Consider the following 116,332-nt stretch of genomic DNA (forward strand, 5'->3'; position numbering starts at 1 on the left):
ATTATCTTTCACTGCTTCAAGGGGAACTTTATACTATTGAAAATCCGTTTTGTGATAAATGGCTCGGAGGGCCAAGTTATTGCTATCAATAGTATGAATATTCCTTCATAAGGGTTAATGACAACGACACCCATCTTCGGTTTAGTACCACCCATATTCTTCTAGTTTTGTCCCAAAGACTAGCGCGCTGAGATCCATTACTTCACACCGCCATATATTTAGATTTTTCAGCATATCACGCTATCGAGATAAACATTTTTTTTTCAATAATCTATGCAATGTCATCTATCCAAGTGAAAATGCTTTAATTTGTTTACGAGAATTTATTGAATCAAAAGCATACCAGAGGATCTACACACCACTTAGGACCCTAAGATCAACTTCTGTGATCTCAGAGACAAATAGACCTAACAGTGATAAAAAATCTTAATTACTTAGAGGGTTGGTGTCTTTGGAAAATTTGTTTGATAAATCAAAGACTTACAGCTAATTTACCATTTGACGTAAGATTTCGCCACTGGACGATGCTTATTAAAAGTTTGTAATAGTTTGCAAATGATTTCTCAAAAAGTTTCCTACAAGTTTTGACTAATTGACTAGTTTCTCGTATAAAATTAATAAATTTTTGGGCACTTTTTAAAAAGTTCCAACTTTTCTTTTATAAATAAATATAATGTGCATGGTTATCCAAAATTTCAACTACCACTAGGCAAGTACAACATTAAACACAACCGACTTTTAAAGTGAAGATACATAAAAAGTTAAATAACTCTCTAAGTAATCAGGGTCCTGAGATACATGAGTCAGTGATTCTTGTGATATCAAAGACAGGTAACACTGACATAATTTCCATTCCATAGGGGAGACTAGGTAGACTTGATCCCTTTTTCATGATTTACCTGTAACTTTAATTAAAACAAATTATTATTATTTAGACAGTTGGTGTCCCCGACAAAGTTGTTTGGCTGGTCAAGAACATTCAATTGATGGGCCGTATGATTTCAAATCCTTCCACTAGGAGGCGGTAGAGGGTATACACATTTTTAGTTTCGTTTATCTTAGGATCTTGAATAATTAGAAATATTGTTGCTTCGGTAAAGTTGTTTGGTAGATCAAAAAGCCGTTGGGTTTTGATTTCTGCCGCACCGTGGCGCTAGTTGCAAATTTACAAAAGCATACCAATTTTATTATTTATCTTGAAAACATTCAACAAGCCGTAACTTTAAAAAATACCAAGAATTTTCAAATTTTGACTGATAGTTCCTCATCTTGGTATCTGTAAATGCTACAAATTTGGACTTGATTGGTTAGCTCTACACGAAGATGGAGTGCTTCAAGCAGAATACATCTTTTTGACTGTTGTTTTATTAGGGTGCGTGTACCAAATATGGCACTACCTAAGGAAAGCTATTTATACAAAAATAACCAGAAGACCAACGAGTGTCATCAATAAGTTAAAAGACAGCTTAGTTTCCATATTTTACAGGAAAAATATAGAAACGGAGCCAAAACTACTTTTAGTATTGATTACAGCGTGTGCCAATGATAGGAACCATGTACCAGTAATGGTTACATTTTTTAGCTTCGGTTCCTTTTCGCACTATTTGCATGCATTCCTTATGGGGTTAGCCATAACTGGTACACTATGGCGAAAAAGGGTGCAAGGAAGCCGAAATTTTAAGGAAAATGATTTATTTCTACCATGATTTGAGGAAAATGTGGAGTTTTAATGAGTGCGACTGTCTTTGTGAACGTGATCTGTTGTTCACGAATTTTTTCTTGATGATTTACATCGTTAAATGCTGAAAATGAACTATGGCGAATAATTGGTACTATAGCCATAATTGGTACACTTACCCTTACTCTTGTATCTTGGGACCAAGTGAAACAAATCAAATCAATTTTTGAACATTTATGAGTTGATCTTTAATTACCATTTGATTCGAATACAATGTCCAAAGTGAAAAAAGTTCCAGCTTGTAGAATACTTTTTGAGAAATTCTAATCATTTACCAGCTTTTGCAAAATGAAAACTAGCGTCTTCTAGTGGCGAAATCTCGCATCAAATGGTAAATCCACTGAAAGTCCTCGACTCACCAAATTTTGCCGAAGAAACCATCTTTCCAAGTAATCGGGGTCCTGAGATACTTGAAATTTGGAATTTGTAAGTTCTCTACCGCTGCTTTTTTTTTTGGAACTTTAAACCATACTATCCATCAACTGTAAGTCTTTGACCAACCTAACAACTTTGCTGAAAACACCAACTCTCGAAGTTATCAATTCCCTGAGATATACGAGATGGTAATTTTGTCAGTGTTTCGTCTGTTTGGCTCTGATATCATAAAAATGATTGGTTTGAGTGGCATTTTTACAAGATCGCAGTACAATTACAATTTAAACCTTTTTTGGAATTTGTAAAGAGCATAGATTTTGGCCAAACATCACCTCCCTCTCTGTCCTTCAAGAGTCTACGTAGTTTATGAAAGGGACTTAATGGTACGCAATTTATGAATGATACCTTGAAAAAGGGCTGGTTCACAACGAGAAAGAAATTGGTTTGGAATATAGAACTACCTTTGTTCACTGCAGAAGTCGTCCACGCCAGAGAAATTTGGTCTTTTCCACAGAACTTTTTTTCGTGACGTTACAACGCAAACTTCAACCAGGTGAAACTCAGGCGTCAGTGAACCGATTTCCTTTGTTTTAATCTCATTTAAAAGATATTCTGGAGTACAAAGACCATACAAAATTTCAAATTTGAAACTTGTTCCGAATTTGAATAAATTCGATAGAGGTTGATTTTCCGTGACGTTACAACGCTTTAAAAACCTATACTTTGACCAACCATACCTCATAGTTGTAAATTATTACAATTAAAATTCTTTATATGCTAAATAACCTACATACATTTATCTGATAATCATGGAAGACTTTTGAAAATTCAGTGCATTGGTGTTTAAAATACGGCAGCTTTGATTAAAAGTGAGTCTAAATACCTTAAAATCACGATTTTATTGTTAATCTTAACCGTCGTTCAATAAATATTTATTGTTACATTAATATCATGTTGAGTACATTTTTGGACGACAAGAGTAGTGTAGAATGTTATAAAAATGTGAAATATGCCAAATTTCAACTTTGAAAATTTAGTATTGATGATACGGGGCCCGTAGAATGTGTCCAATTCTCCGTTTCTGCAATGAAATGGTGCAAAAAGCGTGGGTATTATTATTCTTTGTCTAATTTGATGCTGTTTGAGCAAAACTTTGGGCAACAGTGTTGTTGTTTCCTCCATTTCTTGCAACATAAACAACATAGTTATCCAAAGTTTTGCTCAAACAGCATCAAATCAGACAAGGAATCATAATACCCACGCTTTTTGCACCATTTCATTGCAGAAACGGAGAATTGACCTTCTCACCATACTAAATTTCAGCTCATTACTACAAATCTAGTACTACACCGAACGTGCCCCATTCTAGTCTATTCTAGTCTATTCTAGTCTATTCTAGTATATTCTAGTCTATTCTAGTCTATTCTAGTCTATTCTAGTCTATTCTAGTATATTCTAGTATATTCTAGTCTGTTCTAGTCTATTCTAGTCTGTTCTAGTCTATTCTAGTCTATTCTAGTCTATTCTAGTCTATTCTAGTCTATTCTAGTCTATTCTAGTCTATTCTAGTCTATTCTAGTCTATTCTAGTCTATTCTAGTCTATTCTAGTCTATTCTAGTCTATTCTAGTCTATTCTAGTCTATTCTAGTCTATTCTAGTCTATTCTAGTCTATTCTAGTCTATTCTAGTCTATTCTAGTCTATTCTAGTCTATTCTAGTCTATTCTAGTCTATTCTAGTCTATTCTAGTCTATTCTAGTCTATTCTAGTCTATTCTAGTCTATTCTAGTCTATTCTAGTCTATTCTAGTCTATTCTAGTCTATTCTAGTCTATTCTAGTCTATTCTAGTCTATTCTAGTCTATTCTAGTCTATTCTAATATATACTATTCTATTCTATTCTATTCTATTCTATGCAATTCTATTCTAGTGCCACAGTCAGTATTAAAAAAGATCCTGGAAATACCAAAATTTCTTTCGGTATTTTCTAGTCAACATTAATATTTGCAGCATATCAGATATGATATGATACAAATATTAAAACGGCCAGGCCCACTGTGCAGACTAATTGGTTCAAAGGTAATTCAAAAAATATAGTAATCAGATTATCCACTTATCCACATGATTGTCGTAAGTTTTCGAATTTAATGATTGAAGAAACGGGGACAATTGCCCTAACCATTTCGTTATCAGAGAAGTTAGATTTAGGTACACAATTGTTTGGAGTGGTGAAGCTAAGAAGGCTAATTGGCACTCCATTGCTATGCCTTCTTCTAGGATGGGACACGGGTTTTTAATCCTTGTGTCCTGGCTTGAAAACCTACGCTTCAGCACCATTACTCGCTCTTTGAAACGAAAAAGAAATGATGGTCCCTCCCCGATTGTTCAAAAAATAGCTGTTTTATAATTGAAAAATAAAACAAGGAAAGCTTTCTGTGGATAAAAATAGAAAATGTTTTGTTAGCATCTTCTTTTACACTGTTACACTGTTACTTTCTAATAAAGTTACATGTTATTTTAGCCAGTGAAAAGTTTTAATTTTTTTTCATATATGTAATGCAATACAAACTAATTTAATCTTATTTGAGATGAATGACCCATGAAAAATTAAAATCGCCGATAATAAACAAACAAATAAACAACTAATTTCTCGAACAAATATTGGATCAGACCAATCCGTTCCCATCCACCTACTTGTCTGTATATTTCAGATAGCCCGTGGAGTTTTAGATACTACCCGTAGATGGAAATCCAATAGGAGCATTCTACACCCTTTAGTTGAATTTACCTCTCAACATACACTACCTGCATTAAGTCATGTACAGGCAAATGGGGGTAGACTTTCTGCATTACAATCGCTAGCAAAATATTCCCTGTCACGTTGACTCAATTGAAACGTGTTTTCAGTCGTTACTCTGATCTCTCTTCAGTTGTCGAATAAATCTTTCGCCTTTTACTAAAGATTTCCGTGGAGAGGGATACTCTAATCAGTCTAAAGTGAATTTTTGTTCAAGCTCGATTCTTAGTTGGATCGAGTACTTATACACAAAAAACAAACCAAACGCTTGGGCAAAACATTTAAAACTTTCAAAACTTGTTACATAAATAGCTATTGACGAAGTGGGGCATGTGGCTCCCATTTTCATTCTACGAAAAACAAAGGATTGAAGCGCTGTTTGTTTTGTTTCTTATTTTTGTATTTTTTGTTAGAAGTGAGCAGCCATGAAAACAAAAAGAACGGAATCAATCGGTGCCGTAATCGCTTGTTTTCGAATAGGATGAATATGGGAGCGTGAGATTAATGATGGAACACATACCCCACAACTGAATCAAGAATCAAGTTTCTGATAAATTTCGAATTAAAAACCCGTGTACAACTCAAATCTCCTCAACACCGTTAAAATCATGCCTATCTCTACTCACTGACTCTCTTATCCTTCCTTCTTCCTTCATTCATATAGATGGATTAGGGACATAATGGACACCCTAAGCAAACGAGTATGTTAGGCCTGTATAACAGACAAAAACTTAACATATTATTAGTTGGCTTACAACTTTAACTTGTTTCCTACGTATTTCAATCATTTACAGCAGGTAGAATGTCATTATTGTGAAGAAATAATGAATTGTAAACCGGGTGTTTTTTGGGTCTGGCAGGAAAGGTACGGGGCGAAATGAACACCCCTGCATATTTTATGCTGTATCTTTGATAATATCGATCAGTAAAGTAATTTGCCTACGGAGATCAATTCCACAGATATAATACTCCATCTTAGACGAGTTTACATATCATCAAAGTTAATTAAATAAATTTTGGGCTAAAATAATCGGATTGATTTTTTCCAAACTCTCTAAAACGCCTAACAGTATGCAACCTGCGTACATCCATTCATAATTGCCAGTGTTCATTTCGCCCCGAATCGACTACAACATTAAAATTGCTATTTTTGGGTAAGTTCTGATCAAAAATATAATACTTCATCCATTGCTAAATCTGTGTATACATGTAGATAAGCTAACAATTCACTTGTTTTCATCGTGGACAAACTCAATCACTCGTAATACCTTATTTGCTGCTGCTTCGAAATTATAAGAAATCCACCATATGAAAAACATATTTCAATTTCAATGATATTTTGGTTATTTTGAAAGAATATAAATGGTACTTTTGAAAAATAGAACAATGACTTGTTCCTTTACACTTATGCATTAAAAGTTTTACATAAAAGTCAACGGTTTCAGCAAAAACAGGGGTGTCCATTTCGCCCCGGGTGTCCATTATGCCCCTAATCCCCCTATATTAACTATCAAAAAACCAATTCAAAAAAAATCTGTCTATGTTGTATCTGGGCCGATTTTAGCTCAACATTACACACTTAAAACCAAGGGGACGGCAACCTATTTTTTCACTATGGAGTTTGACAGGTTGGATTGTGTCTCCTTGCGTGGAGCATAAATTTATGCTCGAGCCAAAATATTCACCAACACAGTCGCGAAATTTGAATGTTTACCTTTTTTACGAGGGATATCGGTGCAAAACATTAGATCTCATAAAAGTGTTGATCATGAAAAAGCGGCATTAATTGATAATTTTCAATTTCAGAGTGTCGATGTTTAGGTAAAGTTGCTACAGAGAGTGAGAAAAGACTCACAACACCTCTTTTCGCAAACTTTGTTCGCCAAACTGCGTTTTTCCTAATTTCCTCCCGCTGCTGTATTGAATAAATGTTGGTATTAGTGAGCACTGGTTGTGCATGATAAGCGGCAACAAAATCAGATCACCGTAGCATCCCCGTGCTTAAAACAAAACAGAATGCCGTGATCGGCTGTTCAAATCTCAGTTAAAGGTAATTTGCTGAAATCTCGGCTAAACGCTTGACAGTTCAGGCCAAACATGTCTAAAGGTCCAATCTGCAAAAGAGAGGCTCTCTTTGGTTTCTCTCTCTCTCTTTAATATCTCAGCTGTTTATTTGTATTATGATTGTCTCCTTGCATTGAACGATGGTCAAAACAATCGTCTTTCGATTTGTACTGCAACAATAGTTGAAAAGTGTACCATTACATTGCAATAATTGAAAGAGAAAGTGAACAAAGAGAGCCTCTCAAATGCAGATAGGACCTATTGAAATGTTTGGCCTGCAGTTAAGGTTTAATGATAGCGACACCCATGAGTGCTGCTGCTATGAATAAACTTGAGTTTTTGCTGATATCTCAGTTAAATTTCGATTACCGAGCGCTCAGCTGTGCGAATCTCGGCAAAAGAATTGAAATTAGCCGAGCTCAACTGAGTGGGTATGTTCATAAAAATAGCAGTGAAGTCCCATTTTCATACAACATAGTCAACTTTGATCTCCTATGTCCGATGGAGTAAAAAACTCGATAGCGAACTACAAATATGGTCAATTTTGCTATTGCAATGTTTAGAACTTTTTCGGAGAACTTGCAAAAAAAATAATACTACATGGAAATGTTTTTTTTTTTTTATTTATCTTTATTAACGAGATTTTTAGCCCTAGGCTAGTTCATCTCGGGACCCACGCTTTACTTCCCTTCCGAAGGAAGAACTCACATTTTGTGAGTTTGTTGGCAGTGGGATTCGATCCCAGGTCCTCGGCGTGATAGTCACGTGTTCTAACCATCCAGCCAGGTTCGCTCCACGTGTGGAAATGTTGTCAAATTGTAAAAAATAACGCCCAAATTTCTAGCAAGAACTGTTTGCTTTACAATTTGGACGTTCTTTCATATAAAATCTTGCCAAAAACAAATGTGATTTATAACATACATATTTCTTCAGATTGAAAGAATATGAGGTCATTTTTTATCTTTTTATTTTTTTGTATAAACTTCTGTATTTTAAATAAACAGTTACTTTTGGCAGTCTTCCCAGTCAGTCAATAATGATAGTGATGTATACTTTTGCTTCAGAGGTATTGGGATCCGTCTTTATTCCTACACAGAACTATTTATTTTAGACTTTCTTGTTTTTGACATGATTTCTTAGAAAAGAACGTCTAAACTATAAAGCAAACAGTTCATGTTAGAAATTTGGGCGTTATTTTTTTACAATTTGACAAAATTTCCACATAGTATTCAATTTTTTGCAAGTGCTCCGAAACTTTACAATAGCAAAATTGGCCATATTTGTAGTTTGCTGTCAAATGTTTGACTCAATCGAGCAGAGGAGATCAAAATTGTCAAAGTTGACTATTTTGTATGAAAATTGCCTTTCACTACTATTTTTATGAACATAGTTGTATTGTGCCAGATATAACAACTAGAGTCAATTACTAAAATTTTCGAAACAACAGATTTATTTTTTGATTTAGTTTTTTTATAGCGAAAATGTATGAATGAAGGAATAAGGAAGGATAAGAGTCAGTGAGTATAGATAGGCATGATTTTAACGGTGTTAGGGCTGATTTCTTTACCTGCGCTTAAATTTTAAAGCAGGCTTAGCCAAGTTTAAGCCGGGCTTAGCTTTTTTGTGATTTCTTCACCTCGGCTGAACCACTAAACCCGGTTTAATAATGCTAGAGCTTAAGTTAAGTGTGGCTTATTTTAAGCGGTGCTCAGAGGTGGCATAGCAGCGCCAAGCCAGGCTTTAGTTGCAAATTGCAAAGTTTGGATTACTTCACCTACTTTAAGGAAAATACCTATTTGGATATCGTTTCGGGTTTCCGGAAGTTCCGGGTCATTTGGCCAAAAAATGAATGATGAACTTAAGTGATCATGCCACTTTATCAACATTAGTACACCTCGAAAGAACAGCCTATGATTTTCAAAAGGAAAACCCAACGATAGAATATTAATATTTTCAGTACCAACTAATCCCTCAATGGTAAAAAGAAAGAATAGCCTATGATTAAAAGAAGGAAATATTTCTAATGCTCATGTTGATAATGATGATGATGATGATGATGATTGTGTACCCACCATCAGCGCAAGGATTACCTATGGCTGCAGAGTCATACCGGAAAGGAATGATCTACCTGATGGTTTGTTGTAGCAGGGTAAGCTAAATTTACTGGAGACCTTCGGAAGACAACACGATGGTTGTTATCTCGTGACAAAGTCTGGCCACCCCACGAACATTTGTCCAGAAACCAGTTCATTTAGCTTCCTTAGGCATTACATTACATTACATTACATTACATTACAATTACAACTTTATTCACCTGAACAGCGCTGACAAAAATGTCATTTTATTAAAGTTGAAGTTAAAATCCAGCAAATAACACTAAAACAAATGGTATATTAGTAGTGAAAAAAACATTATACAAAACAAAAACACAGAAAAGTAAACCCAATTTTGATCTTATAATTTTCCAGTATTTAGAACAAACAAAGCTTGAAAATTACGAAATCAAAATTGGTTATGGTAGATCTTACGCCGTAACGCACCATTATAAGGTGATCTACCCACGTTACGGGTTTCTAATGCTCATGTTGATAATGTCAAAAAATTCCTCTTTATTCTTTTGATCAGAATTCGGTCAAATGACCGGACTTCGTTTTTGGGACGATCAAGATTTTTAAATGAGATTGAAAGTCTTCAAGACATGGTAACGATAACCATATTTTTGTCTCCTCTGGTTCAAGAGATATTATTTTTAATAAACAAATTTAGGATAACAGTTACAAAACATTTTTCTTACACTGATTTCTTACAAAACTTAGATCAGAGCACGTGTTGTTTCCTCAAAAATGAAATAGTTATTATTTCTTAATTTAAAAAGTTATTCGTGGTTTACTTCTAAACATTGTTTATTTTGAATACCTTATACATAAAAATGACGCAGGTTGATATTTTAGTTAATTTCTGTTTGTAACTCAACACTATGATATTTGATTTATACTTAAAGTTTCAGTATCACAACGGACTACTTTTTTGTACTATGACAAACAGTTGCAATATTTCGAAATATCGCTACTCATTTCGGTTGAATTATGAACCATAATATAATGTAGTTATTTGAATGATAACACGAGATGCCACAGCTTGGAGCTTGGAAAACATTGATACACCTTTTCTGCAATGTGGTACTCCAACTCTGCACAACGAAAGGCAAATTCGAACACGAATTGTTGTGGAACGATCATATGGAGTAGATTCTAAACCGAAGATTTTCGATACTAGTGTTGGGTCAAATATCAATAGTAAGCTGACCCAAAAAAATCGATGTTCGAAAAGTCAAGGTGCTCAACCCTTAAATAAAGATATGCATAGGGTATTGGTTCCCTTATTAAGCATGTAGACCCATTTTCATCCCACGAAAAACAAAGGATTGAAGCGCTGTTTGTTTTATTTCTTATTTTTGTATTTTTTGTTAGAATTGAGCACCCATGAAAACAAAAAGAACGGAGTCAATCGGTGCCGTAATCGCTTGTTTTCGAATAGGATGAAAACGGGAGCATGAGATTACTGATGGCACACATACCCTATTTGAAGCAGTTTTGTAGAAAATTTAGATTTTCTAAAAAATCGTTTAGAGGTTCCGCTAGGGCAATATTTGAAAAATTACCCTTTTTCATGAGAATTCTCGACCTGTATATACATATGAGCTGAAAAACGAATTCCAGCCAATCGTTTGTTGAATTCAGGATTCAGGAAAATCCTCTAAGAATTTCGGAAACAAAATACCACAACTTCGGGGATTCGTGAATTCAAATGCCACCGAAACTGTGTGCAATTTTCACGTAATTTTTCCGTTTCACTTTGTCTTTTATATTTGCACATTTGTGATTATAGATGTCATGCTTTATGTATGGTGATAACATATGTACCTACCATTTGTTTAGGTTATCCGAAAACATTCATGTACATATTTTGGTAACTTGGATGTGTTCATTAAACGCCCAATTCAACTAAGAATCGAGCTTAACAAAAAATTTACTTCAGACTCATTAGAGTATCCCTCTCCACGGAAATCTTTAGTAAAAGGCGAAAGATTTATTCGACAATTTGAAGAGAGATCAGAGTAACGACTGGAATGCTAATTTCGAGGGGTCCTTACCGGAGGGCTTGCCATTTTAGCGATGTGCACTTGGAAGTTACTTACCTGAAGGGTGTCTTATGTGCACTCTAAAGCATGTTGATAGGAGGGTGAGATTTCTTTCCCAATAAGACGGAGCTGGTTTTCCAGTTGGTCTTTTAGAAACAAGTTCGTTTTATTTGATTTATCGGTATCAATTATAATTATTATGTACATGGAAAGTTCTTAAGCTAGATAACCACCATTTGATAAAGAAATCACTGCTGTCTGTGAAAAGATTTTGATTTGATTTCGTTCGAACAGATATCCCAGAAAATGGTGCTACTTACTGTGAGATTCAAGACGAATGACGACAACTGCTGGTACTTTATTTTTGCTTAGGTAGATACATATATCAACAAATATAACAGATTTTCTTTACTGATGTTTCACATTTTCTGCAAGCAGGTGCAATTAATTTAACTGCTTTATGAAATCGAATGTGATGCAATGTTTCACATTTTGTACATTTGTAGTCGTATTTGGTATGTGTGTATGTGCGCATTCGAAGCCGGTCGGTGTAAATCGCTGGTTCACAATCGGGAGCACTATTGGAAACTATACTTGTTTGGATTCAGTTAACGTGGTTTCGATATGGTACATCTAGTGTCATGTCCTATCATGGGAGCTTTCAAACATGTCAAGAGACTACGAATGCAATAAATAGCTACTATTCATAAAAGTCGTTCGAAATACGATTAAGGCAACATTGGTATCGGATCGATTTGCTCCATTTGTGTGTTCAACTCCGATCTCTAGATCTAGATTTAAAGCTTAAGTTCGAAACTGCTTAAAATGGAAGGGATGGTCATCATCGGAAGATTGCCAGTTTACCAGGCAAGCAATTTCGCCAACAAAGCCATTAGGAGCACCATCACAACGGCGGGGCCATACTGGGACGCTCCGTTGCATCCGTCGGTTGTGCAGGTTTCGCAGAATTCCGTTCGGATGTAGGACGGCGTTTGAGCGTTGATACAGCTGTTCGGGGCAGCATTGACGTCTTCCCAGGCGCACGAGCGGGAAACCACCACGCGATCGTTAACTGTAATGACACAAAAGTGGGAAATTAGTCGTCGGTATGCTTACGGTAAGAAGATTGTTACGAACGGATTAGAACAATCTGTCATCGGCGTTCAATGAGCCGTGTTTAGAACGCACAGTGAACTTGAGTGGGCGCAACCTTGCCTAATCGATTGTAGGTTGACCAACGGAACAATACCCGCATAGAACGTACTAGGCGAGAAGGTCGAACTAGCAAGCTCAATAGTTACACCAAGCGCATAACAATTCAAATATGCACCCATCATTAGGCCTACTAGCTCGAGGCTCGATGCACTTCTTGAATGCAAATCATTCTGGCGCTGATGATGATCATGATGTTGATACGCATGATTTACGAAACTTGTTCATCTGTATCGGAGGGAGCTGGCCACCACGGTGCACTCAACGCCGCGAGGTGATTGAACAAAACGATGCACCGCCGCAGTAAAACGATTTGCACTGATTAACCTCTAGGTTAGTTATGCAAACGAGGAATGTGACCTAGTGGCAATGTCAAGGGTTTGATCGTGCAGAACGGTGGTTGATTTATCAGATTATGCTCGATCCAGCTAAGGATCGAGTCTATACAAAAATTTAATTTAGACTCATTAGAGTATCCCTCTCCACGGAAATCTTTAGTAAAAGGCGAAAGATTTATTCGACAATTGAAGAGAGATCAGAGTGACGAACGATTTTCCAGCTTGACAAGGACATTCCAGGATGAAGAGTTTCTCTATTGATGTGTTCGAGGGGAAGCCGTACCAGATTGATGAAAACGTGGTCAATCTTATTAGAATTGTTATAAAATGCAATAAACATTTCATACGAAAATGTTATGCATGGTTTGATATTCTAATGGGAATCCATTTTAAATGAAAATCCACTACCTACAGTCTATATGCATTCCGTTCGTAAATACTAATAGTGATCCGAAATTTCCATCAAACTCTGAAAGGGTGCACGGTAGTAGTTTGGCAACATTTTCCATTACCTCCTTTTTCCCACTGGACATGATGTTTGATGTGAAATACCTTTTATCAACTATCCAACACATCAATCTATCATCCTTTAAAACATCTGGCAAATTGCGGTGCCACGTGTTGTGAGGTGTTTGATCGTAGGGAAAAAATAAATGCAGTGTCAACTTGCACCGCTCGTACATGTGCAGTTGTGACTCTCTCAGCAAGTACCTACAACTGCATTATTGGCAATCAAAATGAGATAAAACAATATCGCACCCATAAATCACCATTAGCTGTCCGGCTATGTTGAATTGGTATCCGTCACTATACATTGCCATGGGTGTAGCCGCCCCCAGTAGTACGAAGCATATCCCCTCGAAGTGTTCCGTCTAAGAGATATTTGAAACAAATATGAACATTTGAGTAGGAAGTAGACGGACGAACGGAAGAGCACCCCTCCCTTACCTACAATAAAGCTACGCCGCTGTCCATTTTTCGAATCAAGAATCAGCTCCATTAGCACTCACTGTAGTACTGCATGTCGTTACACCCATTGATTAATAACTTCTATGAATACTGCTGGGTTCTAGTTCCATTTATTTACATCGTTTAAGTGTGTATGAGCAGCTATTCACGTAAACTGATTAGGTTTCTTGCTGGGAATTTATGACATGACATTTAAATATCACAATTTAAGGACATCTATTTTTTTTTTGTTATTTTTTCTAATCTCTTCCATCGACAGTCTTGTGTTCTATCTTCTATCTTCTATCTTCTATCTTCTATCTTCTATCTTCTATCTTCTATCTTCTATCTTCTATCTTCTATCTTCTATCTTCTATCTTCTATCTTTTATCTTCTATCTTCTATCTTCTATCTTCTATCTTCTATCTTCTATCTTCTATCTTCTATCTTCTATCTTCTATCTTCTATCTTCTATCTTCTATCTTCTATCTTCTATCTTCTATCTTATATTATCTATCTTCAGCTCTATACCTTCTATAGACGTCTCAATATATTTTGAGAGGTTTCAGGAGGTTTCAGCGGGCCAATTAGTCTTGTGGTGGTTTTGAGAACCCTCATAAAACTTTAAACATTTTGTTTTGATTTTATAATGGTTTGAAAAACACTTCTTGTCGGATAGGATTGAAAAATGTGGGAAAAAAGAGTGGGAGTTTCTGAGTGGTTTCTAGAAGATTTGAATGTCAGAGGTTTTTGAGGGCTTCGTTAGGTTTTAGGAGAAGTCTACAGGAGTCTCCGAGAGTGTTATGGCGTCTAAAGGGGTTTTGGGAATTCCTGAAGGCTTCAGTAGATTTTAAGGAGAGTCTATTGCAGTCTCAGGGGTGCGTTTTGAAAGGATGCAGCGAGTTCCAGGGTTTTCCTTGAGGCCTCAGTAGAGTTTAAAGGAAGTCTACAGGAGTCTTAAGGGAGTTTTAGAAGGGGCTCATGGCAATTTCAAGGGCATGATTGTGTAGTTGGAGTGTTTTAGATCAGAGATAAGCATGGTTTACGGCAAATCAGGAGCGAGTGGAATTAAAGAAAGTTCAGGGCGTGCTCAGGGGAGAGTGAGTGGGGTTGGGATCCGTGTAAGGTTTCCAAAAAAAAAAACTTTCTCGAGCATAAGTCATCGAATCTACATGCATAACTTGTGTGCTTGAATGATTGAATATAAGTCATGCTTACACAGCTTCATGCAACTGCGTGCTGACAAGTGGTAAGTTCAATGTTTGTTTAACCCTCGAGCAATCGCGCTGTTGTATTTTGTACAACACGTTGAAAAAAATCTCGCTTTTTTATACTCAGTATTAGCGTGGTGCTAACGGTGGTGGCCAACCGCGCGAGTTACGGAAGGTTAAGAATCTCTAAGAGTATAGATCATCGGATATACAATCGTAAACAGTCTGGAACGCTTTCAATCTCTTCTGAATCGTTTATGAAACGCTTTAAAGCGCCGCTGAAATCTCCCTGAAGATGACTTAAGAGCAGTGATCTAGAATGTATTTTCAGAAACTGTAGGGCCTAAATAAAGCCTGCGTAACGCATCTGTAATGCGCCTGAAGTCCTCTGAAGCTTATTGAAATGCCTTCGAAAACCCATTAAAACTCGGACCCTACGTAACGTACCTGAGACCTTTCGAAACCCCTCGAAAACGCCCAGCTAACGGCTGCGTAACGCCTCTAAAACTCGTCCAGAGTCCTCTAAGGGTTTCTGAAATGCCTTCGAAATCCCTCTAAAACCCCCTCGGACCCCATGTAACGCACTTGAGATACTCAGAAACCCTCAAAAAGGCTTACGTAACGCCTCTGCAACGCGCCTAGAAACCTCTGAAGCTTTCTGAAATGCCGGATCGCCTGTAACGCAACTGAGACCCTTCGAAACCCCCCGAAAACGCCTCTGATCCCCCCCTCCTGAAACTCCCTTGAAAGCCATCTGAAACCACGCACGACCCCCTTTGAATATCCAGACCACTCGTCCTTCATAAACTCCCTTCATAAACTCCATTTAGTTAATAATAGGTAATAAACTGAATAATGAATCCATTTAGGTAAATATCAAGGGTAAATACTCCATTCAGGCAGCCCCTACCTAAATAGAGGGTTGGAGGGAAGTCTAAGGGAGTTGGGGGTTTTCAGGTGGATGCAGGGATCCTCAGATGAGTTGTGGGGAAGGGAAGGGAAGTCTTCGGGAGTTTCTGAGAGGTTTCCAAACGATTCGAGAGGTTTCATGAAGTTTCAAGCGGTTTCAGCGGGCCTCAGGATTCTTACGAGTCTCAAAGCAGTTCAAGGCATTCATCGGCGTTTCGAAGAGACTCAGTAGATTTCAGCTTACGCAATTCTCATGTTTTTTTTTCTGAAAGGTTTGAAACGGTTCAAGAGGTTCCAGGAAGTTTCATGGGATTTTAGCGGGTCTCAATAGAGCTTAAGAAAAGTCTACTAAAGCCTCAGATGAGTTGAAAGGAAGTCTTCGGGAGTCTCTGAGCCTACACCATTCTCACGGTTTTTTTTTTTTCTTCTGAGAGGCTTCGAGGCGGTTTTAGAGATTCAGGGGTTTCATGAGGTTTCAGCGGGCCTCAAAAGAGCTTAAAAAAAGTCTACCGGAGCCTCAGAAATGTTTCTGATGGGGTTCAAGGCGTTTCAAAGCGTTTCAAATCGCATCGATGTTTTAGGATGTTTCAGAGCACATCAGAGGGTTTAGGGGTCCTCAATAGAGTTTAACGAAATATTACGGGGGGTTTCTCAGGAGTTCCAAATCGTTTCAAGAGGACTTAAATAGTTTAAGAAATTTCTAGGAGGTTCCTCTTAAGCAGAGCTTAAGATAAGGCTACGAGTATTTCAAAATGATCTTCTAAAGGGATTCAAAACATTTCTAGCCAGTTCGAGAGTTTTCGGGGGGCTTCAATGGTTTAGAGTAGAGTTTAAAGGCAGCTTACAAAAGTTTCTGAAAGGTCATATGAAAGGATTAAAGGCGTGTTAGGTCGTTCGATGCTTTTCGTAAGATTTCAGAAGATATCAGGGAGTTTCGGAGGGTTCCGATTGAGTTTAAGGGAAACTTACGGGGGTCGTAGGGAGTTTTCGAAAGAGCTCAAGGCGTTTCATGGTATTTCAATGTTATTGAGATGTGTCAAAGGGTGTAGGGAGTTTCTAGAGGGTTCAAGACGTTAGGGAGCTTCATTAGAGTTTGAAGGAGGCATAAGGGAGTCTTAGGGGGTTTACTAAAAGGTTTCAAGGCATTTCAAGGCGATTCAAGATGTTTTTACATCTGTAGGGTTCACCGAAGTGCCGGGTTTTTATCAAGCCGTTTTGAGGTATTTTGAGATGTTTTAGATAGCTTGTGTTCGTTCACTTTGGGTCACAATAAGAATAATCGGTGGGAAGGCCAGTTAGAGGTTTAGCCCAAAATTATTGTCATTTTTGTTTTATTGTTTTATTGAAAGTAAATGTCTAAATGCAAAATAAATGTCTGTCTCCGCTTTAATTAATGTTTGAGTGACGATTATTTATTTATTTATTTATTTCTAATTATTTATATATTTAACTCCTTATTTATTTATTCATTTTTTTGATAATTTATTTACCCTTTTTTATTTTTATACTAGCTGTCCCGGCAAACTTTGTCTTGCCAGGTTGTGGTGGTTTGACAATTGTTAGGGTCATTACAGCATGGCACTCTAGATCGGTTTCATTTCGATCGTGTTGATTTCCTTCCCAGCTCATGAAAAATCAGTTATTTATTAATTTTCTTACTTTTCTAGTTGATTTTCGTAACTTTTTGTACATATAAACACAGCCATAATGAATACGAACCGAACCGTGCAAGAGTCATGCTGATTGGTTGATCCGTTCTTGAGTTTTGTTGCCTCAAAGGAACTCCAAACTCATTTTTATATATATAGATTCGATGCTTTTTTTTACTTTTTTTAATTATTTTTCATAATTATTATAGAGTTTCTTTTCATATTTATTTTCCTATATTCAAATTAATTAAAATTTATTTATACCTAAATTACGGGGACAAGTGTAGGGAATTTTAAATTGTAAAGGCCAGTTTTGTCGGAGTGTAAAGTAGTATAGGTCATCAACCAATCCCTGTTAGTGTGTAAGTTTTCGTTCGTTCATCGTCGTATCTTCGTTCGTCGTTCGTCGTCATCTCCATGGTTTCTACCTCTCTCAACGGCTCTCATGACCATGACCGTGAATTGTTGCAACCTCATGGAGCCTATAAATGGAATGGGCAAAATAGGGTCGGTCTCTAATTTTGTGCTAAGTCCGGAGGAGTGAAGACAGTGACGGTTCACGGTTTAGTACGTCATTATAACTAACCGTAGTAGTACCACGTAAGTTAGTGTATGGTTTTTAAATCAAACCCTTAAATCGATACAAAAATTACACGTTAAAACTTACGGACTAAAATGTGTAAACGGTAACAGTAAAAACATCACCAAATATTTAAACGCCTTAAAAAAGTTAAATCTATAGTACGGGTCTATGCGATAATCACCACGAACGATTAGAAAAAGCACCTAATTTTGAAACGTTAGTTCTAGTCGCGTTAATATTGCATAGGCCATTCAACGTACGAAAAGTCAAGCGAGCAAGTGGTGAAGACAATAACTGCAGTGAAAGAAATTAAAAGTGGTCGAGTGGACAGCATGTGTTGGGTGATGTTAAGGAAAAACTGTCTGTCCAACTCACAATAGGTGCACGCTCGCGTGACATTGAGCACTGCGCGAAAAAATCAGTACCACTCCCCGGCCTCGGAACTGTGGCCATCGCTACACAGGCCAAACCGTCAGTGAAGTGGTTCCCAGTTGTGGGAATAGAAGGAAGAAAAAGAAGAAATAAGAAGGAGAAAGAAGAAGAGAAGAAGAAGATCGAAGCCGTTGAAGGAGATTGCAGCCACGAGGATCCAGCATGTTGACCATCGCATCAATCGGCCGCACCGGTGAGCTCTGAACATTGTGATACCCCAATAAAAGTTGAAAATCATTGCACGTTAAGAATTTTTTTTTTAATAAATTTCTATGTATGGTCTGCTAAACTCTTACTGAATGTTGCAAAATTAGTATATGTAAAAGAAAATCTTGTTTCCGCCATTTTGTAATTGCATTGTCCGCCTTGCCACCGAGTATTAACGGGAAGATTGTCCGGGAGAACCGCATTGCAAACGACCCTGTGAAAAGTGTGTTGACAACCCCTGTTCCATTGACTTTGCCATAGGTCAGGGGTTCCCACCACGCTTTCAGTAAGTATCAAGCTTCAGGGCATTTCAATGAATTTTGGAGGTTTTCATGGGGTTTCATGAGTTCCAGAGAGCATCAGTAGAGTTCGAAGGGAGTGTACAGTAGTCTCTGGAGAGTTTTCAGATGAGTTTCAATGCGTTTAAGGCGTTTAGAAAAGTTCCAGGGAATTCCGGGGGCATTCAGCGGTCCCCAGTTGAGAAAGAAGGAAGTCTACGTGAACCTTATGATGTTTTTCTGATGGTTTTCAACACGTTTTGAGAGAATTCAGGGGACTTCAGAGGACCTCATTGGAGTTTAAGGGAGGTCTAAGGGAGTGTCAGAGGATCTAATAAGAGGTTTCAATGTGATTCGAGCGAGGGGAATGCAGTGGGCCCTAGTCTAGGCCTTAGTTGAGTTTAAGGTAAGCAAACAGCGAGTTTACCGAGAGGTGTGAAGGTGTTTTTAGAAGATTACTGAGTGATTCAACCCTAAGAGTAGATATTTGGCTCGATATTACCCAGACAGACGCGCTGAACGTGCACTACGCACAGAGGCCCAATTTTGAGAAAAGCTGGCAGAAACTCAATTTGTGAACATGTCTTATTTGGGATACAGTATATTAAGCATTCATCCATAATACCAGGAGCACTAACTGGTATTTAAAAATTTTGAAAATATTGATTTTGTATCTTGTTACAGCACTGAATAGCTGCTGATGGAAAAAGTGCTAAATTTTTAATAAAGAACACAAACAAGTTTAAACATTACAAAAGTCTATTGATATAAGTAATACAATTGCTTCCAAAAGTTTATTTGTAAGTTTTTATGTACATCAGACATCTTCAATGGAGCAAGAGATCGAAATAACACTTTTGGCTTCAAAATTGGCATTACATGTCAATAGTATGAGAAATTCTTACAGTTCGACTTCAAAGTGTCTTTCAAATTGCTCCCCGCTACTCCCCGCGAGGAGATTCCGTTCAAATGCGCGTTTATGTATGCAGAATCGGTTAAAGACAAATGCAACTGCCAAGAGCTGCCAAAACAATAGCGCCATGATGATATGCGTATAGTAAAATTGTATGAAAAACATCAATTTTGTTCGAATTCTGTTCTAAGAAATCGAAAGAAAATGAAATTGAGCGCTAAAAAAAAGACACGGACAACGTCTTCAGCTTTCGGCTGTACAGACTGTTTTAAACTTAACATTAGACAACGGAGCATGCACCAGTGGAAACGGGGAAGAAACTATTCTCACGAAAAGTTTCAACGCCCGAAGCGGGAATCGAACCCTCACCCCATAGCATGGTGCGATTATAAGCTTGGTGACCCTAACCGCACGGCTACGAGGCTCCATGTTCCAATCATGTTCCAATACATTCATATAGGCTAAAACTAGCAGACTACTATGATTTGGCAATTTTTTCCAGGTATTTTCCAATCTGGACCACTGTGCTACGTCATCCTGGTTCGAAAACCCTAACACGCTAGGAGGGTGAAGGGTCCTCAGTAAAACTTGGGGCGATTCAGAGAGTTTTGAGGCGCTTCGACATGTTTCAGTGGGTATCAAGGGTGTATCAGGGTACTTTGGTAGATTTTATGAGTAGTCTATGAAGATATCAGAGGTGTCTTGTGAGGCGTTCAAGATGGTTCAGTAGAGTAGAGTTTAAGGAAGTCTATAGGAGTCTCAGTGGGATTTTCAAAGGTATTTCAATGCATTTCAAGGTTTAACAAACCGTTTCAAGGTGTTCGAGAGGTTTCAGGGAACTTCAGGGTAATTCATGGAGCCTCAGTACAGTTTAAGAGAAGTCTGCGGGTGTTTCAGGTTGATTTCATGAGAGGTTTAGAAACTTTGAAACGCATTTCAAGACGGTTCGAGGAGATTTCATGGGGCTTTAGTGGGTTTCAGTAAAGTTTAAACAAAGGCAGTTTACGGGGGTTTAAGAGGGGTCTTCTAGAAAGTTTGATGGAGTGTTTGGTCGCGTCAAGGCGTTTTGAGATATTTAAGAAGGTATCAGAGGGTTCGGGAGGTTCCGGTAAAGTTGAAAGGAGGCCTACAAAGATAGAAAGTTGTTTTCTGGAGAGTTCAAGGTGTGTCATGACATATCAAGGCTTTTTTAGATACTTCAATTGGTTTGGGGAGTTTTATTAATTTTAGGGGGCTTAGAACTTAAAAAAGTATACGGTAGTCTCAAAGGGGTTTTCCAAAAGGTTTCAAGGCATTTGAGGGTGTTCAAATAAGTTTCGAGAAGTTTCAGGGGACTTCTGTAAAGATTACGGGAGGTTACAAGGAGTTTCAAGACGTTTGAAGCTGTTTTGAGGGTTTTCGGGGGGTTTAAGGAGGTTTCAGTCCTCGGCGTATCCAGAGCGCATTTGGCCCTCCCGCTCCAGAGTTGTGTGTGCTGGCTGTAATAGACAAGCGAGCACAACATTAGAACTGGGGTGACAAGGAGTCTCTAGTTACGTGCATGACTACGGTAGAGTTTGAGGAATAATCAATGCGGGTCAAAGGGGGGTTCCTTAAAGGATTTAATTAGATGTTTGTAGGCGGTTCTACGTTCCTGCCGGAACTTGGCCTGTAGCTCTCTTGGTAAATATCTTGGACACTCTCTCTCTTCTTGGCGTAACGTCCTCACTGGGACAAAGCCTGCTTCTCAGCTTAGTGTTCTATGAGCACTTCCACAGTTTTTAACTGAGAGCTTCCTCTGCCAATGACCATTTTGCATGTGTATATCGTGTGGCAGGCACGAAAATACTCTATGCCCAAGGAAGTCAAGGAAATTTCCTTTACGAAAAGATCCTGGACCGACCGGGAATCGAACCCATCACCCTCAGCATGGTCATGCTGAATACCCGTGCGTTTACCGCCTCGGCTATATGGGCCCTATCTTTGACACCTCCACAGAAATTATTCTAAGGGCTAACTTTGACTGCCATGCATTGATTTTTTTTTATACTTGATTATCGTTCATCCTTATACAACTTTCGAATGAATTGGCGTTTCTAATAACTTATAATATCAGTGTCTGTCGACGGTTCTGCATCGGGATTGAATTCGATGGTTATGAACTTGCGTGGCTAGCAATAAATAGCACTGATAATCTAGTTTTTTTTTAATCAACCTGAATGTAAGCTGAGAAATTTTTGAACGAGAGAAAATCAAAAGGTTCATCAGTAACCGCAAAAATCATTCCGGAATTCCCCGAAAGAAAATCACCAGCTCATAATTACATCTAGCAAAGTGAATCTAATTGCAGAAATTAAATTTGCATTCACAAAGAGCAATTGCGATTATCAAGACCCACTCACACACCCGTTACAAACAATAATGAACGCGCGTAGTGAGGCACGCGCGTAACGATGCTGAGTATACGGCGCATTCTGGCGGAAGTACCATTCTGCTGCCATTCGGGAAACTGTAGCTGACAGGTCGAGAATGGACCCGTCCACATACCTACCACCGATCGTAGTAAATATGGCATAGCTATAATTGGCAACCTGACCGAACACATCCACCAACCACCACCACTGGCTACTGCCACCACTCCAGCTAATTCAGTAGTAGGTAGGGGGGTTAGGGGCATAATGGACACCCTAAGCAAATGAGTATGTTAGGCCTGTATAACAGACAAAAACTTAACATATCAACAGTTGGCTTACAACTTTAACTTGTTTGCTACGTATTTCAATAATTTGCAGCAGGTAGAATGTCATTATTGTGAACAAATAGTGAATTGTAAATGGTGTGTTTTTCAGGGCTGGCAGGAATGGTACGGGGCGAAATGGACACCCATCGGGGCATAATGGACACCCCTGCATATTTTATGCTGTATCTTTGATAATATCGACCAGTTAAGTAATTTGGCTACGGAGATCAATACCACAGATATAATACTCCATCTTAGACGAGTTTACATACCATCAAAGTTAATTAAATAAAATTTAGGCTAAAATAATCGGATTGAATTTTTCCCAACTCTCTAAAACGCCTAACAGTATGCAACGCGCGTACATCCATTCATAATTGCCAGTGTTCATTTCGCCCCGAATCGACTACTATTTACATTGAAATTGCTATTTTGAGTAAGTTTCGATCAAAAATATAATACTTCATCCATTGCTAAATCTGTGTATACATGTAGTTAAGCTCATAATTCACTTGTTTTTATGGTGGGCACCCTCAAACACTCGTAATACCTTATTTTCTGCTGCTTCGAAATTATAAGAAATCCACCATATGAAAAACATACTTCAATTTCAATGATGTTTTGGTTATTTTAAAGGAATATAAATTGTACTTTTGAAAAATAGAACAATGTCTTGTTCCTTTACACTTATGCATTAACAGTTTTACATAAAAGTCAACGGTTTCGGCAAAAACAGGGGTGTCCATTTCGCCCCGGGTGTCCATTATGCCCCTAATCCCCCTAGATGTAATCCGGGTGGCATGGTAATGTGCGGAAGTTGCGTCTAGTGGTGCACATTATTGGTGAGCATTGATTGCGATTTTTTTTCAGCACATTGAATAATGTGGCTGTCCGGAGGTGGTCAAGACTTGGTACCACATATAAGCGCGGTTATCGTTGATTGACACGAAACTGTTCGGAATGATTGAATGGCTAGTGGTAGCGGCAGTTTCGAAATTGACACGTTTGACAACGCAACCTTTCCCTGGTGGAAATCAAGAACGTCCAGTTGGATTTTTGTGTACTCAAGTAATACTTTTTGTTAATTACATTATTTCATTATACATGTCACACACGCTTGAACAAATGAATTTCCCCTCACAAAAACAGTTAATAAAACGAGCTCGGTGACAGCCACAGCCCATTCCGTTCCAATATCCTTCACCAAATGTCCCCATAATGTAATGAACCGAACTGAGCTCCATGCACTGGCTGGTTCCAATTCCACGCTATCGAGCGAGTATCCTTTCACGCTTCGTTTTTTGTTTTCCATTGGATGACCATTCGGCTCGTGGAGCTGATAATGGCATCATTAGTTAATTGGTTTTCGCTTCGATATGGCACGGAACGATGAGCACTGTTATATAGGCGCTGTCAAACTAAAGGTGCGAATCACAACAAGTAGATTATGGTTTAATTACATTTCGCGATTATCTACGTTTGGTTAAGGGTCTATCATGAGAACCATGTAAGGTGAGATTCCAAATTTACCGGGACCTAGAGACATTTTCAAACATACCCAAAATAAAATGAAATTTTGAAGCATTTTTTCCTAACAGAATAATTAATTTTAAGAATTATGTCATTATTTCGTTGTTGCTTGCAGGATATTTGTGTAAGGGGCTGTCCATAAACCACGTGGTCATGAGGGGGGGGGGGGGGGGGGTTCGGCCAATGACCATTTTGTATGGACAAATAAAAAAAAATGGTATGGAGTAATGACCAAACGGGGGGGGGGGGGGGTGGGGTTGAAAAGTCCCAAAAAAATGACCACGTGGTTTATGGACAGTCCCTAATTACCACTAAAATACTATTTCCCGTATTTTTTCATTGCATTTAGTGATTCCACCAGAAATTCATTCTGGAATTTCTTTGATTATTCCTACATTTTCAGAATTCTTTAATTAATAATTTGAATAATTTACCCCAAAATCTCCTGGAAGTTTCTAAAAAGAAACTTCTGAGTAAATTTAGCCATTCGAATATCTACTGAATCTTTAATAATCTTATCTAATTATTCTTTAGTCTCTTCTACTTCTAGGATTCTTTTTCAGATCTCTAGATTGTTGGTGCATTAAGGATTTTGTCTTAAAATTGTTTCTGCTAAAACTCAGTCCGAAACTTCTCCAGTAATTGCACTAGTTAAGAAAACAAACATTCTGCCAGTGATGATTTTTCTGAATTTTGCAATTATTCATGTATTGCTTAAAAGATTAACTCAGATGTTTTTTTTTCAAAAAGTTCCTCCGAGGTTTTCATTAGAAGTTCCTACGGGATTTTTTTTTTAAGATTACTTATGGAATTCGTCCATTACTTTATTCTGACTTGTGCTAGATTCCATCCAGACCTACCTTGGAATTTCTACATGGTTTTCAACAAGGATTTCTCCAAGAATTCCTTCAAGTGATCCTGCAGAAGCTTATTCTGAAAACTCTTCAGAGGTTTCTTCTGAAAATCCTCCAGGACTTCTTTCTGAAAATCGTCTAGAAATACACTCTGAAAAATTTGCAGGAGTTCCTTCTAGAAGCCCTCTTTGAGACCTTTTTGGAAATATTCTAGAAGTGCCTTCTGAAAATCTCTCAGATGTGCCTTCTTCTTTAAATAACCCAGAAGCTCCTTCTGAGAACTCTCCAATGGGTTCTTCTTGGAAATCTCCAAGAATTACGTCTGGATAGTCTCCAGGATTTCATCCTGAAAATTTTCCGAAAGAACGTTCTGGAAGTTTCTTCTGTAAATCTTCCAGGATTTCTTTCAGGAAATGGTTCAATAGTTTATTATGTAAATTCCCCAATATTTGTTCGCTGAAATCCCCATGATTTTTATCCTCCAGGTAATCCAGGGTGCGCCTTAGGATTGAATCCCTAGAGAAATCATCATAACGGAATTCTCGAAGGAATCCCAGACTAAACTACGGCAGGAAACCTTGACAAAACTTCTCAAGGACAGAGCAATCCACAAAACCTTTTCGTGGAAGTATCCTCAGCATGAACTCCTGGAGGAATCTGGAAATGATATTCATGGAATAATAAACAGAGTTTATTGAGAAACCCCCAGGGAATTTATGGGTGAATATCCAGAAGTTTATTTTTTTTTAAATAAATTTCTTTAGGAATCCCCGGAAGGTTTTCCAGGAAGAATCCCCTAATGGGATGGATATCTCCGGGTGTGGATTCCTGGAGTGATCCACTGATGGAATGTCTACATGGATCTCCCAGGAGTATGTACTATGCACATATTATATTCATAGCGGTGGTTAATACGGTGGATAGTACGCTCCATCTGATGCTATCAAATACACGGTAAATTTAAATTGACATGAAATGCCAATCCGCCAATTTCGTGAAACGGAAGTCATCAATACTTTTTTAAGAATAATCCCATTCTACTGAATTTCTTTAGTTTTTAAATAAATCCAAACTCGGTGAAAATTATAAAAAATGTGGTCATCATTACAGACTTCAGATATGCTCAAGGCGCTCAGTAATGCACCGCTGCCACAATTTTTGCTATGATGTTCCATTTTTTTTTTTTGCAAATTTTTGTTGAATTTTGCTGAGTTGATATTTCAGCTATCCTTTCACAACAAAAAATACAGAAATTTTCATTAAAGTTCTGCAAATTATATAGGATTGCGAAATTCAGTGAATTTGACCGGTGTGGGATTTATCAGCATATTGATAATGGATTTCAGCAAATTGTGTCGAAATAAAAGAAAAGATTTTTTTTTTATTTTAAAACTATTAGCTAAAATGCAAGCCCTTAATTGTTTTCCAAAGTTTTTTTTTTAACTGAATTTGTTAAAATGGAATCGGCTATTGCTTTGAACCCAGCTCAAAAATGCCGTTGGATCCACTAATTATATAGGAACTTGAAAATTGTAGAAATTGATTACAATATAATAGCCATTCCATGAGAACAAAATGAGCACGAAAATAAAAGTGCTCCAATATTGCTCAAATTCGGTAGAAATAGTTTAAATAATTATAAAAATAAAGCCATTTTGAAAAGAAAGGGGTCAAAAAACTACATTTCTCATTTTTTAAAAATTTCCAAACCGTTATAACCAGGCATCCAATTTTTCACTCACGTGATCAAATTCCACGGATTTATCCACCTCCGCGATCATGATTTTTCACTGCATGGGATGAAAAACAAAAGTCTCTCACTCCCAGCACTCACGATATTTCTCTTCCTCTCCATGCACAACTCACGGATAAACAACAAAGCATCCAGTGTTTCACTCCGTCTGCGAGTCACATAACGTCTCCACTGATACACGAAATCAATTATTTGACGTGTAGTGGTACGGTGTTTACAAAAAGAGGACTTATTTCCATGGCCATCTGGATAACACGGCACCGCTCAGACGTCAACCGGGTGAAAACGTGGATTGGTGCAGACTGAGCAACCATTTTCTCCTGCGAGAGCAAACGATTTGCTGAGAGCGCTAGTTGGAGAGAGCTTACTTTTATCACGCAATGGAAACTCAATGAGAGCCTTTTGAATCGTCTATGGGTGCAAGGAAAATATCACAGGCTGCTTTATCCGGATAATATCGCTGTGTGATAGATCGTTACTCGCGTAAGTGAGGGAAAAATTTGATACCTGGTCATAACTTTTGAACCAGCAGACCTTGCCATATTTTTTTACAATAGCAAAGACTATTCCTAGATTTTAGAAAAAATATCGCGAAAAAAAAGTAAACACAAATACGGAATAATGGTCAAAATATTAGTTTTTTATGATTTTCACAATGTTGGACCACAATGACTAAATTTTTTATTTTTTTTTTCCTAATAACTAATATTTTTAATATTTTTTAATTAATTAATTTAATTTTAATTAGTAACTATATTTATTTTTAAATGAATGAAAAAATGCAAGAAGCTCTTGGCGGAATCAAAAAAAAACATCTCCTAGGTCGATTCAAGAAAGAACTCTTGAAGACATCTCAGAAGGATCTTCTTGAGAAATCACAGAAAAAAAATCCTTAAAGCATCCTAGAAGAATCCCGGAAGGAATAACAGGAGAAATCTAGGATCTTTGAAAAGAAGCAAACTCCAATGAAACTCTTCGAAAAATCCAAGAAGACTTCAGAGGAAACTTTTGAAGAATTTCGAGAAGAAACTGCTGGAGGAATTCTCAAAAAAGAAAATCCGTAAAGTAATATCTTGACGCATCCAAGAAAAAACTTCCTAAGGATTCACAGATTTAATTACTGGAGGACACCAGAAGAAACTATTGGAGTAATCTCAATAGGTACTCCTCGAAGGAACACTTGAAGAAATCTTAGTAAGAACTCTTAGATCAATCTCTGAAGGCACTCCTGGAGGAATTCCAGAAGGAGCTCCTGAATAAATCTCAGAAAGAACTCTAGCAGGAATCTGAGAAGAAACTTCCGTAGGAAAATCAGAAGGGATTTATGGAGAATTTCCGAATGAACTTCTGAAGGAATTCGTGGAGAATTATAACTCTGCAGCAGGTGAAATCGCTGGTATTTTTTACTAACTGAAGTTCACCCAGTAGCCTATGGCTGTATATAAATAAAATAAAATAAATAATAAACAAAATAAACGGCTTTTTTAATGATGGAGACGCATGGTCAATAGATATGCTTATAAGCACAAAACTTGAAATTTTCAAAAAAAAAATGCTGCTCAAAAACCGATTTGAAGAACATTTCTAATTTTCGATATATTATGTAAAAAAAAGTTAAACTTTCTTGGCGGTATTCTCATTAGGTCCACAATCACATTCTCCTATATATTATTTGTTTATCTCTTGGAAAATTTTCATGGCAATTTACGAATGACATTCTTGGATCTTGGATGCATAAATTCCATGAAATTTTCAGCAGTTCCTATAGAGGACCCTCCAGATATTGTACCAAGAATTCTTCTAGAAAAAAATCCATGCTTAAGAAACTCCTCCATAGATTATTCCAGATTTGTTTCTGGAGAATCTGTCAGATTACCATCTATGGATTCAGCGTTTTATTTTTAGAAAATGAAGAGTCCAGAATTGTTTCAGGAATTGCTCCATGGATACTCAATCCCAAGGTTCTTTCAGAGATTTCTCTTGGATTTTTTTTTAAATGTGTCAATAAATCCTTGTAGGAATTCTACCAAGGGTTTCTGAGAGAGAGTTTCCAGAAATTTATTTAGCAACTCTTTCTACAATTATTTCACAAAATTCCCTGGGATTCTTTCACATAATCCTGCAGGGATTCTTTCAAGAATATCTCCCGAGATTTCTTCAGGAATTTGATAGATAATTTATTCAATAATTTCTCCGAGTATTTTTTTCAGAAATTCCTTCATGGATTCCAGCTAAAACTTACGAAGGAATTCTTTCAGAAATATCACTTAAGACTCCTTCAGTAGTTTAAGGAGTAGATTAATTTTTCATGAATGTCGGTACGAGATTACCTCAAACATTTTTTCATTGATTTTTTTTTTATGTTCAGAACTTTCAGAATTCAGAATTTTCAGCAATTGCTTCGGAAATTCTGCCACGGATTCTCCAGGAATCCCTTGAGACTCGTCCGGAAAATCTTTAATATGTATCCACAGATATTTACAGAAGTATTTTATGAAATTACATAAAATATGTTGAAGTTATTCTTCGAGATTTACCTGAAGGAATTTCTATAGAAATTTTAAATAAAATCCCGGTTTAGATTTGATTTCATTGAAACAATTCAGAAACCATCGTTACAGGAACTCTTGCAGAAGTTCCTGGAGAATATCTGGAGGAACTCCTGAGATTCGCCACAAAAGTTCAGTTAATTGGACACAGTGGCTTAATTTCAATAACAGAGGAAAAAAACTCCTGAGATGGCATTGGAGGAACTTGTAGAAGAATTTTATGAGAAGGTTTTGGAAAATTTTGGGTAGAAAATCTTGGAGAAGTTTCTATGAAAATCTCTGTTGGTATTTCTTAAGGACATCCTTGTGGAATTTCTGAATTAAATCATGAAGATGTTTCTGAAGGAATCCTTGAAGGAAATTGCAGACAAAGGTACAAGACGAATTCTTGTATAAACCTCCAAATGAATTTTTGAAGGATGATTTGGAGCATACCCTAGAAGAACTCCTGGAGATACTTCTGGATTATTGAAAGAATTTCTTGCACAATGTTAGAATGGTATTAGTGGATGAAATTTTCTAATACATTTTCCCTAGAGGAACTTGTGAAGTATTCTTGAAGGAATCGCCAAGAGAAACTTTGAAAATATTTTTTTTCGAGGAATCTCTAAAGCAATTCCTGAACAACTGGATAATGCTGTGCGCTTGTGCAGTAATTCCAAGAATAATTTCTTGAGATATTCCTGGAGGATAAAAATTTAAAAAATCCTGAAGTGATCTAAAAGATTTCCTGAAATAATCTTTGAAGGGATTTTTCAAGGGTCACCCAAAAAAATCTGAAAGAATCCCTGAAGGAAGAATTCTATGATTATCTAGAGAAGTTTACAATCTTACACGTGGAGGAATATCTGAGGATCTTCTAGGAAGCCCCTTTGACGAACTTCCTGAAGAATCTATTGAGTATTTTCTGAAGAACATACTGAAAAAACACCTAAAAGAATCCCTGGATGAATTCCTGAAAAGAACCCTAACAGAATTCCAACAAAAACTTCAACACTGGTCTAAAATGTGTTTTAGAAAATATTATCCTTTGAAGACACGTGAGATGCTGTGAATTTCTATCTTGGGGAATCCTTTATAAATTTCCTAGTAAACGTCCTCATCTCTAAAATGTATAGCTTAATTTTTATGAGGATAGTTTAAGCCTCTGTTACAATATAGATGAAAATTGTACTTAAGGTATAGGAAACAAATAATTCTGTATTGACATTTTGACTGGATGTAGTACCTCACCTTAAAACAATAAAACAATAAGGTCAAGCCGACTACGCCGCCGCCGCCGAATAGGACATACGGCGTGGCGCCGCCGCCACTGCTTCAAATTACTGTAACCGCCGCCGCCGGCGAAAACTGCTTCGGCGCACACGTCTAGTGTAGAACCTGTAGCCCATCGAAAAATCGTTCAAAAATGCGCTTTTGCGAGAAAAATAAGAATTTCGACAAACTTTATAAAATCAGAAAATGATTACTTTTTTCTTTCCAAAACTGTGACGCCATAATGAGGTTGGTCACTCTGACGCCATAGTCATTGTAGTTCGGAATCGTGATATGATTCCAGAAACGCTCAATTCTTCAATTGAAAAATCGATTGAAGTAATAATTTGTACGGTGCACTATCGAATACTCACTGATTTGCTTCATCTTCTTGCAGACGGCCCGCGTCTGCGATTGCTGCTGGTTGAAGGGATACGATCCCGCTCCGGGCGGGTAGCTGCAGTCCACGAAACTCCAGCGGCGCTGCTGCTCGGTGATGATGTCCTGCGAGAATGGGTCATCGCAGAAGGCAGCGGTGGAAGCGTCCGACGAACACCGCCAGCATCTCAGGGCATCGGCTGCAACGAGATAACAATGAAGAGAAATGAGAGATTACAAAATTAGTTCCGTTATGGTGTTCTGGCAGGAGGGTGGGCTACTGAAAATTCTAAACTTAATTAGATTGAATTCAATTTATACGGAGGGACTAACGGATGGTATTTATTATGTGACGGTGGGTGATCTATTCCTGCTACGGAATCAGACGGTAGCAAGCCATTTCAAGAAGCATGCAACAATAAAAAGGGGAAGCAATTTTAGAGGCAAACACAACGTCCCAGACGATGTCGTTTCCGTCCGAGGAATCCGATCGCGATGGAAGAAGCAGCATGACAAAGGAAGATTCAAATTTGCCACTTTGGTTGACAATCTGTTGGATGTCAGCAGCTATTTAGGGAAGGTGAGGGGTCGGATCAGACGACCGAGCACCAGTGGTGGAAATTGATCGCGAACGTGTGCTTACGCGCTACAAAAAAATGCCATCGCATCGCAAACCTTTGCTGTGCGATGGTGTTCGTACGTCTGTGGCTCACGATCGTACGACACGAACGCCAACGAGTGCATCGCATCTTTTACAAGCGCGATGCTTTTTTATTTTAGAGGTTCGCGGCCGATATTTCCGTAATGAAATCAAATGTTGGTAAACTTTTTCGTATGTATCATTTATTGGAATGGTACCTGATCAGTATAATCGAAAAACACCCAACTAATTACCTTTAAGTGTACAAAAAATGGTAACAAACCAAGTGTTCTACATTGTGATCCTTCTGGCGAACCAACTGCGATTCTGCTCGTTCGACATTTGTTTTGTGTTGGTTCGTCGATCCGGGAAATCGTGAACCGTTCTCTCTTTTTGGGTTCGCGAGCGCGTGAGCAAAGATTGTGTTTGATGCGAACCAAAAACACGTCAAGCGCATGATGCTTTCCACCACTGCCGAGCACACGATGTGGGTTCAATTTTCGAGATTTGTTGTCTGCATTCTATTTTTATTGGTCGTTCCGTCTTGACGGGTTACGGTTTGTCTACCTACAATCAACGCGCTAAGAGATGGCAAGTGCAACAGGGATCGTATAGCGTGGTTGCATGCTTGCACCGGGGAGCGCTAAAAAATTAGTATATACAAAAGTATATGTTTTTGTCGCCAAATTCAATCGAGCAATACATCGTATTCGTTGACAACTCCGAAACCCCAAACATATAGTGATTAAACTTAGGAGGCAATATAAAATGTCACACCTCCCACATAACTACTGTGGCTCTCTGCATAGTTGTCCCATATTGGAAAACTCACATATAGGGATGTTTCATGAGAATATAAGTTAAAGTAGAGCACTTGAAGTAAAAACGTAAAAAGCGCTTAAAACTAACATGGGACAGCTATGCGTAAAACGGTAGCTTACCACATGATCATAAGCCATCTCGCAGAACACGACTTCGCCTCGTTACGGGAAAAGGTGTGAAAATTTCCCACCACAAGCTTTAGTTTCACTTCCGTCCCAGCCCAGATACGCGAGGAGGCCACACACCTTACTTACCACGGTCGAGGCAAACGTTATAAATATCAATCAACAGCTGTTGCGCTCGCTATACCTATACCAGCAGCACGGTGTTATAGACACTGCTCTTGTAACAACTTTGCACCGAAAACGTGTAGACAGAGATCGTACCGTACCCTACACTACACTACTGATGGGTGGGAGTTGAAAGAAAAGTCGTTTGAATCGACGGAAAGTGAAATGACGGACGACCCAACAACGCAGATAGCGCGGAAGCTTGTGTTTGTTTATATTGCATCATAATTTCCGACCAGCGCAAGAGAATAATGCGGGTGTAAAAATATGGTACCCATTGAAATCAGTTGGGTTAACCGTTTTCATGATTGGGGCAGCTAGGGATATCAAGGCTATATGTACATACAAATTTTGAATGGGAATGGAAAACTTGATGGAAATGCAAATATTGTGTTAAAATTTAATAGTTTCATGAAGTAAAATAAGAGTCTTATAAATTGTGAAGATTTTCATTAAGGGGTCGTTACATTATATTATGTAATATAATATCGAAATGTCATTAAATAACAAAATGTTTCTTTCGTAGTATACTAGTTTTAACAGACATATTGCTTTAATAGTTGGAAAAGGAGAACTACACCCTCATGCATATAAATAAATCACACTGTTCCCGAGAAATATTCACATCAAAGTCACAAATCACGAATCGCCCCTATAGGATTTTTAATTTCTTCGGAAACGGTTCAACATCGGTCGATCGAGAATCAGTGATCATCATTCACGATTCCGCAGCAGTGCTTTGTCTTTGGATGTTTATTTTCGTACCCAAGAGCGAGGGATTCCGAAGCTGAAAGTTAATAATTTTGTACGTTCTTCAAATTCTTCCATCCCGTTGTTGGTGTTGTCGATGGGGACCGAGAACTATGGATGTGTTGTGAACGGTACGTAAAATGGTCATCAGTTGGCGGTTCGGCAGATAATGTAAATATTTCATCACTCTGGCGGTATGAACTATAATGGTTTATGACTACATCGGAATGTCGGTAAGGGGAGAGTTAGGTGATCTACGATTTGAAGGCCAAATAATTGGTAAGATTTTCCCTAGCCTAGTCTACATGAATATTTAAAGTGCTACCTAACAAGCAAAGAAGTTTTCGGAGCATATGACAAAAAAATCAAGCACGTTTGTTCACCTCAGCTGCTGTTGCCGAACAGGGGTGTAAGGTCCCACCCTCTACGCCTACCCAAACATGCCCACCTGCGCGCCATCTACTGTTGGTTCTAATTTGTAAACATCCTTTGTTTAATGGTTTTATAAACATCAACATTAGCACAAACATTAGTGTTTTTCTCTCGATTTAGATGCTTATGATCAGTGTTTTCGGTAATTATCGATATTTCTTGAGTCATAGTGTTCAATTATCCTTTCATTTGAGAAAAATAATCGCCCACGGACATTTCAATTTTTAGCCGATTTTCACTCTTCAAACAAAGCAACAACAAAAACAAGCGAGAGTAGAGGCTAATATTTCATAAGGGTGAAAACAGAACACTGATTTTTTCGGAATGAAATTTCTCAATCTAATATGCTGAATATATGAATCTTTATGTTCAAATCACATACTGACTTGCTTTTAACATGATTAAACGGTATTAAATTTAGTTTTGTAATCGAAAATTGAACTTTTCTTGTTTGGTAGTTACGTCTTTTTACTGGTTCTAAAACATGATAGAGGGTAGGCGTAATTTGTTCCCAGTTGACAGTCAACTTACACCCCTGTTGCCGAAGGGTAGAGCGAATGGTCGCCCGAGCAGAAGAGAATAACAACAGCATAACAAAATGCGTTATTTTGGCACAATAACTGCATAATGGAATTAGTAATTTTCATGTTATTAACATAACATATTGAGTTATAAACTTGTCTGTCATAAGCGGCAAAATAACAAGTAACATAACAAAAATTTGTTCCTGAAAAATCAATTTAATAACATGTTTTGTTACTGGCAATAACAACTTAATAACAGTGAATTTGGGAAATATTTCAATAACAAATTTTGATATTAAAGAGTTATTGATAACATTCCTAAAGCAAAATTAGGGTAAAAACTAACTTTTTTACTCATTTTTGGGTAATTGTTTTAAGTGTGTTATTCTATTTTTAGAAAATAATAGGTCACATAAAAAAAATTTCGATTTCATTATAAAACTTACAAACATGGACGGGATTTGAACCTCCAATCCTGCTATTGTAAATTTTCAGTCGCCTTTACCAATGAGGCTATCACAGCACTTGCAGTGAGGGACGATAGAAGCTTTACTGGTTCTACGTATTGCCAGTTTCCCCATTACCCCATTTCATGTTTGCCAGTCGCAGGACAAAAATAGACAGAGATTTGAATGCAAGATCAAACAATGAACCTCTCTCTCTCTCTCTTACCAACAGCGCTATCGCGGTGCGCAGACATGTGCACTGTAACACTAATAACAGTGGTGGCGTTCGCATGGCCCGTCGTCGGCTGTTTCGGAACAAAGAGAACGACGAAAAAGTTGCTAGTCGACTATTTATGATTGAGCTTCGTCATGGGGTGCATTTTGGCGGCGACAAAGATTCTTTCCAGACGGAGATGATTTTTTTTTTATTTTTTGTTTTGTTCGCGTTGTGAGAACGGCGATTATACACGTACCTACGTGAGCGAAGGTAAAAGGTAATTATATCATATGCCGATATGATTACTTCTGCAGATGCTGTTTAGTTTTATTCTGTTTTAGATTATTTTTAGTAATGAAAAAAGATATTTATGACATAATGTCAAACAATATATGATCGAATAATAATAGATCGAAAGAAAAAAGTTATAATAGACAAATGCAATCATCAATTGAGCAGAATTGTCTGTATAGTTGACATTTTTATTGATTAGAATTATTTAGTAGGTACCATATTTGCTATCTCCACTCTCACTAACATTCATTACTTCGTAATACATAGTCTGTTCGGTACTTTTTGACGATATAATTAGAGATAAGAATAGCAGTACTGTTAAAATGACATATAAATTCAACTAAGTTTACTCAATTTTGAGATAAAAAAAAAACTCATTTGCAGATGTATCACTTTTTGAAGCTAAAATTTTACTTAATACTTAATCAAATTTCTCATTTTTTGTAATATAGCTAAAAATTAAAATTATTTCATATTCTGATATAATTATGTTATTTTTGCAACTGATTATTTTGTTCAGTTGCAAAAATAACAAAGTTATAACAGAGTTTGTTCTGATTTATTTGTAACAAAACTAGTTACAAAAGATTTTAATATATATTGTTATAATTTAGTTTGAAAAAGTTTGAAACAGTCCATGTCATAACAAAATTATAACATAATTTGTTAGTTATATCACATTAAGATATAATTATGATATATTCTTGTTATGTTCATCTAGTCGGGTATGGCCTCCACTTTAGCATCCTATTCTACATCATATATGACTTCGTGATGGCTGAGAATTCTATATATTTAGACCAACATGTGAGAATGCGAACTTCAGTTTCTCTCTTCCCTAATAGGTGTATTTTCAACTATTCATGTACCTATCTTTCAAATAGATAGATACGACTTCATCCTCTGGAACGACAGGGAAAACATGTGAAATACAAAATATTTCTGAAAAATCCCATTCAAAACCATTTACAATTTTGGATTCAGCTGTCTGTATTAGCTTCGTTCAAACAAGTTTACTCCATAAGTTTGACATTTTTATCATTGAAATTCACATGTCAAAGGCGGAATCTGGAACGTCCCTTTGAAAACCTTAAAAACCTTCAATATCGTCTGCTATGTTCTCGTTTAGATGTATGCAGGGTACTGCGCCACTTGGGCAGTGGCTGGTATTTTGGGTACTTTTCAGCTACAACTCAGTCAATTTCAGAAATTTAGCAAAACCTCGCGCCGCCCAGCAGGGACTTTGTTTTGTACACATTACAGCACCTCCATGTCACGTAATATACCACACTTCTTATCAAATGTGATACCGTAAGCGTACCATACTTTGCGCACCTAGGGCCTAATTTTGCGCACTTTTCAAAAAATCGTTAAACAGTTTTTCTCAGGTTTTTCTGGTTTTTCTGGTGCATTATGCAAACTTTTTCCCACGGAATACTAGCTAGTGATATGGGGCATGCACTTTGTCTCAGTTTGGATGTAATGATAAATGGAAGAGGAAGACAAATTGATGAGTGAATATGCAGTTGCTTTCCCTCAAATGCTGTAAATAACGTTGTAGAATGACGTAAGTTTTGTTTCGAAATTTGTTTTAGTTTAGATAGCAATACCATAAAGTATTTGTGCACTCTCAATAATACAATAATAACCAAACTTGTTCCACAACAGAATGTAATATTGAAATGTTATTTAAGGGCTGCATACCAATTGCTTGGTCATAACAAAATAAGATTGTCCAACAAAACATGTTATAGAAACGTAATGCCTTGATAATTCAATAATAACAAAACAAGATATAAAAACAGGTTTTGTGATTTCGTAGTTATTAATTTGATATTCCCCTCTGCTCGGGCGTGAGCTGAAATTTTTTCAGCAAATCAAAACTTTCCAGATTTGTGGATAAGCTAAAGCTAAAACAAATTATTTATTAATTCAACTGCAGTAAGAAATTGACGGGCTTGGTGGTCTAGTGGCTACCGCTTCTGATTTTCATGCAGAAGGTCCTGGGTTCAATCCTTGGCCCGTCCCTTTCCTCCTACTTTGTATCTTTCTATATACTTTCTCTCTGCTCTCTACATATACAACTCATGTATATAAACATGTTCATAGCCGTCGCTAGAACAGAAACGGGTTGACAAAGCCGATTCCCTTCCTTCCAAACTTTCACAGCACAGTGTCACAATCCTATTAGAAAACGCCTACAAGTTATGCAATAAGCGAACTGTGTGCCGCACATCTTCAAAATAATAAAAACATACAATTCTATCACCTTCCTCTGGTATCCACACACCAATGTGTGAACCTTCTGCCAACCAATTCCCACCAACACTCCAACATCCGCATGAATTTGTGCTGGCGCAGAGGTATATTCGGCCAGATGTGGATACAAACGATTGCAATCATCACCTTCCTTACCCCTTCCCCACATTGACCTGCAACCTGACGTGGCAGGCGCCATTGTCGCCTAAAAATAGAAGATCACCAACGCTCACACACTGAAGATGCCTGCTAGTCCCCGGCAGTTATCTCATTGGTCCTTGTGTGAGTGTAGCTGGTCTGGCGATACTGGAGTAGCATCCACGGGCGGTCAATCAAGCTCAAGCTCAAGCTCAATTCAACTGCAGTAAGAAATAGTATATGCATATTACAATTTTTCAGTGTAACCGGTATTTTCGCCCTATCATCCAGTTTGGCAAACTTCAGTTGGCATCGGCTTTGCCGGATCTATATAATGTTAGCCGCAGACTGGTTGAATTAATATCCAACTTCATGATTCAAATGTTACATGTTTCTACTTACTTATTATACACTATAATTTTGGAAGCAATTTGGTTATTCTAATTTATTCTCGCCACCTAGTGATGTGACTTCTAGTGACATACGTTTTCACATAACTACTTTCTTCTTCTTATACTCATTCTTATTCTAGACCTCTATAGAAACTTGGTTCCCACTTAGTAGTTTGTATACGCAAAAATACAGTCGCGAAATGCTATCGCAACAGCTGCTTTTTACACAAAACAAATGATTCCACTAGATTTAATGAGTTTCATAGTGCCGCCCATGAGCTTCAATGAACCCGGTAAACCATTCCACCACAGACAAACAGACGTAACACTCTTCAAAACGACTTGGCTCATGAATTTAACGATCAATTCAAATTTCATTTGATTTGCGCGATCCTTCCACCAGAGGCGCTAGTACTCGATCGCTTTGACGTTTGTCAGTGTACACGTTGCTGAATGATGCAAACGAAAATTACTAGGCGCTTTGTTTAGTAGTGTGCGTGTTAGACAAACGTCAAATCAAAATTCATCATGGCCGACAGTGTCGCGCGCGGTTCTACCAACAGGTGGCAGTGTGCTCATGAAAAAGACACCGGGCAAAAGTTTTTGAGGAATTTCCTTTAAGAGTTACGTCTTGTTGTCTGTGATTCCACGTCAGTGATGGCTCCTTTATTGAATCAGCCATACACAAGTCCTGTTCAATGAAGTAGGTTCAATCATGGCTGAAGTTGCTGCATCTTGCTCTTACCTATATGTTGACGAATAGTTAGGAGCAGAATGCAGCATCTTCGACAGCAATTTCTTCATAAAATTAAAATTTTAAAATTGCTCCGGGAATTGATTAGAAAATCTTCCACAGACTCGTTATTTTTTCATTATTTTTTTTTTTTAAATTTTATCAAGAGATTTCTCCAGGAATTTTCTTAAAGATAACTTAATAAACTTTTCCAAGAATTCTAACCAAGGCTATTCCTGAGAATTTTCAAAACTTCCTGCAGGATTTTCTTTAAAATTTTCACTTTTTTTTCCTCTGGAGATTCTTTGAAAGTTTTTCCAGAGATTTAACATAAATTTTACTGGAGAATTCTACAAAAAATCATTCAAAGATTTTTTAGAAATTTCCGCTTGGATTTCTTCTGATATTCCGTTAGGGATTCATTCAAACATATCTTCAGAGGCATCTTCAATGTCTAATGAGTTTCTTCGAGAATTTCAGTGCGTGATTTCTTTTACAGTTCTGTGGAGTTTAACAGAAATTCATCAAAAAATATTTTTGAAAAAACACTACAGAAAACTCTTTTGGGAATTGTTCCAACGGTCCAAATGAAAAGTGAGCATGAGGAAAATTCGATTGCTCAGGCACAAGAGAGTATGAAACAGAATGATATGCGAAGGTTTTACGAAACTGGCAATGGCGTGCGGAGAAAATAACAGCGACTTCTCCTGTCATGTTCAACGACCGTGATGAAAACATTCTTCTTCTTCTTGGCGTAACGTCCTCATTGGGACAAAGCCTGCTTCTCAGCTTAGTGTTCTATGAGCACTTCCACAGTTTAATAATGAGAGCTTCCTCTGCCAATGACCATTTTGCATGCGTATATCGTGTGGCAGGCACGAAGATACTCTATGTCCAAGGAAGTCAAGGAAATTTCCTTTACGAAAAGATCCTGTACCGACCGGGAATCGAACCCGTCACCCTCAGCATGGTCATGCTGAATACCCGTGCGTTTATCGCCTCAGCTATATGGGCCCTTACATGAAAACATGCTAACAATGGAGACTGCCAGGTGAAGAGAGCACTTCTAGGAATTGTTGAACGATGAGAAAGGAAGAGAGACAGACAGAACCCGAATCGACGACGACGGATACGCTGTGGATCCTCTACCGCTTGACGAGGTCAAGGCTGCCGTGAAGAACGACCAGTAAAACTATATTCAGAAGAAATGCAGAAAGGGACCGTCGGCTTCGTGGTAGATGCGCATACATTGGCTTTTTGCAGATGAGGAGAACTTAAGAATTCCAAACGTTCAGAGCGACTGGAAGCGATTAGCCCAGGGCTAGCACCGGGCCCAGTAGAGAAAATTGCCAGTGGGCTGTGCCCGAGATCAGTGGAGGCGAGCTGTAGCTCTTACTTACCTTATCAGGCTAAGGCCGTGGTGGCCTCTGCTGTACATAGTAGCCGTCTCCATTCCACTCGGTCCATGACTGTTTGTCTCCAGTTCCGCACTCTGCGTATAGGGTCCGCAGATCGTCTTCCACTTGATCGACCCACCTAGCTCGCTGCGCACTACGTCTTCTTGTACCGGTCGGATGACTCTCGAGAACCATTTTAGTCGGGTTGCTATCCGACATCCTGATGACGTGACTCAACGTAGCCTCCCAATTTTCGCGGTATGGACGATGGTTGGTTCTCTCAGCAGCTCGTGGTTCTTTCGCCTTCTCCAAGTCCCGTCTTTCATCTGCACTCCGCCGTAGATGGTACGCAACACCTTCCGTTCGAAAACTCCAAGGGCGCGTTGGTCCTCTGCACGTAGGGTCCATGTTTCGTGCCCATAGAGGACGACCGGTCTAATCAGCGTTTTGTAGATAGTTACCTTCGTGTTACGGCGAACTTCATTCGATCGTAGAGTTCTGCGGAGTCCAAAGTAAGCACGATTTCCTGCCACAATGCGCCTCTGAATTTCTCTGCTGGTGTCGTTGTCGGCGGTCACCAGTGAGCCCAAGTACACGAATTCTTCAACCGTCTCGAATTCATCACCGTCGATATAAATTCGGGGTGACGGGCGCGGTGATTCCTCCTTGGAGCCCTTTGCCATCATGTACTTTGTCTTCGACACATTAATGACTAATCCGATTCACCTGGCTTCACTCTTTAGTCGGATGTACGTTTCCGCCATCGTCTCAAATTTACGAGCTATAATATCAATATCATCAGCGAAACCAAGCAGCTGAAGCTGAACAGACTTGTTAAAATCGTCCCACTCGTGTCTATCCCTGCTCTTCTTATTACACCTTCTAACGCAATGTTTAACAGCAAGCACGAAAGACCATCACCTTGCCGCACCCTCTGCCAGATTCGAAGGGACTTGAGAGTGTCCTTGAAACTCGAACTACGCACATCACTCGATCCATCACTTTTGGGCTACAAAACGGTGAGTCGAAAAGGAGAGCGTCCAACATGGCTCTGGTCCTCACAAGTTCCTACCTCATGCTTCCACGGGTCAAGCGATGACAAAGACCGCCAGCTAAGAGTTGTGTGCTTAGCTGGTAGTGCAGCCTGGGCACTGTTGTCCTTCTGACCAGCTAGATTGAGGAGGTACGACCCGAGCGTTTGTTCACCAAGGAGGTGCGGCTCAAACAGCGTCGGTTCTGGCATCCAGCGGCTGAGTAAGAAATGCTGCATCACGTCTAGCTAGATCCAAGGTGGTAGCCCCGTCAGCGTTTTCGGGCCATTGTTTGTTGGGACGTGAAACAGAACTGGCACGATGGTGTTGGCGTAGGCCCAATAAGCCACCCGTAAAATTCCCATTGGGCGCTGTCCATAAACTACGTAGACTTTTTTTCGGCCATCTCAGACCCCCCCTCCCCCCTCGTAGACTTTTGTTCATACAAAATTTTCGAAATTTGTATGGAGCGTAGACTTTGACCAGACCCCCCCGTCCCCCCCTAAGAGTCTACGTAGTTTATGGACAGGCCCTTGCAAATAACATAGGAGAAAATACGACTCGATATAATCGACAAAGACCCACGCGACTGTAGCCCATCAAGTATCAAATGAGTAAATATGCAGGGGAGACTGAGGAGACTTGATCCCTGGGGAGACTTGTTCCCCCCATATTTTCTCAGAATCAAAAACAGTTTTCTTCTAGCATATTTTTTCCAAAACAACATCTGGACAGACGACAATGTTTTGGCTATAATTGATTTTAATTGTGTATGGGTCATTCCACGCCAAGTGACCGACCGCTTGCAATCGACCATCACGGATTTGAACCAAATTTGGCTGAAACATTTGTTTAGATGGAAAAAGAAAAAATCCAAATTTTGGTGCCGATCGGATCACCCCTCGGCCCGTGGCAGCACCCCTCGTTTTAGCCGATATGAAAATTATCCTCTCTTTCTTTTATTTCTGTCATTGAAACGATTGCACCTACACATTTTCGACCTTCGGCTTTTTTAAAGGAAATCGTTCAGGGAATCCAGAGAAAATATTATTTTTTTTGGTACAGTGTTGCCAGATATCATATTTTTCAATTTTAAAACTAAAAATCGATTTTTCTCAAAATACGTATATTTTGATTTTAAAAATTTTGATTCCATCGTGTTTATCAGACGTTTTTCTATCGAAAAAGCTTAACTCCCCAAAGTAATTTGCGTCGTTCCTGAGATATAGCGTTTTTAAGAAAAAATATTCATTTTTTTCATATAAAGTATCATATAAAATCAGGTGCTGTTTATAAAAAAATGTTCGATGCCATATAATCACGTTTTGTGCTGATTTGAACAATATCGAGTATAAAAAGGATTAAAAAAATTGTGACAGTGTTGCCAGTTTACCTTTTTTATTATACCATGAAACCTAACCTTCAAGTGTTTGACAATGTACAGGTTATTCTGAAAATGCGCACCATGTGTGTTGCAAGATGTGTGAACAGGATAAAAACAATACACATCTTCTCTAACGACCCTGCTGTTGACCTTTTCTTCACAGACAAATAGACGTAACACCTAGAAAAATTTTCGCGAAAATCCATCGCCTAGAAAAATGATGTGCGCACCTCTGGTTGTGAAAGCTACAACTATAAAGCTTTAAAAAGATCGTTAAAACCGTGGTCGTTGGATTTTTTTCCAATGTTACGTCTGTTTGTCTGTGTTTTCTTGTTTATGGTCCTATCTGACAAAATGACCCGATAATTGACAGTTATTGTTAGTTTGATAGTTAGCAATAAAAAAAAATTGGTTTATTGGAAAAGATGAGGATAAATTGGTAAAATATAACATGTATCTATTGTGAAATGCATTTCAATTGTCATTTTATTCATTTCAACGATGTTGTAGATGGAAGTGTTGCCACGCATGTAATTTTTATTGTAAACATCTAATTTACACAAAAGCTTTCGTAAATAGATAACACCAAATAAAAACAAATGATTTCTGTTTTTATACATAACGAGCACATTTGGCAACACTGCATGAGTATGAACATAGATGGCAACACAATTCATAATTGCTACTCCGTGGTTGATCGCAGCGAACGATTGTCGCTTTAGTTTGTGTGTTTGCTTATCAGCGACGACAGCAGCCACTTCGATCACTCACCAGCATTCTTCACCATTCACCATTCATTCATTCGCTTGCGATCAAAACTGCGACGAACGGCAACGAATATCCATGTCAAGCAACTTGCGCATGGCTTTCCACTGGTGATGGGGTTACGTGCTTGATCACGACAATCCGTTTGCTGCATCTTTCTCGATTCGATTCAGCAAAAAGGAGTGAATATGAATGGAGTGAGACGAATATACCGATCCTTAATATGATACTATACATTGTCGATCTGGAAGTCATCTATAATTGATCGAACAATCGATTTGATTTATCGGAATTAACATTCGCGTACAATCGATCTCTTTTCCATGCAAAAAAGCCTAAGAAAAGTAGGCTCTAGGGAGCAAACGCCACTAATCCATTTCACTCAAAAAATTTTGTTCATTCTTCGCCACGAAGAACAAACAAAAACTCATACCATATGCAATCACATCAATAGACAACACAATACCCAACACTGTTCTTCACTTCTCTGCCTGGGTCAATAAAAGACATGATCTATTATTCGGCAATCCTGTAAGAGTAAACGCAATACCCGCACCTATTATTTGTGTTTCCGATAAATACTAGCATACTTGGCAACACTGCCGTAAAAATCAATCAAAAGATATTTTTACAGGGCTTTTATAAGGAGTTGGACCTTCGAATATAAACTAAAAATACTGAAGTCTGAGCTACCAGTTACGCGACGATGCGTAGTATCTAATATTATCTAATTCCAAAGGATATCATACTTAATATTTTATCATATTCCATATTATCAGGTTCAGCTTCTGAAATTAGCTGTGGATCATTGAATGTAGTTATATCGAAATTACATTTTCAGCACTGTTGCTTATAAATACACTCATCAAATATCCTGAATATATTTTACGTCGATGTTACCAAATGTACTAAACCTAAATAAAAAAATACTTTTGGCTTGTTAATTAGATTTTATACTAATGTTCTAGTAAAATTAAGATTTCTACAATAAATATTACATATTTGGCAGCACTTCTGTTCAGATAATGTTAAAATATATGAAATTTGTTTAGAATTGATAATCTCAATCTCAGATACATTTTTTTAGTTCAACAGGTTATGCTAGTCCATTACGATAGACTCATAATTGATGAACTGGCAACACTGTAACATTTTTTTAATCCTTTTTATACTTGATAATTTTCAAATCAACACAAAACGTCTTTGTATGGCATCGAACAATTTTTTTTGCGAAATTCATAAACTGCACCTGATTTTATATGATACTTTATATGAAAAAAATGAATATTTTTTCTTAAAAACGCTATATCTCAGGAACGACGCAAATTACTTTGGGGAGTTAGGCTTTTTCGATAGAAAAACGTCTGATAAACACGATGGAATCAAAATTTTTAAAATCAAAATATACGTATTTTGAGAAAAATCGATTTTTAGTTTTAAAATTGAAAAATATGATATCTGGCAACACTGTACCAAAAAAAAATATATTTTCTGGATTCCCTGAACGATTTCCTTTAAAAAAGCCGAAGGTCGAAAATGTGTAGGTGCAATCGTTTCAATGATAAAAATAAAAGAAAGAGAGGATAATTTTCATATCGGCCAAAACGAGGGATGCTGCCACGAGCCGAGGGGTGATCCGATCGGCACCAAAATTTGGATTTTTTCTTTTTCCATCTAAACAAATGTTTCAACCAAATTTGGTTCAAATCCGTGATGGTCGGTTGCAAGTTTTCACATTTTCTCGGTCACTTCATATGGAATGACCCGTATTGCATTATTTTTTAATGGCTGATGGTTTGTTTTCAGTCCTTCAGAAATCTTTTAGGCGATTCCGAAAAATCTCAATAACTTTGTGAAAATTGAACCAAATCGTGTCAAAATTTCACAGTACATAGTATAAATAACATACTATCAAACGTATTTGTCCAAATAAGGCTGTTATATAAATATTTCAATTGATGTAGCTTAGTGTATACAACAGTGACATGGGGAGGCTTGATCCCTCGAGGATTACACACACATTATACATGTGAAAAATAAAATTCTATTTGGAAGCCTCTATTTACTCCGAATTCTAGTATATTCAATGATAAAACGTGTCAGATAATTATTATTTTATTACACACCATCAAAAGGGGATCAAGTCTCCCCATTTTCAAAATACGGCATATCCTTAACAATTTAAGTAAATCTTATAATTTCCATCACACCGTATTCATCAAAAATGCAAGAAAACTTGAAAAGAAAATGAATAGGAAGCTTCTGGAGTTATTTTCCCTTTAAAATAACCATGTGCTCAAAAGGGGATCAATTGTGACCCATTTTTGAAAAATACATCATAAGACATGCCTCCATAAAAACACAGTTTTGTAAGCTTTAACAATAATTTAAAGTCCTTCTGTTGTGTATAAGCCTGCAATAGATGTTTACCTGCCATTCTGTACGAAAAATGGATCCAGTTTTGTGTTTTTTTTCTTAAAGTTACAGGCAAATTAAGAAAAAGGGATCAAGTCTCCCCAGTCTCCCCTACCTTCCTTATCAGGATGTCAATTGAAGCACTGTGCTTGAAATGAGTAGGATTTGATGACCTTTATTCTATATTTCTTAATTTTGTAAAAATGAGATTATATTATTAACGAAAAACAATCGTTGCCTAAATCACTTGCTTAAAATATATAGGGCTTAATAGCAGCCCGACAATGCAACTGATAGTGGTATTAGGTTGTGTGGATAAGTTAATGAGAGCTCGGTACTTGACTTGATAGGTCATTTCAAATGTTTCTCCAAAAAAACTACAAAGTCTTAAAAACGTGTGTATGACTAAAACGGAGTGTTCGTAAAAGGAATCAAACACAACGGTACAAAATAACAAACTACCACTACACACAATGCACTGATCAGTATCGAGTCCAAAGGGGTCAACTAAAATCGAAACAAAAATTTGATACGTCATTCGCCAAACATGTAGCTGGCTCAAATCTACAAATCATCATAACAACGCCAAAAAAGGAAGATCTCATTGCAGCCAAAAGTCGATACACGTCTCACACCGCCATCATCAGATCAGCTTTGTAACCCACATCGAGCAGAACCCAACGGATTCCGTTGAAGGAAATGGTTCAAAACATGGCCGAACTGCAGCCTGCCTAATGCCTATATACCAAAATGATCTGCACTAGTCAAACCGGTTTGACGGAAGGGCTTGCCCAAGCCCATACCACCACTGACTGACTGACTGACCGTTTTGAATCGATACGATCTTCCATCCCCACGTTGTTGTTGTTGAGATTGGAGCTTTGCGGGGGTCATAGCTGAAGTTCAAACTACTACTGCTGGAACACACCGCTTCTTAGAACTTGAAAAAGCAATCTTGGGCCTTGGCTCCAGCCCGTCCGGATGTTACCTAGCGATGTCATTATCATATGGCGTGAAACAGGTTTGAACAATTGAATTAGTGCTCGTTGTTTTGGGTTTTCAGCAAATCGTGTAATCGTTCTAACCCGAGTAACCTTCACCAACTACTGACGATGCGTTGTGGTGGCGGGCAAACCTTTGGGTTGTGCGTAACCCATAGCTGTTTGCTGGAGACCTCCACGATTTTACGATGCTTTCGATGGCAATGCTAATGCTGATGATCGTGTAAATATCTGGCTCCCTGCGTGTCTCCCCCAACTACGCACGCATTCCATCATCTTCTTCCATCATATTTGTTTTTGCCTGAACTCAAGCTTCCTTCTGCTGTACAGTATGTCAAACAATTGTCCGTACAGGGTTTTTTTCTGTCTAATTTTACGATTTCTAATGCTAATACTAAAAAGAAAGAATTGCAGCGCATTTTGTTTTGTTTATTATCTTTGTATTTTTTGTTCGAAGCGAGCATGAAAACAAAAAGAACGGAATACCTATATCGGGGCCGTAATCGCTTATTTTTGAATAGGAAGAATTTAGGAGCGTGAGATTACTTATGGCACTCGTACCATATCTACAATATCAGCAAATTACATTCGAACATAGAGGTCTTATTTAAAACATTGTGGATCATCATAAAAATATACACATCAATAATGGTAATTACAAGGAAACATATCCATCTTTGACAAAGCTCTACTATCCAAGTAACATTGTTATGACCAATTAGTCTTGTAGAGGCCTCGAGAACCACAATAAAACTTTATCCTCTTATTTTGGTTTTATTATGGTTCTAAGAACCTTTTGTAGTCTAGATGGCTGAAAAATGTAAACAAAAGCAAATAACACTTAATAGCTTCGTTTTAGATAGGATGAAAATGGGAGCACTTTGCTTAAGATGGCTACCGTTCCCTTTTATTTACCTGATTGTTTTCAGAAAAGCACCAAACCACGAACAATGCTTAATAAAATTATTGAAAACGCTGTACGGATGATTGTTTCATACTCTGTGTATCTATCGTTAGTCAACAATGACGTAACACCTTTGAGGGATCCGGCATACACAACAGTCCTCCGTCGGTTGTGATACCCGACCGTTCAGTTTGGGTGTGCGTACTATTATTGCTCCTGCTTCGAGTTCGCTCACAAATGGGATGTAAACATATGCATATGAGCGCGGCTCAAGAAGATTCCAAGCTGTCAACATCAACCAACAATAACGCAACGGTAGCGTCATCATCGCTGCTATATTAATCCGCGTCTCGGTGCTTGGGTGGGATGTTGACGGCCAGCAACTGTAGGTATGGCGTAGTTAGCATCACCGGCGTCATTTGTCCTTGGTACTGTGTTTGATATGTATCTACATGTCAGGAAAATGAAATTGTCCAAAGGGAATCTGTGTCACGTACCTACTCATCTCATCTGAACAATGCTATTTCTTGGAGTTTGCTGTATCGTGAGTTTTTTTTTGTGAGTTTCAGATTCACATCATAAATTTCAATTCTCCAAGCTATTATTGCGTAAAAAGTCTTTCCTTAAATCCATAGCTTTCAGAAAATGATAGCAACTTTGCTACCACTTAGTGATAACCGCCAAATCCATTGACCTACATAACCTACTCCGAACGAAGCTCAACTTCAGTTTCCCCCTCCAAGCAAGAAAACCCGCACACAAGAAATCAGGAAACTATTTCCGCTGAGTTTCCCTTAAATCAGGTTGCCACTCCCGAGCTATTATGGGACTCCATAATGGTGAAGACTATCGCGCTGCCTTTGCTGCCACTAGATGATAAGATTTCCACACCACAAAGGTGTGCCCTGTCGTGCTTTACTGCTCGTGCCGGTTGGGGCTCCGATAGTCAAAAGAAGAGATTGATATTTTCTATTTCCTGGTGTTTGTCGTCAGCTGTATACCTATCTTTAAGTGTTGTATATAAAAGCAGCTTTCAAGTTAGGTTTGCAACTGTTCAAAACTTCGAATAATTGAGATCATCGTCACTATTGGAGGTTATGTAAAATAGCTTGCCCGATGACTGGTTCTTGGTGTATTTCCAGTCCACGGCAATACTTTGTGCGACCCAAGGCATGTTTGAACAAAATAGTCCAAAACTCATTGAAGCACATTAAAATGATGAATCAACAAGCTTGAAAGAGTGTCTAACATAATTCTAGACCAGAAAAGGTTCTTAGAACAATACTAAAACCAAAATAAAGGTATTGTGTTTTATGACTGTTCCAAAAACTTCTACAAAATAAATTGGCTATCCAAATTTTACTTGGGCTGTGTATAGCTGAGAGTGCAGTCTGGGTATTGTTGTCCCGCTGACTGCACTTAAACAGCCAACTGAATCCTATCGTGAATAAGATCCCAAGAACTGTACATAGATAACTTCTGCACGAAAGTTCAGGTTCCGATAACTTAGAGACTCGAACCGCCCACATCTGCATCTGCTGAAAATGAAGACGAAGCCTTCTCAAGTCTCGGAGCAGTTCCTGAAGGAATTCTTGGAGGAATTCATGGAGTTGTCCCTGGAGTATTTGCTTCCAGAATTTCTGGAGGTTTCCTGAAGAAGGTACTCATGAAGGAATTTCTGGAGGTTTTTTTTGGATAATTTCTTGAAAGACACCCTTGAAAAAATCCGTGGAGATACCTCCAGTGAAATTGAAGGGATGAAGGGATTCTTGGAGGAATTCTTGACAGAAATTTTAGAGGAATTCTTGACAGAAATTTTGGAGAAATTTCTTGGTGAGTTCTTTGAGAAATTCCTAATTGGAAAATCCAACATATAACCATAAAAACTTGCGAAAGAGATTTTCACAGTTTTCATGACAGTGGACATTTTTTCCTTCGATTCAATGTTTGCTGAGATTGTTTTATTATGTTTTCAGTTCAGTGCATCCGCCATTATGACAAGCGTGCAAATCTGATTCTCGGCACCTCGGCACACTAGAGCACACCAGTGCACAACGTTGGCACAAATGAAGTGTGTAGAGCAGTGGTCACCAAACAGCGGCCCGCGGGCCGCATGCGGCCCTCGACCAGGTTTTGTGCGGCCCGCGAACTGATTTTGAAATGTATTGTTCGTGCAGTTGAAAATCGGAATTTTTGACTCGCGAAAATCAATTTTTCTCTTAAACTGTGTGTCGGACGTACGTCGGGCACAGTGCGCTGGATAGGGGGCCAGGTCCGCTGCCCAGCGCACTATGTCCGACGTTAGGCTTCACTATGGATTTTGAGAAAATTCGATTGTCGGGTGTGGAGAAACATCGAGTTTCAACCGCGACGACAATATTAGAAAGTGGCCCACTCATAGATTCTATAATGAAAATCAGAAACTTCACTGTATTTTAAAACTTTCATGAGAATGAATATTTTTCCAATATCATGGAAAGTTTTTCTAAGGAAGTAAGAATTTTCAAAAGTTTCACAAGCTGTAAAGGACTACTTTTCTAATTTTGTTCCGAAAATATTTAAAACCATATTCGAAACTGTTGTTAGGAACGGTGTATTTCGCTCAAATAATGAGTTTAGGCTAAACTCTATAGGTTCTCTGCCATAGATTTTAGGTGGCAGAACTCGGCATTGATAATTTGATTGATTTAACAAAAATGAAATTAAAACAAATTTTATATTCGATATACTTTACATTCAGCACTTGTACCAAGAAACTATTAAAAAAAACAGAATATTTGCTTTACAACATCTTTTAAAAGGAAGTGGGCCCAAACTTTCGGAATTTTGCTAAAAACTTCAGGGATTGGGCAACATACTCTTCATTCCCCTAGCAATACTTTTGGGAATTCCTCTTAAATATTTATTCAAATCGGCTACAAAAACTTGCAGAAAATCATGTCTGTTAGTTTTTCTTCATTAGCGTCCTATAAAGAAAAACTTTTTAAAAATCATCATGGATTTCCAAAAAGTATCTCCAGTCAGTTTTTCGGAATTTCTTTCGAAAACCCTGGAATCCCTACAAATCATTCCAAAATTTCTCAATATCCACGAAAAGTCCCAAAAAATCACATAGTTCTAAGGTTTTTTTTAAATAAAGGGTTGGAAATACTTTTCAGTAAATCCCTAAGCTACTCCATTAGCTCAATATTATTGATACCAAGAAATAGAAAACTTAAATATTACGGTGCTGATAACCCTGTTTTCAATTTCCTATGATATTAAGGATTTTTCTTATAGTGAAATAAAATCTCCTGATTACTTTTTTGCTCTTGTTCAATACTTTCAAAAAATCAAACAAAGAAAATTTGGTTTGAATCTTGAAAATTGTTGAAAATAAACTCTTGAATGACTTGCGGCCCGAAATCTCTTTTCAAAATTCAATTTTGGCCCGCAAAGACAGTTAGGCTGAGGATCACTGGTGTAGAGTGACTACCCCTTGACTTACTTACTTTCAGTCCTTGGCACCCATTTTCAACTACCATTCCAGAATAGTAGCGTAGTAGCGTAGCGAACATTCCCCCCAAAAATACTTTGTAGACCATTAGTACGCCAGAAGACTTTCAAAGAGTAACATAAACAGATAACCGTAATGTTATGAGATAGGGTATGAGTGACATACGTAATGTCAAGCAAATTCCTCCTATTTGAAAACAAGTGATTACGGCACCGATTGATTCTGTTATTTTTGTTTATATTCGAGCTCACTTCCAGCAAAATATACAAAAAAAAACTTTACAACAGCGCTTCAATCCTTTGTTTTTCGTAGGATGAAAAAAGAGCCATATACTTAATAAGGGAACCAATACCATACAACAGATACAATCGTGAAGGAATTTGACCTAGAGCCACGCAGAAAAAACTATGTTAAAATCAAAAATAATTGAGGTAAATTCAAATAAATTGTCAATTTGTTCAGGCAACAAAAATAAAACTATTTGGAGCAAATCGAACGTCACATTTGAAGTAAATGCAATCCATGTTTGAAACAAAAATGCATCTTCTGACAGATGATGTTAGAAATAAATGTAAATATTTTTGTTTTTTTTTTGTGTCGGGTCGGCCCTACGAAAATATTTGTTTTCCCATTAAACTTATAAAGTCATTCCTTCGTTGGAAAACCTACCTCCCATATTGTACTTTCAATGCTAACATCTTGTATACATCTATTAGATAACATATGCTCCCGAAAACAACGGGATTTCGTGGATACTTTCGGTGAAACTTGCCTTTTTTGCAGGAGGAAATCTTGTTTGATGTTGCAGCTGCAACTTGTGAGTTTTGTTTATGTTCTCGACGGCGGAAGGGGGGACTGCACAATGGGCGTTGTCGAAATAAATGTGTAATTGAGTTAGTTTTAAAAATTAAAATTTTAGATTTAAACGTTTTATCAGTTTACCGAATAAATATGAATATTTTTGTTTCAAACGAACGAAATTTGTCTCCGTGGCACCAAGTTAATATAGCAAAGTTATTATAATTGCAATTGCAAGCTCTTGTTATTATAATTGCGAAGATTATATTCGGCAAGCATTCACTACAATGCAAATGTGCTGAGATAAACAGATCATATGTATTCCAGTGCACGCATAAATAACAACACAAATAAGGACTGTTCAATTTATAAAACGGACAACTTGCTTGTGCGATATCTTTTTCATTTCTCAATAAAATCATTATTAGTTTTTTGCGTAACTTTCTATAGCTATTTTCAAATGTAGGAAAAATATAACATTAACCAAATTGTTCTTTATTGTGTAACTAAAGCGGTTTTCGTAAAACATCAATAAAACCCCATTTCTCAAAGTTCGACATAACTTTCCACATACTTAACATGCACATTTTCATGAAATTTTTAATGTCTTGGAATCTTATACTATTCTATTAAAGGTAAAGCTCAATAGTTGGTCAATAATAATGCACCAAGCAGTCTCCAGCATGATTTAGTAAGTTGCCTTGTTTTCATAGAATTTATGAAAAAATGTTCATTTAAGTCCTGTGTTGCAATAGCATCACGGATTCGGCTAAAAATTTGTCCAGAGTAGTAGAATATTGCTCTCTGAATGATACAGAAGCGAAATTTACTTTTAATTGCATTTTTCATCCAAAATTTAATCCATAAAGATGGCCATATTAAAAAGTTTCATATTTTTTGCTCCATTGATACAGATTTTCGACTCTAACGAATCTTGTTATTATTTATTTTCAACAAAGTTGGTGCTATGTTATTGCACACTTTATTTAATAATAATCGTACGCAAAGTTTTTATTTCCTACATCATTGTTTTGCAAATTTTGCATTTGGTTGCATTGTTATTTGGAAGAACCTTCAAAGAACGAAACTGTTTTGATAACTGTGTCTGTATTGGCGCACAGTAACCAAACCAACAATGCTATTAAGAAGCAGTTTTCTGCATTTAAAACCACATTATTCCCACTTTCGACTGAATGCATAAAAAAATTGATTATTTAATATTTTCATGCCCTTTTTGCTTTACAATTGAATTTTATTCAAAAAATCGAATCTCACTTGAGACTTTAATATCTCAATACTTAATTTTCCAATTGAGTTTAAATTTTGTTAGAATGTTATTACTCATGCTGCTGCAGCATGGCACATACTTTTCTGGTATTAAAAGCAATATACCATGTTTGAACAGTAATTTTATATATATTTTCAATTTTCAGAAATCGAAAAATTCGCCTTATTTTACACCTGACCGATTTTCTTTAAAATAAAACTATTTTTATTCGATTCAAAAATGATTACTATAATGAAAGATGATGTACTGAACAACGAATCAAGGGTGGTTAAATTTGAACTACGCGTCTTCTTTTTATAGCCTTGTAAAGTTATCCGTTTTATAAATTGAACAGTCCTTATATTCTCGTAATATTATGAGTAACAATAAAAATAATCGTGAAAGGTTTACACCGATAAAGTAAAGAGATACAAGAGTAGAACTTATAGAGCTTGAAGGTTGTAATTCCAGAATAGTTTGGATGACCTAGATCACCAAAAGAATGTTGCTAAGTTATCAGAATTGCACTCTGAGGCTCTAAGAGTAACGTAGATTGTGTTCCTCGAGCATTCACTGCGATATTGCGACCCATGCTTCAAAATATATTGGGGTCCATTTATATGCCAGTGGACACTCAACTAGCAACATATAGAGATACTCTTAATAGTATCAGGTGCTACACACACAATCATGAAAGAATTAATCCGATAGAGTAAAAAGAAACAAGTGTAGAGCCGGTAGACCTTGAATGTCCTAATTCCAAAATAGTTTGGAAAGTCTGGAATAAGTCATGAATATACCAAAAGCATTATAATTGTGCACTGAGGCTCCATCAGCAGTATAGGCTACATTCCATGAATATGTTTTACTATAAAAGCAAGATACAGTAGGTAGATATCCTAACCCAAACTTCAAAGTGTATTGGAGGCCATTTGTATTTCACAGAATGTTCAACTACCACAATATCCAGTTGATCGTAGCATTGCGAGGTCTAATGGACATCAACGTGACTAAATTTCTTAATCAGAATAAACACAAATGATGATAGATCCAGTAGATCTGAAGAAAATGAATTCCAGAGTAGTTTGGATGACATAGATCACCCAATTCATGTACCACGGATTTTATAGGTTTGCTTCAAGGCTTTTTGAGTACCGTAGACTATGTTCTGTGACCATTCATCGTGTAGGGTGCGTGTACCAATTATGGCACTACCTAAGGAAAGCTATTTATACAAAAATAACGAGAAGACCAACGAATGTCATCAATAAGTTAAAAGACAGCTTAGTTTCCATACTTTACAGGAAAAATATAGAAACGGAGCCAAAACTACTTTAAGTATTGATTTCAGCGTGTGCCAATGATCGGAACCCTGTACCAGTTATGGTTACTTCGGTTCCTTTTCGCACTATTTGCTTGTATTCCTTATGGGGTTAGCCATAACTGGTACACTATGACGAAAAAGGGTACAAGAAAGCCGAAATTTTAAGGAAAATGATTTATTTCTACCATGATTTGAGGAAAATGTGGAATTTAAATGAGTGCGACTAGTTTTTGTGACCGTGATCCGTTGTTCACAAAATTTTTCTTGTTGATTTACATCGTTAAAGGGTGAAAATTAACTATGGCGAATAATTGGTACTATAGCCATAATTGGTACACTTACCCTATACAATTTGATTTAGAATGTTGGATTTGTGACACAAACTTCGGAGTATTTTGGAAGCCTTAGAATAGCTCTGGGATGAAAACTTCAACAGACTATGATGGATAGTGATACATTATTGCATGTCAAGGATCAGTCAAAACTATTGATGATAAAATTTGAGGGAAAACATGTAGAATTTATAAAAAATACAAAATAAGCCACGTACGTATAGGTCTAAGCCAAGTCGAAATACACCAGTAAAGAAAAAAAAAATAAGCCACGTATTTTCGACTACGTGGGATTGTGCAAAGGGGGGGGGGGGGGGGTACCATGCATTTCTTAGCACAACTATTCCCCTTTACTATCAAAAAGGCTCAAGGATAAGATGTTTTAAAACAAAGAAGATAGTGTATTTCTACCATAATAAGATCGTTCCAGTTGTTTACGGGTTGAAGGAAGATAGGCGCAACACTATATGGATAAGTGCAGCTACAGACTCTAGATCATCATGATCACAAAATTTGCGGTGTGATGCTAAACTTGTCCAAACACATTCTTATGATGGATTGTATACTACCACACATAACTGTTCCATATAATAGGAAACCCATCAAATATGGGACTGATATGCAATCATAGACAGTATTCTCTAGGTATTAGGTGAAATCGAACATAATTCATAGTTTTATGCCGAATTTTTCACCAGCGATTCCACCGCGATATCCCCTTCAACATCTCAAGTTCATATCAATCGAATTCATTGAAGTTTCACGCAGCACTTCACACCATTCCAAGGCTAGGGGCATCGAATGCAGGTTACATAACACAACAATACTGACCCGAAGATCGTTTACAATAAATTTCAAGACTGGAAACACTCAGTATTCGATATTATAAGACGAGCCTGAGTAATCAGTCAGCTTCGCGTGAGAATATCTGTTGAACATCGCAAGCTCGGAAAGTTCCAGCAATTTGCCAACAACTGCACCTGTAGGTAGGTCTACACAACCTCAACACCCCGTACCCCGACGACCGACCGGGCATCGCAATTTGCGTTCAAGATGTGGTTTTCAAGCGCGAAATGCCTATAATTTTCCCGCATGTCGTACACGGTCTGGGTGAGGTGAGGCGGGGTGCGGCGGCAGCTCAAGTGCTTTCCGATCGCAGGAGATGATTCACGTGAGAATCGAATGGGCCGCCTGGGTGGGTGACTTCAATTCGGGGCAGATTTATGGTCCGCGCCTAAGTTCGGCACTGGGCGGCGGCGTGTGGTGCAACAACAAGTGCATCACGTTAAGAGTCGTTCGCTGCACTATTAATAACGAAGAATAGAGTTCTCTGTTTTCTCACACGAGCGAGGGTTGTTGGTTGGATATGGCAGGCAGCTGCCAGTCGATCAGATTCGCACGCGTACGCCAGGCGGTTGAGTGCAAATCTACATATCCCGCATATTCGAATGGTCATAAATCAATAGGGAGTACGAGATGATTGTTATTAGTACTAGAATGCACCGGAGTGGACCTGATGGCAGCGGTGCAGAATATTTATAGTTGCATATTGGAAATGCTGTTAACCGCGAACTTGTCAGTTTACAAAGACAGGCGATATAATAAATACGGGGTCTTCATTCTATCACGTTTCTTTTGATGAATGTAGAAGTAAAGAATTTGTTGTGATGTGCAACCACTTGAGAATTGCGAAATGACGTTGACGAAGATCTTTTGAGTTGTAATTGAACTACAAGATAGACTAACGTATTTGGCACGGTAAAAGGCTGGGTAACGCGTTCTACAGATCGTTTTGAGGTCATAAGCAATTCCAATCTCTGCCTCTACGAGAAAACTTTGCACCATGGTCCATCGGGAAGTTAGCAGGTAGGTGTAAGACCCTGGAAGCGTCCCGCAAAAAGAAACAATTGCAACGCAAAGTCAGCAAAAGAGCAATAAAAACCGAAACTAACGACAAAGACAGCATGCTGATATTCTACTTAGACAGATCATTTAGATACTTCACCACCCCTAGAGATAGCTCAATACAACTTTACTTGACGACACAACTCCAAAGTATTCTAATATTGTTTGTGCTGAGTGGCAGCCCAGGTTTCAATCTGAAGCTTTACCCAACATTTCGAATTCGATACCGGAATAGCTGTCTCAGGACCAATGAAGTCATGTGATGCACCAGTTGGCCAGGTACCCATACTAGGTGAACTGCGCTTGCTGAATTCAGCTCCTCGTTTTGAGTTCGACACGCGACAACTAGCTTCGACCTAGAAGCAGGCCGAAGCAGGTGCTTTGATAGCAGCCTGGCTATCTGAACAGAAGTATATCACTTTGCCCTTTACAAGTGCTGATTGCACTCCGCACATAAAAGCAAAGATATCGGTATGAAAAACGGTGTAGTGTCTATCAAGCGAGAAAGACTCATGTAGCCTTAGCTCACGAGTATAAACACCAGCACCAGCTCGACCTTCGAGAAGGGAGCCATCAGTGTAACATACGATGCCGTCTGAAATACTTTTCTCCAGATAACTAGATGTCCACTCTTCCCGGAAAGGGAATATCGTTGAAAATGCCAAGCAATTGTAAGATTACTTGGGATCGTATTGAGAACTTTGTCCCAATTCACCAAAAGTGGAAACAACGAGGTGTGTGTTGATGTGCCGTTCACAGGAGTTCTCTCTTGTGAACCGAGTATCCGTAGACGAAAAGTGCAAGAAAGTGCTTCTTGTTTAAGATGAATGAGTAGTGGTGGGGCAACGTCAACTTCGAATGCTGCTATGGAAATTGAAGAGAACGCTCCAGACATCTCCATTAGGTACATCCTTTGGAGATGGCCTAGTTTTGATTGGATCGTTCTCACTTCGCCCTTTTGGCATCACACAAGATAGTTGTGTAAATCCCTTGAATATACTTGGGATTTGCCAGAGGTTTACAGACATTGCTCGAGGACCATACAAGCTTTCTTGATTCTGAACTCAATATGAGGCACGCAAAGGTCGAAAGCCATTATGGTTTCGCCAACTACCTGAAGAGTACTCCGAATCATGTTGAAAAGTCGTCGGTTGAACCGTAAGTAGGAAAACTGCCATTATTGAGTTGCCTCAATAGCGTATCTGTTACGAGATTACACAAAAGTTGTGGCAAAACTCCCCCTTGGGGGCATCCACAAACACTCAATTTCCTAATCGCAGCTTGATGCAACAGCGAGAAGAGATTCCAGTTTTTGAGCATTTGGATAATTTAATTGGAATTCATTGGTGATATGCCATGACTTTGTACGGCTTCCAATATGGCATCGAAAGGCACGTTGTCGAAAGCACCCTCGATACCTAAAAAAAAACACCCAAACAAGATTTCTTTTGAGTGAATGCTTTCTCAATATCGTAAACAACCTTTGTGTAAAAGAGTCACAGTGGATTTTCCAGATTGGTAAGCGTGTTGGTTCACATGAAGAGGCACGTTCGCCAGATGAACATCACGGACGTGATGATCAACAATGCTTACTTACTTACTTACCAATCAGGCTAAGGCCGGGGTGGCCTCTGCTGTACATAGTAGCCATCTCCATTCCACTCGGTCCATGACAGTTTGTCTCCAGTTCCGCACTCTGCGTAGGGTCCACAGATCTTCCTCCACTTGGTCGACCCACCTAGCTCGCTGCACTCCACGTCTTCTTGTACCGGTCAGATGACTCTCGAGAACCATTTTAGTCGGGTTGCTATCCGACATCCTGATGACGTGACCCGCCCACCGTAGCCTCCCAATTTTCGCGGTATGGACGATGGTTGGTTCTGATCAACAATGCGTTCCAATCAATTCAGAAGAAAAGAGGTCAAACTGATAGATCTGAAACTCTTTGCTTCTTCATACGACGCTCGACCCACATTCGGAATAAACTTTACAGTAGTATTCCACCAGGATTTGGGAATATACCATGTAGCAAAACTGCAAGCAAGTAGTTTTCTCTAAGCATGTTTGAAATAATAAAATCTCATCTGAAGCAAAATATAGGAAATATCCCATCTGCTCCAGGGGATTTGAAAGTACTGTAACTATACAGTACCGTGATTTCGGATGAAATTGATCAGTGGGGTGTAATTGATCGACGTGGGGCAATTTTCATTTTGACAAAAATAAAGCTTTAAACTTAAAACACTTTGTAGAAAATGACCATCATCTGGCTCAATGGTTATTGAATGATGAGCTTACATGTTTTACAGCTAATAAGTCACATATTTCTGTATTAAATTTAATATTTTCCAAAATTGCGTTTTCGGCAAATTTTAAAGACCCTTTCAAACTTTTATTTCTGTAGCTGTATCGTACATAAAATAAATATTCGAATGAATGTTTACAGCTGCCACGTGTTTGCTAAACCCGATTTCGTCATCAAAAGTTATATAAATATTGATATTTATACATAAAATTGTACTTTTGCTAAAGTAATAACTTGTTTAGTATGAAAATTGCATACTTTTAGGCGTTTTCTTTAGATTTATTATACTTTAAACTTAAATAATTAAGAATTTACTAAACTTGTATAAGTTTTAAAAAGCATCTCGCATTCTGGGATGGTTAATTCAGCTGGAAAATTTATTTTCAGCACTTACAATGATATTTCACTGACTGATCAATTTCACCCCGAAACTAATATTTCTGATTTTTTGTTTTAAATGATATTTATTGCAATAAAATGATTTGCAGTAAAAATTTCAACCTCGTTGCCTGATGAAATCCATGGCCGTACTTGTTTCAAAGCATTAAGTTTAACCATATCGGTAACTATTCAAAAATTAGAACCCGAACCCGAAATCACGGTACTCCGAGCAAAAACCAGATAATCATAACTACAAGAAAAGACATCAGGTTCACCCTATCCACACATCCCGGGAAGTATGTACTGAATAAGCATTCCAGAACTTCCTCATCAGTAAATGTGTAATCGACATTTTGCAAACGAAATTCGTTCACTCGAAAATCCTTAGATTACGCAAGGATTTTGTTCACCCAACTGACTTCAATCAAACTGGAAACGTATGTACAAAGGTTTTTTCCAGCCAGATCGTCCAGAAGACGGAAAAGCTAGCTGATATACTTTGCGAGCTGACCTGAAAGCCTCCGATCTAGCCGAACGCCTGCTCCAACTCTTTCTACATTGTTTCGTGACCTTGTCCAGATCGGAGTTCCATTAAGAGGTTCCACTTGTGGTCCTCACGTCCGCAGACGCAAAACTTCTTCAAAAGCTTCCAGGAAGGATGAAGAATGTTGTAGTATCAACGGCATCATCTAAATCACTTGGAGTGTCAATGGATGGTGGTGACCGCAACCAAATCAGTAAAAAGATTCCAGTTTGTTGACCGGGGATTCCTGAAACGCAATATTTGTGAAGTAACATTAAAATGTTCAAAAAAGATGCAGCAATGCTCAGATAGAAATTCTTCAACTCATGACTTGTTCTGCTAGAGCAAAGCGTTAGGTATGTCTAACACTTCCTCTCTAGCATACACCATGAAGATTGAGAGGTTGTCTAAGTTATCCAAGATCTGTACTGCTTAGGTAATTTGTCAAAATGGAGACTCTCAAGTTAATGTTTGAGCTGTCCAGATGATATGGTGAGCATTAGCATCATTGCCAGTGCAGTATACGATGAATTGTTTGAAGACATCCGTGAGGGATGGTTCATCATGCGGTAAATAAACCGAACAATAGATGTATTTCCTGTTGAGGTTTCCTACAGAAACAGCAATTGTAACAGTACATAGGTGGTTAGTTAAAAGACGGGTATAGCAACGATTTCGATGTTAACAAGCACACATGCTCGAGGCATGACACGCGAGTTCATCATTTCATTTTTACTGAAAGTAGCAAACAGCGGGTTCACAAAATTACCTAGATAGAAAATCCCCCTTACGAAAGTAAGATTCTTGGACTAAAGCACTTTGGCTGTACTATTTTGTATAAATCTACAAAGATTGATCGTTGCTGTTCTTTTGTGTTGAAGATTGATCTGAGCTTTCCTAAGCATAGCCACTAATCAAACTAGGCAAGATTAATCTCTTTACAACCACAGCACAACAAAGAACATCAGCAATAAAACCAGATCTGTATCTATCGGAAAACGCCAAAGGCGAGAATACACAGAATATACCGTGTAAATCGTATAATGCGAAACCATATAGGTGAAAATTTAAACTAATCAACAACATCTTCATAATGCCGCCCCTATTTAGTCTCAAGTTTAAGGTTAAAGAAGAGCAGCTGATTGTCTCTGAGAAACACAACGTCCACTGCACTATTGCTCCGGTTAGCGCAGTAAGTAAGTAAGTAAAATACTGTGAAGGGCGCTCTAGTACTCCACAGGTTCCGTTTGCAGTAAGATTTTTTATTAACCCCCCTCCCCTCCTAATCATTTATTCCTAGCCACGGTATAAGCATATAGCCGCATAACACCACGAATTAGGGGTCACCTGTGGATGCTTACCCCTGGAACAGGCGGTCCGTAGTGGTTTTGTAGCCAATCGAATCAACCGCTAACGATACTACACAACTATCTAGGCTGTTCGGGAAAACAAGTCAATGTTGATGATCAACTTCACATCAAACCTGTCACCTCCATCAAATAATCAATTCTCGCAAATAATGTAACCCTCTAATGAATAGCTTTATCACGCGGTATTGTGCAGAGTAATTGCATTTAGATTCAGAACACCACGAGTCAACGATACGGTGTTAGAAGACCATTTCAGTTCTCAACCACCAAGTCATCATATAGCGCAAGCAGATACCTGCTTGGAATAAATGTGCAATTATTTAAAGCTTAATTGCTTCAATATTATGCGATTTTATCTTGAACACACACAAACGCATTGCTCCTAATGTGTGTCAGTCAGCGCAACCTGCTGCACCACAGAAGTGCACATACGTCAGTTTATCGGTAGCCAATCCAGAAAATCTCAGTCGCACTTCTGAACGTGACGGCACCACACCGCCCGACACTATCATCTGCGGACGTGAATACATTTAGAAACGTGTTGCATTACCCTGCCATGCCGACCATCCTATAAGCCCCACCCTTCACGGCAGCGAGCGGCGAATAGTTGACACAACTGTAGCTGTCAGGAATAATTAATGACACAACGATTAAAACCGAATTACTCCTGATCTGATCAATGATGGGAGTGACTAACGGCCAACAGTTTTGATCGGTTTGCTTGAATATTAGGCAACAGAGCGAGCGGTATGATTCTTTTGAGAACTGAAATGACGTTTGCCTGAGTTACTTCATGAAATGTAAGCTTCGGCGCCACGTTCCAAACATCCTGATTGGAATTGCTAATTTGCATCACTTTCCCGCCGCCACCATATCGCAATGATGTAGTAAGAGGTATCGTGTGGCAAGCGCGTTGCGCCAACCCTACCGTCACCGAAGGCAGCAAAACATCTGTAACTTTGCAAGGAAAACAAATCACGTTCCACGAACGGCAGATGATGCCAAAAATATGCGCCAGTTATTTTCTTGTACGTTTAAAAATATACATTTTCACAGATGGCGAAGCATATCGCGGCGTTGTGGTGCGTTGTACCTCACTATTGGGCGACCGACCGGCCATGGATGCAAAGTCAATGTCACAGTAGAAGGGAAAAGTGCTTCAAAGTGCCTTATTTTGAACGTTTTACTTTATCACTCTTGTTTTCCGAAAATATTTACTGACACTACTGTATGAACATACTGAAAACTAATGAATTTCGATTTTATAGATCTTCATTGATTCGAGACACGGGAGTCCTATAAATTAATTCAAATGCATTTGAAAAGACTTCAACAATCAAGCGTCTCCATCCAACCGCCAGATATGGGATTAGTGCACTTCTAGGAATGTTCTTTATGCATTGGGCCAATCTATCTCAAGGGTGCATTTTCAACCACTTTCCGCCACAAAACGCTCTATCTGCTCTGTTTTCGGGGGAGCACTAAGGAAAAGAAACGCGAAACCGAAGTTAACGCATCACCGCCACGTGATCGTCATCGTCATTGGGTGGCGCGGCGTTGCGGAGGTCTTTGCAAAATTTGAAGATGAACGTACACATAATGAAAGGGTAGTTACAGCTCGGAGGAAAATATCCAAGATTAACGGGGGAAGAGCGAAGGCCGCGTTTCGTCAGTAGGCCGAGTGGTGGATACTATTTTGGAGCTAATGCAGGTCAAAGACGTATGTCCTAAGAGCCGAACCATTAAAGTTTACCAAACGGGTAATAGTCCAGAGGATGTGTAGGGATGAGTTTGGCTGGAACGCCGAGAGCTACAGAGGAGGTGGCGCGTGGACTCGGAGAATGGTTAGTTCAGATGCAGTACAAGAGGTGGTCCAGGGGTTCGGAGTCGGCTTCGTAGGTCATACCGGTGCCCTGCGGTCAAGATGGACCCTTACAGCGATTAAGTGGCCGCGGAGAGGAAGTCCCGGTAGCGGTGCTGTCGTGGCGTCGGTCTACTGGGTTGGATCCGAGCCCACGGTTGGAAAGGGGTCCCCGGCAAGGGTCGGGGCAGGTGGAGACCCTGCTGTCAACAACCTTCTGGTGCAGCTGATAGGGCCTGGAGGATAGTGATACTCTTGCCTTCAGCAGGTCAGATCGGGTTGCACGAGGGCATCAGTTCTTGATGTCTGGCAAGCAGTTGATGTTCGTTGCTGCAGGCTACGCAGCCAACCTTGAGGGTGCGATGTGCACTAGCCCCTCTCTGAAGCAATGCCTTCTTGATGATTCCGGAGAGACAAAGAATTTGGCGACCATAGGAATGTGTTTTAGTGGGTCGAAGAGAGAGTAGTCCTGGTTTTTACTATTGTTGTAGAAGACGGCCTTGACCTCATACTACCCTGACTTTCCTGTTAGGGTATATCTCTTTATTGTTGATATTTCTCGGTGAACGAATTCTTGTTAGGGTGTCTGTTGAGCAGATTTTCCCCCTATGGTTTAGAAAAAAAAACGGATAATAGTGCTACAAGACATGTGGAACACTCTACTACATAAGGGCATTCTGAGAAAGCGTTCTCTTGGGCAGCAGGGATTAAGGCCTGACGACCCCCCACTTGCGAGTCAGCCGCATAGTCGCAGGCTATGAATAGGACTACCATCCCTAATTCAAGGTGTCAAGCGACCCGTGCCGAGGAATGAGTGATCGAGGGGTGACAATGATGCTCGATCGTTAAAGGAGCCTGTGGGGTACCTGAGAGGTGGCTGTGCAGCAGCTTGGCAAAATCATCAACTTTGCGTCCACGCAGTCCAAACATAAGCAAACATAAGCCCTGTTGTGACCTCGTAAGTCGATGGACGACGATACCAAGCAAGATCACTAGAGACTCGTGAAAACTGCAGCAGCGGCAGAACCGGCGAAAGCAAAGGTTACGAAGTCTACCAAAGCGGAAGCCTTTGCTTTCGCAGGAAGCCAAAAAGGTGTGGCGCATGCGACTGCTTTTGATAAGCATACGCAGAACCGGGTGAGACAGCTGTCAGGCGAGGAGCTGCCTCTCGGTGCCCGTAAGGCTAGACGGATACTAAGCCCCGAAAGTCCACAGTAATACCGGAAAGTCGAACCCCAGCCAGGCGTACCGGAAAGCTGGATGGAGGGGACAGGGAGTTGCGACCGTTGTTAGGCCCTCAGCAATCACAGAGTATGGCGAAGCAAGAACTTGGACGAAAGTTGAGCAGAAGAGGAAGAAGAAAACCCGCTAGTTGAGGAGGTTAGGGACGCCAAACCAAGAAGGCGTGAGCATTGAGCAGGTGCCAAGCGCGAGGAAGGCGACGCGCTCATTATCAAGACCGAACAGTCTAAGTACACAGACGTCTTGAAGGCGATGCCGACGTTCGAGGTGCTTGGTGAAAGGGGAGAAGTGAGGAGTTTTACAGCAGAGACGACTCTGAAGGTGAATCAACTGACTTTTCATAAGCCACCTTAGGGTTCGCTACAGGTGTTTGGACACAAGTCATGGGACTGCAAAGGCCCTGACAGGAGAAAGTTGTGCAGGTGATGCGGCACCGAAGGCCATAATGCACAAGGCTGCACAAGGTCACCCATGTGTTTGATTTGTTCCGGAATATCCGTGAACAACAGGCACCCAACTGGTGGTGCAAGGTGCCTGACCTTCAAGAAAGCCGTAGTGAACAAATTACAATGCAGGTAACGCAGCTGAACCTGAACCAAGCTGAACCACTGTCACGCAGTTCAGCAACTACTTTGTCAGACGGTTTCAGAGTGGGGGACGGATATCGTCATCATAGTGGAACCATACCGAGTACCGCCAGCAACGGCAATTGGATCGCGAGTGGGTCCAGAAAAAATGGCGGCGATATGGACGACGGGTAAATACCCCGTCCTGGGGCTGGCTTCTACTACCTAGAAGGGGCTTCGTGGTCGCCAAAGCTAACCGGGTCTTCTGCTGTAGCTGTTATGAACCTCAACGATGGTCGATCGAGCAGTTCACGCAGATGCTGGACTATATGACTTGAAAATGATTTTTTTTTTAGTCTCGACAAAATTCAAAAACTGCTGTTTATTCTTTCCAACGTTTCGGTCGCATATAGGACCTTCATCAGAGACTCAATTATCACAAATTAAACCGTACTGACAGGGAGAAAGGCCGGTGGTGTTCGCCGCTGCAAAAGCCGCGCTGAAGGCGCTGAGAGCAAGCAAAAAGGCCTGCTTTGAGGGTCTCTGTCAGAGTGCCAATGCGAATCCATGGGGTGATGCCTACAGGATCGTGATGGCCAAGACGAGAGGTGTAATGGCTCCTACAGAGCAATCTCCATAGTTGTTGGAGGGGATCATCGAGGGGCTTTTTCTGCGTCATGGTCCTAGTCTTTGGCCTCCTTTCATAGGACAGCTGGGGACTAGGGCTGGCGATGAGGTTCACCGATGTGGAAATTGCGGGGATAGCAAAGTCCCTTAGCGTAGGTAAGGCTGGGGTTCGGGACGGAGTTCCAAACTTGACCTTAAAAGTAGCTATTGCAGAGGCTCCCGAGATAATCAGGTCTGCTAAGCAGAAATTCCTGGACGAGGGAGTTTTCCCACAGGCTTGGGAGTGGCAGAGCCTGATTTCATTGAAACTTGCGGGAACCTACCCGGAGACCCGTCGGCATATAGACCCATATGCTTGATCGACACGACGGAGAATCAAGTACTAGTTTACGACGTAGAGGTGGGTCGGAAATGCTTTCACATAACCTCAGGAGTCCCGCAAGGTTCCATCCTGGGTCCGGTGTTATGGATTGTCATGTACCACGACGAGGTGTTGAGGTTAGAGCTCCCGGTGGAGATTGTCGGCTTTGCTGACGACATTACGCTCGAAGTCTGCGATGAGACGATCGAAGAAGTGGAGTTGACTACCACCCGCTCGATCAGGGTTGTGGAGGCGTGGATGAGATCCAGGAAACTGGAGTTGATTCGCCACAAAACTGAGGTGATGGTTGTGAACAACCGGAAGTCAGAGCAGCAGACGGTGATCAGTGTAGGCGATAACACTATCCCGTCGAAGCGCACCGTCAAACACTTGGGCGTGATGATCGACGATAAGCTAACCTTCAGTAGCTACGTTGATTACACCTGTAAAAGAGCCTCCACAGCTACAGTGTCACTTTCCCGAATAATGTCCAATAGCTCTGCGGTGCTCGCCAGTAAGCGCAAGCTTCTGGCTAGCGTCGCTGCGTCCATACTAAGGTATGGCGGCACAACGTGAGGCACTGCGCTAATTACCGAAAGCTACTGTGGTAAGCTGGAAAGTACTTACAGGCTGATGTGCCTGAGGTTTACGTGCGCGTACCGTACCGTGTCACACGACGCACTCTGCGTCATCACTGGTATGGTGCCTATCGGCATCCTTATCAAGGAGGATATGGAGTGCTTCGAAATGCGCGGCACTAGAGGCATACGCAAGACTGCCAGGATGACCTCCATGATCAAATGGCAGCGCACGTGGGACATTTCCACCAAAGGAAGTTGAATTAATAGGCGCCATGGGGAAGTAACATTCCACCTGCCACAGGTCCTTTCAGGCCATGGTTGCTTCTGACAGTATCTACACCGTTTCAGACATTCGGGTTCTCCAGAATGCCCTGTTTGTGCTGATTTGCGCAAAGTTCAACACATTGGAAAATAAGAAATGTTAAAAAAATAATCAAATATACAGTTAATATCAAAAATGAATGACCACTTACGTGAAAGCGTGATTGAAATGCGTTCAGTAAAAACTGACAAAACACGGCGATATTTTCTGCAAAACAAAACCCATAAATAATAGGTGGCAATGAAGCGCCCACAAACAATGCGAATAAGCGAAATGTAGAACATAAATCAACCGCATGTGAAAAGTATTTTTGTGTTTTATTACGCACATGATACGGCCATGCCTGTCACCACGTCATTGAAGTTATATCATGTTTTTTTTTGCTGAACTCGCTTGTCAACACTTCCTCCTTTATTCCTTTATTCCCTTGCACAAGAATGGGGGCATCTGGTCAGTTTCAGGCGAGCATATGACACGGCACCCACATCAAAGCTTTCATTGACCAATCGGCCCCGATTAACTCCGTAATGTAGGGGTGGTGGGGGTAAAGTGGACAGGTGGGGTAAAATGGACAGGGTACAGTTTCATGGCTTTTATTGTTTTTCAAAATGTTTTAACGATTGAAGCTTATGCCTAAGCATGAATCATTATACTTTTGCTGATCTTGAACTTTAAAATCAAATAAACCTCTTCAAAACGACAAAAACTTTAAAAATCACGTGAAAAAACGGAAATGATGTAAAATCTGCTTATCATTGCTAAGGTTTTTTCGTGAGTTATTTTAAAAATCATTACAAGTTTTACACCCTTAACTAATAAAGTCCACATAGAAGAATATATTTGAACGAAAAAAAATTAAGATTTGTAAAAAAAAGTTTTGGAAATAATTTTAACATAATAAATGGACAATAAAATGGACAATCGGTTCAAATTTCACCAAAATTTCATAATTTTTTTTTGCAAACTCCAGAATCATCAGCCGTCATACATGTCGCGAGATAGTTGAAATAAAAAGTTATAAAAAATATTTTATATCTTCAAAATATCATTTTCATCCAAAACAGTGCTTGTTTTTTACACTATTTTTACAATAATTATTTAAGTGTGTTTCAAAGTTTGTTTTAAAAGTTTGAAAACAACAAAATAAAGGTATCCGTATCGTATGAAATTTGATAGTTTTCATTTAAAAACATAGAAATAAGATGCTGTTATATAACTTTTACACCGATTTTTTCCACGCTATTTTTATGCACGTTTTGGTGAATAAAATAATCAAAGAAAACAATATTTTTTAAATGTAATCCCTTACAAGATTTCTAGAGTATATCATTACTTTCCATGTTACTCGGAAAAGCAGATGGATTTTGCCGCATTTCCACTGGAAACAACCACAATGCTTAGGTTGTCCACTTTACCCCCACCACCCCCAACCCATCCCAGCCGAGTGAAATATTTATAAACGCAAACGGTGGAATTTTTCAGCAGAATCCGTGCTCAATCACCGCAAAACAGCTGGGGTTAAAACTCACACAAAACATGGATCATAAAATGTGATCTCAATTCAGTAGGTACCCTAGCAGCATGCCTAATCCCTCTCCCGCATTAGAATCCAGGGCAAATTGCCAAAACAACCGATAGTGCGTGACCATACGACGACGGCGAAAACGAAAACATTTTTATATGGTTGGTCTTATAGAATTTCTTCATACGAAGCAAGTAATGCAAGTACCTACTAACACTAACATTCTACTGACTTGGATTCTCAACTTACGCATTATGTGGTATCATTTGCATCAAATTCAATTAGCTTAGCAGCTCACATATTACGCTAACGAAGGGATGTTCTACTTAATTATATGTGGCCATTATGGAAGTAGAACATCGACGGTAGGAGACTTTGCATTCTGCAACAAATATCATGCACTAGGAAATTGCTACAATGTTTGTTAGGCTGCTCAAAAGTTATAGATTGTTTGATTGAAGTTTCCTCAATTGGGAGATTTTTTGTTTCAAGTCAATTTGTTACATAACGCTTAGAACGGTTGTTTTTTCCTTCCTAGAACTAGGTATTCCTAGAGCGGTATGTACTTATTTCTTCCAAAATCATAGACGAATTCTCTTAAAAAGTTATTTTGCAGAGAATTTATGTTACTCACTTTACTAGATTACTGGAGATTCCATTGTACCATAAGTCTCAGGTCCATTCTTTTTCTCGTACTTCTCATCTTCCTTTCTACCATGGACAGGGTAGAAAAGTGACAGCAGCGCAAAGGCAAACCAGTTCGATATAGTAGAATTAGAATAGAATATATTTAGGCGCTGTACAAAGTGTAAGTGCAGCTCAATGAGAGTCTAATAGAGGTGGGGAAGAAGATACTTCGTATGCGTGAGATCCGTATCTGGTGCAAAACATGTCACTACTACTAGCAAAGCGAGCTCTCATAAGAACGCGTGTCAAATAGTGACGTCACTATTTGTGTTTACATTTTTCTTTCCATACTAATACATAGCCATCTCTTCTTCTTCCCACATGTAATTTCATTGAGTGCAGCCATTAATTCTTGGATGAATCCACGGAATAATTATAGGAGAAATTACTGGTTAAATCATTACAGAAATTTCTGAATGTATCCCTAAGTTCATGTAGAAATTCTTGGGAAAAGTCTGGCAGGAATGCCAATAAGAATTTCCAGAGGAATCCCAACAGCAGTTTATGAATGAATCCTAAGAAACACTGCTGCAAGTACCACAGAATGAATGCCAGGGAAAATTTTTAAGGACACATCAGAAGGGATTCTTGAAAATTCCCGGAATCTGAAAAAGCAGCAGCAATTTTTTTTAGAGGAATCCCAGCAGAAATTTCTGGATGAATCTCAGCAAGAACTTCTGTAGAAATCTTTCCACGAATTTCTGAAGGAATCCAATAGGAATTCTGGCAGAAATATCTAAACATATTATGATTTCATATTTATCTTTATTCAATAGACGTTCAGCCGGGGACTAATCCATCTCTGGTTCCAAAAATAAAAACAATGCCAGAAATCTCTGGAAGAAATTTAGGAGAAATTCATGAAAGAATCTCGGCAGCAACTCCTGAAGCGATCCCAGCAGGATATCTACCACATGCAACAGTGCAAAAAATCCTGTAACAATCCTTACAAGGGGTCGATCATAACCCAGACTTAATGGCACGCATTACATCGTACATACACAATCCAAAATTGTTACATCGAGTTTACCTCCATCACTTTCAACCTATGATGCAAATTATCACCTCACGAATGCTCAATCAACTTATCAATTGTATTTTTATCGCTTGCGATTGAACTATACACTGCTCATCGATGACCAGAGGCAAAGAGGTGGCAAAACGAACATGATGTAACTCACAAACAATTTTGCACACATCTGTCAGTCCCGCCCCATGCTCACCCGAACAGCCGAACAACACCGAATGGGTTGGATATAGAAGCTACGGCACGAACGCTCAACACGCACACAGAAGCAACATTCGCATGTACCGACACTACACCAATAAAGTTTCCAGCCTATGATACTTCGCGATAAGCTGATCAAAAAGCATCGGAAGCGATGAAAAGACAGGCTTGGCTGGAACGCAACAGCTCAACGACTGATCGCTGATCAGCGTCGAGTCTGTTCGTGTGCTGTTCGTACGGGAGGTTGGTTTGATCAAGCGACGAAGGGTGAAAACGTATTCGCTGTCGAAAGCGAATCGCATCATTTCGCGAATGTTTTTACAAAATAGCAAGCTTGCTTTCAACACAATTTTCCATTGGATGTGTGCAACGGGCTTGGTGATCTAGTGGCTACCGCTTCTGATTCGTAAGCAGAAGGTCATGGGTTCAATCCCTGGTCCGTCCCTTTCATCCTACTTTGTATCTTTCTATCCACTTTCTCACTCTCTCTCTTCTCTACATATACAACTCATGTATATTCATATGTTCATAGCCTGCAAAAATTCGTTTCCCTTCCTTCCAACTTCCACAGCACAGTGTATATAACGCCTACAAGTATGCAACTAAGGCGAACTGCGCCGCATATCTTTCATAGTATTCACCACGCAATCTATCACCTTACGAACATCCCCAATCCATGAATCGCATCACCGACCCAACGGTGACTCCCAGATCTCCCATCCTTTCCGTCTAACAAATACCACAGTCCGTGCTGGTTGTGGGGATGCAGAGGTGCTCTCGGTCTTTAGTAGCAACAACCAGCACACTCTAACATTCCTTTCCCATCCCAACTGACTATAAGGACGTGGCCGGCGCCGATATTGATCAAAAATGTATGAGCTGCTTAAATTGCACTTTGAGAATAAGTGGAGTGTCCCAACCCTTATTCATTTGGATCTCAGTACAATTGGTACCAGCTCAGATCAAACACGGAGGAGCAACCATTGACATGTACGTACACCGTGTCCAATAAGTTCTCATACAAAAACAAATTGAATTAATTTCACATCTGTAACTAGGATTTTCAAAGTAAATGTATTTATTGAAAGGCCAACTAACACTCATCAAATGCAGCATATGTTTTGGAATTAACTGTCCTTTATCCTTCTCTGCTGATCGCTTATGTGTCGTAAGTCCGTTTCAGCCAGCACGCACGTCATTTCTTAGGTATTTCGTTACATTTTCACGAGTAATGGTTTGAAGTTGAAATAAATTAGGTTCCTGTACTCACCATTGCTAGAAGTAGCTATGACCAGAAGAAAAAAAAATATGGCTCTGCGAAGCCATTTTATTTTGTACAAAATAAAACGTGAATTAAACAAAAATGTCCATTTACCTGCTTTAATGAGATTTGTTGTGTTAAAGAGGAATGGCTGTATCTTATCTTGTTGATTCACATCATTTTCATTTGTAAAACATGCTTGCATCCCTATTATGGAAAATTTTGTCCAAAATTTACGTTTTAAGATGTTTATCTTTAATATAACGGTCATTTTCAAGGAAATCAGCCAAAGTTGAGCTTACTAGTAAATTTTTTACAATAACTTCACTTAAATTGTATTGTTTTAGCCTTAGATTATCCATTTGGTACAATGCTTGAGATAAAAACCCAAAATGTAACCTTATGGGCACTATTAAGCTACCGTAGAATGAAAAACTTTTCGAACATTTTACGTGCGTGCCGAAGCAAACGGATTTCAGAAAACGGAGGTGTACTCCTGGGCTTATAAACAAATAGAAAATAATGTTATTCTTTTCTGTATGCTTTATTTAATCAGTATTATGTGGCCCTTCAATACATACACTTATTTTGAAAATATGAATCACAGATGTGAAATAAAATTATATTTTCTAAATTTGTAATTTGTATGAGAACTTATTGGACACGGTGTATAGTCAGATTTGATCGTTGATCGTTGATCACTTTCAACACAATTCTCAATTGGATTGTAAAATTACAAGTTGTTTGCAGTATGGAGCTTGCCTACAACTTTGCGTGCAAGAAATTATTTTATGTAAAATCAAATGAAATTAAATGGAAATTTAAATGTTCTAATATTTACGTCTAGTATAGTTTTAAGAACTTCATTCTGCGTACATACATCGTAAAAAGTACTATTTTACTTCACTATTGCATATACGTACGGCGGAGGGACAATTTACATAGGGTATGTGTACCATCAGTAATCTCACGCTCCCATATTCATCCTATTCGAATACGAGCGATTACGGCACCGATTGATTCCGTTCTTTGTGTTTTCGTGGGTGCTCACTTCTAACAAAAAATACAAAAATAAGAAACAAAACAAACAGCGCGTCAATCCCTTGTTTTTCTTAGGATGAAAATGGGAGCCACATGCTTAATAATGGAACCAATACCCTATGATGTTATTTACTGAACTTGTAGCGATGTATGGTATGCTCACAGCAAAATCTAGCTACCGCATTTAGGGTACAGATCTTACAATTTTCAATGCATTGTAGCAACCTATGAAGCAAATGAAAGCTTGTTCTGTACGATATCAAGAAATGCAAGGTTTGGATAACATTTTAACATAGTTTTAGAAATACACTTAAAGGAACAATAAGTCCGCGAAAAAATTTTGCACAAACATGAAGAAAATCTGACGATGAACGATGAAACGATCGTCTCAGCAAACTTTAATTAGCTTGCATGTCTTGAGTACTATACAGCATTACAACGTGGCAACCCAAGTAACATTTTGATGACTAATAAGTCTTGCAGAGGTTATGAGAACCGTCACAAAACCTTAAGCCTTTCATTTTTGGTTTTATGATGGTTTTAAGAACCTCTTCTAGTAATTTTGACTGAAAAATGTTTCTTGAGAAGTTGCAGATTAATTTATGATCAGGAAATAAACGAAGTTTGCCAACAAATACATAGTTTGGTCGACTATATGAGAATTAGGCTCGGGGAGCCGAGATTTCAAATATCATCAGAACAAAGAATGCCTGAAAAAATGGCTGTCATTCTTTGTTGTGAATATGAATATGGCGCTAATTCTAAAGCTCAATTGTTGCGTGTTTTTGCGTCCTGCTTCTGGAAGATAATCTTTTAATTTATGTGTAGAAAACAACGTGAAAAATGCACCGAATTTTTCAAGAAACACAAACTCTCGAACAACCCACAGCTTACACCAATTGGAAGATATTAGGTAATCGTGAACTGGAACCTTGAAAAAATATCAAGAATTAGGAGTTTTTTTTTTCAAAAAATGAGATTGATCTTGCCAAAAAGTTGATAAAAACTTCTTGTTAAGCAACCTAAGATACTAAGGCAATACTTTACTGAAGGACTCAAAAGTTCAAGTCGACGGATATATGTAATGAGTCAAATCAACAATGTATTGATGTTGATGTAATGTAAATGAAGGGGTTACATACATTGCGGAGATAAAAAATTCGAACTTTTTTTTTGCATAATTTGAAAGTTAAACAATGCACATTTCAAATTTCATTAAGGGCGACCGTCCCGGTCGGGAAGTATCCGACATTGCACTGTAGCTTAAAAGATGGTAATCTTAGATTCTACTTCATATTATGGAACAAAAACGTATCCTTGTACTATATGCTCACTTGCAGTGCATATGCTGATTGATTTTCAGACTCTTCTGTGCGATAGAAATCAAAATTACCATCTTCAAAATCGCAAGGCAAATTGTTAGAAAGAGAGGGAAGACAGGAAAAATAACACGTCGTCCCGTATCACCTTAAGATTGGTGCACTAGAATCAAAGCTGCAACCCATTGTAGCGTGCACCCTCCACTAGGGACAAGGCAAAGGGCGGAACTTTAAACGCGTTTATCTCGAAGTTGTGTTTTTAAGTGCCGTCACGGTGATCACGATATCATAAAAACAATTTGACCGGTTTGCAAACTTTTATTTTTAAATTGTTCGAGTTTCAAATTTTGAGGAAGTGGACGGTTCGCTTTTTAATGAATAAATGCATAGTTGGTTCAAAAAATGCATGTAGGTGTTACTTTTTACCAGAAAGAAAAGCAATGACTTTTTCGATTACTATGGATTTTTATTGTGGATTTTTTCGTTAAGGTGTATCGTTCAGTACCTTAACTTAAGGTTAGAGAGATTTAAAATACAAACAATTAAAAAAAAGTTTGAAAATCGGTCAATTAGTTTTTAAGATATCATGATCACCTTAACGAAACTTTTAAAAAAACACAACTTCGAGATAATCGCGAAATTTGGAATGTGTGTTGATAAGCTAGTATACTTTCAAATTATGCAATAAAAAATGTTTTTTTTTTCATCCCCGGTGTACGAATGAAGCCGCATAAATGTAAAAATAAACTCATAAAAGTGTGCATTTAAATTCGCAAGTAAGCCTCGTTTATGTTGCCTTAATACAATTGAATGTGTGGTAACAAAGGAAAAGCTGCTGTTTGACTGCAGCTGAAGTGCCAAAAAGCTACGAGAAGCTGAATAGCTGTAAAGGCGTGGGTCAGCATGGTCGGTAAAGGAACTTGTCGTAATGGAAATTTCATTGACTTCCTTGGGCATAGAGTACCTTCGTACCAGCCACACGATACATATATACATGCAAAATGGCCATTGGCAGAGGAAGCTCTTAGTTAATAACTGTGGATGGTGAGAAGCAGCCCGGGTAGAGGTAAAATACTGACGATCAAAACATGAGATCTGAAAATAATATCTGAAAAATGTTCCTGGAACATCTGAACAATATCAAAATTTGATATTTCAAGATCTTACAAAATCTAAATATGATTTGATGATGATGTTCCAGGAGTAAATTTTTGATTTTATTTTTAGATCTTTTATCTCTTATGTCAATCAAACCCATATCACTTTTTGATCTCTATATCAAAATATGCTATTATTGAGCTCTTTTCCTCTACTCGGGAGTCCTTGTGCCAGTGAGGACGTTATGCCAAGAAGAAAAATAAGAAGTTACTGTTTCAAACGGTGCAGTGTTTGAAGTTGTCGTTTGTGGACTAGCTGTACTGATTGGTTGGAAATTAAAACTTAAATTGCTGACTTTATGGTTCATACAACCGTAGATAAAAGTTTGCTCAGTGTTAGGTCGGTTGACATACTCCACAAGTATTTTTCAAATTAACAATGTTAAGGTTTACCGAATTCTAAGATTTTGCGTCACGATTTTACTCTCAATCACCGGTGTATCACATATGATCCCAATCATCCTGACTAATCAAAATAGAATTATTTCGTAGAATACTACCTCACTTAGAAGTCATCCACTCCAGTCATCTAATTGCGCCATTTACGGTCCATTATTACCTGTAAGTAGAAGAAAGGAAATCTGTGTTAATCAATACACACCAGTAGTAGCAATGAAATCTACACCTTAGGAAAGCTACCGTTCGGCACGCGCAGCATGAGAAGATTGCATTTCTATGATATCATTGAAGGTGAATTCAACACTTCATCGTATCCAACCTAGAAGTTATTTACTAGCTATCGGTGATCAATTGCGCCCTATAACGCATCGATTGAACCGCGCCGTCGTCACCCCGCCCACGAGCAGCATCTTACTCGCAGACAGTGCGGCGATCATCGTCGATTTTCACGGTTCAGTGCCAATTAAAATTGCTTCCCTCTCTAGATACTTTGCCCGCCCAGAGACTTATAGGTATGGAGACCTATCGAAGGGAACATCAAACGAAGCGAATTTACGCCTCGGATTTATAAGTATATGTACACAAGTGAGCGCGGCGGTGTGATAGGGTGGCGTTACTCCATCGCTGAGCAACACAATGAGTCATAAAAATAGTAGCTAACGACTATCCCCCCGTGGAATCCACAACAATCAGTGAACAGATTGACATCTTTTTGTGCGAAATGATTATGGCAGTCAGTGTCTTGCCAAAAAAAAAACGCCACAACAAATCAAACCAACGAAGGTCACGTGAAAGTGAATTAGACTTAGGATTTGACAAAACACAGAAACATCCAACCGTGAGATAATTATGCAATCATTTTAAATTTGAAGTTTCACTTATCGCCGCCGACAGACTTAATATGGGTCAAATACATTCAGTAGATTTTTCCTACACGAGACACATGTATCATGAAAAACAAAACACCCAACGTCAAGCACCTTGACTCGGAAGGTGAAAATTAACACCGACCGAATTCCACCCTCGAGACATATGCATTTACTTCAACCCACCGACACTCACGTGTGACAATTGTTATTAGGGTGAACAATAGAATTTGTCTTCCTATTATAATCTCCTGCCATGCTGCCGGCATCTGCACAGTACAGTGACAATGGTGGTTTACAATGTCTTCCCGCTTCCTCCGTAGGGGAACAGAGCCCAAAATGCCAAGATGGGGTTTAATGGCCCAACTCATAAAATCATTCCTGAATGGGACTTGATCATTAGTATTGCTGAATGGTGTCAAGATACGTTTGCATCGAACATTCTTCTAGAAGCAAGGCCACGAAACCCACGAAAAATCTTTTGATTTCCCAATGAAAACTGGCAACATCCGGTTTTTCGTGCTTGCAATTAAGGTTTTCTGGTGATTTTATTACCAGCCAAGTGTTTCCAACGAGATTGAGGCACGCATGGAGACGCATGGTTGTTGATGTCTACGCTTTTCATGTTAGGGGTCATTCAAATATTACGACCATCGTTTTGCGGGGAGGGGGGTAACACTCCATTTATTGATTATACGAAAAAGCGGGACAGAGGGGGGAAAAGGAGTCGGAAATGCCCGAAAACTGATGGACGTAATTTTTGAATGTTTTCATGAAGTGGCATCTTACCCCACGGCAGATGGTCGTTTTGCACCACTTCCGTTTTACGAATCAGTTTTTAAAGTAGCTAAAAATCGATGAAAATACAATAATTTAGTGAATATTTTTGCTGAAGTATCGAGCAAATATTGTCTAGTTGCTGTAACCACTTTGAAAGCCTAACAAATGAGACTAATTATCATTGAAAACGATGAAAGTTTGAAAAATGGCATTTTACCCCACTTGACCCTAATCATCTACAGACAGTCTACAACTGCTCGCACACAGACGGTAGCGTATCAAATGAATACGATTAACATCATTATTCCAAATTGAACCTCAGGCCAGCGGCGCAACGGCCAGGTCCCATTGTGTTCCCTGCAGAATTCCATATCACTTCCCGAAATATCAACGAAACGAATCCTTCAATATTGACCAACTTGGGGAAGGCGTGTTCAGAAGCACTGGTTGTACGCCCGTCGAAAGATTTTCGTCGATACCAAGCAAAAGTGATGACAGGCGAAACGGAGAAGGAAAAATTAGGGCCAACCCAAGATGCTTCCTGCTGCTGTTGGCCTCTTGGCAGCTCAAGTGACTTGTGCGCCGCCGGCTGGCTAGTCGGTCGCCCGCCCGCGTCTATTTACGAAATTTGCGGTGGTGGCGCGAAATAGACAAAATGACATCATTTTTGTCGGATTGAGCTCAAGTAATCCGGTCCCCGGTGGTGGATGGTACGCCATGTGCGACGGACGCACGGAGAAGTAATGTACTTAATTTGAGCTGACAAAACGACGATGACGGGCGGAGACGGACAACTACTAAATGTGATGCATGTTTTTACGATGTTATAGTGTTAGGGTAAAAGCTCCCTTAGTGGAGGTAGTACCAATAGTGGTGGTAGTGCCAATTTGGCACTATTTCGAACAAAAAGCTTGCAAATGACATTTTTAATAGATGCATCATAACTAGGGGAACGAACGTATTTTGGACACAGCGTTACGCCAATATATTTTGGACACTTCCATTTGTTTTTGCCGTAAGTGTCCAAAAAATATTGGCTCGTTGCTGTGTCCAAAATATATTCGATCCCCTAATTAATAACATTAATACAATTTTGGGCAGGATTTGTCGAAAAACCTATTTTAAACAATTATTTTCCTTAAGTTTTTTGCTCCTTTGCACCTATAGTGGTGGTAGTGTTCCTATAGTGGTGGGTCCCATAAGAATTCAATGGGTTGCGCCACTATAGGAACCAATGTTAAATTTTACCTCCATAATAGGAACCGTGCACCTATAGTTGGTGCAAGTGATTTATTAGCAAAAACTGAAATAAACAATGGTTTTTACATTTTTTCTAGCAAATTTAAGTGAAAAACTATCGATTAACGTTTTCAGACTTTTTATTTTGTGTTATTATCAATTTTATTCAATTATTTTTCTACAAGGAGCTACTAATAGCACCACTATTGGTACATTTACCCTAGTTGTTTTTTTTTCTTGAATGATGTCGATTTTTGAACAATATGACTAATGTGTGATGAGCTGTTTACGATGCGATACCGGCATTTATTTACGATACAGCGTAAACAAAATGGATGGAGGTCGTTTAGAATGCTAATAGATAGTAAACAGACAAACATGCGTAGCAGTTATAATATGTATCAATACAAAACATAGCCATGGAAATGGAGTAAGCCTGGTGTGATGGTTAAAGCCAATTCTTTTGTAGCTGAGGGCCTGGCATCGAATCTCACTCATCGACAAATTCACAAAATGTGTACAGCGGAGCATTTTCCACAGCAACGATCGACAACAGATAGGGAAATTAAATGGTGCCATCACCATGAAGACGAGCCTATTCATCATTTACCGGAGCTTCCTCTAGTAAACCAAGTACCCAGGAGCGATAAGTGCAAGAAAGCGCTTTCTGTTTGAGATAAATGTGTAGTGGAGCAGCGTGAAAGAGAACTTCGAGCGCTGCCGTAGGTGTTGAAGAGAACGCTCCAGACATCGCCATTAAGCACATCCTTTGGAGATGGCCTAACTTTGATTGGACCGTTCTCACTTCGCCCTTTTGCCACCACACAAGACATTCATACGCCAATATTGGCCGAACAACAGTTGTGTAGATCCATTTGATATACTTGGGTTTAAGACCCTGTACCAAAGGTTCGCCGGCATTGCCCGAAGGCCATACAAACTTTCTTGATTCTGAACTCAACATGAGGTGTCCTGGAAAGCTTGGAATTAAGAATGACTCCAACGTACTTTACTTGTTCAGTCACATTGATTTCAAAATCAAAGAGACACAAAGGTCGAACACCATTACGGTTTCGCTTTTCCGTGAAAAGAACAATAGATGTTTTACTCGGATTTACCGAAAGGCCATATTGGCGACACCACTACTCCAATACCTATGAAGATCTTTTTGCATCAGGTCGAAAAGGGTGCTGAATGCTGATGCACATACCGACTAACAATGTTAGGTAGTCGTCGGCAAAACCATAAGTAGGAAAACCGCTATTATTGAGTTGCCTCAATAGCGTATCTGCTACGAGATTCCACAAAAGTGGTGACAAGACTCCCCCTCAATTTCCTAATCGCCGCTTGACGCAATGTCGCGAAGAGATGTCGGGTTTTGATCATTTGGTGAATCTAATTGAAAATCATTGGAGATATACCATGACCCAGTGCGGCTTCCAATATGGTATCGAAAGGCACGTTGTCAAAGGCACCCTCGATATCTAAGCAAACACCCAAGCAGGATTGCTTTCGAGCGAATGCCGTCTCGATATCGTAAACAACTTTGTGTAAAAGAGTCACAGTGGACTTTCTAGATTGGTAAACATGTTGGTTCACATGAAGAGGCACATTGGCCAGATGAACATCACGGATGTGATGATCGACAATGCATTCTAAACATTTCAGAAGAAAAACTGATAGGTCTGATATTCTTTGCTACTTCATACGACGCACGACCTTCTTCTTCTTCTTCTATGTGGCTCTACGTCCCCACTGGGACTTGGCCTGCCTCGCTTCAACTTAGTGTTCTTTGAGCACTTCCACAGTTATTAATTGAAGGGCTTCCTTTGCCTGCCATTGCATGAATTTGTATATTGTGAGGCAAGTACAATGGTACACTATGCCCAGGGTGTCGAGAAAATTTTCCCGACCGGAACGGGAATCGAACCCGCCGTCTCCGGATTAGCGATCCATAGCCTTAACCAGTAGGCTAACTGGAGACCCGCCTACTGTCAGAATAAACTTTACAGTAATATCCCGCCAGGATTTGGGAATATACACTGTAGCAAAAATGCTAACAAGTAGTTTTATCAAAACATGTTTGAAATAATTAAACTCGTTCTGAAGCAAAACAGAATATATCCCTCCACAAGATTTGAAAGAAGCAAAACTATGTAGTGCCCACTCAATCGATTCTATAGTTACAATACTCCGAACCGAAGTCAAATCTGCAAGAAAAGACGTCAGGCTCATCCATAGATATATCCACACAACCGGGGAAGTGTGTACTAAATAAGCATTCCAGAACTCCCTCAAGGGGTTTTCCAGCCGGCGTTCAGCAGATCCAGACCGAAGAGCTTTCTGGTAGGCCTTCTTGGTTGGTGTTCTTGCTCTACATGAACGATGTTAAACTTATTTTGGATTGTCTTAAACTCTCATATATCGATGATCTAAAGCTGTATCACGTAGTGAGGAACTCAGATGATGAGACTTTCCTGCAACTACAGTTGGACATTTTTTCTCGATGGTGTGTCAACCGAATGTCGCTAAACTTGTCAAAATGCTCGATTATTTCATTCAGCCGTAAACAGAGTTTTTTAACCAACATTAGACCCCTCAGTGACTGTAAATTGCTCTGATCGTGTAAACAGTATCATATCCAAATATAATTGTTCTTATCAACGATTGCAGAACAGATTCTATGCAACGGCGTAACCAGCTTTTTCTTTTTCTTGCTCACTCTCCTAAACAATCACGAAAAAGAGAGGGATGCAGAGAGGGGCCATTCGCCCCTGGTTTCTTCCCGCTCTTTCTCGCATTTGTTTAGTAGAGTGAGCAAGAAAAAAAAGGTGGCTACGCCATTGATTCTATGTCTTTTCTACATTACGCTTGCACTCAAAAACAGTACAAAACACCTTATATTTCAAGGTGGTTAAACTGCGTCCACAACAACTTAGAGCGACTGAAACAACTGGATGTCGCCTCAGCATACGCGAAGAATCTCGAGGCCACGTTGCCAGACGAGGGCAAGCTCGATGAGGCCCCTCTAGAGGACTGCTGGAGTACAGTAAAAGCAATCATCAACGAAGCAGCCGAGAGCACCTTCGGGTACGTGGAACGGAATCGACGGAACGAATGGTTCGACGATGCAGAACGGTTTGGAGGAGAAGAACACAGTGCGGGTGGTAATGCTGCAGCAAGGGGCCCGACAGAACGTGGAACGTTACAAACAGAAGCGGAAACAGCAGACCCGCCTTTTTCGGGAGAAAAAGTGCCACCTGTAAAAAGCGGAGTATGAAGAAATGGAACTGCTGTACCGTTCCCAAGAAATACGAAAGTTCTATCAGAAACTCAACGCATCCCGCAACGGCTTTGTGCCGCGAGCCGAAATATGCAGGGATAACGACGGAGGCCTCTTGATCGGAAGGTGGAAGCAGCACTTCGAATGGGCAAAACAGCCTGAACGCCGTACACGCAAAAAAATCCGTTCTGATATACGTGAACTCCCAGTCACGGCAACGGGAACTATGCATAGCAACGATAACAACAATAAGAAATGTACACCGTGAACTAGAGTTCACGTTTTCTAGAACGCCCATATTGACAGCTGGAACTAGTTCCAGTTCACGGTGTATATTTGCTTGTTCTCATATTTGCGTTTGTTTGTTCACGTTTATCAGAACGGATTTCTGAGCGTGTATCGAATGATAACGGCTAACGATGCGTAAACTTTGCAGCCTCCCGTGATATGGTAGTCCGAAGCACCTTCTTCCCCCGCAAAGATATCCATAAAGCCACCTGGAGATCCCCCGACCATCAAACAGAAAACCAAATCGACCACGTTCTAATCGACGGTAAATTCTTCTCGGATATAACCAACGTCCGCACATACCGCAGCGCGTATATAGATTCGGATCACTACTTAGTCGCTGTATGCATGCGCTCAAAACTTTCGACAGTTATCACCACGCGTCGAAGTCGAACGCCGCGGCTCAACATCGAGCAACTTCGTAACGTAGAGGTGGCTCAAGACTACGCGCAGCAGTTAGCAGTGGCCCTACCAACGGAAGAGCAGCTTGGCGCAGCTACACTTGAAGATGGCTGGAGGGACATCCGATCCGCCATAGGTAGTACCTCGGCTACAGCACTAGGCTTCGCGACTCCGAATCACAGAAACGACTAGTACGACGGCGAATGTGAACAGTTGAAAAATGAGAAGAATGCAGCATGGGCGAGAATGCTGCAACACCGTACGAGAGCGAATGAGGCACGTTACAAACAGGCGCGGAATAGGCAGAACTCAGTCTTCCGGATGAAGAAGCGCCAGCAGGAAGAACGAGATCGGCGTATGATACAATCGATCGAGAACAGCTATGGCAGATTATGCGCGAATACGGATTCCCGGATAAACTGATACGATTGGTCAAGGCGACGATGGAACGAGTGATGTGCGTAGTTCGAGTATCAGGGACACTCTCGAGTCCCTTCGAATCTCGCAGAGGGTTACGGCAAGGTGATGGTCTTTCGTGCTTGCTGTTCAACATTGCTTTAGAGGGTGTTATAAGGAGAGCGGGGATAAACACGAGTGGGACGATTTTCACGAAGTCCGTTCAGCTGCTTGGTTTCGCCGATGATATTGATATTACAGTATTATTCCGATTTTATCACGCCCCTTTTCAAAAATGCTTTTAAATATTCTACAAAATCTTTACGAATTTTTAATATTTTTAACGATGCAAAACGCACCTTCAACATTCATCTTGAAGTAGAGGGGGAACACTTGCTCTCAAATGTAACAGCAAATGAATGAAAAATGAAAGACTGACATGCGGAGGGCGTGATAAAATCGGAACATTACTGTATTGCTCGTAAATTTGAGACGATGGCGGAAATGTACATCCGACTAAAGAGTGAAGCCAGGCGAATCGGATCAGTTATTAATGTGTCGAAGACAAAGTACATGATGGCAAAGGGCTCCAGGGAGGAATCACCGCGCCCGCCACTCCGAATTCATATCGACGGTGATGAAATCGAGGCGGTTGAAGAATTCGTGTACTTGGGCTCACTGGTGACCGCCGACAACGACAGTTCGCCGTAACACGAAGTTAACCATCTACAAAACGCTGATTAGACCGGTCGTCCTCTATGGGCACGAAACATGGGCCCTACGTGCAGAGGACCAACGCGCCCTTGGAGTTTTCGAACGGAAGGTGTTGCGTACCATCTACGGCGGAGTGCAGATGGAAGACGGAACTTGGAGAAGGCGAATGAACCACGAGCTGCACCAGCTGCTGAGAGAACCAACCATCGTCCATACCGCGAAAATCGGGAGGCTACGGTGGGCGGGTCACGTCATCAGAATGTCGGATAGCAACCCGACTAAAATGGTTCTCGAGATTCATCCAACCGGTACAAGAATACGTGGAGCGCAGCGAGCTAGGTGGGTCGACCAAGGGAGGATGATCTGCGGAACCTACGCAGAGTACGGAACTGTAGACAAACAGCCATGGACCGGAATGGAATGGAGGCGGCTACTATGTACAGCAGAGGCCACCCCGGCCTTAGCCTGATCGGTAAGGTAAGTAAGGTAAGGTAATCGTACTGATGGTAAATGCGTCAAAGCACATGCTGGTAGACGGATCCGAACACGACCGGAACCGTCTAGGTTGTAATGACATGATAGAAGGGGACAATATAGGTTGTAATGTCAAGATAGACGGTTCCTTACTGAGCAGTGTACTCTACGGCGAACCGAGTATCCAGCGTGGAGCGCAGAGAGCACGATCGGCAGACCAGGTGGAGCGTATACCTACTCTAGTGCTCATTGACTACGAAAAAGCTTTCGATCGTCTCAATAGGTCTCAATGTGTTTGCAGAGATAGCATGGTAAAGGCTGTGTTCATAATTTTCTAAGTATGGTCGAGTCGAGATATCAGATATTTTATGTACAACTTGCTTAAATATTGTGTAAATCAGACAATTAGCTTAAACTTTGTGTAAATCTCAAAAGAACTCTCCTATAAATGGGATGCTGGGCCTTCGGAATAAGTACCTCCTCGAGTGATTTCAAATCTATATATCTCAGAAGCAAACAACGATCCATCCAAATATGCATCAATTTATCCGACACTATCAAAATCCAACAATGTATCACGTTTTCACACATTAACCACGAACAGAAAACGAATCTTCCACTGCCATCCCCGAGTCCAAGCGTAGCTGCAGTACCTAGTATGTTACACACTATGGATCATGCACATGCTTCGGCACTTGAATGTCAATTAATTCCAGTAAACGGGCGAAGAATCTGATGATGCTCACTCGCCACATAGACCATAACCGGTTCGGAGTAATTTGTGTCAAAAGAATGTACGACATTAATTAATGGGGGTAAATTGAATCAGTTGGCTCAACATGTTGTGTGGTGGTGATGGAGGAATTCGAGATTATTGGAAGCTAGGGGGATTGAATGTCAATCAGTGCATCATTATCAAATGGCATTATAGTTAATTCGACCGAATTTTGTCTCGGATCGTGCGTGATTGCTGCTATAACGTCCGAGCTGCGATTAACCGTATGGTCCAGAAAATAAAATTGCCTGCCTTGTCACAGAGAAATAATTCCCCCCTGACGTTGCCATGTTTATTGATGAAGCTGATGACTACTGAATTGAATTAGCTTAGAATTCAAGATCAAAAGATCAACTCCACCGAAAGGCTGACGGCATGTGGCTGTGTGTTGGACGACTAACAATGCATGCGGTCATTAAAGTGGATGATATGAATGGGTCGCCTGTTGAAACATACAATTTTCATACCATAAGTCTGTCTGTCACGAAGTGGTCCACCGAACGGAGGCGGGCTGCAACACCGTTGTTGTTGGTTAAACGGTTGGGATGCATACGTTTCTCCCATTATACCTCACCGGACCGAGCTAACCGACGACGACGACGAACTACGTCTGAATGGCAGCCGAGATGACTAGGTACAGAAAACTCAATGCACCGTGAATCACCGACGACGTGAATATTAATGGTGCGCCGAAAGACAATTAGGTGAGTACCTACTATTCATTGTGATGGTACACATGGTATGCATATAGCCAACGACTGACCCATTAACCTTGCTCGGGCGCGAGCTTATGTAATTTTACATTTGCTTAGGGGGATTACAAAAACGGTCTTGGTTAGATTGACATCCGAAAACAAGCTTCGCTACTCTACTCGTATGTACATACGTTATAGAATGTTTGTTCGGAAACGATCGTCCACTAGGGTCTGGGACCATTTGGGCAGTGGGACCTATTTTGGGCACTTGCTGCTGTAGCTCAGTCAATTTTGAACCGATTGACTTGATTTTTGAAACACGATCAGGAAGGCGCAGTATCTAGCTGTGTTCAAAAATTCATGTCAATCGGTTTGAAATTGACCGAGTTATGGCAGCAAGTGCCCAAAATAGGTGCTCCTGCCCAAATGGTCCCAGACCCTATGTCGCCAACAACTCCCGCGTGAAACAGATGATTAATTTGCCCAATAGTATACTTCCTATAGGTAATCAGATTACCGGAGTCAACAAATGGGATTTTTGGTGTCCATGCAACACCGCCCATAAAGCATGTCAACACGTAGGAAAACTCGAACGTGGCGATAATTTTGTTCAATAACAAAATTATGTGTCCCTTGATTCACGCATGTAAGAGCAGCGATGTGCACTGGCTGGCCTTTAATTACTCGACTGTGACACTAGGGTCCAGTCACTCCGTATCGGAGTTGATTTACACTGTGTAGTACAACGAGAAAAATGCGAGGGTGGAATATGCATGCGTGCACGTTCGTATATTAAGGACATGGTATTTCGAGTCCAAAGATGTTTTTTTATTTTCTTTTTTTTTTTCGTGCATTTTACATTCCTGCTAATTATTCACACCATCCAAAGATGGCTGCTTTGCATTCTATTCTTAAAACACTAAGCACAGATTTGATTATCGAGTCGGCTTAAACAACTGAAAATATTATATGTAATGTTATTTGTTAAGCGCCTGTCCACAAACTACGTAGACAGTTAGGGGGGAGGGTGACTTCTGGCCAAAGTCTACGGTACATACAAATTTCAAAAAAAAAAAAATTGTGGACAAATGTCCACGAGTGAGTTTTGAGATGTCGAAAAATGAGTCTAAGTAGTTTATGAACAACGCCTAATTCACAGTAAGGATTTAGTAATTATTTCAGGTTCATACATTTGAAATATCTGTGAATTTGTGCTCGAGAAAGCGAGAGATAAAACATATGATTTAAACGTGGACGCAAGGCATCTTCACCTTAAGTGTGCCTCTGCCATGCCAGCCGTACCCACCCAGTTAACGAAAAATGTAATAGGTGGTGGTGTCTATCGAAATGACCCCAAGCTAACTGCGTAAAACACAATTTGAACAACTCAAGTACATTTCATTATTATTATGATTATTGTTAGAGTAGAATGGGGTTTCGTTGTTTAGATGGATAACGCGTAGCACCAATGCAAGCTCAAGTGTTTCCCGAGCAGAGGGGAATATCAAACTAATGACTATCAAATCACATAATTTGTTCTGATATCTTGTTTTGTTATTATTAACTTATCAAGGCATTAGTTTTCCATAACATGTTTTGTTTGACAATTTCATTATGTTATGATCAAGCTATTGGTATACACCCATAAAATTATACTTTAATCATAAGTGTTGTTATGAAACAAATTTAGTTATTATAATTCTATTGAGAGTGTACAAATATTTAATAAACAATAGCACAACAATAACAAGTTTTGAAATTAAAACTACATCATTCGAGATTTTGTTTACAGCATACCGTGAATATGATCTAATTAGTTCTTCTAATTGGGTTTGATCGAGCTTTTCAGTTTATTATTTTATAAACACTTCGATAATTATGACCTGTTTATGTTTCCTTTTTATGTTCGGTTACGTATATTCGTAGTTATTCCTCAGAAATTTGATATAGTGGACCTCAGAATGTTGTTTTACTAGATGAGTTTGTAGTTCATCTCAAATAGGGTAGCGAACCACTTGGGCACCGACCGGTATTTTGGGCACTCTTCGCTATAACTCAGTCAATTCCAAACCAATTGACTTGAAATTTTGTACACGGCTAGATACTATACGTATCTCATCGCGTTCCAAAAATTGAGTCAATTGGTTCAGAATTGACTGAGTTTTAGCAGAAAAGTGCCCAAAATAGGACCCCTGCCGAGATGGATCCACTTCCCTACTAAGACTCATTTTTTTTTATTTCGTCATTAGGATAAGGTGCCCCACACAAGGCATACATTTGCGTGTGTGTGACTGAAAGTAGTTTGACAGATTTCCCATGGAAAAACTGTAAAAAACGCAGACCTCGACGGCTTTAGGTCTAGGATTATTTTAAAGGGTAGTCAAGAAAAACATTCCAATTCCTTAAATTTTCAATTAATCGTAACTTTTTTAAACCACTGAACCAACTTTTATTATTTTGTACCTGTTTTGGACACTTGATGCCATAACTAAGTCAATTTCAAACCAATTGATTAGAATTTCTGTATAGGGTTAGATACTGTACGTAACTCATCGTGTGCCAATTAGGTATAAAGTTGATTTATTTACAGCGGCATGAGCCAAAAATAGGTACACCTTCCCAAATTGTACAATACCCTAGCATTATTACTTACTTTGTTATAATTTTGATATCATAACTGATTTTGCTTTCGGATTGTTATCAATAACCTCAAAAAACAACATTTGTTATTGACATATTTCCAAAATTCTTTGTTATTATGTTGTTATCAAACTAACAAAACATGTTAAGGTACCCCGGGGCAAGTGGGACCTAAAAAATTGCTAATTTGGTTTTGTCATACCAAAAATTTCAGAACACAATTTTTTTAATAATTCCAATGAACCCAAAAGACGATGTTGGTATATTTGTACTTATTAACGTGCATTAAAACTGTTTCAAAATTTTTACATTCTATATATTATGCATATAATGAAAAGTGTAGCAGATCTTCATTTACTGCGTTTCACGGGGCAAGTGGGACCTATTCAGAGTTTTTGTTCAATGGGCTTAATATAAGTTGCAACAAATAAGGTAACATAAATCATAAATCTCTTATATGAATGACTATCTTTAGAGATTAAAATAAGAAGAGGTGTATGGTATCGTGCATAAATTACGTAACACATTAAAAATCGCTCGGGAAAATACTTGAATCAACTCTAGCAGTTCATGCAAAATAAATTGATTTTTTTTTATAAAAAAGCGCCGTAAAGTGAAGAGACAAAAGATTTCGAAACTTGGTCTCTATAGTATATAGTTGATGAATCTCGCCAAAAGTAAATCTGGGGTTTCGAGATTTTCAGTAATATCTTCTCCCTTACATAATCTTTCGATCATTAAATAATGTTTTTTTAATCATGAATTTTGAAAAGGTCATTTCCCTATTTGAATTTTTTATGGATGGTTCCTGAATGCTCAAAAGAATTCATTATGCAGCGTTAAGTGAAAAAATAATGGAAGATATTTAGAGAAAAACATAAAAAATACATGCTTTTGATTTTTTTTTTTGTTTTACCCAAGGCTTTACCATTTTTAACAAGAATTTCATCATCTAAATAGAGGTAATAAAGTATAATTCAACAGTAGATTACTTAACTCGTCAATTTTTATTGACTTTCGTGCTGATTTCATCTTAGGCTTGACAAGGCGCGATGAACCCATAAAATTGTGTTTGTTTATTCTCATAGGTCCCACTTACCCCAGATAGCGAAATGCACTGGGGCAAGTAAGAGCAGTAAACTAAAGGTAATAAATAAAAATAAAATACAGCTTTTTCGCTTGAAATCATTTGCAAGAACTCCAAATACTATCCTGAAACCGAAAAAGTATTTGTATAATGACAAATCTATTTTTAAACGACGGAAGTAGTAGAGCACGTCAATCTCACCTAGTGAATTGAAAATTACATATGAACAACAATAACGTATATGGTCTCTTTATGGTTGAAACAATAACATTTTCTGTATTCAAAGTATCCGTAGGTGTGATACCTATGTTTTCCATGAAGAATGTTAGTCTTAAAAATAAATAATAATAAAAATACTAGCTATAGGTCTCACTTGCCCCCGATTCTCACTTGCCCCGGGGTACCTTATTAAATTGGTCTTCCAGGAATATTTTTTTGTTATTTTGCCGCTTATGACAGTCATGTTTATAACATAATTTGTTATGTTAATAACAGGAAAATAACTTATTTCATAACTCAGTTATTTTTCCAAAATAACACATTTTCTTATGCTGTTGTTATTCGCTTCTGCTCGGGTTGATTTCCTACATGGTCTAAGATTGATAATTTCTATTAAATGTAAAGGTTAAATGAGACTTGAATTGCAAGAAGAAATCCACGTGCTCCGGTGGGAATCGAAAGTACGACTCCCAATTCGCTAGGCGGGCGCTTCTTTCCTCCAACCTACGGAGCCACTTGACCAACTCCGTTCCCTGAAGGCACAGAACTGAACTCGATTCCACCTTAGAGATTCCACTAATCAAGTCGGGAGTCTAATTGTCTATACCTATAGGACAATCAGATAGACAGTGCCCGAAGCTCACGCAATTTAAATTCCGTATAGACGTAGTTTACTTCAGAAAACAATAATTCCTCTCCCTCACTGACAATCATGCACTTTGCACACAACAGAGACCTGAAGATATTCATTTAATTCCATCCGAAGGATTGTGCTAGCGAACAAATCACGTGCATAAGTGGAATCGAGTACAGTTCTGAGCCTTCAGGGGACGGATATTGTCAAGTGGCTCCGTAGCTTGGAGGAATGAAGCGCCCGTCTTGCGAATTGGAAGTCGTGCGTTCGATTCCCACCGAAGCACGAGGATTTCTTTTCGCAATATAAATTTCAATTTTTTCATCAAACACGCGTTTCTGTTGTGTGCATGAATGTCCGGCTTGGCTCTAGCTTGAGCTAAAATCGAGCAATTGACATTTAAGGACAGACTTGTTAGAATCCCAAAATGGCCGCCACAATGGCCGACTTTGGTACCTACTCACGATTTCGAGGGCACAAATATCTTTGTAAACAAAAACAGCGCTCCTGATCTTCTTATTTTAAGCTCATTACGAGTGAGTCAGAACAGAATAATCAAATACACTGTTGTGTGAAGCTTGCTTCTTTAGATTTGTGCGTTTGAAGTTCTGATGCACTGTTGAAGCGGGATTTCAAGACGTTTGTCCTTAAAAGAACTTGCTGAAAACGTGAATTCCAAAAGTTCAGTTATAATTAGTGCTTTAACCTGGTGCGATGGTTAAAGCCCGTGACTAACACGTCGAGGACCTGGGATCGATTCCCACTCCCGACATACTCACAAAATGTGAGTGCTTCCTTCGGAAGGGAAGTAAAGCGTGAGTCCCGAGATAAACTAGCCCCGGGTTTAAAATCTCGTTAATAACGACAAAAAAAACACTTTTTTTCATTAGAACCTTTTTGTTTGCCCTTTTAATTGGTCCAGCACACTGCTCGGTCCGCGAAACCAGGAACGGTTCCCGTGCCTAACCGTAAAAGACCAGAGTCCTTTGAGAATAACTAATAGCTCGGGTCGGATATCCTCTAGACTATCATTTGAAAAGGACGTAACAACCATTGCAAATGTCTGCTTCTCCAGGTCTTCCTGTAATCTCTGACCAGTAACAGGTAGAGCAGACTCCTCTCTATCTGACAACGGGCAAAGATTGCATAAATAAATTAAAATACGCTCAGGAGAGACGAAAGAAGCTGAGACGTGCAATGGTTGTTCCGCCTTTTCACATGTCGGCTTAGAATAATCAAGGAGCTAACCCCTCTCGGCCGACCAAAAGGGCCATGCCACGGCTGGTCGATTGCGCCTGAGAGGGAAGAAAAGACGCCGGGATGCTGTGGGTAACTGCCTAGCGCACAAGTTATGCGCAGAAAGAAAACACTTTTCAAAACATTCGCAATACCTACTAAATCTAATTCGAACGTCAACTTTTCAGAGTTGTTGTCCGGCATTCTTGCAACATGCTACGCCCACCGTTTCCATCCACCTTTGTCAACCTTTAGTAGGATGCTTATTCAACGGTAGGTAGGGTACAATAAATGTAGAAGTCATCTATCATAGCTACACACCGTTCTTCTGCAGTTTCAATATTAAAGCACAGTGTTCTGATTCATTGCTTTTTGTTTTGTTAAGGCATGTACTTTAAAGATTCATACCTAAAAATGGGATATTATTTTGAGTTCCACCAATATTCTAGGTCGGCCAAAAGCTCCATGTGATGTAGAATTAGAATCTACCAGCGGAACAAGTATTCTCTAAACGCCACAGACCCATAACCCTTTAAAAAATAACTGATGTATGGAGCTGTACGGATAATACAGTTCTTTTAAGAGCTTCATGCAATAAAAAATAGTATATCTACACTTATCCGGTGCTCGAGTGAGGAGTGGTTCAAAACCCATAAAGTATTATAAATGTACGATATGTCAATTTAGGTCTGCGAAAATCTACAAAGGGTTGCGAAATTTTTTTTAGATTAGTCATGCTCAACCTGCGACCCGCGTGCTGCATGCAGATTTCGAAGTTTTTGAATGTGGCCCCTAGAATAATTTAAAAAAAAAGCTATTAATAGTTGGAAATAGATAGTATGTTTTCATTGTCAAAGCATATGTCAAGTTCAAATGAGATCAATTTCGAATTTCAAAAGTTAACACTTGTTCTACTAAAGTCGTACCGGAAGTAACTACAGCATACCTCGATTTAGTTGACCCTCGATTTCATGTACATTTTTTAATGGCAACAATTTCTGAAAGAATTCATGGAACAACTTTTGAAGAAATCCCTGTTGAAATTTCTGAAGTAATTCTAGGAAGATTAAGAAGTCTCTAAGGATATTTCCGAATGTATTGCTGAACATCTGTAATTTAGAAGGAATTTAAAAAAATATGAAGAAAATTCGAAATGAATTCTTTAAAGAATTTCTGAAAAAAAAACAGGAATATTTTAAGAATCCATAGATTATCTGTAGAAATTTCAGGACGAATACTTGAAAACCCATGGTGAAATACCCAACAAAACCTCTTGAGAATGCGAGCAAATAAGAAGCCTGCTTGAGATATTTGTTATATAAAACAATCCTGGAAAAATCACCTAATAAAAATCCTAAACCATTTTTTGATGAATTCCTGGAGGAATCAATAGAGACATTCCTAGAGGTATGCTTGAAGGAAATCCTGGAGGAATTTCTGAGAAAAGACATAGAGGAATACCCGGCGGTATTTTTTATGAAATCTCTGAGTGAATTTCTGCAGGAATCTTTGCAAGAATGTCTTCCAGGCTATCCGTAAGAATCCTTATAAGAATCTCTGAAAGAAATTTTGATGGAATCCTTGGAAGATTTTCTAAGACTTTCTTAAGAAATCCTGGGAGCAATTTCTGGAAGAGAAATGTCTTGAGAGACTATCCAAAATCTTAAGGAATGTTAAAAAATCTTGGGAATTTCCATAATAATCTCTTGTAGGATTTCTAAAGCAATCCTTGGAGAAGATTCTTTAGAAAGCTTTTGATAACATTTTGAAGGAATTCTGAATTTCTGATTCTCAATTTATCCGTGAATCATTCTCTCAAAAAAAATCCATGGAGTATTTTTGAGAAAGTTCACGGAATGTTTTCTAGATAAATACTTTGGAAAATTTCTGGAGGAATCTTTATAAAAAAAAAGACAAAAACAGAAGAAATTCGAAGATGAATTTCTGGAACAATCTATGCCAGACGTTTTGAAAGGAATTCTTTAAGAATTTTCTGACGGAAACCATGCAAAAAAGTTATCCGTGCAAAATTTTCTTAGGGAGTTCTGGAGGACAATCTAATGTCTAAAGGAATCCCTAGAAGATTTTGTGAAAGATTTTCAGACTGAATTTCTTTAGGATTTTCTGGATGATTTTTTAAAGTAAATCTACGAGGAGTTTTGAAAGGAGCCACTAAAAGAATTTCTTTGAGAATCCCTGTGGATTTTTTTTTCAGGAACTTGTCAGAGATTTTTAAATGAATCCTAGGACGGATTTCAGCAAGAACCCATGAAAGAATTATCGAAAAATCTGTTGAAGTTTTTTTTAAAGTTATCCTTGGAGAAATTTGAAAAGAAATCTCTGAGGGAAAACCTGGAATTTATAATAAAGGCCATGGGAGATTTTCTGTAAGAAACCCTCGAAAAGGAACCCCCAAGACAGTTCTTATAAGAATTCTTGCAGAAAATTTCCGAATGGATCTCACATTTTTCTAAGAGTCCCAGGAGCAATTTCTAAAGAACTCCCAGGACGATTTTCTGACAAGAAATCAGATTTTGGAACCCCGGAGAAAGATCGTTTGACAGGAAACGATGCTTAAAGACATTTTCGAAGTCCCGAAAAACTATAGTAAATCTTTAAAGGTTTTTTTTAGAAATTTTCTGCAGAAACTCATTCGCAATTTTCTTACCTAACTCTTTGTGAAACTTCTGGAGGAATCCCTAATGGAATTTCTGGAAAAATTGGAAGAAGCTGTGGGAGTTTCTGGTGAAATCCTTGGAAGAAATTCCAAAATACAAATGTTTGAAAGCACCGCTGAAAGTTTTATTAAATCTCTGAAGAAATTTCCAAATACATGTCTAAATGAATTTCTAAAGGAATCTCCGAACGAATTTTTGAAAAACCCCCTGGAGGAATTTATGCTCAAATTCATGGATATTTTTTTGGAAAAAATAGAGGAATTTCAGATGTAAATAATACAAGACGCTTTGAAAGAATTCGTTGTGAAATTTATAGAATAGGAGGAATTTCTAAACAAATCCCTCAAGAAAATTTCCGAATGAATCCATGGATGACTTTTTGAAAGAATCCGTGAGGGAACTTTTGGCCAAATACATTTTTAGTAAGACTTTTAAGAAGAATTGCTGAGGAAATTTTTAGTGGATTTTCAAAATGAATTTCCAAAAGATTCTCCAAACGAATGCCTAAAGAAATTTCTGAATAAATATCCAGAGGGATTTCTGAAGTAATCCCAAAGCGAATTTCCTAAACAATCTCAGAAATGATTTGTGGAAAATCATGCAGGAAGATTTCGTTAAAGAATTTGCCGTGTCACTTCTGGAGGATTTTTTGAAACAAACTGTAACATGATGATTTGATTTGGGAAGTTTTCTTCGGAGACTGTCACAATAAAGTTGGAAATTCTGGGTTCACTTACTTTTATTTAACAACGCAGAATTGCAACAAAAGGCGACCGAGCAGATATCGGTACAAACCTAAACTACTCGTACAGAAAGATCGTTCGGTAATTACAGCCCCATCAGTAACCACGCTCTATCAAGTGCTTGTCTAAGGAACCCCTTGAGGTTTTTCAGAAGGGATCCCTGGAGGAATTTGTGAAGCAATACGTAAAGGATTTTTTAAGCAATTCGTAAAGGAATTTCAGGGTAAACACATTCTTGCAGACATTTTTAAACGAATCCCTGAATGATTTTTTAAAATTTTTTGGGACATTCATTCAAATAACGTTGTTGTGTATGTCCGTTGATCGAAATATTGTTTTTGAATCAACCATACATATTTATGGAGACGAACGATTTCGATCGTAACAATCTAGTGAGATAGTGGTTTATTCGTTTTTTAGCGAGAATTACTAGGGTATTTTAGCCAATGGTGGACCCTTAACCTATAGTGGACCCCTAGCAATTATTCTCAAATTTCCCGCTCAAATCTGCTTCTACAGGTACATTTCAACCGGGAGACTTTGACTCATGTTCCTAGACAGCAGTTCCATGCGATGGAATTAGTCTGAAAAGTGATAATTTGATTACACTAGTTTACAAAATAAAACGAAAGTCGTGAACTTCTGTCAGCGACCAAAATTTTTGAAGCACAATTTCGCACTGATTTCCAAACCGTGCCTCAAAAAATTTTAAGTAGAGCAGTTTTTGAGTTTTAGCTCAATATCGAGTTTTACAACTTTTTAAAATATCTAATTTACTAAAATTCAAATATCTTGCGTTTTGTTCAACCAATTTCAAATCATTTTCCATAAATTAAAAGCTGGATACAACACCATTCGATCATCTGAATGCAGGTTTTGCGTCAGATTGATGAAATTCAAGATATTGGCAAGTTTTAGGGACGATCTCCTTAAAATTTAGCCAAATTTCCAAAAATATATGAAGAAATGTATTTTTTTCAATAAGACAAAAACAGTCTAAAAATTCTTTCTCGACGTTTATTTGACATATCATATGTAGGCGAATTACAGTAAAAAAATCAGCTCAATCGGAGCATTGATTACGAAGAATGAGATGTGTGAAGTGAGTGACGTTGCTTAAAAATAGAACAAAAATCGATTTCAAATCATCAACCTTGTATGGAAAGTCGAAAAAAATTCCGCTCTACTGTAATTTTTTTCCTTCGCGTTTTCGAACTCAGGGCATGCTTCTACACCAAAAACGATCATAAGCTTACCGAGTTCAAAAATGCTGTAAACTAGTGTTATTTAAGCATATTTGGAAATGTAAACAAGTCTGAGGGTCCACTATTGGTTAAATCTAAGGGGGTCCACTATTGTCACCAATTTAACATGGTAAGAGAATACGATCTACCCAATAGTGGACCCCAACAACCCAATAGTGTCCCCGCGGGGTCCACTATTGGACAATTTGATCAAGATTTCATATAATTGTTTTATGAGAAATAACGGGTTTTTTTCGCTCGGTTTTTGTGTGTAATATGTAGGAAAGATATAGAACTTCTTGCGCACCCATTGGTAAAGACAATTTAATTAGGCTATCATAATGTTTACGATCAAAACAAGTTTCAGCTACTAAGGGGTCCACTATTGGTTAGAATACCCTAATATATGCCAAAAATTCCAAGTCTTTTATCGAAAACTCATTTTTCATGCAGTTTTCATATGTGTTTTTGTACATTTTGGTATAAAATGTGCTTCGATTTTATGTAAAAATCGATTTTATAGACATTTTGAAAATGTAAATGTCCACTAAATCAAGGTATACCTGTAGAATAAAACTAGAACTAGTAAATAAAATACTCATAAACGTTAGAAAAAAAAATAAAAACCAGTTCATCAGCAAAAGTAACAACCCTTGATGTCCAAAAAGCCAAATGATAAAACAAATATAACAAGTGATCACAAATCACGATCAATCACGATCAATTCTGACTATACATGTCAATGGTTGCTCCTCCGTGATTGATCTGAACTGGTACCAATTGCACTGAGATCCAACTGAATAAGAGGCTGGGACATTCCACTTATTCTCAAAGTGCAATTTTAGCAGCTCATGCATATTTGATCAATAACGGCGCCGGCCAAGTCCTTATAGTCAGCTGGGAAGGGAAAGGAATGTTAGAGTGTACTGTTGCTACTAGAGACCGAGAGCACTCTGCGTCCCCACAACCCGCACGGACTGTGGTATTTTTAGACGGAAAGGATGGAAGATCTGGGAGTCACCGTTGGGTCGGTGATGCGATCCATGGATAGGGGATATTTATAGTGTTCGTGATAGATTGTGTGGTGAATAAGGTGAATAAGGTCAAGCGGCACAGCACGCTTTGGTTGCATAACTTATAGGCGTTATATACAGGGTGTTTGGTTCCGGGTTTTGGATATTTTCAGGGCTGATAGGTCTTGATGAGAGATGAAAAAGTTCCCATGGAACATAGGGTCGGAAATCACTGCTAAGTGAGTTAATCACATTTTAAGTTTTTACTTTTTGGTTATCTTTGAAGTCCTATATCTACTAAACTATCAATCGTACAAACTTTCTCAGCGCACGAATTGAAAGCTAATTACTTCTACTTTCTTAGTCTCTTGGACGTAAACTTTGTAAAAATAGTTTAAAAGGCCTTAAATTGAAAAATAATGCAAAATTGGTCGATAAAATCGACTCTTTTTTGGACATTTTTGATGATTTAAATATGAAAATAAAGCTTTTGTTAAAAAAGTTCTTCTACAAAACATGCACGAACTTGTTCCCTAAAAATGTTTCTTTGACACCAAAACTCTATCTTTTGTAGTTAAGCCAGAAAATGTTTTTGAAAATAACGTTCCGATTTGCATTAACTTCATGCCAAAACAATGGTCATCACCCTATCCGTCGTGCGTTCGTGTGCTGTTGCTCCACGGCATGAGGACGACTACTGCTGCTGGCTTGGCTGCTGGTGATGTCATCGCATACAGAAAACGAGCTCGCTCTTTGTCGCGTCACATCTCCGCCTGTGGAATCATTCGAGGCGGAGTTTGGATTTGCGCATACTAAGTGCGACGTGCAGTTAACTTGTTTTTCGACGGAGCGAAAGGAAAGCGCCGACGAAAGTGTATTTACAAGAGCAACCATTTAAATCCTTCGCACTCGTAGCTCTGCTGCGGTGCTGTTCAGATGGGGGGGTCTGTGCGTGCGGCAATTTAGAGCATGCACTTATTTGATGCATTTCATTTTTTTTTGTATGATGTGCAAGGATGATTCTTCTTATATCTTGCATAACATTCCCACTGGGACAGAGCCTGTTCCTCAGCTCAGTTGTAAAACATACAGCAATAAATTCCTTTGGAACCAATCATGGGGGATCCTTGGGAAATGATACCTTTGGGGAATGTAATCAACAAGTTGGACATTTTAGGAGAAGTTGGGGATTCTTAAGGGACATTGGGGAATTTTAGGAGATATTGGGAAGGAGAAAAGGGAATCTAGGAATCATGGGGGTCCTCTTAGGAGAAGTTGGGTATTCATAAGGAACATTGGGGATTTTAAGGAGATATTGGGGAGGGTAAAGGGAACTTAGGAATCATGGCGGTCCTTGGGAAATGATACCTTTGGGAAATCTAATCAACAAGTTCTACATTTTAGGAGAAGTTGGGGATTCATAAGGAACATTGGTAATTTTAAGGATATAGTGGGGAGGGTAAAGGGAACTAAGGAATCATGGGGGACCTTGGGAAATGATACCTTTGGGGAATCTAATCAACAAGTTGGACATTTAAGGAGAAGTTGGGGATTCTTAAGGGACATTGGGGATTTTTAGGCGATATTGGGGAGGGTAAAGAGAACTTAGGAATCGTGGTGGTCCTTGAGAAATGATACCTTTGGGGAATCTAATCAACAAGTTGGATATTTTAAGAGAACCTGGGTATTCATAAGCAACATTGGGGATTTTAAGGAGATATTGGGGAGGGGAAAGGGAACTTAGGAATCATGGTGCTCCTTGAGAAATGATACCTTTGGGGAATCTAATCAACAAGTTGGATATTTTAAGAGAAGCTGGGTATTCGTAAGGAACATTGGGGATTTTTAGGAGGTATTGGGGAGGGTAAAGGGAACTTGGGAATCATGGGGGTCCTCTTAGGAGAAGTTGGGTATTCATAAGGAACATTGGGGATTTTAAGGAGATATTGGGGAGGGTAAAGGGAACTTAGGAATCATGGCGGTCCTTGGGAAATGATACCTTTGGGGAATCTAATCAACTAGTTGAACATTTTAGGAGAAGTTGGGGATTCATAAGGAACATTGGGGATTTTTAGGCGATATTGGGGAGGGTAAAGAGAACTTAGGAATCGTGGTGGTCCTTGAGAAATGATACCTTTGGGGAATCTAATCAACAAGTTGGATATTTTAAGAGAACCTGGGTATTCATAAGCAACATTGGGGATTTTAAGGAGATATTGGGGATTTTTAGGAGATATTGGAGAGGGTAAAGGGAACTTAGGAATCATGTGGGTCCTCTTAGGAGAAGTTGGGGATTCTTAAGAGACATTGGGGATTTTTAGGCGATATTGGGGAGGGTAAAGAGAACTTAGGAATCATGGTGGTCCTTGAGAAATGATACCTTTGGGGAATCTAATCAACAAGTAGGCCATTTTAGGAGATATTGGGGATTTTAAAGGAACATTGGGGATTTTTACGAGATATTGGGAAGGGGAAAAGAGAACTTAGGAATATGGGTCCTCTTAGGAGAAGTTGGGTATTCATAAGGATCATTGGGGATTTTTAGGAGATATTGGAGAGGGTAAAGGGAACTTAGGAATCATGGGGGTCCTCTTAGGAGAAGTTGGGGATTCTTAAGGGACATTGGGGATTTTTAGGCGATATTGGGGAGGGTAAAAAGAACTAAGGAATCATGTGGTCCTTGAGAAATGATAACTTTGGAGAATCTTATCAATAAGTTGGCCATTTTAGGAGATATTGGGGATTTTTAAGGAACATTGGGGATTTTTACGAGATATTGGGAAGGGGAACTTAGGAATCATGGGGGTCCTCTTAGGGGAAGTTGGGTATTCATAAGGAACATTGGGGATTTTTAGGAGATATTGGGGAGGGTAAAGGGAACTTAAGAATAATGGGGGTCCTTGGCAAATGATACCTTTGGGGAATCTAATCAACAAGATGGATATTTTTGGAGAAGTTGGGGATTCTTAAGGAACATTGGGGATTTTAAGGAGATATTAGGGATTTTTAACTAACATTGGGGATTTTAGGAGATATTAGGGATTTTTAAGGAACATTGGGGATTTTAGGAGATATTGGAGAGGGTAAAGGGAACTAAGGAATCATGGGGGTCCTTGGGAAATGATACCTTTGGGGAATCTAATCAACAAGTTGGACATTTTAGGAGACATTGGGGATTTTTAAGGAACATTGGGGATTTTTACGAGGTATTGAGTAGGGTAAAGGGAACTAAGGAATCATGGCGGTCTTTGGGAAATGATACCTTTGGGAAATCTAATCAACAAGTTGGACATTTTAGGAGAAGTTGGGGATTCATAAGGAACATTGGGGAATTTTAGGAGATATTGGGAAGGAGAAAAGGGAATCTAGGAATCATGGGGGTCCTCTTAGGAGAAGTTGGGTATTCATAAGAAACATTGGGGATTTTAAGGAGATATTGGGGAGGGTAAAGGGAACTTAGGAATAATGGGGGTCCTTGAGAAATGATACCTTTGGGGAATCTAATCAACAAGTTGGCCATTTCAGGAGACATTGGGGATTTTTAAGGAACATTGGGGATTTTTACGAGGTATTGAGTAGGGTAAAGGGAACTAAGGAATCATGGCGGTCTTTGGGAAATGATACCTTTGGGAAATCTAATCAACAAGTTGGACATTTTAGGAGAAGTTGGGGATTCATAAGGAACATTGGGGATTTTTAGGATATATTGGGGAGGGTAAAGGGAACATAAGAATCATGAGGATCCTTGGAAAATGATACCTTTGAGGAATCTAATCAACAAGTTGGACATTTTAGGAGAATTTGGGGATTCTTAAGGAACATTGGGGATTTTTAAGGAACATTGGGGAATTTTAGGAGATATTGGGAAGGAGAAAAGGGAATCTAGGAATCATGGGGGTCCTCTTAGGAGAAGTTGGGTATTCATAAGGAACATTGGGGATTTTAAGGAGATATTGGGGAGGGTAAAGGGAACTTAGGAATCATGGCGGTCCTTGGGAAATGATACCTTTGGGAAATCTAATCAACAAGTTGGACATTTTAGGAGAAGTTGGGGATTCATAAGGAACATTGGGGATTTTTACGAGATATTGGGTAGGGTAAAGGGAACTAAGGAATCATGGGGGTCCTTGGGAAATGATACCTTTGGGGAATCTAATCGACAAGTCGGACATTTTAGGAGAAGATGGGGATTCTTAAGGAACATTGGGGATTTTTAGGAGATATTGGAATCATGGGGGTCCTCTTAGGAGAAGTTGGGTATTCATAAGGAACATTGGGGATTTTAAGGAGATATTGGGGAGGGTAAAGGGAAATTAGGAATCATGGCGGTCCTTGGGAAATGATACCTTTGGGGAATCTAATCAACTAGTTGAACATTTTAGGAGAAGTTGGGGATTCATAAGGAACATTGGGGATTTTTAGGAGATATTGGGGAGGGTAAAGGGAACTTAGGAATCATGAGGGTCCTTGGGAAATGATACCTTTGGGGAATCTAATCAACTAGTTAAACATTTTAGGAGAAGTTGGAGATCTTTAAGGAACATTGGGGATTTTAAGGAGATATTGGGGCGAGTAAAGGGAACTTAGGAATCATGGCGGTCCTTGGGAAACAATACCTTTGGGGAAGAAAATCATAAAGTTGAACATTTTAGGAGAAATTGGGGATTTTTAAGGGACATTGGGGATTTTTGGGAGATATTGGGGAGGGTAAAGGGAACTTGGGAATCATGGGGGTAATTGAGAAATGATGCCTTTGGGAAATCTAATCAACAAGTTGGACATTTTAGGAGAAGTTGGGGATTCATAAGGAACATTGCGGATTTTTAGGAGACATTGGGGAGGGTAAAGGGAACTTAGGAATCATGGGGGTCCTCGGGAAATGATACCTTTGGGGAATCTAATCGACAAGTCGGACATTTTAGGAGAAGATGGGGATTCTTAAGGAACATTGGGGATTTTTAGGAGATATTGGGGATTTTTAAGGAACATTGGGGATTTTAGGAGATGTTGGGAAGAGGAAAAGGGAACTTAGGAATCATGGGGGTCCTTGAGAAATGATACCTTTGGGAATCTAATCGACAAGTCGGACATTTTAGGAGAAGATGGGGATTCTTAAGGAACATTGGGGATTTTTAGGAGATATTGGGGATTTTTAAGATACATTGGGGATTTTAGAAGATATTGGGAAGGGGAAAAGGGAACTTAGGAATCATGGGGGTCCTCTTAGGAGAAGTTGGGTATTCATAAGGAACATTGGGGATTTTAAGGAGATATTGGGGAGAGTAAAGGGAACTTAGGAATCATTTGGGGTCCTTGAGAAATGATACCTTTGAGGAATCTAATCAACAAGTTGGACATTTTAGGAGAAGTTGGGAATTCTTAAGGGACATTGAGGATTTTAGGAGATATTGGAGAGGGTAAAGGGAACTAAGGAATCATGGGGGTCCTTGGGAAATGATACCTTTGGGGAATCTAATCAACAAGTTGGTTATTTTAGGAGAAGTTGGGTATTCATAAGGAACATTGGGGATTTTAAGGAGATATTGGGGAGAGTAAAGGGAACTTAGGAATCATTTGGGGTCCTTGAGAAATGATACCTTTGAGGAATCTAATCAACAAGTTGGACATTTTAGGAGAAGTTGGGAATTCTTAAGGGACATTGGGGATTTTTAGGCGATATTGAGGAGGGTAAAGGGAACTAAGGAATCATGGGGGTCCTTGGGAAATGATTCCTTTGGGAAATCTAATCAACAAGATGGATATTTTTGGAGATATTGGAAAATTTTAAGGAACATTGGGGATTTATAGGAGATATTGGAGAGGGTAAAGGGAACTTAGGTATCATGGCGGTCCTTGGGAAACGATACCTTTGGCGAATAAAATCATAAAGTTGGACATTTTAGGAGAAATTGGGGATTCTTAAGTAACATTGGGGATTTTCAGGAGATATTGGGGAAGGTAAAGGGAACTTAGGAATCATGGGGGTCTTTGGGAAATGATACCTTTGGGGAATCTAATCGACAAGTCGGACATTTTAGGAGAAGTTGGGGATTTTTAAGGAACATTGGGGATTTTTAGGAGATATTGGGAAGGGGAAAAGGGAACTTAGGAATCATGGCGGTCCTTGAGAAATGATACCTTTGGGGAATTTAATCGACAAGTCGGACATTTTAGGAGAAGTTGGGGATTTTTAAGGAGCATTGGGGATTTTTACGAGATATTGGGTAGGGTAAAGGGAACTTAGGAATCATGGCCGTCCTCTGGAAATGATACCTTTAGGGAATCTAATCAACAAGTTGGACATTTTAGGAGAAGTTGGGGATTTTTAAGGAACATTGGGGATTTTTACGAGATATTGGGTAGGGTACAGGGAACTTAGGAATCATGGGGGTCCTTGGGAAATGATACCTTTGGGAAATCTAATCAACAAGTTGGACATTTTATAAGATTTTGGGGATTTTTAAGGAACGTTGGGGATTTTGAGGAGATACTGGGGAGGTTAAAGGGAACTTAGGAATCATGGGGCCTTGGGATATGATACCTTTGGGGAATCTAATCAACAAGTTGGACATTTTAGGAGAAGTTGGGGATTGTCAAGGAACATTGGGAATTTTTAGGAGATATGGGGGATTTTAAGGGAACATTGAAGATTTTTAAGGAACATTGGGGATTTTTATTAGATATTGGGGATTTTTAGGGAACATTGGGGATTTTTAGGAGATATTGGAGATTTTTTATGACGTTGGGGATTTTGAGGAGATATTGGGAACTTTTCAAGGAGCGTTGGGAATTGTAGGAGATATTGGGGAGGGTAATCAGAACTTAGGAATCATGGGGGTCCTTGGGAAATGATACCTTTGGGATTCGTTAGATTTAGTTGAACATTTTAGGAGAAGTTGGAGATACTTCAAGAACATTGGAAATTTTTAGGAGATATTGGGTATTTTTAAGGAACGTTTGGGCATTTTAGAACATATTGGAGATTTTTTAAGGAACTATTGGGATTTAAGGAGATATTGGGAAGGGTAAGGGGAACTTAGGAATTATGGGGGTCTGCATGGGAAATTATATCTTTGGGGAACCTAAGCAACAAGTTGATCATATTAGGAGAAGTAGAGGATTTTTTAAGAGACATTGGTAATTTTTAGGAGATATGACAGAGGGTAAAGGAAACATAGGAATCATCATCCACAATGTCCCTTAAGAATCCCTAACTTCTCCTAAAATGGCCAACTTGTTGGTTAGATTCCCCAAAGGTATCATTTCCCAAGGACCCCCATGATTCCTAAGTTCCCTTTACCCTACCCAATATCTCGTAAAAATCCCCAATGTTCCTTAAAAATCCCCAATGTTCCTTAAGAATCCCCAATATCTTCTAAACTGGCCAACTTGTTGATTAGATTCCCCAAAGGTATCATTTCCCGAGGACCGCCATGATTCCTAAGCTCCCTTTACCCTACCCAATATCTCGTAAAAATCCCCAATGTTCCTTAAAAATCCCCAACTTCTCCTAAAATGGCCAACTTGTTGATTAGATTATCCAAAGGTATCATTTCCCAAGGACCCCTATGATTCCTAAATTCCCTTTACCCTCCACAATATCGCCTAAAAATCCCCAATGTCCCTTAAGAATCCCCAACTTCTCCCAAGAGGACCCCCATGATTCCTAAGTTCCCTTTTCCCCTTCCCAATAACTCCTAAAATTCCCCAATGTTCCTTAAAAATCCCCAATATCTCCTAAAAATCCCCAATGTCTCTTAAGAATCCCCAACTTCTCCTATAATGTCCAACTTGTTGATTAGATTCCCCAAAGGTATCATTTCTCAAGGACCCCATGATTCCTAAGTTCTCTTTACCCTCCCCAATATCTCCTAAAAATCCCCAATGTTCCTTATGAATACCCAGCTTCTCTTAAAATATCCAACTTGATGATAAGATTCCCCAAAGGTATCATTTCCCAAGGACTCCCATGATTCCTTAGTTCCCTTTACCCTCTCCAATATCTTCAATAAATCCCCAATGTTCCTTAAAAATTCCCAATATCTCCAAAAATATCCATCTTGTTGATTAGATTCCCCAAAGGTATCATTTGCCAAGGACCACCATGATTCCTAAGTTCTCTTTACCCTCCCCAATATCTCCTTAAAATCCCTAATGTTCCTAATGAATACCCAACTTCTTCTAGGAGGACCCCCATGATTCCTAAGTTCCCTTTTCCCCTTCCCAATATCTCCTTAAATCCCCAATGTTCCTTAAAAATCCCCAATATCTCCTAAAAATCCCCAATGTTCCTTAAGAATCCTCAATTTCTCCTAAAATGTCCGACTTGTCGATTAGATTCCCCAAAGGTATCATTTCCCAAAGAACCCCATGATTTCTTAGTTCCCTTTACCCTACCCAATATCTCGTAAAAATCCCCAATGTTCCTTAAAAATCCCCAATATCTCCTAAAATGGCCAACTTGTTGATTAGATTCCCCAAAGGTATCATTTCTCAAGGACCACATGATTCCAAAGTTCTCTTTACCCTCCCCGATATCGCCTAAAAATCCCCAATGTCCCTTAAGAATCCCTAACTTCTCCCAAGAGGACCCCCATGATTCCTAAGTTAGCTTTTCCCCTTCCCAATAACTCCTAAAATTCCCCAATGTTCCTTAAAAATCCCCAATATCTCCTAAAAATCCCCAATGTCCCTTAAGAATCCCCAACTTCTCCTAAAATGTCCAACTTGTTGATTAGATTCTCCAAAGGTATCATTTCTCAAGGACCCCCATGATTCCTAAGTTCTCTTTACCCTCCCCAATATCTCCTAAAAATCCCCAATGTTCCTTATGAATACCCAGCTTCTCTTAAAATATCCAACTTGATGATTAGATTCCCCAAAGGTATCATTTCTCAAGGACCCCCATTATTCCTAAGTTCCCTTTACCCTCCCCAATATCTCCTTAAAATCCCCAATGTTCCTTATGAATACCCAACTTCTCCTAAGAGGACCCCCATGATTCCTAAGTTCCCTTTTCCCCTTCCTAATATCTCCTAAAAATCCCCAATGTTCCTTAAAAATCCCCAATATCTCCTTAAAATCCCCAATGTTCCTTAAGAATCCCCAACTTCTCCTAAAATGTCCAACTTGTTGATTAGATTCCCCAAAGGTATCATTTCCCAAGGACCCCCATGATTCCTTAGTTCCCTTTACCCTCTCCAATATCTCCTAAAATCCCCAATGTTCCTTAAAAATCCCTAATATCTCCTAAAAATCCCCAATGTTAGTTAAAAATCCCTAATATCTCCTTAAAATCCCCAATGTTCCTTAAGAATCCCCAACTTCTCCAAAAATATCCATCTTGTTGATTAGATTCCCCAAAGGTATCATTTGCCAAGGACCCCCATTATTCCTAAGTTCCCTTTACCCTCCCCAATATCTCCTAAAAATCCCCAATGTTCCTTATGAATACCCAACTTCCCCTAAGAGGACCCCCATGATTCCTAAGTTCCCCTTCCCAATATCTCGTAAAAATCCCCAATGTTCCTTAAAAATCCCCAATATCTCCTAAAATGGCCAACTTATTGATAAGATTCTCCAAAGTTATCATTTCTCAAGGACCACATGATTCCTTAGTTCTTTTTACCCTCCCCAATATCGCCTAAAAATCCCCAATGTCCCTTAAGAATCCCCAACTTCTCCTAAGAGGACCCCCATGATTCCTAAGTTCCCTTTACCCTCTCCAATATCTCCTAAAAATCCCCAATGATCCTTATGAATACCCAACTTCTCCTAAGAGGACCCATATTCCTAAGTTCTCTTTTCCCCTTCCCAATATCTCGTAAAAATCCCCAATGTTCCTTTAAAATCCCCAATATCTCCTAAAATGGCCTACTTGTTGATTAGATTCCCCAAAGGTATCATTTCTCAAGGACCACCATGATTCCTAAGTTCTCTTTACCCTCCCCAATATCGCCTAAAAATCCCCAATGTCTCTTAAGAATCCCCAACTTCTCCTAAGAGGACCCACATGATTCCTAAGTTCCCTTTACCCTCTCCAATATCTCCTAAAAATCCCCAATATCTCCTTAAAATCCCCAATGTTGCTTATGAATACCCAGGTTCTCTTAAAATATCCAACTTGTTGATTAGATTCCCCAAAGGTATCATTTCTCAAGGACCACCACGATTCCTAAGTTCTCTTTACCCTCCCCAATATCGCCTAAAAATCCCCAATGTTCCTTATGAATCCCCAACTTCTCCTAAAATGTTCAACTAGTTGATTAGATTCCCCAAAGGTATCATTTCCCAAGGACCGCCATGATTCCTAAGTTCCCTTTACCCTCCCCAATATCTCCTTAAAATCCCCAATGTTCCTTATGAATACCCAACTTCTCCTAAGAGGACCCCCATGATTCCCAAGTTCCCTTTACCCTCCCCAATACCTCCTAAAAATCCCCAATGTTCCTTACGAATACCCAGCTTCTCTTAAAATATCCAACTTGTTGATTAGATTCCCCAAAGGTATCATTTCTCAAGGAGCACCATGATTCCTAAGTTCCCTTTCCCCTCCCCAATATCTCCTTAAAATCCCCAATGTTGCTTATGAATACCCAGGTTCTCTTAAAATATCCAACTTGTTGATTAGATTCCCCAAAGGTATCATTTCTCAAGGACCACCACGATTCCTAAGTTCTCTTTACCCTCCCCAATATCGCCTAAAAATCCCCAATGTCCCTTAAGAATCCCCAACTTCTCCTTAAATGTCCAACTTGTTGATTAGATTCCCCAAAGGTATCATTTCCCAAGGTCCCCCATGATTCCTTAGTTCCCTTTACCCTCCCCACTATATCCTTAAAATTACCAATGTTCCTTATGAATCCCCAACTTCTCCTAAAATGTAGAACTTGTTGATTAGATTTCCCAAAGGTATCATTTCCCAAGGACCGCCATGATTCCTAAGTTCCCTTTACCCTCCCCAATATCTCCTTAAAATCCCCAATGTTCCTTATGAATACCCAACTTCTCCTAAGAGGACCCCCATGATTCCTAGATTCCCTTTTCTCCTTCCCAATATCTCCTAAAATTCCCCAATACCCAACTTCTCCTAAGAGGACCCCCATGATTCCTAGATTCCCTTTTCTCCTTCCCAATATCTCCTAAAATTCCCCAATGTCCCTTAAGAATCCCCAACTTCTCCTAAAATGTCCAACTTGTTGATTACATTCCCCAAAGGTATCATTTCCCAAGGATCCCCCATGATTGGTTCCAAAGGAATTTATTGCTGTATGTTTTACAACTGAGCTGAGGAACAGGCTCTGTCCCAGTGGGAATGTTATGCAAGATATAAGAAGAATCATCCTTGCACATCATACAAAAAAAAATGAAATGCATCAAATAAGTGCATGCTCTAAATTGCCGCACGCACAGACCCCCCCATCTGAACAGCACCGCAGCAGAGCTACGAGTGCGAAGGATTTAAATGGTTGCTCTTGTAAATACACTTTCGTCGGCGCTTTCCTTTCGCTCCGTCGAAAAACAAGTTAACTGCACGTCGCACTTAGTATGCGCAAATCCAAACTCCGCCTCGAATGATTCCACAGGCGGAGATGTGACGCGACAAAGAGCGAGCTCGTTTTCTGTATGCGATGACATCACCAGCAGCCAAGCCAGCAGCAGTAGTCGTCCTCATGCCGTGGAGCAACAGCACACGAACGCACGACGGATAGGGTGATGACCATTGTTTTGGCATGAAGTTAATGCAAATCGGAACGTTATTTTCAAAAACATTTTCTGGCTTAACTACAAAAGATAGAGTTTTGGTGTCAAAGAAACATTTTTAGGGAACAAGTTCGTGCATGTTTTGTAGAAGAACTTTTTTAACAAAAGCTTTATTTTCATATTTAAATCATCAAAAATGTCCAAAAAAGAGTCGATTTTATCGACCAATTTTGCATTATTTTTCAATTTAAGGCCTTTTAAACTATTTTTACAAAGTTTACGTCCAAGAGACTAAGAAAGTAGAAGTAATTAGCTTTCAATTCGTGCGCTGAGAAAGTTTGTACGATTGATAGTTTAGTAGATATAGGACTTCAAAGATAACCAAAAAGTAAAAACTTAAAATGTGATTAACTCACTTAGCAGTGATTTCCGACCCTATGTTCCATGGGAACTTTTTCATCTCTCATCAAGACCTATCAGCCCTGAAAATATCCAAAACCCGGAACCAAACACCCTGTATACACTGTGCTGTGAGTAGAAGTTGGAAGGGAGGGAAACGACTTTTTTCAATTCGTTTCTGGTTCTAGCGATGGCTATGAACATATGAATATACATGAGTTGTATATGTAGAGAAGAGAGAGCGAGAGAAAGTGGATAGAAAGATTTTTTTTATTCCTTGTTGGGTATATAAGTCACTGCGACCTGTTTTTAGATCTATTGGATAGAAAGATACAAATTAGGATGAAAAGGACGGGCCAGGGATTGAACCCATGACCTTCTGCATACGAATCAGAAGCGGTAGCCACTAGACCACCAAGCCCGTCAAACATAACAAGTGATCACAAATTGTGCTAAAATAACAAGTGCAAAACTTGGTATTTGTAACAGCTAGGGGTAAAGCTCTAATCTTCACCACTGCTCTAGTCTTTGCCTCCTCAATACAACTTCCATTTTTTATGTAAGAGTTGCGAAGATTAGAGCAGAATTTTAAGGTACAGTACTTTTACCTTAACAGAAAATTTAATTAATCCAACATTATTGCAATACTGTCGATGATACATATTAGTATTTTGAAAAGTAAGTAAATTCATCACTTCAATTACTCATTCATCATTCTTGATAGTATGCTTCTGTTTGAAATTATCACCTTTAAAAATATGTCTCACAAAGGCAAACCTTCAACGAAACTTCTCTTCCATTAATCGAATTAACCATCCATCCAGATATGTATTGCTGCGAAAAGGTTAACCACAATTGTAAAAAGTTGTTCAGGCTGCCACATACATTCATACTCGTTGTTCGCAAGTCTTCGCTAGATCTTAAATCATACGGCGAAGTCCATCACCATGTCTGTCAAATCTATATCCGTAGTTTAATTTTATGACTGTGACCTCCAAAATTGTCATTCGCAAATGAGCAATTCACTACCCATACGACGCGGTTAATCTAGCGCCCTCCCGCACATTATTGTCTGCCTTTTCATTTGTGTTCTCTTACCTTGTTGAAACGTCGCAGCCAGCAAGAATGCAGACACGAACAGAAAAACTCCGTACTTGGCCATGGTATTCCTGGTTGGTGCTTAGTGGTACGTCTCACGCCCAACAACGACGGGAAGCAATAATACACAAATCTTTGAAAAAACGGTGCCTCACTGGAATCCAATCTCTTAGTTGGCTTCAGCCAGTCTGCCCGGGATATTTACTTTCGCGTAAACGGATTGAAACGGAACGACCAACACTGAATGGGATTGCACTCGTATTTGAAGAAGCGCTATTTTCGTATTTTTATTTTGAACTGCAGTTCAAAATATTTACACCAGCTGAACTTCGGAGTTGAGAGCTGCGACAAATCCGTAATTTTTCCACAATTTTCCTGACGGGTAACAACGCAATTTTTTAACACGCACACAATTTCAACTGCATCCAGAGATATTTGAATTTGTTCAACCTGTAGTTGCACTGTAGTTTGCAGATTTTCCCACGAACAGAGAACAAACAGATACAATTGCGCGCGATTTGCAACCTACGTTAGGATGTAAGCAATCTGAAAAACACGTTCGACCTGGCTGGCGTTTGATACGCGACTGAAATGATGACCTGGTCCGCGGCCGCAGCTGAATCAACAACGCCAACGAACGAATACGCGACCACGCGCGCCCCAACATCCGTGCCATGCTGCCGCCGTAGATCAATTTTAGCGTCGACCGACGTCGCCGCTGCCGTCATCGAAATACATATACGCCTCTGTGGGGTGAACCTGCAACGGCCAGGCGCTCGTGAAACTCGTGAATGGAAAACTGTAAACAAATTCAAATGTAATGCGGACGGTAGTGGCCGCAAATGGGGATTATTGGGACCCGCTATTCTTGTTTTAGTGTATAGGTTGCAGTTCATCGAGTGAACTGAACATCTTGAAAACTTGTTTGAATGTTATGTTACTGTAAATTAAATGTATCTCTATTTTGGGCAGTCTATGACAACAGTTCACATCAACTGTTCAATGAAATGCATGGACTACAGCAATAACAGGAACATCATGTGAAGCCAATACTGAACTAGGTGTCCCCGCCCCAATACGCATCAAGCGTTCAACGACGAACGCCAAACCTGTTGAGGCGTACTGCGCCGATTAATTGTCCTACTGATCGACCAACACTTTGCACCTCGCCGTGTTGCTGCGGGCTGTTAATTGTGTGTTGTGCTGTGTGTGGGTATCGATTTAGAATGCAATCACTAAGTAATTTTCCTCTAATGAATTCGCTCGTAGCTGCTACATTGACTTACCACAGTTCGATACGGCTACTCTCTGGTTGGCGCGGGAGCTGCGATTGGAATTGAAGTTCTCTTGCTAGTCCAGTGTGTAGGCTGTAAAGCACGCTGGCGATGGTCGATGTGAATGCAGTGGAAACTGAAACTGTACCGTTGCTTATACAGTGCTCTGAGCCGGAGGGAAACTATCAAGTCAGAGCGCAAAAAGTAACAAGGATGAAATTAAAATTTGATCTTATTTACATTGTATTTATTTGCACTAAATCACACATAACCAACAATAGGGCTTTCTACCAGCTCTCCAACATTTTCCCAGTGGTGTCCAGCAGACAGAGAGGTCTGTATGCCGACGGGTCGCCAAGTGGCTACCCGGATTCAGGAAGTAGAGCCAGTCTTTGTCTTTTGCACCACTCCGAAAATTCGCATCTGTCCAGGTACATCTGCATAGCCATTCTGAACATTTCAGAGCCGCCTTTATGGCTACTGTCGGAATACCATCCGGATCCGGAGCCTCGTTACACTTGAGCGACTTCGCGATAAGATCGTCGTTCGTCACCGTCACCAGGACAACCTATCTTGACCATATCCGCCACCTAGTTCCCGTTATCGGGATGGATGCGGTATAGGCCCGATAGCAGAGCGATATCTGTACTTCACTCCGAGACTGACTGCAAGAACAACTGTTCATGTTCAGCCGTGTTACCTGCATTATCGTCGGTTGGTTCGACGTCCACGCCTGCCTGGACATTCAGGCCTGCTCGTCCTGTGACCCAAATTCGCCGTGCAAAACAGGCAGTTTGGTGCTGAATTGCAATCCCTGGCGATGTAGCCTCTCCACACTTTCTACACACTTTCTCCTTGCGCGCATTGACCACGCTTCGCTCTTCGGCCAGAAGTTCGTACTCCTTTTTGGTCAGGGACATCGACTGGCAAACCTTCAGTAGACCTTGCTTCCCGCTCGTGTAACCGATTAGTTTATCGAGGTGCCTCAACTAGGTACAGGTCGGGAACATACTTTAAGTCCACGCTATGGTTTACGGGACGGGCTGCAAAACGGTGAGTCGATAAGGAGCTCTGTTCCTCACAAGTTCCTACCTCATGCTTCCACGGGTCAAGCGATGACAAAGACCGCCAGCTAAGAGTTGTGTGCTTAGCTGGTAGTGCAGCCTGGGCACTGTTGTCCTTCTGACTTCAGCTAGATTGAGGAGGTACGATTCGAGCGTTTGTTCACCAAGGAGGTGCGGCTCAAACAGCGTCTCTTCTGGCATCCAGCGGCTGAGTAAGAAACGCTGCACCACGCCCAGCTAGATCCAAGGTGGTAGCCCCATCAGCGTGGTCGTCCTAGTGTTGGTTGGGACCAGTGACGGAAATTGTCAAATTACGTTCGTCTGCACCGACGCCCAGCGGCGCCAGCGTCGTTGATTTGTTTTTGTTTTGATAGTCGTCTTGACAACCCGAGCGGCATTCTCAGAAATGTGTGCTTTCGAAATTCTTTTGACCGCTGTCTGCTGAACTTCAACCACCTACTGTACTGATACTCAAAGTCAGTATTTTCAATTTCAACTGATTCGTTTTAATTGAGCACGATGCAGAAGCAAAAAAAGCAGTTGTTTTGCAGCACTCATCAAAAGTTACTATAATGCATTCAATTAAGGTAAGATATCGGTATTTGCATGCCTAAAACCACAGAGAACAGACATCCAAGTCCAGTTCCGAAACTGTGTAAAGAATTTAACGGCCATTTGAAATCGGCAACACGAGTGGCAATAGCGTGGCGCTGCAGTCGGCTAATTTTCCATACTAATTTAATTCACCACTTGAAATGTTTCAATTCACCACTGACTGTGGCAATATGGTGTTTGGTGGCGTTAGTGTTGTCATCGTGTATTGGTTTGCAACCTTACTCAAGTAAAGATTCAAATCCTTACACAAATTTCCGAATGAAATTTGTTCTAGCCTGGATGTCTGTTCTCTGTGCTAAAACCATAATAAATCAATTCCAAATTGAAATATTCATATTCGAAATCATCGAGCTGAAGTTCAGCTGAACTGAGCTTCAACTACAGTGGATGACACCACAAGACGCCGCTTTCATTGTCTCGTCTCTTCTTTGTCATGTTCATTCTCGGCCTCGTGTCTATGGGTAACTGTGTTTGTTTATTTGTGTTCGTTTTCGCACAAATTGAACATCATTGTGCTGATTTTTTTCGACACTGGTTGGGACGTTAAACAGAACTGGCACGATGGCCCTCCGGCGAGACAGGAGTTTTGGCGTAGGCCCAATAAGCCACCCGTAAAAATCCCCATTGCGAATAACATAGGAGAAAATACGACTCGAAACAATCGGCAAAGACCCAAAATAAGGACAAAATAAGGACTACGATTGGAAACTTGGAACATGGAATTGCAAGTCACTAGGTTTCGCAGGATGTGACAGGATAATCTATGACGAACTACATCCCCGCAACTTCGACATCGTGGCGTTGCAGGAACTTTGTTGGACTGGAAGAAAGTGTGAAAAAGCGGGCATCGAGCGGCTACCTTCTACCAAAGCTGTGGCACCACCAATGAACTGGGAACAGGATTTATAGTGTTGGGCAAGATGCGACAACGTGTGAACGGGTGGCAGCCGATCAACGCAAGGATGTGCATGTTGAGAGTTAAGGGCCGTTTCTTCAACTACAGCATCATCAACGTCCACTGCCCACACGAAGGGAGACCCGATGACGAGAAAGAAGCGTTCTACGCGCAGTTAGAGCAAACATACGATGGTTGCTCACCGCGTGACGTGAAAATCGTTGTCGGCGACATGAACGCGCAGGTAGGAAGGGAGGAATCGTACAGACCGGTAATCGGGCGAAACAGCCTGCACGCCGTATCGAATGATAACGGCCAGCGATGCGTAAACTTTGCAGCCTCCCGTGGTATGGTAGTCCGAAGCACCTTCTTTCCCCGCAAAGATATCCACAAAGCCACCTGGAGATCACCCGACCATCAAACAGAAAATCAAATCGACCACGTTTTAATCGACGGTAAATTTTTCTCGGATATAATTAATGTCCGCACATACCGCAGTGCGAATATAGATTCGGATCACTACTTAGTCGCTGTATGCATGCGCTCAAAACTTTCGACAGTTATCACCACGCGTCGAAGTCGAACGCCGCGGCTCAACATCGAGCAGCTGCGTAACGTAGAAGTGGCTCAAGACTACGCGCAGCAGTTAGCAGTGGCCCTACCAACGGAAGAGCAGCTTGGCGCAGCTACACTTGAAGATGGCTGGAGGGACACCTCGGCTACAGCACTAGGCTCCGTATCACAGAAACGACTGGTAGGAAGGCGAATGTGAACAGTTGAAAAACGAGAAGAATGCAGCATGGGCGAGAATGCTGCAACACCGTACGAGAGCGAATGAGGCACGTTACAAACAGGCGCGGAACAGGCAGAACTCAGTCTTCCGGATGAAGAAGCGCAAACGCAGCAGAAAGAACGAGATCGCGAAGCGATGGAAGAGCTGTACCGCGCTAAGGACACACGAAAGTTCTACGAGAAGCTGAACCGCTCGCGCAGAGGCCGAGATAATCACGGGAATATTCTCACGAGCGAGCGTGAGGTGGTCGAGAGGTGGCAGCAGCATTACGATGAGCACCTCAATGGCGACGTTGCAAGTACCGAAGATGGCGTGGTAACAGATCTAGGAGTATGTGCACAGGACGAAAGACTTCCGGCCCCTGACCTCCAAGAGATTGAGGAGGAGGTTGGCCGGTTGAAAAACAACAAAGCCGCTGGAGCAGATCAACTACCAAGCGAGCTTCTAAAATACGGTGGAGATGCACTGGTGAGAGCACTACACTGGGTCATTACCAAGATTTGGGAGGAGGAAGTATTACCGGAGGAATGGATGGAAGGTATCGTGTGCCCCATCTACAAAAAGGGCGACAAATTGGATTGCGGGAACTACCGCGCGATCACACTACTGAGCGCTGCCTACAAGATACTCTCTCAAATTTTATGCCGCCGACTATCACCGATTGCAAGAGAGTTCATGGGGCAATATCAGGCTGGATTTATGGGTGAACGCGCTACAACGGACCAGATGTTCGCCATCCGCCAGGTGTTGCAGAAATGCCGCGAATACAACGTGCCCACGCATCACTTGTTCATCGATTTCAAATCGGCGTATGATACAATCGATCGAGAACAGATATGGCAGATTATGCACGAATACGGATTCCCGGATAAACTGATACGATTGATCAAGGCGACGATGGATCGAGTGATGTGCGTTGTTCGAGTATCAGGGACACTCTCGAGTCCCTTCGAATCTCGCAGAGGGTTACGGCAAGGTGATGGTCTTTCGTGCTTGCTGTTCAACATTGCTTTAGAGGGTGTAATAAGGAGAGCGGGGATAAACGCGAGTGGGACGATTTTCACGAAGTCCGTTCAGCTGCTTGGTTTCGCCGATGATATTGATATTATTGCTCGTAAATTTGAGACGATGGCGGAAACGTACATCCGACTAAAGAGTGAAGCCAGGCGAATCGGATTAGTCATTAATGTGTCGAAGACAAAGTACATGATGGCAAAGGGTTCCAGGGAGGAATCACCGCGCCCGTCACCCCGAATTTATATCGACGGTGATGAAATCGAGGCGGTTGAAGAATTCGTGTACTTGGGCTCACTGGAGACCGCCGACAACGACATTAGCAGAGAAATTCAGAGGCGCATTGTGGCAGGAAATCGTGCTTACTTTGGACTCCGCAGAACTCTACGATCGAATAAAGTTCGCCGTAACACGAAGTTAACCATCTACAAAACGCTGATTAGACCGGTCGTCCTCTATGGGCACGAAACATGGACCCTACGTGCAGAGGACCAACGCGCCCTTGGAATTTTCGAACGGAAGGTGTTGCGT

The 116,332-nt window shown here is 39.5% G+C and overlaps 1 protein-coding gene and 3 non-coding genes across 4 annotated transcripts; 1 reads left to right on the forward strand and 3 right to left on the reverse strand.

The window, feature by feature from the left end:
• The first annotated feature begins 5,022 nt into the window (after positions 1 to 5,022).
• LOC115258953 (U5 spliceosomal RNA) lies at positions 5,023 to 5,142 on the forward strand. Its single transcript, XR_003893940.2, has one exon. It is a non-coding gene; the product is annotated as a U5 spliceosomal RNA (small nuclear RNA).
• A 5,831-nt stretch (positions 5,143 to 10,973) lies between these two features.
• LOC115258954 (U5 spliceosomal RNA) lies at positions 10,974 to 11,094 on the reverse strand. The gene has a single exon (XR_003893941.2). It is a non-coding gene; the product is annotated as a U5 spliceosomal RNA (small nuclear RNA).
• Positions 11,095 to 11,255: 161 nt separating this feature from the next.
• Positions 11,256 to 110,742, reverse strand: LOC109622823 (uncharacterized). Its single transcript, XM_029858727.2, has 3 exons — positions 110,147 to 110,742; positions 30,828 to 31,031; positions 11,256 to 12,186 (listed from the first exon to the last, which is right to left on the reverse strand). Exons 1-3 carry the CDS (start codon positions 110,208 to 110,210, stop codon positions 11,975 to 11,977), a joined length of 480 nt encoding a protein of 159 aa, XP_029714587.2. The 5' UTR covers positions 110,211 to 110,742; the 3' UTR covers positions 11,256 to 11,974.
• LOC115258955 (U5 spliceosomal RNA) lies at positions 12,746 to 12,870 on the reverse strand. Its single transcript, XR_009998475.1, has one exon. It is a non-coding gene; the product is annotated as a U5 spliceosomal RNA (small nuclear RNA).
• Positions 110,743 to 116,332: the final 5,590 nt, after the last annotated feature.

This window comes from Aedes albopictus, chromosome 2, assembly GCF_035046485.1.
Source record: "Aedes albopictus strain Foshan chromosome 2, AalbF5, whole genome shotgun sequence".
Taxonomy (NCBI): domain Eukaryota; kingdom Metazoa; phylum Arthropoda; class Insecta; order Diptera; family Culicidae; genus Aedes; species Aedes albopictus.

Excerpts from the sequence above, each read along its gene's own strand:
- LOC109622823 (XM_029858727.2), bottom strand. The coding sequence starts at position 110,210 with ATGGCCAAGTACGGAGTTTTTCTGTTCGTGTCTGCATTCTTGCTGGCT. Across the intron at positions 31,032-110,146 it reads GGCTGCGACGTTTCAACAAG|CCGATGCCCTGAGATGCTGG; the intron begins GTAAGAGAACAC and ends ATCTCGTTGCAG. Across the intron at positions 12,187-30,827 it reads CAAGAAGATGAAGCAAATCA|TTAACGATCGCGTGGTGGTT; the intron begins GTGAGTATTCGA and ends GTGTCATTACAG.